Source organism: Podarcis filfolensis (genome assembly GCF_964270895.1).
Source record: "Podarcis filfolensis genome assembly, chromosome: 9".
NCBI lineage: Eukaryota > Metazoa > Chordata > Lepidosauria > Squamata > Lacertidae > Podarcis > Podarcis filfolensis.
Genome location: NC_139610.1, coordinates 33,583,234 through 33,727,412, shown reverse-complemented (window position 1 = coordinate 33,727,412; position 144,179 = coordinate 33,583,234). Strand labels below are relative to the sequence as shown.

At 41.1% G+C, this 144,179-nt stretch overlaps 2 protein-coding genes across 2 annotated transcripts; one reads left to right on the top strand and one right to left on the bottom strand.

Moving 5' to 3' along the window:
* The first annotated feature begins 62,311 nt into the window (after positions 1 to 62,311).
* ANXA10 (annexin A10) lies at positions 62,312 to 90,210 on the top strand. The gene is made up of 12 exons (XM_083631334.1): positions 62,312 to 62,465; positions 68,645 to 68,726; positions 70,534 to 70,628; positions 74,750 to 74,863; positions 78,604 to 78,694; positions 80,588 to 80,667; positions 81,576 to 81,629; positions 81,713 to 81,806; positions 82,820 to 82,915; positions 83,723 to 83,781; positions 87,976 to 88,098; positions 89,871 to 90,210. Exons 1-12 carry the CDS (start codon positions 62,448 to 62,450, stop codon positions 89,937 to 89,939), a joined length of 975 nt encoding a protein of 324 aa, XP_083487460.1. The 5' UTR covers positions 62,312 to 62,447; the 3' UTR covers positions 89,940 to 90,210.
* Positions 90,211 to 91,432: 1,222 nt separating this feature from the next.
* On the bottom strand, positions 91,433 to 142,616 carry LOC310770388 (putative ATP-dependent RNA helicase DDX60). Its single transcript, XM_083630977.1, has 37 exons — positions 142,454 to 142,616; positions 138,517 to 139,247; positions 137,827 to 138,016; positions 136,324 to 136,665; positions 132,931 to 133,053; positions 131,491 to 131,622; positions 130,385 to 130,570; positions 128,750 to 128,891; positions 126,563 to 126,718; positions 125,875 to 125,983; positions 125,488 to 125,603; positions 124,344 to 124,507; positions 123,806 to 124,058; positions 122,575 to 122,747; positions 122,106 to 122,270; positions 121,114 to 121,263; positions 119,715 to 119,834; positions 118,315 to 118,410; positions 117,583 to 117,698; positions 116,121 to 116,263; positions 115,827 to 115,936; positions 115,623 to 115,727; positions 115,358 to 115,480; positions 114,859 to 114,986; positions 112,429 to 112,581; positions 109,841 to 109,979; positions 109,380 to 109,532; positions 107,999 to 108,103; positions 107,070 to 107,270; positions 104,487 to 104,591; positions 103,431 to 103,572; positions 102,954 to 103,075; positions 102,300 to 102,447; positions 101,305 to 101,447; positions 96,745 to 96,896; positions 95,036 to 95,098; positions 91,433 to 93,474 (listed from the first exon to the last, which is right to left on the bottom strand). The coding sequence occupies exons 2-37, from the start codon at positions 138,621 to 138,623 to the stop codon at positions 93,375 to 93,377; spliced, it is 5,175 nt and encodes a 1,724-aa protein (XP_083487103.1). The 5' UTR covers positions 138,624 to 139,247; positions 142,454 to 142,616; the 3' UTR covers positions 91,433 to 93,374.
* Between the last annotated feature and the right edge of the window lie 1,563 nt (positions 142,617 to 144,179).

Below are 144,179 nucleotides of genomic sequence, written 5' to 3'. Positions count from 1 at the left end.
CCAGGGCGATGGCCCCAAGTGTATTTTTTTAAGGGGGTGCTGCACATTTGGCTCCTCATGCCACCATCCTGCCAGCTCTGTGCCACTGTGCTGCCCGGCAAATCATTCACTTCAGATCAGATCTCAACTACACCCTGATTATTAAGCCCCAGACAACCAGATGGCTGTCAGATATTTGTGAAGCAATATGCAGGGGACTTTCACAGGTGGACAGCACAACCCACATGTCAATCATCTGATGCCATAATGATATCAGGTAGAAATAAGGAAGCTGTCCGCCTACCTGTCAAAGTTGTCCCCTGGAGTGGGGACCGATAATAATCTGGCTCACTGGGTGAAAGAAACCTTTTGTACCGCTCACAAAGACTGGCTGAAGGAGGGACACAAAATCTGGTATGGGCCCTGCTACCATTCTGCAGGTAAAGCCATCCAAGACATAGAGAAGGTGATGCCCCTTAATTGCAAATTTGTGGCACTCTCAAAGAATTTTCATAAGTACACTCCCAGGCTACTTCCTTAACTTCAAGCCCTGACTTCAATCCCTCTTTGTTCTGAGTTATCACTCCAAGCACTGCACAGTGCTCTATATTTTTATATGATAGATTCTGCTGGCAGGTACTATAAGATTTTTTAAGATGAAAGAGATTGACATGAAACAGCGCCTCCCCCTTTCTCTCACACACTCACACTGTTTGGTCTCTTTGATGGCACTTGCAGACTCTTCAGGCTTTTGCCTTGGTTCTCAAGCTGTGACAATTCAGATAAATGAAATTTTAAATAGATCATTATGTACCCACTCCTGCAGCACTGAAACCAAAGTGAGATTTGGGCAGTGACTGACTGAGCCTGGTTGGGAAATGCATTTGAAACCACCTTCGCAGCCAGAATGAGTCAAAATGGGCTTAAATTGGACAAATCTTGTTAGACATCAGTGAGGATTTGGGAGGCCAGCTTTACAGAAAAGTCGATAACAAGATATAATGATGTGGTTTTATGCAAAACATTTGCCAGGCATATCGTTGTAGACGCTGTTGTGATTAAAATCTCTCCTCTGGTTTTTTTTAGCATTCTCAATCAAATAATGAGAAAAGAAATTGCTTTCAGGAATGATCAAAGGGGAAAGAAAATTTTATTGTAATTCTCATGGGTGGGGGCTGGGTTTTGTTGTACTTTCCTTACTGTCAAGGTAATAAATGTGTCTTTTCTTTCATTCTACAGACCATGTATTCAGTATAATTCAGCCTTCCCAGGTGCCTGCACTTTCTGAAGGCCCCATGATGTCCTTGGCTGGGCTTTTTTTTGTAAGTTTAGAACTGTGACGAGGCTGCATAACATGCACCTGATATCTGTGTTGCTGTTTTTGTTAACAAGGTTGGTTAAATAATGCAGATGGAGTTCAGGGTAGAAGGGTGCGGGATCCCATAATACTTTACTGAGTAAACTGAACCAGCACAGTATAAACTTGAGGTAAAAGAAATGGAGAATCATCAAATTGTAGAGTTGGAAGGGAGATTTTGTCTTTCTTTCTTCAGGCCTTATTCATAGCAGGGATAGATATAGAACAAAATAATAATTTTATAGATGTATATAGTTCTAATAATATCACTGCTTGATTGTTTTAAATGGCTGGGGTTTTTTTCTGTTTTAAGCAGTTCTTATTTTTATTTGTAAGACACATTGAATCCTGTGAGGGGGAAAGTCATGGTATAAATAGATATAATCAGTGCTTTTTTCCTGGGGGTATGCAGGGGTACGCATACCCCTAAACATTTTGTGAATCTTTTGTCCATTTACTGTATTTATTTTTCCTGATTTGAACTATAAAGTGGTGGTTTTCTTGAGTCAAAATGAGAGTACCCTTAAACATTTGTTTTAGAAAAAAACACTGGATGTAATAGTAGTAGTAGTAGTAGTAGTAGTAGTAGTAGTAGTAATACTGAGGGAAAACTCCCTCAGAATTCCACGGCCAATCAGAGCAGAAACTACCTCAGTGAGGATCATACTACTCTGACTTCTCCACGACCTCTCTTGGTTAGCTAGTAACATTGAGAACAGAATTATGTACCTATGTGGTGTCCAGTAATTTCTAATGAGAAGTGTTTGTTGATAAGTCAAGAGTCTCATATTGGGATAGACTAGTATCATGAAAAACTCTAAAAGGGGAAATGGAAGACTCTAACCCCTCCTCTCTCTCTCTCTCTCTCTCTCTCTCTCTCTCTCTCTCTCTCTTTTACCACAATAGTCTGTCAGGTTATGGTTGGAGTCCCAAAGCATTATGCTTAGGAGATATTAGAGTGCCCAGTGTGTGTGTGTGTGTGTGTGTGTGTGTGTGTGCATGCATTATAAAGATCCAATAGACTGAATGCATCATAAGGAGCCAATTGATTGTGAAAGCAGTACCAGACTACCTTTGGAGACCCTCGCTTCACCCACCCAATAAAAAAACCCCACTTATGGCTTACAATCGCCATGTCTCACAATGTTCTGATATGTGTTGAAAGCTGACTTGTACAAAGGGTAGTGGGTTGTTGAGAGCATCATTCAATTCTTCTTCAGTGTTGCCAGGCAATTTCTTTATCTGGGTTATTGAGGCTTTCTCTGTCTCCAAAGACAAAGGCACTTCCAAGATAATCTCAGTAGGACCTTGAACACCGATTAACATCTCGGTTATTTTTATGACCCCTCAGGGCAGCACATTGAGGAACATCAGCAACTAAATGAGATGCAGCTGCAATACCATCAGAGCCTTGCATATTTATTTTTCCCTAGGTAAACATCATATTGAATATTGTGCTAAGAGGTCTACTTTTGAAAATTCTGTATTGAGAGAGAATTGTTCATTCATTCAAAATACATTACTAGCACGGGTATAGAAAACCTGCTCAAACATACCGGTATGCATTACTATACGTTTCTTTAAAAAAATAAGGTCAGTTTTTTCAGAGTTTGATTTCAAAGGATTTGAGCATGAGCACTTACTGTTAATATAAGTTTATTTGAACTATTGGTTGATTGATTGAGGACCGGAATGAGAGTTATTAAAAAACAACAACAAAAAAAACCCAACAAGGATATTATTTTACCTCTAATCCTAATTTAAAGCCATTTAGGCTGGTAGCCATCACTGTGGGAGCAAGTTCCTTAGTTTAACTATGTACTTTGTTTCTGTACTCCATTGGAGAAGATTCTCCATGAGGAGAAGATGACACCAAACTGGGAGGGTATCAGAATCTGCAGAAGACAGAATCGGGGTTCAAAGTCACCTTAATAAACTGGAGAACTGGGCCCAATCTAACAATATGAATTTCAACAGGGACAAATGTAAGGTTCTGCACTTAGGACCAGAAGAAAGAACCAGATGCACAAATATAAGATGCAGGACACCTGGCTTACTGGCTTCACGGTACATGTGCAAAGCATCTAGGGGTCTTGGTGGACCACAAGCTTAGCATGAGTCAACATTGGGATGCAGCAGCAAAAGAATAGTTAATTCTATTCTAGACTGCATCACCAGAAATATAGTATCCAAATCAAAGGAAGTAATAGTACCACTCTATTCTGCCTTTGTCAGATCACATCTGGAATACTGTGTCCAGTTCTGGGTGCCACAATTTTAGAAGAATGTTGACAAGCTAGAACATGTGCAGAGGAGGGCAACCAAGATGATCAAGGGTCTGGAAACCAAGCCTTATGAGGAATGGTTGAATGAGCTGGATATTGTCAGAATTCAAGCCTTAGTCAGAGGAATTGGCCACTCTCCAGGTGCCCGGCTTGGATTCCTTGTTGATCTCCCCCGTCAGCTGCTCCCGGCAAGACAAGGCGAGATCTCGGTGATCCTCCTCAAACGTGAGAAGAACACACCATTTCTCCCCCCCCCCCCATTCCCAGGGAGGAGAGAGAGACAGACAGAAATGTATTTACATGCCTTTATTTCTGTCTTTCCAGCAGTACAGAGAAAACGTGTCTGCACTCTCTCAACACCAACAGCAGAGCGAGAATAACTCCTCCCATGTACTTCCAGTACAGGGTCATGTGACACTCTGAGCTAACATCCGGTGCTCAGTGCACAGAATAGACTGTCCCTTGTTCCCACGGTACAGTCCCAAAACATCAACATCCTGTTTGGCTTTCCAGCCATCTGGAGCACTCAGCTGCAGCATTGCTCCTTTTTCGTAACAGATATATGTAGCCTGGAAAAGAGGAGAATGGGAGGAGAATAGCCATCTTCAAATATCTCAAGGGCTGTCATATGGAAGAAGGAACAAGCTTGTTTTTTCCTGCTCTGAAGGTTAGGACTCAAACCAATGTATATAGATTACAAGAAAGGAGATTCCAACTAAACATCAGGAAAAACTTTCTGACAGTAAGAGCTGTTCAGAAGTGGAACGGTCTCCCTCAGGAGGTAGTAGACTGTCCTTCCTTGGAGATATTTAAGCAGAGGTTGGATGGCCATCTGTTGTGGATACTTTAGCTGAGATTCCTGCATTCCTGGATTAGATGACCCTTGGGGTCCTTTCCAGCTCTACAATTCTATGATTCTATGATTCTTTGCTGCTTGGTAGTGGTTCTTAATTATAAGCATAATTATGTTCAGGCAAAAACTAAGAGAAGCCTTGCCTCACACCCTATTTTTGTCATAAAATTATCATAGAATTATTATAGTGGGAACACGAGGTTATTTTCTCCTAGCCTTACCTTTGCTGATGTGTGAATTGTACCATCTGCTTTCTCTACAATACATGGTTAGCAGAAAACGAGAATATTTTCAGAAATTCTCCTGTTCATGAGAATTTAAATGGTTAAAGAGGATTTTGAACTTACATTTGTGGCTGGAGTGTGTGTGTCTAGTGCTTCCATTCTGCTCATGCAACAGACTTCTACTTGCACAATGGAACTTCTACCTCTTCTTCTCTCCCCGAAGGCCCCTCCCCCGGCTGCCATGCTCCCTCAAAACCAGAGGGTTGGAGGATTCTTCTGGAACAATTTTTTTTTTTGAGAGGACACATGGACAGAAGACAGGAAGAGGAAATCTAATGCACCAGTGGAACGCCACCCACACTGTATTGAATACAACCCGGAGACTGAGATGGTTGAAGATTGTGTGGAGAGTGGAACAGAGGAAGGAACAGTGATGATACTAAAGATAAAGAATTATAATTCTTGTAGATAAAGTCTAAATCAGGAAGAAGAGGAAGAGTGCACAGAGAAATGAATTTAAGACCTTTTGTTCTACTTGATGTCTAATCATGGGGGTTTTTAATATTAAAAATAAAACTAACTTCCACTCCTCCAGTTTTCAGCATAAGAGGGGGTCAAAGAACCTGTAGTCAGTATGGGAATATGCTCAGTAGCAGTGAGGTAGATTCTGAAAAGAATTAAGTGGGCTAGCATCAATTGTCATCTTCCCAAAATATATTACTGTAGTTTAAAAACTATGTCAGATAACAAAACGGATGGCATGTGTATTGCTGCCTTCTCCTGGTCCATATTGAACGACAATCATGCTGATCTTGGACAATGTGATATTAACAAGGCGTATAGAGAACCAAGCTGTATTTTCTGCCGGATAACATTGCCAGATAAATTGCCATTGTCACCCCATCGCCTTTCCTGAATGTCATACACACAAACATACTCTCATCACATGTTCCCTAGCGGTCCTTTTAATTATCACTTTTGCATTCATCAAGTCATTGCTTGTCACTCACCATTACTTTTTCTCAGTCTTATTGCAATACTTCTCATTTTTTAAAGAATAATTTCACTTTCCTTTTTCAAGTCTGTAGTGTTTATCAGCTTCAATCTTCGTCACAGTACCTAAACAAATGCAGGTTATGGATTACTGTCATCAACTTGTCCTTTTCCTTTCCTTTTCTTTTTTTTATCCTAAACACTTCCTGTCAATGCTGATTTTGTATTTGTTACAGTACTGTTGTTCTCCTGTCTCATCCTCTCTAAATGCTGGCCAATGATTTCTTCTCCCCCGCTTTCCATTCTCTTGCCATTACGCCTGTCCATACAATTGCAGCAGGCTGAATCACAGTGTTTAGCAAGGTCTCCTCAGCAGCTCGCTGCTTTTGTCTCCCTAAGTGCATTACTTCTGCTTTGCTTGGAAGGATAAAGCTGTGTTCTGCCCTTGATCTTTCCACTTTCAAAGTTAGATTTCATTAGATGGCACTCATCATAATTACATATTGAGATCACTGCACTAAGGTATTCTTACCCTCAGTGCATTGCTGTACCCCTTTGTAACACATATTTTCACTTCATCTCAAGATAAAGATTGAAGTATTTTATGTAAGGAAAGTCCTGTGGTTGAAACAGGGCTAACTGAAATAGACTGTTGATTTTTTAAAAAAAAAATAAAAACTTTTCTTTTTCTTTTTGCAAAAAAGGTAAGCTTGCTCATTTTGGAAGGAATGGTAGCTGCCTCTGATGAAATACAAATTTATAGAATCAGATCATCATCTAGTTCAATCCCCTGCAATGCAGGAATATGCCGTTAGCCCACCACAGAGATCAAACCCACAACCTTGACATTATCAGCACCACACTCTAACCAACTAAGCCACCTTCAAATTAAGACGTTTCATCTGTGATATTGCAGAGTCCCTCCAAAGAAGGGGAAGTCTTTGTAAAATCTAGTTTCAGGCAGCAGCATGACCCAAGTAGAACAGAAACTTCATCAGAAGTCAGCAGGGTTATGTTGTGTTGTGTCATGTTATGCCTTTTATCCACAAACCCAGAGTCAATTGGGTTAAGATGCCAGACAAGGGCTTGAAAGCCTGTTCCAGGCTTAGAGCTGGCAGGGCAAGGAGACTGTAGCAATAAAAAGAAAAGACATGGCACAGGAATGTCTGAAATGGAAAGACACATGGAAACTACCTGTGGGCTAAGACCAGGGAGAAATGGGCCCAGTGGCAAGGAATATGTAAGCAGCAGTAGTGGACAGTAAGGCAGAGTGATGCTACTCACCTGCAACACACATTGTTGCTGCTTACCGGGAAGTAGAGGGGGAGGTGGAATGCAAGAGAGAGTTTGGCACAGTGCAAACAAACCAGCAGGATTGGGTCTGCCAGTGAGTTCGCACCACCATGGCTTCACCACTGCCTTCCCCACCCCACCCCTCAACCTCCTCATAAGCAGCAACAACAGCATGACAAATTGAAGATCAGTTGAGTGGTGGAACCCCACTACTGGCAGGAGGCATAAGAGGCTCGCAGAAAGCATCAGTGCACTTGACAGCTGTTCTGGACATATTTAGAACGGATCAGTCAACCAAAGTTCCCTTCAGAGGCATTTGTAGACCAGACTGGATGCCTGACTGGAAAGGGCAGCAGGCCTGCAAGAAATAAACATCCCCTTTCACATGCTGGCATCCCAACCTCATGTAAATGGATATAAAGTGTGATGTTTCCCTAGAAGACTGTGACGGCTGATTGAGTGTCCACACAGTGTTGCATGCAGAGCATTGCACTCATGGGCTGCCCTTTGGGCAGCAAGTCACATCTTATCCATTCCCATTAAGGCTTCAAAAACCACTCATGGGAACCCTTCATTATGGTTGGTTTTTCTATAAAAAAAAAACATTTTAGTTCTTTTCATCTTTAAGTATATTTCTGTCAGGCAGGGATTTCAGCAAGAGTTCAAAGAGCAGTCAAGACCTTATGTCACTTCAACTGATGCCTAGCAAGAACTAATTTCTCCCGTTCTGCAATGGAAAATGTTTAACTATGAACAAGAGAAGTATGGTTAAGGTCTGTGAATAAAACTGGACAATTTTTTTTAACCTGTAGCACTTTTCTGAGGATAATTTTCCAAAGCCATTTGCAGACCGATGCTGTCCGAAGGCCAAGAGCTTCAGTGGATGGGACTGAATAAGAAGTTTAATTTAGGTTACTTTGAGCCTCCTGTTGTTTGATTGTAGCAGTTGCTTTCTTAACAGAAGTAGGAGTATCAACTTGGACAGTAGTGCATTTTTTGTCCCCTGCCTACAACTACTTTGTTAGTCACTATAAAATAAAATGCAAATGCAGCAGCTTCACAACTTGTGCTGATTTTACTTACACAACTGGAGCTTTACACACATCACCATAAATAAATAAATGAATAGAAAGGGGCTTGGAGACTCTTGCTTACTGAGCTCTAGATGCTCTCATGAGATCTTGTGGGAACCTCCAGAGCCCTCGCACAACCCTCCCAGAGCCCAGTGAGCAAGGCTGAGGGCTTTATAGCTCCATTTGCACATGAAAAAGAGCTTTTAAGCCCTCTGCCTTGTTTACCAGGCTCTGGGAGGGTCGTGCGAGGGCTCTGGAGGCTCTCATGAAAGCTTGGATAATGCAGTTCCGGGGTCATTCTGACTTGGTGCAGTTTTGCCTTTGCACACAACTCCTAAGAACATAACCCTCATGTAAGTTGTGATCACACTGAATCTCAACACATACTGGTAGGAGTACATGTCCTGATTAGCTTGGATTATTGCAATACTTTTTTGTTCGCAAAATGTTAATGTAAGCTGTTGGCTCTGTTACACACTCACATGTGGAAGCTGCTTCTGAGCTGTTTTGTCCTGGGACAGGGGAGAGCAGGACAGAGAGAGAGAGCGTGTGTCTCACTTCTACACCAAAGCACATTTAAAGCAAATTGCTTTCCCCAAAGAATCATGGGAACTATAGTTTGTTAAGGGTGCTGGGAATTGTAGCTGTCTGAGAGATAAACTACAGTTCCTAGGAATCTTTGTGCTTTAAATGTATGGTGTAGATTTGACCATTGCTAAGAGCGTATATATTCCACAGCAGGATGCAGATCCACAGGAAAAGATCAATTCAACTCGCCGCCTCAGTGCCGTTGTGGTATCCACCCTCCAAAGCCACGTGGAAAACAACCATAGAAAAAAGGCTCCCAGTCAATTCTGCATGTGTGCAGAGGGATGTTTTTACCACTTTCCACATAGCTTAACTCAGATGGTACATTTTGCATTTCACTGTGACATGGCCCCATTATTTATGTTCCCTCTCTCTACTCTAAACTCATACGCATGTAGAAAGATGCTACACATCTAAGAAAAAGACGGCAGCCAGAAGGCTGGGGTGGTACATTAGAAAGGGGATCAGAATTCAAAAAGTTTGAGCAACATTGGTTTAAAAAAACTGCTTCTCATCCCAAACTTTAAATAACCTATTGGCTCAAGCCTTGGCAAAGGTTGTTCAGAGTACTTATCTATGTTTATCATCATACGGTAAAACATTTTCAAGCAAAGGATCTAGTGGGACTTCTGGTCTCCTTTCTCGATGTGTTATGTTATGCAGATGTTGGCCTGCAAATTTTTCCTGATTGCTCTTAAATAGTACTCACCAAGAGGGAAGTTTTCCTCCTCTGAAATGATTTGTATTTGAACCATGAGAAAAAGCACAACAGATGCATGCGGTCTTCAATAAAACACACAGAGAGGCATTTAAATCACTTGCAGTACAGTTATTTCTTGGTGGAATTACCATTTATATCTAGATGTAAAACAGATGGTGGGAGTCTTGGGTTGATGGGTTTGGGCTATTAAAATAAGCTTGTGTATGCAGTTAAGGAGGACATGTACAAGAAGGGGGGGGTTCCACCCGCTCCACATTGTTTCATCGAAAAGGATGCCATAGGAAAGAGGATGTTACTGTGTCCAAGAGTTCTCATTGTAATGGCAGTGTGTGTGTGTGTGTGTGTGTGTGTGTGTGTGTGTGTGTGTGTGTGTTGCTAATGACTTAACCATGCAACACTCCTTGCTTCAGACAGAATAAAAGGTAAAGGGACCCCTGACCATTAGGTTCAGTCATGGGCAACTCTGGGGTTGCGGCGCTCATCTCGCTTTATTGGCCGAGGGAGCCCCGGCATACAGCTTCCAGGTCATGTGGCCAGCATGACTAAGCCACTTCTGGAGAACCAGAGCAGCGCATGGAAACGCCGTTTACCTTCCCACCAGAGCGGTACCTATTTATCTACTTGCACTTTGACGTGCTTTGGAACTGCTAGGTTGGCAGGAGCAGGGACCGAGCGACAGGAGCTAACCCCGTCGGGGGGATTTGAACCGCTGACCTTCTGATCGGCAAGTCCTAGGCTCTGTGGTTTAACCCACAGCGCCACCTGCGTCCCTCTTCAGACAGAATGCACAGCCTTAAAAATAAATCCCATTATGATGGATGAGTTGCATATGGAGGTAAGTCTGCATACTTTTAGCCACGGTGGGGTGGAGTGGTTTGGGAGTTTGACCAGAGTCCCCACTCAGCCAGGACAGCCTGCTGAGTGAACTTGGATCTCTTAGAATCTCTCAGTCCAGTCTTTTCAGGATTGCTGGGAGGATAAAAGGCAAATGTATACTGCCTTGGAGCTCCTCGAACAAAGGATGGCTAAACTATGAGAAAGTTAACAAAACAAAACATTGCTGTGTATGGAGTGCTCCACTTAGCACTTAGCCATGCCATTTTCCAGCCATGCCATTTTCCTGTTTTCTGTCCACACACACTAAGTATTGGGTGGTTTTTAGGGTCTTCAACTCTTAGGGGTGTCTTCTAAATATTTTTGGGTACTTCTGCAAAACTTGGATTCCCCTCCCCACAGCCTGCTTCTAAGGGATAGGGTAAATTTGTTTCAGCTTGCATTCAAAGGTGAACTTAAACAAAAGCACACTTTCCAAAACAGAATGTGAATTGAAACACAGCCGTCCTTTGAAATTCACAATTCCCTGAATTTTGCAATGCAGTTCTCCTGCCAAATAATGCATACAAAAATGCATATATTAAGGAAACTTTCCATATAAGCAAACATAATAGTGAAAACGACGTACAAAAATGCATTCTATGGGGGGAATTGCTTTTCAAAAATGTAGCAGAAATTCACCCTAAAATACTGGTGAATTTTATATATATAGTTGTAAACAGATGTGGAGATGTGAAGAAGAGAAGTGAACTTGAGACTTAAAAAATGACATATGAAGATAATGAAAAACTGATACCTCCTTTTGCATGGACGATGCTAAATGGCCCCAGCCCAGTATACCTGAGGTCCTCTTCCAAGGGGCTTCTGCTAGTTCCCTCACTCCAAGAAGCGAAGTTACAGGGAACCAGGCAGAAGGCCTTCTCGGTAGTGGTGCCCTCCCTGTGGAACGCCCTCCCTTCAGATGTCAAGGAGATAAAGAATTACACAACTTTTAGAAGACATCTGAAGGCAGGACTGTATCGGGAAGTTTTTTAAGTTTGACATTTTACTATGTTTTATATATGGTGTAAGCCACCCAGAGGGGCTGGGGAAACCCAACCAGATGGGTGGGGTATAAATGTTGTTGTTGTTGTTGTTGTTGTTGTTGTTGTTGTTGTTGTTGTTATCCATACTTGGAAAATGAGTTTGCTATATTGGATTGCAAGGACCCCTGGGTAGTGAGACACACACACACACACACACACACACACACACACACTTTGTGATCCCTGTCAAAGGGTCTGGGTCACTGAGAGGTAGAGGGTGAATTCTACTATTATTGCAGCATTTCTAGCAAGTGTGATGTAGATATGAATGGCAACCATTAGCTTATACAGGAGAAAGTAAAAGGCTTTACTTAGACATAGGTTTGATTCACCATAGAGTAAGTTTAGCTTCCCACAACAAATTATTAATCATAACTAATATGGCATCATGATCTGTAAACTTCTTACAACCCTCACTACCTAGACTTGCATGTCAAAATGAGAAGAACATATTAAACAGTTGCCAGTATTGCTAATTTTTAATTAGCAGTCCTAAAACTTGAGCCTTTTTTTTAATACTCTTCTAAATCCCAGGGGCAAAGTCTATTATCCCAAATGGATTTTTCATAGTAATGCTAAATTGAGCATCACAAATGTGTCGTACACTAATTTAGCTCAATTTGATAGGCATTTTTGATCAGCGCGTCTTAAGTGTTTAAATGAGAGGGATGTGGGAACATTATGAACATAATTAGTTCTTTAGCCTTCATACTTAGGCTGCATATTTTTAATTCTAAATTGCTTCTATAAAAAGGTTATTCTGGTTGCAATATATTGAATAATAGACATTTACAAAATGTAGCCACATTGACACATAACACCACCAGTTGGAGAGTGGGAGGGATTTTAACAGCACTGTTTTATTTGATACAACAATGACTACATTTTAGATACCGATATGTATACAGACATTTAGAATTGCCATTTTATACACAGCCCATCTAAAATGACTACACATCATCAACAGCAAGCCATCTAATAGAGTCATGCATCCAGGAATTTGACCCTGAAATAAACCTAGATGCAAGCTCTGATTCCATATCCAATAACTTTTCTAGGGCCTAATTACATACCACTGGGGCCTTCATCCACCCACTCATCCTCCAGCATAATATATGGGTTTATGTTCTCTTCTCTAACTAGGACAAATGGGTCACTCTCTATGCTAATGAAGAAATGGACATGAATCCATCTCCATTTTAAAAAAGGCCACATCCAGAAACCAGTGGGAGATTTCATTCTCTCAGCATTGGATGCTTACATGAAAGCCACCATTTTTCAACAATAAGATGACACTGATAAACTGGTTACATATGTATATGTATATATAACTTACAGTATGGAGAGAGCTTTGCTTCCTTGCCTCAGGCATTAACGTGTTTTAAGTTGCTCCTGGAAAAAATCATGAACGCGTGCACACACACAGTTCAGGATACTTGCCGGGTAGTTTAATGGCACGGTTATACATTTGCACCTCCACACATACCCCTCTGAACCTTCTTGAAACAAGACCCATTTCAGAAAGAAATCAGTATGTTGGAATTCCCCTGTCCATTTTGCTAAATATGAAGCCAGTGGTAAGACAGACAAGGAAATTAACCTGAGCCATTTATTCCCACTGTATAAGGACAGCAAAGGCAGTAGGCCTGGAAGGAAGGAGGAATCCTGCTGCTACACTTTATTAACATCGGCTCCCTGAATAAATGGCAATCCTAAAAATACACTGGACACTGGGCTGCTTTTGAGTGGCTTTGCCACAGCATGAGAGTTATCTTAAACAAGATTACAGCAAGGTGTTGTTGTTTTTTTTAGAGGGGGGGACAATAACATCTAGCTCAGCTGCTCAAGGATAAGCTACAAAAATGTACATTTTCCCATGTACGTAGGAACAATACGTATGAGGAAAAACCAGACATCTGGTATTTATTTATTTGCCACAGCTGAGCCTTCTTGGACCAATGCACTTTGCCCTTCTTGTCACAATATGTCAGAAGAGAAGAACCCTCCAATGCCAAAACTGTAAAGAATGCCTTTTGGCAAATACTGTAGCCTACCTAGAGCCTCATTCCTACATATGACAGCCAGCGGGGCTGTGATCTTCCATACATATTGCATGGCAATCGCCTCTACTTGTTGGCCTTAAGACTTGTGGTGATAAATGGCACCTGTGAGTGAGAGTGCCAACAATCCAGCTTGTGCATTATCTCTTCCTAGTATTACTCTCAAAGGGCATGTCCAGGAGAATAGCTTTACTATGCAATTATTTAGCAGTGCTATCGTTTCTTTCATATCCTACTTCCTCTCTTTTCCCTAGACGTATTTGACTTGTACAACAATCATCCATATTTATCTAAACAGTATATTGCACTGCCATTTTGCAGATTTAATGTTACCTTCCATCATTTTTAGAGTACAACAAAGGACATCTTAAGTAGTTTTTTTTTTAAAGTGTGTTCATAGCCTGCCTATGTATCACCATGTACGTATGATTCTTATCCTCGATTCATTCAAGGGCTTGCTTCCATATTACAAGGGAAATGGATAGAAAGGAAATGAAGAGTGATGCCTCCATCCCTGCCATGATAGCACTGCTAAGGTGACCTTTGATCAGATGCACTCCAGAGCTGGACCACATGAACCATTCTAGACAGCAAGTCTATTGTGAAGTCGACCAGGTCATAGCATGCTGGTAGGTATTTAATTTTTAAAAAAACTTTTATCCCACAATAATAGCAGTGCTGTGGCATTCATCATTAACTGATTTATAAATAATGCTTGGTTGATGATTGGGGCAAGCGGTGCTGTGGTCTAAACCACTGAACCTCTTGGGCTTGCCGATCAGGTGGTCGGCAGTTCAAATCCCATTGCTCGGTCCAGCTTCTGCCAGCCTAGAAGAAGAAGAAGAAGAAGAAGAAGAAGAAGAAGAAGAAGAAGAGTTTGGATTTGATATCCCGCCTTTCACTCCCTTTAAGGAGTCTCAAAGCGGCTAACATTCTCCTTTCCCTTCCTCCCCCACAACAAGCACTCTGTGAGGTGAGTGGGGCTGAGAGACTTCAAAGAAGTGTGACTGGCCCAAGGTCACCCAGCAGCTGCATGTGGAGGAGCGGAGACGCAAACCCGGTTCACCAGATTACGAGACTTAACCACTCTTAACCACTACACCACACTGGCTCTCAGTTCGAAAGCACCCCAAAAAGTGCAAGTAGATAAATAGGTACCGCTCCGGCGGGAAGGTAAACAGCATTTCCATGCGCTGCTCTTGTTTTGGTGTTCCGTTGCGCCAAAAGCGGCTTAGTCATGCTGGCCACATGACCAGGAAAAACTGTCTGCGGAGCAGACAAACACCAGCTCCGTTGGCCTGTAAAGCTAGATGAGCGCCGCAACCCCAGAGTTGTTTGCAACTGGACTTAACTGTCAGGGGTCCTTTACCTTTACCTTTTTACTCCCTCCACTCAAAAATAAAAGTTCTTCAGCTGGGAAAGGAAACAAACTTTCTCTCTCTCTCTCTCTCTCTCTCTGGTGTGCATGTGTATTATTATTATTATTATGAGTCAGGGATTGTACACTATGGGGAGAGGCAGAACTTACAGGGTTAAGAAGTTCTGAGTGACGTCTCACATTCCTTGAGGCGTGGCGTTAGAACACTGAGGGGAGTGTCTGTCTACGCTGACACACAGTGTGAGCTGAGTCTGCTCAAGGAGCGCACCGGGAAAATGAGTTCCGTGTCGCCGGGAGAATTATGATTTGTTGTTTTTGTACGAGAATAAAGCTATTTGTAAGATAAGGAAGAAACTGAGCGTCGACCTGATTTATTACTGCACACACGGCAATCATCGCATTGCTTCTACCGCTGTGTACTTCACTCTGCTAACTGCAGCTGGGGGCCCGGAGGGAGCAGAGACACGCAGGGAAGCGTGTGGGCTCCAGGGGCAAGCGAAGCTGCCAGTCAATTTCACCAAATTTCACTAGCTGACACGTCACTGGACAGCATACCCGACCTCCCTTCTCCCAAAACGTGGCATTCGTTAAGGGTGATAGAACAAAGAACACAAAGACAATTGTCCATGGACAGATGCTGTAGATCCTGTGAAGCAGGAGAGGGAAGTGGGAGGAGCTTAGTGCGAGCAACTCCATTATGGAGGAATGACCGGAATTCTGTGTCTGTTACAGTGATGACTGAATAAATCATACTTAAGAACTTTCTTGTTTCCTCCCTGCCTCTTGGTGCCATCGGGGGGGGGGGGAGAGGATTCCTCAAGCCTGACATTAACCTATGCTTCACTCTAAGATCCCAGGGTGGGTTGCAACATTCAAACACAACATTTAAAACAATTTCAAACAACTTAAAATCACAGAAATAAGGTTAGTCCTAAGAATGTACACCTCAACTGCCAAAAGTCAGGGTGAAGAGGTATGTCTTCAGCATTTGCGAGAAGCCATATAATGAAAGCTCCAGATGTACCTCTGTGGGGAGGGAGTTCCACAACCTAGGGACTGCCACAGTGAATGCTCTGGAGTCATATACACACACGTTTAGCAGACCAGTATGTATACAATTTAGCCTAATATATTCATTTTTGTAAAGCAACTTCTCCAACATTTTGTATACTACCTTCACTAATATATGTACTTTTATGCACATTTTACCCTGCTTATGCACTTCTTTGATACCTTACTTGGTTGGAGAACTACATTGCAAAATTCAGAGCAGTGCAAACTTTGTAAGATGACTATGTTCTGGCTCTGGTATTGTTTTGGAAAATGCAAATGAAGGAGGTTCACCTTTAAAGGTGGACTAAATCCAGTCCCTGCCCCATCTTCAGCTTCCACATAAAACTACTTTGTAGAATGGGAGATCAGAAGACAGTAACTTCCACCCCAGGAGGTTATTCCGTGCAAAGTGAGGATACACAATGAATTCCCCTTTCATGGTTCAAAGGATTCTGGTATGCTCTCTAACTTCATATGCAACAACCCTTCCGGCTACCAATCACCCTGCTGTCTTTATAACAGAGAGATGACAAGGTACAATAGAGTAGCTTTGAGGACATGAGGAAGGGATGTTTCTCCACCTTCTACTACCGACTGGAAATTACCTGCATGTGCTAATTTGGGCTCCATGGGTATCCTCTGCCCCCTCCCTGGCAAAGCTTGATATGCTGGGCTTGAGAAGCACCTTGTGCTTGAATCCATGAAGAAAATAAAAAGCAAAGGTAAAACCATAAGCCAAACACATACTAGTGTAATTTTTTTAAAAAAGCACCCACCCATCATTATTAGTGTATTTTTGAAATAGCTATCACATAATCCAGCCTACTTCCACTGAAAAGACAGGGACATTCATTTTCTTTGCTTATTCGAGTGAGGATAGGCAAACCCCTTAGCACTTCTTCCAGGAAACTCACATTCAGACACACAGATTTGGTATATCGACCTCAATTTCATAACTTGCTTTAGAAAATGCGCAAAATTGCATTTTGGAACCGTAGAAGGCATGGTCTATCAGAAGGTTTTCCTGAAATGTCCTCAATGGAACGTGCAATAGTCACATAAGGGAACAGCTGTGCTCTTCATGGAGTTGCATTTCACTTTAATACTGCTTACCTTAAAGAAGTGCCCACTGACGTTCGTATTTCGGGATGGTGACTGTATCCTTGAACTGAATAGAGAGCAAATGCAGAAACACCTTTACATGCATATGTGCATTTGTGTGCTGCATATCGTAAGCAAGTACAACACAGAATAATTCTGCTGAGGACTCCAGCCTGGAAACTGCACATATGCAATTCTTTCTCTGTAAAAGACTGAAAACAGAGCTATTCACATGACAATATCCCGAGAGAAGATTCTCTCCGTCGCAGAGATATGCTAGCATAAACACAATGTGATATGACAGCTGCCAGGACAAATTGCGGATATATATTAGTAAGCAATTCGAGTCTGTTTAAAAACAGTATCAAGTGCTATGGGTGCACCTTTCATTTCGCAAGGCATTTCATTAATTTCCATGTTCTTGTGCAATGGTTCACTTAAGACCCACCCCACCAACACACACTTCTTTTATGGTTCTCTGCCTTCTGTATAATAAAGAGAAACACAAAACATGGGCACATGATGCATTTCAAACATAAACAAAGCTAATGTGACATAGAATCATGCAGATCAGCAAAACATAAGGTGGATGGAAATGAATTACCTCCCCTGCACTTCCTTTATTATTCTTAAATGGTGAGTGAAGCTCCAGCAATTGATCGGCATTGGCCAGGGATGTAGCATCTGTATTTTATTCTCTGCTTTTTCAAAAGCAGAGAACAGAGTGGGTTGAGATAGACAGGTTGTAATTCTGAGATGAGAACAGGTTCACCTTTTCTTCTGCGGTCCTAGGAGCTTCATGGCAAGCTTACCATCTTCTTGTTAGAAAAAAATCATGGAGCATAGGGCATCAGTTGCAGCCAGTCATGATGGCTAGATGCAGCCTGCAGGAGCAGAGGCAGTGTGCTTCTGAATACTAGTAGCAGGGAACACATGCAGGAAAGAGCTACTGCACTCAAATCCTGTTTATATGCTTCCCATGGGCATTTGGTTAGCTCCTGTGAGGACAGGATGCTCCAGCAGATGAGCCTTTAGCCTGATCTAACTGTGTTCTTTAGATTCTTAGGTCAATCTCCAGTCAACAGGCAGCGCATGGCTAGAAGATCTTTGAAATCCCTGATAATGTTAACAAGAGAAAGAACAATGTGGCCTTGAAGATGAACAGACATAGTGACATAACGTTTCATGGACTATAGCTCATTTCATCAGGCACATGAAATGTGCCTTCTTATGGAAGAAACCAGAGCTCATTGATAGAGAACACACCTTGCATGCAGAACGTATGAGGTTCAAAGCACTGGCATCTTCCTTTTTAAAAAAGGATCAGGTAGTTGGTGAAAGGAAATACATTTGCCAGAAAGCATCTAGCTGGGTTAGATGGAGCAATGATCTGATTCAGCAAAAGGCATTTATTCCTGTGCTTGCAGACTGTATATATTATAAATATGGTTATTATACTAACAGTAATACTTGATAATAGTATCGATTGTTGTTGTTGTTGTTGTTGTTGGGGAGGGAGGACTTCTGGGTGCACATTTGCTTTGTTTTTGACTGTTTTGAATATAGTGCTCCAACTGCTCTTGGTTACTTTGCTGGTTGGTCCTTTGGCAATCTTCCGCCATTGGGAGAATTGGGTTTGTTTGCTCCTGCTGGCCTGTTACTGTTTGTTTTGAGATTATTACACATTTTGCATGCTATTGGCTGGTTTTTAAAGCCTCCTTTCAATTACTCTTTTTGTCAAAATTTCTTGTGAGACATTTCACAGCAATTTCCATTTTCAGTGCCACGTGTTTTACTTAGCTCGTAGTTTTAGGGTGCCAATGGAAATGGGACCAGCTGCATGCAAACCCAGTGCAGAAGTCTAATGAATGAGATACAGAAATACCTCTATACATTTTGTGAGAGAGTTTGAAGCAGGTGTAAGATAATGTAGGGTATCATCCCATAGAACTTAATTAACCATCTTACCCCACTTTCTATTCTTCTGTCCATATGAAACATACTTGTCCTTATGGACAAATGAAGACCAGTACACTCATTTTCTGCCTTCCCTTGGTTTCCCCAGCCTTCTTTCATCTTTCAGGGATCTAGACCTCAAGTTCCTCCTGCCATACACCCAAAGCAACTCTGCCTATCTCCTCTCCCTTTCCTCTAACTTTCCCCTCCCTGCAACCTCTCTTTTTATCTTGCCTGGTTTGAGATTGACTTCACCCCCAAAGGTGCACTCCTCCATTGTCTCCCAAGACAGACGAATGCCAACAACACACATTCATCTGTCCCAGTAACTCCTTACACTGCCATTTACATGAATGAGGCCATTGTTTCTAAGCCTAATTTGCAGGGAAGCAGGAGTGCTTGGGGAGAGGAAGGTTAGCCCTTCTCTCTATCTGCCCAATGCTTATGAAGAACCTTTTTATTCCAAAGCCTAATTGCTACACAGGGACAATATTCAGTGGGATGGCAATATGCTGCCATCTCCTTAAAAATTGCTGCCCTGTCCACATGTGAATGAGATGTTTCTGCTTTAATCATCAGACTGAGGGGGACTGAGCAGGGGAGGCAGTTGGTCAGGTCCAAAGATACCATGGGCCAATGGCTGCCCACTTCACTCACCTAGAAGTATGTCTCTGTGAAAACATATATAACATTGTGCTCTGAAGATTTTAAGAAAAGGTTTAAAAGGCTCACGTTTAATAGGAGGGAAGTGAATAAAAGGTGACAGGAAATCTGTGTGACCTGTGTGAAAATAATGACATATATTTCAACTCAGCCAAGCTTACCCACTGTCACTTAATAAGATTTGTCTGAACCCTGGAAAAATTGTTCCAAAGGGTTGCTTGTTTGAGGATGGGGTATTGTTTCTGTTTAGCACACCTGGTCTTTATCCTGGTCTTTTTGAGATGGAAAGAGAAAGGTTGATTGCTTCTCATTCTTATGTGGGGTAGAGAGAAAGAAATTCTCTTTTAAGCTGGCCTTGTAAGTATAGCTACAAGGGGGTGGCAGAAGATGAAATGAATGAACGAAAGCGTTTGTGTGACATTCTGTAGAACAAAGTGCCCCGTTCTGAAGAATTTGTCATCACTGTGCAGTAAAGGCTTTAGTCTATTTGTGAAGAACATGTAGCATGACAAGGTCATGCAGTTTCCACAGCAAGAACTTGAAACACTTTTCAAGATGATTCATCTTTCTACTGGTGATGGAAGGGACTCGAGTCATGAGTCCTTCATTCAAAAGGAGTGAAAGCAAATAGAAGGTGAGAAATCAGTATGGATTCAAGGAACAAAATCAAACCACTATGTTGAGGAAACTATAAAACCTCAAAACACAAGCTATAAAAGTCTGAACTATTTTTCGTGTAGACTGAACTGGCAAGGAAGCATTCAGTGATTCATCTTCATTGCTATACTGTTCAAGAACTTTCTGAAGGCTACATTTTTGCTCTCTCTGTTTATTTGACAAAGAGAGAAATAATGCTACACCAGAGCCTAGAGGATCCCTGGAAGTTATAACTTTATTTTTTCAGACTGCAGGCTTACTTCTAAGTCCCATTGAACATAGTGGGCAGAGTTACTTCTGAGTACATATGCATGGTATTGCATTGTTAATTTCCAAAATGCATTTGCAGCAGTAATTATAGTTGGGCTAAGGCAAAGAAGAAAATTCCTTTTCAACAATTCCATGCCTCAAAATATACTTCCTTCACTCATTTTTCTTCAGCATGGTGAGCAAGGCTGAAATTGGTACTTGTCCATTTTCAAGGACAATAATGATCGTGTAGGAATCGTTCCCACTTTAGCTAATGCAAATTGCTATCATTCAGTGGAAAGCTATGCTTTCCCCACTTTAAACTACCACCATGCTTTGTTATGCTACTCCAGGAATGACACACCCACACTTGTCTAGCCTGGATAATGACTGATAGTGTCCTGAAATGAAATTCAAATGAAATTCATCATGACATGGATGATGACAATCTGTCTTCCCCATCCCATCTCTTGACTGTAGTAAAATTGACAACTACAGGGAAACAATGTCACTTTTTATCAATGGTGTATCTATCTAACTTCACATCCACACGTGTGTGCTTTTGAAAAGAAGGGAGAACACCAGGGAAATTGATAAGGCTATGCCCAACTTTCTTAGTTTTACGAAGATGGAGTTGTGCTGTGCTGAATCAAATGCCATGCTATAGTTTCCCATGAACACTGAAAACAGGGAATGAATGATCTGCACATGTTTAGGGCTAAGAAGTCAAAATGTGAAGAATGCTATTCCTAAATATTTATGAGGAACTCTATGAGGAGTTTCGGGTAGCACCTCCCTTTACCTCTGTGGAGTATTCCTGACTAACCACCCCCAAAATCACCTTTGTGGTGACTTCAACATATTTCTTTAAACTGACTGTGTGGATCAGATCCCATTGATATCATGTGAAATAATGCTGTCATTCTCTTCTTAACTGGCAACATATGACTTTTTATTGTTCTTATCTGTAAAGGGAATTGGGGGTTGCTCGTGCGTAAGGTGGCTGCTGCTCAAGACAACATTGTCTGGCTAAACCTTTCCCTGGCTGGACAGCCCTTTCTCCGTGGCTGTGTCAGTCACTGGCAGAATCCGTCAGTGGGCATTTCCTGAACTTCTTCCAACATAAAAGCTCTTTGACGCCAAGTCTCCGCCTAGCCTCCCTGCGCGGAAGTCTTCTGCGCAGAGTGGGCGTGGCCAGCGGAGGTCCTGGGCTCTCCCCGCTGGTCTCTGTGGAAGAGTCTTGGAGCCATCTCTCCGAAGTCCTTCCCTGTTCCCCTTTCTTCCTGGTGTCACGCCGATTTCCTTCCCCAAAGGAAGTGTTCTCTCTCTCCCTGCTGGTCCCTTCTCCTGCATCGTTGGGGAGCCTTACCTCCACTCTTGGCTCCAATGGCAGTTCCCTGACATTATCATTGTTACATCTTGACAACTGGACAACGTAAATGCATTCTCTATGCCCTTACTATAGCCAAAAGACTGGTACTGCATTGAAAAGATGAATGTGAGGCTCCATTTATTCAGTGAAGAACTGACTACACTTGCCACCGTTGAACAGAATGCTTATAGATGTAGACTTTGCATGGACAAGTATAGTGAAATTTGGAAGTCATTTATACAAAATACAGTAGGTTAAAAATTGTGAGTGTTAACTGTTAACAATTGCTATAATGATATACTATACCCATTTTTCATTTATATTTTTAACCACATTTTATGTTTTGTATTTAAATTTTAAAAATAAATAAAAAAATATTGTTTCATCATGCATTATGTGACCTCTATAACCACAGAATTAGCAACTTAATTAACTGAATTTTATCTATTTTTAATACCACACTATAATTGTAACACTAGAACTGTTTACTTCTCAATAAGCTCATTCAAATTAACGGAACAGCTTGAAAGACTTCCAGCTAATTACATATACGTCAACTCAAAAAAGGACCTAGTTTCTGATTTAACACTAATTACCATAATAGTAATGCTAAGAACTGCAATAATAATATAAAACACTCTCACAGACTAAGAATTATAAACATTCCCAGGGAACATTTCCAATACAAGGCAGAGACACATTAGGTGTGATGATGGATTTGATTTGATATACACAGGGTCATTCAGTGGAGAATAAAGAATATTTATATAGGTGACTATTGTGAAATGAAATTTCTTTTACTCTTGATAAAAGCAAAAATTCTGATTTGAGGGAAATGAAACAATGAAAAAAAATGTAGCTTGTTGATTGTTAATTTTATATGTTTGTAACATTTTTTTAAAGTGACATATTTGTTTGTTATATTGCCACCCCATTTTCCCACAAAATGGTGCACCAGAAAGATAGCTAACAGTATAAATACAAATAAAATTTAATAGATACCTCTGAAACATGTAGGGCTGTCTCTCCTTATGAAATGTGCTATCTTTCAGATTGTGAGCCATGGTGGGCCTTGAACTCCTCAAAAGGGGAAATAGAGAAAGGAAATGCTATTTTCTGCATCAGGCCGAGAAGCCAAGGAGAACAACAGCCAGAGGCTGTATTAGCTGGATCAGATAACAAAGTGGCTGAGCCTGATGCCAAGTCACTCGCCATTCAAATAGCTTATCACTGTAACATTCCAAAATATATACATGCCTGTAGTAAACACCTCTCTTGTCTGATTAACCAGACCCTGTCTCTAAGATCTGTCCTGCCAGGTTGAGGAAAGTCATTACAGAAGAGCACAGTCGTTCTTCCATATTGACATAGCAATAGCTTTGTTTGATGTTGGCACCACAACTTCACAAGGTTGCAGGGACAATATTTAGGTTGTAATGCAGTATAGGGAACAATTTGTTGCAAGGTTCAGCAGCTGAGATTTAACCACAAGGATGGATTGTGTCTTAAGAGCAGCTACTGCTATCACTTTGTTTAAACAGCTCATAATAATGAGACAGACAGGAGCTCCTAAATAACTTCCATAGCTAAGCCTTCAAATGTAGGTTGACCTCAAATCACATGAGCTTCCTTTGCTTGCTTTGACCTCAGCCTCCCAGCAGCCCACTTAAAAGGAGGAAAGAGGAATCTACTGACAGACTGGTCAATATCTCATAGGAACATGGGTCCATTAGCTCAGCATTGCCTTCACTGACTGACAGTAGCTCTCTAAGCTTTCAGACAAGGGGCATTCTAAGCTCTACATGGGAATGCCAGAGACTGACCTTTGACCCTCTGGTCACAAGCAGGTGCCTGTCCCCAATGGCTCCTGTTTCAAACTCCTTGACTGTGATCAAAACCGGTTCTCTGGTTGTTTGGCTTGCTGTGCCTTGATGCTCTCTGAATTCAGCCTTGTTATTTGCTTCTACCCCATGCTTTGATTTTCCCCTGATTCTGCTCAGCAACAATGTCTGCTTGTCCCCCAAGAGTCTGAAAGAGGTTCCTGGAATAAGGTTCCTGCTTCACAGCACTGAGGGTTTTTACGCACTGCTAACAAAGCTCCGGTGCAGATATGGGAATCCTCTGATCCATGGGACAAATCAGCATAGGTCCCAATTTCATCCATGAAGCCATTTCCCCCCACATCAGGGCCACTTACCCATCACTTGACGTGAGGCAAGGTGCGGGGCAAATGGTAACATGGCTGCGAAGGAGCAAAAGGGAACCTTGAAGAGTTCTCTCAGATGTTCCTTGGCAAAGTGAGGCATGCTCTCAGTGCCAGTCAGCTGATCAGCAGTGAGAGCAAACCCTCTGGGCTCAGCCAGCAACGTTCCTCTGCAGTTACAGCTCAAGGCCACACCCACCTGTCAAAATGTCCCACAGGGGTCAGGGAGGTCAGGATGGAGCCCACAGCCCCACACAGACATCTGCTTTGGATTATGGCTTACAGTAGTTGGTCTGTGCACATAGATTCTAAAACTTGTTCTGTGGTAAAATAAATAGGCATGAAGTTTCCTAAAAATAGTCATAGTAAATACAATCTGTTCAGTTATGTCATTAAAAGAATGAATGGAGCTTCAGGAATCATGGGAATATCCTACACATTCAGCTACTACAAAACAAAAATCTAATACAGTACTACTATGGTGTGTTTTCTCTGAAAAACAATGAGTTCAATGATTTTATTTTCTCAGAAGAAATACATAGTAGTAGCAAATTCCATAGTGTGCTGTGTGTGAATGACTTTTTTGTTTCTGTTCTGAATCTTCTAACTTTCCTTCCTTTGCATGGCAACTGTAAGCTTCACCTCAACAAGGCCTTGCAGTAGAAGTTGTAGCTCATGTTGTCACTATCTTAATATCAGGATATTAATTATATCCTTCAGGACAGGAGCTCACTGTAGACAGTACAAGAATTCTCTTGTCCATATCAACATAAGAAAATATGATAAAGCTAAAAGCTTGAACCCAGCTTTCTTTGAATTTACACTGAAACTCATAATTAGTTTGATTTAACCTAGATAGTTACCTTAAATCATTTATTTTTTTCCCCTTGTGAGAATCTTCAACAGCTGAGGGGCACATAATTTGTTCAAAGCAATTAGGATGTCAAAATTCACTCTGTAGACCTGATTCATTAGCCTTCTTAATGCACCATTTTTTTTACAGTAAGTATAGAAATGTGAGGGATCCAGGGAGCAGATTTATAATGTCGGATGCTTGGGATATATAAGCTATGAACATTCAGTAGCCCCTCTTAGCTATCTGTAGCATATAGAAATAATCGAATCCCTCACTTCTTAAGAAGACCTCAGTATTGGCTGGTGAAGATGTAGTGACTGGATGCATTGCGCACACTGCTTAAGCACATCTGTGCATTTTACTCATGCCTCTTTGACATGCCATTCTCCATGGGGTGAGTGATCACAGCTACCCACAATCCACTTCTGACATAGCTACCCAACAATGAGCTGCACAAACATTATCTCGGATTTTCTGGACAGGAAAATGCTTTAAGTGTAGGTATCTATAAATGGAACATATATACATGAACAGCAATAAAACATAAAAAATACAAAGTAAAATTAGACAGGATGAGTATTCACAATGTGATATGTGAAATTCTGAATTATATGAAACTAATTCAGTCTGCAGGGGGAATCTTTCTAAGAGAAGGCACCACAGTCAGCCCTCTGTGCAATTTGTTTTGGTCTTCATGTGACAGTAGAAAAATTATTGCAGACTAATTAAGCCATTTACGTTTAGGTTGGCTTGCAACTAGACTTCTCCACCGAATTCTTGTGCATTTTCTTGTTGGTATTTTTCCTATATTGTGTTGCAGAACTTCCTTGAGCCAATTGGACCACCCTTTCCCTTCCTCCATCTCTGCTACTTCTGAGGGCTAGATTTTCTTTTTTATTGTTTTATTTTCTTTTTTATTGTTTGTAACACATTGCAAAGTGGATGATGATCTCTTCTGACTTATACCAAGGAATTGTTTAAACTACAGCACTGCAAGTAGTTAAAGAGAAATCAGTGTTAAGAAAGGATAGGTGGCAAGGAAGTGAAGGGAGGCTGGCTAGCATCACTGTACTCAGAAGGGTGGTTTAATTGTATAATGCACATTTCCCATTGTAGAGTTACTTTTTATGAAGAGAGCCAGTGTGATGTAATGCCTGGAGTGCTGGGGTGGTAAGACCTTTTTAAATTTATGAGCAAAGATGCATGGAGGAGGGGAGCTCCATTCCACCTTCTCACTGCAGTCTAAAAGGTCTCAGGTTCAGTCTTTGACATCTTCAGGGAGGGCTGGGAAAGATTTGTTTCTATCTAAAACCCTAGAAGTACTGCCAGGCACTGTAGACAATTCTGGATCAATGATCTGACTCTGTATAAGGCAGGTTCTTTATGTTCCTGTGCAGTTGTCTCCCAGCCAAATTTACTTTCAATATTGGTGTCGGGATGGAAGAAACCTGCTTGACAGCATAACCCTAAACATATCTACTCAGAAGTAAGCCCTGGGACATACTCCCAGACAAGTATTCATAGAATTGCAGCCTGGTAAGGGCAGTGGAGGCAGTAGATTCTTTGTTACGTGAACAGTTTGCCTTCCTGTTCTCCATTCTGCTTTATACATGACTGAAGCAGATGCATGGAAATCTACAATACCATGTCACTGGAATATGGGATGCCGCTTTATACTGAGTCAGACCATTGGTCCATCTAGCTCAGTATTGTCTACACTGATTGGCACAAGCTCTCCAGTGTTTCAGTCACAAGCTTTCCACAGCTCCACCCAGTTACTGAATTTCTTACATTCTGCAAAAGCTCTAACACAGAGCTCCAGCTCTTCCCTGAAATGTCAGCTTATTTTATTTTAGAGCTTTGCATCCATCCTGCTCTTCAACAACTTATTGTGACTGGGCTGGGGAGCGAGAGGCACACTCAGTCTTTACCTACTTTGTGGTCATGAGTTTCCCTCAAGGCACTCAACTGCATATAATCTTACCTTTTTGTAGTTAACTAATTTTACCATTATTATTATTTTTAGATAAAAGCCATGGCATGTGCTATGACAAACGTTAAGAAATATTATTGCAGCTTTAAAGATGTAGCTCGGTGTTTACTATACAGACCGTTAGTCCAAGAACAAAAAAAATGTCTACTTTCATGCAACATTGCACAGCTTTTGGGAGTTGAGAGTTCATCAGTGCTCGGGGGCTGCTTATGTTCATTAAGCAGAGTCTGTTAGTCAACTAAACACATTTATATGAAATTAATTAATTTGAATACTGAATCATAAAAAAAATCTCCCATAGCATTAGAAATAGTGGAGCACTACAGTGCCATTAAGGACCATATTCACTGTCCATATTCACTGTAGCCAATAAAGTTAACGGGCGAAACTGCCAAAGGGCAAAATCAGTATCTTACACAGATACAAGCAAACCTGAGTATTAATTTACATATGCTATATTCATTTCTGTAAGATTGTGACACACTTTGTTTTTCTAACAGTGGTGAGTGCTCTTTAATCAACTATGTAGTGGTAACAAGAATGAATTTAGGAAGCTATTTGTTGTTGATCTGGGAACAGAAAAGTTTTACTTTCCAAAGGAAGAGCACAAAAAAGATCATTAATCTGGCTCCAAGATGAACTGAAGATGCTTCTCAGTTCTTGACTGTCATTTGATTCACCCACGACGAGACCTGCTGACACATCATCATCAAAAGATGACTGATTTAAATAAGCAAACATGGCAAAGATCTGTGGGAGGAAAACTTGGAGATGTGAAATAACAACCAGATAAAAGGGAGTTGAGTATTACAAAAATGTAATTGCATCTGTGAACCAGCTGCCAGTCTCTTTGTTGCGTTTGTCTGCGCCTTGAAAAGATTCACTGATTGAAAAGATTCCCACCCACTTTTCAACGTCTCACAGAAGCACACATAGAGAGCAGCCTTAAAAAAAAAGTGTTGTCATTTAACATTTATTTAGTGGCAACAATACGCCAGCAGAGCAGGTCCACAGTCTTGCCACTTCAAGCAGCTGTGCCATAAGAGCCTAGAAATGCACAACAGCACCCTTGCAATGTTGAACTGAGTTGCAAGCAGTGTGTCACATTTCTAAGGAGGAGATGTGGTGGTAGGAAGGCCAGCAAAGAAACTGATGAAGTAAATACTCCTTTCCTCTCTTCCTCAGCATGCCTTAATGTAATAAGATTTTGCAGTGCATATGGACTCAGAAGTAAGCCCTGTTGAGTTCAGTGCAGCACACTCCCAGGTAAGTGTGCTTAGGACTGCAGTTAGTAGAAATGAATATTATATCATTATTGTCTCATTGTGTTATTCACAGATATCTTATGTAAGTAGCTTTGAAGAGGCGCTATGATAAAAAAGCTACTTACAAATGTTTTAAATAGCACAGTTCTTTACAGTAAAATCCTATACATCCCCTCTGAATTAAGCCCTGTTACATTTGATGGGGCTTCCCACCAGGAAAGTGTACACAGGATTGCAGCTTTAATAATGCACCTGAGAGCTACTTAGACTGTGCTTAATCTTGAAAAAGAATTCCATCTTTGTGAAACACTCACCGTGGCTGTTTAAGCGTCCACTTGATGCTCAGAGCATGTCATTCAGAGGATGTGCCCAATAAATTTCAAGAAAAAATTAAATAAGTGGATGGATGCTTGCTATCAGATAATCCATGCATTTGCCCTGCAGCCACAGGAGAGTGTATGTGTGTTTGATCTGGATAAGGACTGCAGTGAAAAAGGAGTCAATTCTTTCCCCATTTTCCTGCTTAAAAACATTCCCCACCTCACAACGCTATTCACCGTGTTAGGAAAAAACCAAATTGTGCACGGGATTTTACATGTAGTTTCCTCTAACAGGGCCAAGAGAAGCTCCAGGGGGGTCATTTTCCTGGAGAAAACAAGCTTTCCCATGTGCCAACTCCCCTTCCCCTGACCCCTGTGGCCAGCGTTTTGCTAAAGTGTAAAGAAATGAGACTTGATCACAGATCACTGTCTTCTCCTTTCGTTTGTCACCTAGACAATATGGTACATGCAGGCTGCCCCCTTCCCTTATTCACCAGTCCCTTGTGTGTGTTGAATCCAAGCTATTATCAAATGTGCACTCCCACTGAGAGATGGTGCTGCCATGTATTTGGAGAAGAATCTCTTTAGGGGGCGTTTCATACATTTCTGTAGACTAGGGAACCATTGTCCTCACAGCTGCAGTTCTGTCCTCATAGACTGTACTCAGAAACTTTTTTTGAAAGGATGCCTCACTGTTAGCTTGTTCCTTCTCCTTAAAAGAGCACATCTCCCATTTCTTGATGATTATCATTTGAACACTGCAGAAGTAGAAGCTTTAAATGACTGTTAGCACTCAGCACCCCCCTGGTACGTTACTTTCCTTCATACCCATGTTCTTGCTTCCCTCTCCAAAGCAATAGCCAATTGTCTGATGCATTTACCACGTCTTAAGAGATTTGATGGATTTCATGAAAACATAGCATATCACATCAGTACCAAGGTTCAGCTCCTGTCAGTTCTTCACCATGGTGATGGAGATAATGAATGGCATCTCCTGTAAGAAATCAGAAAATGGGTAAATAAGAAAAGCTAAACTGTCCTTGACTTGGAACAGGATGATCGCAAATACTTGTTTCCACTGAATACATCTTTCAAACTCCACAGTATTTCTGAAGTGTTCCTTAACGGCACTCCAATTCTTATCACATTTAGGATGAAAATGTGCATATCAAAATGGTGCCTCCATTATTTTTTATTACTGTGAGCAGTATGAAGATCAGGGGATTTGCCTACCACTAGGGATAGGGGAATTTTTTTGACTCAGTCCACATTTAATTCCCACTTTCCAAAACAATCTGTGAACCAAAATACAGCCATCTTTCAAAATATGCACTTCTTTGCTTTTTGCAATGCAGTTCTTGAGCAAAGTAATGTGTTTAAAAATGCATATATTAGGATAAAGTGTGCATAAAACTGTATGTATTGCTGAAAATAACATTAAAATGCATTGTGTTACACAAAATTGCTTTGCAAAAATGTATGTATTAGGCAAAAATGTGTATAAACATGTATATGTTATTGAGCCCCCTAGGAAGGGTGTTCAGTAATTGAGATACCAATACTGAGTAGGTCCTGCCACCTGTTGCATCTCAGAAAATAAATGAAGTAGTGCTATGTAACTAAAATACTAGCAGTTACAAAACTGCATAGCATTATACAAGTGTATGCTGAGGAGTGTAGAAATTACAAGCAGTGATTAATAGAGACATGGCAAAAGGAAGACAATTGGGTTTCCTTTCCTGACCCACAGTCATACTGCCAGGCTTGGGAAACCAATTTTGGAAAAGGATATTATGCTTACAGAACTTCTGGACTAAACTCAGGATGGCTTCAGCAAGTTTCCCCATACCCAGGAAGCTCAGAGGACAGCTGTTCTTTCAGTCTTCCCTGACTCTGGTGGAACAGAGGGTAGGGAAATCTGTGATTTTGACATTGTGGTGAGTGTTGTCTCTTTCATATCCATGTGTTCACGTCATCACTGATCCTAGCATGACTCCCCTGGTTTTTCAAAGTGCCTCCTGCAATATGAACATACCAGGATGCTTCAATCATTATCTGAGGCCTTTTTCTGGGTGCCACCTCCGAGGGACGTTCAGAGGTTTGTGACAAGAGAGAATGTTTTCCCTACATTATTCCCATGTCAGGTATCTCTTCTCCCAGGCTTTTGGTGAATTATGACAATTTTGCTGTCTACTGATGGTGGGTTTTTTGCTGCTGCTTTGGGAGGGGACTTTTTAAAATAGGTTACTGTATGCCTTTCATTGTCATTTGCTGGGTTTTTACCCTTTTAAATTTTGTAAGCCACTTAGAAACTCCTTATGTGCCCAACAACTAATCACCTGAATAAATAATTATAATGATGAAAATAATAATCAGACTCCACCAGAGAGGGAACTGCGGATTCCTTTTCTTGTTCAATAAATAGCATTTTCCAAATAGAAAATTCCTCACCCTCTGTTTAAAAAAACGTACAAGTAGGATTTACTCTCCCTATGCCAGCACAACATCACTCTTTGTGCGTTACTGTGTTATACTGGTTTTGTTGTACGACTAATGACTGACCTCCTGTAGAAGAAATATGAGTGCTATGGAAACTCTCCATAATCACTGCATTTATTTTATATGTTTTCAGCTCTGCTAGGGGGACTCCTACAGACATCTGAAGGCAGCCCTGTTCAGGGAAGTTTTTAATATGTGACATTTTAGTGCATTTTTCATCTTTGTTGGAAGCCGCCCAGAGTGGCTGGGGAAACCCAGCCAGATGGGCGGGGTACAAATAATAAATTATTATTCTTATTCTTATTCTTATTCTTATTCTTATTATTATCCTTTAAAAACACCAAAAAAACTCTTCCCTCCTATTATATTGTTAAATTGCAGAGTCAGATTAACAAATATTCTCTTCAATGAAGCATGATGTGATCATGCAGACAATTTGCATGTCTTGGCAAGCATAAGGAGGAAAAAGAATAAGGTTTGCTATGATTGTTAAATTATATTAATATTGGCATATGCAGTGCTACTGTGGTGTAGCTTTTACCAACTGTGCATATATTTCTTTCTAGCGCAAGCTGTCACTTCGTAGAAACAAACCAAGTTCTTTCCAGCGACTTCATCCCTGTGGCTCATTGCTGGGCAGTGTACAAACTGGATTCCCCAAACACATTTTGTTGAAGCATTTGAAAAGTAAAAGGAGGCTTTGGGAAACTGCATGCTGTAAGCCCAAGAGGAAGTTCTGCTTCATTTCATCCATCATGGTCCAAAATCTCTTTGACTACTTCCTGTCTACAAGCGTGCACAAAAACGAACACAAACATCCCATTCATTTAAACTAAAGCAGCTTCATATATGTTGAATGATTGTACACAGATGTTGCTACCATTTTCAGGAGAGGTGGAAGTGCAGGTCAAGTGGACAGAGTTATGAATGACTTGGAAGAAACCTTAAGTGCCCACTAAGCGCTTATCAACTGAAACTCAGTCATTTAACACAGAGACACAATTCCATCTTCCTGGCGGCTGTTAAAGGTGACAGGCAAAATGTCTTCTGGCAGCCTCACTTAGTTCCCCAGAGAACAAGAGTCAAATTCAAGATACATGTAGTAGAAGAATGTTGTATGAATGCAATACTGGAATTGACAGGTTGAAACGCGGCCTCAGTAGGCTCAAGAGGACAGACTGAAGCAAGTCAAGTCCTATTAAAGCACCTTGAAGTTTTTTTTACTCCTGTGGCAGAAGTGACAGAACATTAGCTCCTTTCCCCATCTTCTTATATCAATAAGTTCTGCTAATTTGATAGAAGCAATCATTGTGACCCTTTATTTGTTGCCTCAGTGATAATTACTGCTTGGGTCATGCTTAGAAAACCGTACTTCCAATTATAAGATGCAATGGTATAATGTAAAGGTGATTCCACATGTTTTAGGCAGTTAAGCAGGATGGCATGTCAAAGAAAGAGGGGGGAGGATAGTGGTTACTGGATTAATGATGAGCATGTATTCAGCTACCAAGATGTTTTGTTGGCATATAGATTTATTATTCAGGAAAAATGAAATATCTGAAGATATTATGACAGTGGAATTACACTATTTAGGCTGCAGTGCTATAAGCACCCACCTAGGAATAAACCCTATTGAACTCACTGGGACTTACTTCCGAGCAGTCAACATGCATGTCAGTGATGTGAAAAAAGCAGGTTGGAAATTTGTATTGAATCAGTTCCTGCTGAAGCAAGCTTATGAGGCAGAATACTTTATCAGCTCACTATCAATAATTTATAAAAAGCAAGGTTCCTTGCTGAGGTAGATATTTCTAGAAACTTCCTGTTTTCTGGTATCTTGCGCTGAAACAAACAGTTAGGGCTGAATGATGGGTAACAGGCCTACAAGTGCTTAAGACATAAGGGTCTCTCCTACTATGGCTTGTGACCAGCACTGAAGACAATTTGCCTCTTAAAATCCTCCACAACACATAAAGCATTTTAAACATCTAGAACATAATACGCTTTTAGACATTCAGCAGCATAAGCTATTGGACCACAATCTGATCCCAATCCTAAACAGTTCCTTGAATGTGACTCACATTAATGGCGTGTCATAATTACAAAGGCAAAATCTGAAATTCTGAGGGAATGTGAAGCGTTCAGAAATTTTATTTCATGGAACACTCAGGATGAAATGGTAAAATCTGCTATGATTAAATGGGCACAAGATGTTGGACATAACATTATGATGGCTGACTGGGAACTGTTATGGACCACAGGTATGAAATTTACGGCATGTAATGCTCTAAGAGAGAATTTAATGAAAATGATTTACAGGTGGTACATGACACCAGTCAAGCTTGCAAAAATTTATAATTTACCTGACAATAAATGTTGGAAATGTAATGAGACTGAAGGTACATTCCTTCACCTTTGGTGGACATGCCCAAGGATTAAGACATTCTGGGAGATGATTTATAATGAAATGAAAAAGGTACTTAAATATACCTTCCTGAAGAAACCAGAGGCCTTTCTCCTGGGCATGGTCGGCCAATTGGTGCCAAAGAAGGACAGAACTTTTTTTATGTATGCAACAACAGCAACAAGAATACTTATTGCGAAGTATTGGAAGACACAAGATTTACCCACCCGGGAAGAATGGCAGATGAAGTTGATGGACTATATGGAACTGGCGGAAATGACTGGCAGAATCCGAGACCAGGGAGAAGAGTTGGTGGAAGAAGACTGGAAAAAATTTAAAGATTATTTACAGAAATACTGTAAAATTAATGAATGCTAGAAAAATGTTGGAATGAAGTTATATGGCTTTAGCAGAAAGGTTATAAGGAATTAAGTATAAATAGATTTTTAATGTATTAAAGGGAAAAAAATAAGGTTAAAATAAGTTAAGATAAAATACAGGACAGAAAACTGAGGAAGATGGAAAGGATTTGCTGAAACAATTACTTGAAGTGGAATACAAAAAGGGAGGTGTGAGGAAGTCGTGGAAATAAGTGAATGAAAGATAAGATACTGAAATTATGGATGTGTTTTAAATTGTGTTTGTTGTATTTTGTTAATTTAATGTTTTTAGTGTCAGTGTTATGTAGTGTTTTTGTATTGTATTGTATTGTTGAATTATTTTTCTTTCTTTTATACTCCTTAAACTGTTAATAAATATTATTTAAAAAAGCAAAACAGAAATTTTATTTCAGCTCTAGTTGCGATCTCAGGTGGGACTGCCGAAAATAAAATGGTGTGAAAATTTCCTGTGTGCTGCTGGAGATAAAGTGACGCAGGGAGATGGAGTTTATAAGGGAAAATGGCAAATAGTTGTAGGACCTGGGTGTGACTGGGTAGGAACTGGCTCAGGAACACAGAAAGTTGCGCTACAAAGGAGTGGTATGACATGTCTAAGACTGGAAAACAACAGAGGAAGAGTGGAAATGGAGACACGAGACAAATACTTTGTATTTAGTTACAATAAGCCATAGGGACAAGGGGGGCATGAGAGGTGGTGTCATGCTGTGGCCAAGAGAACAAGCCTTATCAGTGGCAGCCCGACGTTGGTGGAATGCTTCCCACAGGAAGGGGGACTTTGCTTGGCATTGACTTTGGTCACATCCGCACAATCCCCTCATAGAATCCTGGGAAATCTAGCTTGCTAAAGGTGCTGAGAACTGGAGCTCTGTGAGGGGTTCTTTGGGGGAAGCTGTGTGCTTTAAATGTGCTTTAAGTCAACAGTGTGAATGTCATCATATACCGTACATCTTTTCGGTGCTTTGTGAAGATGTTCCAATCCTGCCAGGCATTTTTTGGACATTGTTATGGTCTTTGTGGCTATTTTCACTTCTATTTTGGTGATAAAATTACATTGTGCTGGGAGAAGAGGGAGAGAGTATCCCTATTATTTGAATGATATTTGCTTTTAGTTCACTGTTACTGATTTTGTTATATTTACATATACTGTGTGATTTCTTGGAGACTACTTTTGCTTTTAAAAATGCAAATAGATAAATAAAATATATTATTCAGGAAGACCCTGATTCCAATCTCATCTCAGCCAAGATGGCAAACATATGAGGGACAGATACATAATATTTTGTAAAATACTTAGGACTCAGCTAAATTGGGAAAGAAAAAGCAATCTTATATGCCTTGTATATGCAATATAACATTGTGCCACCAGATGGCACCATGACATCCTGTTTTTCTCTACCTGCTTTCCCTGTTTAAATTTACAACGCATTTAACTCAAATGCTTCTTTGATGTGTCTAGATCCAGCCTTAGTTCCATACATCATACAATGTGTAACAAACTCACCAAGTAGCCTTATGTAAGCCACTGCCACTCAACCATTGGCCATATGGAGAAAATACAAATATATCTTGCAGGGTTGTTGTACTGAGATAGCATGTGCAAAAAAATATAAAATATATATAAGTTATAATAAAGGAAACGGGGAACTGCAAAACAAAACATGGAATGAATTTCTCCTACTATTACCACCACAATACACAAAGTTTGAGTGGAGCAATTTATCCACCCTCTGGAATCCTACAGAACACATCTTTCCATATGAACACAAGCATTTCCCCAAGGGAAACATTCGGCAGAAAGATGTCTTTTCCCATCACGGTAAGATTTTCCCCAGGAGGATCCACATCTTTTGCCAAGGAGACAAAAGAGTCCAATAAAAACAACTGATGAGAAGAATTCACTCCTAGGAGGTAGCTACAAAGGCTTTTTCAAACAGTTGACTCCTTCCACGACCAGCCCTCCCATCTCTATTTAAAAATAGATTTAAGAAAGAATTATAACACTGTGGTGCATCTATTTTTCTATGGATGTTTGCTGATCTGACTCCCTCCCCCTGCCCCCTTTCAAAACATCTATAAAGCCTTGCCAGTGAATGGATGATTTGCTTTCAGTTCCAGCAGGTACACTCCATGCTCACTGCAAGGCTTTTCATTTGAAAACTGCCTGTGACACACCGCTGCAACGCTACCATCTGCCTGAGTGACAAATTCCCCTTAAACAGCTATATTGAACACACACAACTCACACCCTCCAAACCCTGAGTACGGTACTTTCGTTCCGGTTCTTGAAAGCAATTCTAACATGAGCCAAACTTGAATGCTGTAATGCAGTACGAGAGATGGACCAGTGAGAGGCTGTCCTAAAATATGCAGTAAGAGTACCTCATATGACAAAAGGCAAATAGCAGAGGCACCCTGTTTATTTTAAGAACAACAACCGTGCCAGGGATGTCTTGGTCTCATGATGTGAACCATAGAGGAGTTAGGGGAGAGTTAGAAAAGAGACGAGGAAATTGCTGCTCAGGTCTAGCTGGAAGATGACAACACGGTATTTTTTAAATCTATGCCGAAAGAGCAAAGGTCCTTTACTGCCCTCACCTGGAATAAATGAAACCAGCAAAGGAAAGTTAGTTGGTTAGATTAAAAAAATAGAGAGAGAGGTGACTTCAAGAAAACTCTATAGATATTCTCATCCATGCAACAGAACCATAGTTCACTGCTGGAGCATGAGCTTTTCCTGCAAAAGACCCCAGGTTCAGTTCCTGACATCTTCGGGTGTTTTGGATTATCCATTTACCACTAGTAAGGGTCCAGTCCAAATAGCATGATTTTTTGGGGGGAGTCAGTCACATTTCCAGTCTGATCCCAAAGATGTAACAGTGAATCTTGCATCATGGCAACTAAAGCGTGACCCAGTGCTTGGAAATTCCCCAATACAGTCTTGGTAAATGCAGCCTGATGACAGCCTCTGTGACTCCAGTGAGCCAAAATGAAAACTAAATTTTCAGCAGAAGAATGGGGAGAGGACTCTGCTCCCTCTCCACCTTCACCAGAGCCATGTAATAATCCACACTGTAGAACAGAAAGAAATAGGAGTAGGGGATTCTAAAGTCATTTCTCCTATTTAAATTAGCACCCCAGATTTCAAGTGTATAGTCTCTAGAGTTGAACATTTCCCCAGGGTTTTCACTTACAAATGCTGGACTCCGTGGGCATCAACAATTTGATATGCAAAATTTACTGGAATTTTGTGACAAAGTAAAGCCCCATCTCTGGGGGGGGGAGAGATTGGAAGAGTTTCTAGTGCCAATGTCATATTTAAGAACTGATTAAAAACTAGTTGCGGTTGTTTTTAAAGCTGCAATGTCATTGCTAGTGGGACAATATGTAATGAGTCATTCTTTTCAGATAATAGAAAACAATCAATTTATCTCTATACAGTGGTACCTCAGGTTACATACACTTCAGGTTACATACGCTTCAGGTTACAGACTCTGCTAACCCAGAAATAGTACCTCGGATTAAGAACTTTGCTTCAGGTTGAGAACAGAAATTGTGCGGTGGTGGCGCAGCAGCAGTGAGAGGCCCCATTAACTAAAGTGGTGCTTCAGGTTAAGAACAGTTTCAGGTTAAGAACGGACCTCCAGAACAAATTAAGTACGTAACCAGAGGTACCACTGTATTACTTATTTTTGTTACATTTGTATCCTCTTCACACTCCCCTCAGTGAAGAGGGAACAGGGCAACATAACTGTGTCTGGATCAATTTAATGTCGGTCAAACCCTATCTAAAACAACTGATAATTCAGCTATTATCTATATGCAGTAGTGTATAATATAAACCTGCCACAAGGGTTCTGGGTATTGGGGGTTCCTGTGACAACAGAAAAGCGAACATTAGCAATTTCTGCTCTTGTTTGAATACAAATTTTGCCTGTTGGTGGAAGTTTGCTGGAGATGGAACCACATCGACCTGCCGAATCATGAATCTCATCCACTCGCCCTCTTAAATTCTCCTCCTTTCTCTTTAGCTCTAATAGAAAACAAAATCTGTCCCTAACTGTTTTCTGCTCCCCACTCCTCCTTCACCCATCATTTTGTTATTGTTGTTTAGTCCTTTAGTCGTGTCCGACTCTTCGTGACCCCATGAACCAGAGAACGCCAGGCACTCCTGTCTTCCACTGCCTCCTGCAGCTTGGTCAAACTCATATTGGTAGCTTCAAGATCACTGTCCAACCATCTTGTCCTCTGTCGTTCCCTTCTCCTTGTGCCCTCAATCTTTCCCAACATCAGGGTCTTTTCCAGGGAGTCTTCTCTTCTCATGAGATGGCCAAAGTACTGAAGCCTCAGCTTCACGATCTGTCCTTCCAGTGAGCACTCAGGGCTGATTTCCTTAAGAATGGATATGTTTGATCTTCTTGCAGTCCATGGGACTCTCAAGAGTCTCCTCCAGCACCATAATTCAAAAGCATCAATTCTTTGGCGATCAGCCTTCTTTATGGTCCAGCTCTCACTTCCATACATCACTACTGGGAAAACCATGGCTTTAACTATACGGACCTTTGTTGGCAAGGCGATGTCTCTGCTTTTTAAGATGCTGCCTAGGTTTGCCATCACCTTTCTCCCAAGGAACAGGCGTCTTTTAATTTCGTGACTGCTGTCACCATCTGCAGTGATCATGGAGCCCAAGAAGGTAAAATCTCTCACTGTCTCCATTTCTTCCCCTTCTATTTGCCAGGAGGTGATGGGCCCAGTGGCCATGATCTTCGTTTTTTTGATGTTGAGCTTCAGACCATATTTTGCGCTCTCCTCTTTCACTCTCATTAAAAGGTTCTTTAATTCCTCCTCACTTTCTGCCATCAAGGTTGTGTCATCTGCATATCTGAGGATGTTGATATTTCTTCCGGCGATCTTAATTCCGGCTTGGGATTCATCCAGCCCAGCCTTTCGCATGATGAATTCTGCATATAAGTTAAATAAGCAGGGAGACAATATACAGCCTTGCCGTACTCCTTTCCCAAGTTTGAACCAATCAGTTGTTCCATATCCAATTCTAACTGTAGCTTCTTCTCCCACATAGAGATTTCTCAGGAGACAGATGAGGTGATCAGGCACTCCCATTTCTTTAAGAACTTGCCATAGTTTGCTGTGGTCAACACAGTCAAAGGCTTTTGCATAGTCAATGAAGCAGAAGTAGATGTCTTTCTGGAACTCTCTAGCTTTCTCCATAACCCAGCGCATGTTTGCAGTTTGGTCTCTGGTTCCTCTGCCCCTTTGAAATCCAGCTTGCACTTCTGAGAGTTCTCGGTCCACATACTGTTTAAGCCTGCCTTGTAGAATTTTAAGCATAACCTTGCTAGCGTGTGAAATGAGTGCATCATTTTACATTTCAAAATAGAAAAAGACTTCAGAATTCTTTATTCCTGTCCACATGACCAATGATACCATTGCCTCATGGAAAGATGAATAACACAATGTGGTAGCATGTATCTGAAGTGTGTCTCACATATGCTATTCAACCTTTTGTGGCTACCTTTCTTCCCAGATGTGGTGAATTTGGTTTGAAAATCTGATTTGTGGTTACTGTGGTAACGTCTTGTAAAACTTGTGATTCAGACCTGTGGTGCCGTATTTTAAAGGGCCTTTTTTATAGACACTCCACGGGGCCAGTCATTGAAACGCACATTTATAATGCTGTACCTTTGCCCTCATCTGCCCGCTTTCCAATCATAGAGCTTTTCACAATCATCTCCCGTTTTGTAGTTCAAACTCAAAATGAGATAGAACCTTTCAATTACTTCCTACCGTTTCATGCATGCAGTTTTCAGTTCAATGAATTAGCCTCAACTCCAAAGTATTCTTAAATGGAAAGTGAAACAGTTTTATCTTGTCTGCTACTGATGCTTATCACTAAGGTCTTTTGAAGGGTCCAAGTTCTCTGGCTAGATTATAAATCTTCTGAATAATAATAAAAAACCTATAGTATAGGGGAGGTTACTCCATTGTCTCCCAAAACAGATAGATGCCAACCAACCAGGAAAATTCTGAAGAATCAGTGTGCAAAGTATTTCTTTTCTTATTGCATCGAAAGAAAATATATTTACTAAAGATGCTGCTATAGCATTTCAAAGTCTTAAATCCTGGGATATATAAGTTTAACCCAAACAAATCAGATGTAGCCACATGCCTTCAGCAGCTTTTTAGTCACGTTCCTTCAGTCCTTCTGGGTAGGTTGAATTTGTAATTATTATTTTTTTGTATTTAAAAAATGCATAAGAATGCAAAGGATTTATCATCATCAAACTCATCAGCTCATTGGACTTTCATGTGCAGCAGTTACCTGCACAAACTGATTCAAGCTTCCGATGAAAGTACCATGAAAATGAAACTTCTTATTCTACAACTCTCATTCCAGGCAGAATCAAACTAATAAGAAAAGAAGGTAGAATATTGATTCCGTTAGCAAATTAAATCCACAAACCTTTTAATCCCAAATGCTTAGACTTTAGGCAATATACAGAGCAATCTTACCTGGTCAAAAGAGGGAGAATTTAAGATTCACAAATTGACAGGCCCCTGCTAGGCAGAAGCTGGGAGGGAGGTTACCTCCCCACCACCACCACTGCCTTCTGTTGGTTGTATTTGTTTATTTTTCTCCAAGATTATCCCTCTATTCTGCTCCTCCTCCCAAAAGAGCCCAGCCCAAGAGTTTGCATGCCAGCCCCAGGTCTGACCATTCAGGAGACATGTAAGGGGAAGAGATCCAATGTCTGCCCTCTCCAAAAAATCCTTCTCTCCACTGAAACACCAGCAGTGAAAGAGGAAACCCTGAGATTTCTGCAGCTATAATGAGGAAATCTCTATGGTCAGTTCTCTGGAGAATGAGAACTGCAAAATTTATGGCCCTAGAGGTAATTTCCCAAGGACCACAGTATTTCACCATTTGTCTAAATCCTAATAAATCCTAAGGCAATTATGCCACTTCACTTTTTATTGACTTGAATTGCCCACCAGTAATATTAGCTAAGCAAAAGACTCATCATAATTCAAAGATTCCACTCACTTGACTGGTGGGCTTCTTTTGGCTTTCCCAAAGGCTGGCCGGGAGATGTTCTCCTCTCCCTCCACCCTTGGGAGTTAAAATTTGGCTGCCCGTGATATTAGACAATCCCTGGTGGGTATTAGGAGGCTGCTGGGGAGGGTGGAGCCACCAGGAAAACTTCTCTCGGCTTCCATTTGGTTAAACTCTCCCTACATAAAAAGGGATCTGCCTCCCAGCCCAGCACCAAAATCACTTACATTTGTAATCAATAAAGTTGTGGCCTGTTTTGATCCAAGAACGTTGTCCTGTGTTCTTTTATCATATATGCAAGGCACCCGTTGGTGGGTTCACTGCGCCTAAGCCCACAACAAATGTACTTGGTAGGAAAGTACATCAATTTCAATCATACCTAGTTTCAATATGATTTAGGAAAAGTGGTGCAAAAGTGTGGTTAGCCTTGTTTAGGAGTTTTGCATTATCATCCAAATATTTAAAAAAACCAAATGAGTATTTCAGGAAAAATATATATTATTAGGCTAACAGTCCGGAAAAAATGCTTTGAGTTTGCTCATGAGGACATTGATGATAGTAGTTGTTCACTGTTGTAGAGCTAAAAAGTGTGGGGTGGGGAGATATATAAATTGCAATTATCTGTCATGATTGCTATGGATTGGCTAGACTGATATTACTGGCTAGTTTTTAAGAGGGCAAACAAAACTCCATGTTGGGAGTCGGAAAACTAGTTAATCCTGATGGCTTATGTGTCATCCAGCTCAGTCATTTTTCCATGCTGTCTATCCATTAGGATACCTAAATACTCTAGAGCAGGGGTGGCTAATAACTCTAGAACAGGGGTTGGACTATAACTACCATCATCCCTGGCTATGTGGAGAGCCAGTGTGGTGTAGTGGTTAAGAGCGGTAGTCTCGTAATCTGGTGAACCGGGTTCGCGTCTCCGCTCCTCCACATGCAGCTGCTGGATGACCTTGGGCCAGCCACACTTCTTTGAAGTCTCTCAGCCCCACTCACCTCACAGAGTGTTTGTTGTGGGGGAGGAAGGGAAAGGAGAATGTTAGCCGCTTTGAGACTCCTGAAGGGGAGTGAAAGGCGGGATATCAAATCCAAACTCTTCTTCTTCTTCTTCTTCTTCTTCTTCTTCTTCTTCTTCTTCTTCTTCTTCTTCTTCTTCTATATAAACTGGGGCTCATAGGAAATAGAGATTATCAACATTGGAAGGGCGCAACACTATCTACCCTTCTTAAGTATTTCTCAAAAAACTGCAGGCTAGATATGGATTGTGGCTAGCATGCAGTCAGTTTTAGACATCCATGGTAGGAGAATAATGAAACCAAAGTAAATGGTAATGTTTGCACAGGCTTAGTTTCAGCAAGGTGGTGGCCTCATCACATGTTATCACAGAATATACTGTCATCTCATTAAAATCTTTAAACTCAATGGAAGCGGGACTGTGGCTAGATTGTATTTCACATTTTGTGTACTTCACAGTGAGGACAATTCACAGTCCTGTTGAAAGAACTGGACTATACATGAGATCTGTGAATTATAAGTCTACTGCAGTCAGAAACTTGGCAAAATCACAAATGCCCAGTGACAGGAATTTCAACCCAAAAGATTTCCTGAGTAATTATCTCTGGCCTTAAGTCTTGCCTCAAGCCATCAACTGTCATTAATCTCCAGGAGTCACTCTCTAGTTTCTGAACACGCAGAACAAATGAAGGTCAGTGTGAGAAACAGGCTTGTGGCAAGATAAAAACACAACATTTTGACCCGAAAAGAATCTGATTCTGAGAGTCTCCTGCAGGACAGTTTCTTTTTTACTTGTTCACATATTTTATGGTGTTAAAAAAGATCCTGCTCTTTTTCTTCAGTTGACTTTGAATCAATACTGTGGTCAACTTGACTCCAGCTCCCTGGCCCATCCTGATCCTAACAGGTGGGGCAACAGCTCAGTGGTGGATCACATGCTTTGATGTAGAAGAGCCAACTCCTGGCATCATCAGTTAAAAGACAGCAGGTGATGTGAAAGACCTGAGAGCTGTTGCCAGTCAGTGCAGACAATACCAGACTTGATTTGACAAATATATGACCTTGTCCAAGACAGCATCCTAAGTTTCTAAAATTCCTTCAGGGCACAGCAGCTCTGATTCACATGCTGAGTCCTCCATCGACTCCCCTTACCCACCGTAAATGGACTCTGACTCTAATGATGTGAACAGAAATAGAACCGTTGTCTGGAAGACTGCCTCCCTCCACTAAAGTAGACAGAAAAACCCAATCGAAACACAGTCCAATTCATAGACAGATCAAGATCAGAGGGTATAATTATTTAAAGGTGATTGACACTACCGTAAGATATAATACAACTTAAAGTGGTTTAATAGGCATTTGCCCTTCCTTTAGAACCCTGGAAATCACAGCTCTTGCAGTAATAAGTGAACCTTCCCACATCATAATATAATCATAAATGAGTCACTGATTATGAGCGTCATCAGCAAATACTTGGTGCGGGGGACTGCAGCCTTGGCTTGCATTGGTTTTGCACTAATGGGACTACACATAGCCATGGGAATTTTAATGGATGGTCCAGAGAAAACAGTGAGTTGCCTGGGCAACTGGGCAACACTCCTATTTCCTTCTATATCCATTGCTAAAGTCAGCACTTGGCATTTTTGAATTGGCCAAGTTGCTGCATATATAGAACAATTCTGACTGGTTATGGCATTGTTTGGCATGCTCATTCGTTTTTAAATGGCTGGTGTTTTGCAGATTTTTAAATTTGTTGATTGCTTTGTTGTTCATGAAACAGATTCCCCTACCCCTCCAAATAGTCAGGGATTTTTGTTTTCTCAGCAGCTGGACTAGTGATTTACTTTTGTAAAGGTCACATTTACATGATGCATGCCCTGCCCTTGGGGCATACTTGAGGAGCCATGATATTGCTCTGTAAATTACATGCCCATTTTTAAAAGTTCAAGTTAATTTCAGCAGTGAAATGAGCCAGCCAACTGCCGGCGCAGCAGCTGCCGTTTTGAGCACCTAGTCTAAGGAATGCGGACCACAGAGGCACAAAACAGGCACATAAAAAACATTGTATTATTGACCTAAATTGCAAGCAGAAGACCATTACCTGGAGCAAGAGCACTTTGAAACACAATTGCATATTGTGAAACAGATATAACTAAATCTCAGCAGCACCAATAGTTCTTCGAAGTGGGGCTGGGGCTTTCTGAGAATGATTAGCACCTCCCAAAACTGACGAAGGCATTCATGGCAGTCAAAGTCAACCCCTAGCTAACATTCAAAGTGAAAAGATTTTTACACCCAACAGGACAATGCAGACACAGTTTGGGAACTACCAAAATTGTTCCAGATCAGTCTAAGGAGAATTCGGAAGTATGGTTTGCCCATCACTAGACTTAATGCATGCTGAACCCACTTCCTCTTCCAATGTTGAGGTGGACTCAACAAATAAGGCCCAGTCCTGCTACAGGTCTGCACTCCCTGCCCCCTGCCGTGAGTAACTCAGGGGTAGTAGGAGAACCAGTAGAACGGTGCACAGGGAAGGAGAGGAGGGATGTGGCAAGCAGCAACGGTTGTGCTGATGGTACAATTGCCATAATGCTACATTACATTCCTTCCACAGTGTGTGAAAGAGGCTAATGTATAAGACCTGAAGAGACTCTGATAGAAAAAGGTGTTCCATGATCCTCTTGATAGCTAATTAACACCCCAGATTTTTAGAATGTCTAGTTTTTAATGAATATAATCTGTGGTCTCCTCTAGGACTACAGATGATTGAAACAGAACTTCACTATATAAATAAATCAGACTTGTACAGAACTCCTTCTATTCCCTGTGTTGCATTCAAAGTACGTCATTTGATTTTTTTTTTAATAATAAAAAAGAATAGTAGGAATATGTTTCTGTAAATATGTTCTATGCTAAATTTATGTACCAGCATCATAACTGGGAAACCTAAAGTGGAAAAGAAGAGGGGTTAGGAATTTTAAGCATCGTCACAACTGTCTATTGAATATTTTAAAATTTAACCATGTTTTGATTGAAAAAGGAGATGCTGATAATCCTCAAAACATTCAGTCACTGAGGATATGAGCCTCTAGCATAAAATGGTGTACAAACTCAACGTTCTACACTATATATAATTCATACTATATTGATTTGTGGTTGTGTTGGTTTGGAAACAGAAGGGGAAAAAAGTTGGATGTGATCTTGGTTTATGATCTATAAATGAAACCCTTGAATTAGTATTCATAATCAGAAATGCAAGCTTATTTAATTATACAGAATGTATGTGCGGCTGATAGGAACATCCATGATAGCTATATTTACACCCACATAAAAGAAGATTGGTGTGTGTGTGTTTTCTAAATTCCTTACAACATCACTGTGAGTTAGTAAAAGGTTTTGCAATATTTGTCCCAAATATTGCTTTCAACTACCCATCTGCCTTAACTGTATTTATGGAAGACTTTCGGCAGTGTGTTTCATTGTATCACAATCAATGGGTACAATAGTTTTTGCTCGTTTCATAGACTACAACTGAGCTTCATACAAAGGAGTGTAGATAAACTTGCAAAAATGTAGTTACTCTAGGCAGATTGTTCTACTTACATGCCCTTGGCACATAAAACAGTTGAAGAAAATATAGCTTTTAAACTATTAAAAAAACCCAAAGAAATGAAGTTTCTACTCAACTTATTATGTTTAGCACTGGCTCTGTGGGTCTGTTGTGGAGTCCCTTTAGCATGACCCTAGTGAATAGGTTTTAGGTCGATATCTGGAAGTAGTTATTTTGCAAGCTTCTTATTAGGCCCCTGCTATTCCACAGATATGCAGATGACACAACCTTGATGGCAGAAAGTGAGGAGGAATTAAAGAACCTTTTATTGAGGGTAAAAGAGGAGAGCGCAAAATATGGTCTGAAGCTCAACATCAAAAAAACGAAGATCATGGCCACTGGTCCCATCACCTCCTGGCAAATAGAAGGGGAAGAAATGGAGGCAGTGAGAGATTTTACTTTCTTGGGCTCCATGATCACTGCAGATGGTGACAGCAGCCACGAAATTAAGAGACGCCTGCTTCTTGGGAGGAAAGCAATGACCAACCTAGACAGCATCTTAAAAAGTAGAGACATCACCTTGCCAACAAAGGTCCGTATAGTAAAAGCTATGGTTTTCCCAGTAGTGATGTATGGAAGTGAGAGCTGGACCATAAAGAAGGCTGATCGTCGAAGAATTGATGCTTTTGAATTATGGTGCTGGAGGAGACTCTTGAGAGTCCCATGGACTGCAAGAAGATCAAACCTATCCATTCTTAAGGAAATCAGCCCTGAGTGCTCACTGGAAGGACAGATCGTGAAGCTGAGGCTCCAATACTTTGGCCACCTCATGAGAAGAGAAGACTCCCTGGAAAAGACCCTGATGTTGGGAAAGATGGAGGGCACAAGGAGAAGGGGACGACAGAGGACGAGATGGTTGGATAGTGTCTTCGAAGCTACAAACATGAGTCTGACCAAACTGCGGGAGGCAGTGGAAGACAGAAGTGCCTGGCGTGCTCTGGTCCATGGGGTCACGAAGAGTCGGACACGACTAAACGACTAAACAACAACAACATTCCACAGAGCAATATTAACATAGAAGAAATTCACTATGCAATGGTAAGCAGTTACCATTAGGCATGGCAAAGGATTCCACAATAGGGGGTAGATTATGGGTTAAACAGCAGGAAACTGTTAGTTGTTTCATTATTATTCACTGAGTATTTATAATCTATTATTATTAGTATTTTATATATCTATCTATCAATTGGGAAACATTATGGATTTTCTGCCTTGGACACCTTAATTTTGGGGGCATCTTTGGTGATTAACTACCTTTACTATTGCGGTGTTTGCACTTCCAGAAAATCCAACATCAAAATTTCAGCTTAAAAAAATAGAAGAATCATCAGTACACGCATGCCAGAGGAGAAATGAATTTAAGTATCAGAAACATATAATTCTGTGTTAAATGAAATTTCAGATTTCTGTTAATGTCACCGTGCAAGGTGAAATGTTTTCTGCAGAAGGGCCTTCTCATTAAAGAATCAGGTGCTTTTTCAGTAAGTCTACTTCCTTGTACAAACTTCAGAAATTATGATGTCTGCCAAAGAGATTATCTGAAAACCCTGTGAGGTGTGAAGGGAAAGGGAAGCAAACGAACACCACACTCTGGTTCTCTCACTCTCTTTTAAAAAATTGGGTGGTAGCAACAATTCTTTCCCCTAGTAAATTAGAACTGAAAGATGCTGACAAGATGCACACATTTCAGGTGCCAGAGTCAAGAGAACAGATGTTACACAGAAATTGAACTCAGAAAACAACCATTAACAATCCTAAATCTGATTTAGAAGGGTGGACATTGAGCTATACACCGTCCCTCCTCTTGTGTGGCATTTCCTGTTATTACGCCAATCAATAAATCAATTATGATGTGATATAGAGCTGGAGTATTAAATCAAAATCTATATTATTTATACCAATAATTTAAGGTTGCATTGGACTCTTTTCTAGTATCTGAAGCCAGTGTCATTTTTGGCAATGATTTACTGAAATGCACAAAGGTGGTTTGTTTGTTTTTTACAAGCCGCTTGAAGCAACTCTGGGAAGAGATGGGAATGCCTGAATGACAGCAACTGCTGGAAACTGAGATATGTGCACTCTGGTGGACAAGGCTCCGGGCTATCCTCTTCTTCTCTTCCCTTGGCTAGTTGTACTGTCAATTTCAGTGCAAAGAAGTCTAAAGCCCAGTCCCTTGACTTCACTTCCCATAAGGAACACATGCAGACACCTAGGAAACTTCTAAAATTGCAAGAAGAATCCATCATTCACTAAGCATCTTCAGATAGACTGTTTTATTTGTCCTCCTCACCCCCAAAACCATACACAGTGCAAGAGAACCATGAGGATGACCCTCTTGATGTGTTTGAAAACAAAACCTAAAATTTAAACAAGATATGGTGGGAGGAGTGCTAAAAATGAACTAGAGTCAGGCATCCACCTCAGGCAGCTGATCTTGGGCATTATGAAAGGGCAGCAAATTTTCGATGTTGACGATAATGGTATCCAATGCACTCATTACTCTAGTGCAATGATTTGCTCTCCTGCAGTGGAACGTTCCTTCTTCTCCTCCCCAGTTCTGCTCCAGAAAGTTGGGGGAAAACCCAGAAAACCTTTGCAGGGGTTGGGGAAGAGATGGAAGAAAGTTCCATTCTGCAAGCACAAATCCTGACATCAATGATCATGAAAACCCATGTGCAATTTTGTGACTGGCTTCATCCCCACCTGCTGCCATTTTGTGACAGGTGGGCCTCAGTCATTCTCAGCAATCTCAAGTGGACACAGCAGGCAGAAAGTATGGGAACTTCTGGAAGTTAGAAATTTAAATAACAAAACAAAGGGACTTCCCAAAATACCAACAAAGCCTGGAGCAGTTGAGTTCACAGTAGAGGTAAGAGCAAATGCTATAGATGGGAGCCAGCCAACAGGGAAATCAGGAAGAAACCCAACCGTTGCTTCCTACCATAGCAATCCTGGAATGAAGAGCCAGGGTTGCATTCTCAACTGCTTCATTCTTCTTGCCAGGAAGTGACCTTGTGGATAATTAGCAGAAGAGCTTATTCCCTTTCACTTACTCCTGCAAACATTCATAACAATGACTTTTCGGTTCAGAAAGCTATGCAGAGAAAGCAAAAGTCCTACAAATAATGCCATGATTATGCACCGGCACAGCTCTTCATGTTAGCCATACATTATTCAAACTCTCTCCCACTGTCTATAAAAGGTTGCAGTCAGGCAAACATTAAGCAGAAATAATATCATATGACTGAGGCGGCACAATTACTGAGGGTGAACAGAAAATTGAAAACAAAACATGAAGCAACCTTGAGAGGGGGGGAAAGTAGGGGGAAGGAACAGGCAGAATTGAACAAATTGGAAACAACAAATGAAAGCCCCTCTCAATAAATTATTCATCACAAGTATTTCATACAGATTTATTGGACATCCTAGGAGTACAATCCTAGGCGTGCGGCGGCTGGCTACACAAGCCCATTGAACTGATTGCAGTTCCTGCAGGAGCAGTGCTTACACTCGAAGCTGGGCATTGAAGCCACAAGAATGGATTGCAGGCATTTGGGCCCTGAATCTGGGGGTGATTTGTATTCCTTGGATGTAGGGGTGGGAAAGAAATTCAGTTTGGTTTGCACTTTAATGCAAAACTCCCTAATTTGCACTTCCCAGGACAATATATGAACAGGAAAGCAGCCCTCCTTCAAAATTTACGCTTCTCCAAATTTTGCAGTAGTTATTTAGACAAGTGATGTGTACAAAAGTGTAGCTAGCAATGTATATATGTAAATGAAACACTCCAAAACACTCCAAAATGCATTATTTCGAGGAAAATTGCTTACTGTGTATAGTAGGTGAAATTTGCACTAAAAGCGTGATGAATTTTGTGAGTACTTTTTTAAAAATTGCAAACTTATGTAGCTAAGGATTGGAAAGATGACGAAATGAGAGAAACCACAATGGACAGATCTGTCCATCTTTACTTACAAAGTACAGTGTTTTGATGAAACAGATACAAAATATGTTCCCTTGCACAGCATCTCTGAGCATCTAAAGGTTACCCTGTGCTTCTTTGAGAGGAAGGGTAGGATATAAATTGAATGAATTAAATAATGACTTACAGCTTTTCGTCTTCACACATGAATGATTTTTCTGAGTAAACACCATTTCAATCCGGAGATGGAACACAGACGTACAGCTGGTACTGGACAAAACTTTCTGAAACAATACATCAACTGAAACGCAATCAAAATCCACACAACTCTGAAATTCGCAATGTAATTCTCTTTCCAAGTACCTGCTAAGGTAAAGTGTGCATATAAACACATATAATAGTGAAAATAACACAAAAAGCACATTATTGTAGGGGAAGCTACATTGCAATAATATGTATATTAGTAGATATTCACACTAAAATGCTGGGAATTTTCATGAGGACTTTTAGAAACTGATGTGGAAATGTTGAGGATTGAATTTAAGATTGGTAAAGTGAGAAACAAAGAAACCCCAAAATTGACATATTCACCCATCCCTAGCTATGCGGCCATGGAGTTCAGCCCTGTAGTCCAGCACTAGCTGTATCACTGACCTTGTATATTATCTTCTGAAATCCATTATTGTGGTGTTCACTGTACAGGATTTCTCTTGCTTCTTGCTATTCTCTTTCTTATTTCCTTAATGTTTTTGGACTGGTTCACAGCTTCACACTGGTCTGAAAGAAAAAGGTCATGGTCTTATCTTTCAATGACAGAAAAACCAAGCAGAATGTATGGCTACAGAGTAAATCAGAGTCAGCAACAAGCTATGGATCATATGGTATGCCATTTTGGTTCCAGTACTTCCAATGCATAACATGGTAGCCCATGTCAATTTGTAAGCTAATAAGCTAATATAGTTCAGCATATTTTAACTCCCCAAGAGCACAGCATGTAGTCTCTTATCTTCCTTGTTCCAAATTTGATTGCCAATTAGAAAAGAGAAGAGATAATAACATTCATGCAATGGGGTTAAAAAAGAGAGAGGGAGGAAGGGAGAGGAGCCTTGGGCATTGTTAACATTGACAACCACAGCTGCAAAATAAGTAGTTAGCACCCATTCCAGAAAGCTCCTTTGTCTTTAGCAACTCCTAATTCAGGCAAAAAGTTAATATTTTATATCATGCAAAAAAGAATGAACACTGCAAGATGAGTAAAGCAAAACGAGAATGGTATTTAAACATAATAAATGACTGTGAGGCTTAATTGTATATGTTACAACTAATTTCATAGTATGAAAATGTCCTAAATAGTGGCGTCTGTTATGATCTTTGTTTTGGAGTCTGTCCAACTCTAGCTGCCTTTTCTACTTTTACATTTAATTGTAAACCGTATCTACTCTTAAGTTATTATTAAAAAGCAGGTGCTAATTAGAGTCAGAGAGAAATGCCAACAAACAGTACAAAAAAGAGAGATTTCAGAGTTGAAAAAAAAGAAAATTATCACTTTTTCCTCAGTCATCCAAATCATTTCCATTCTGCTTTCTGTGGGTTTTAGTAAGCACTGCTGGTAATACTAGCATTCCTGGGAGGTCTTTTGTGTCTTTGAGTCTCATACTTCAAGTGAAGACCCCAAGTGTATATGTTTTAAAGGAAGGCACTTGACGAATAGCCAAAGGCCCATCTAGTCTAGCATCCTGTTCCTCCAGTGGCCAACTAGAGGCCTTTGGGAAACCCACAAGAAGGACCTCAGCACAACAGCACCCTCCCCACTTGTGATTTCCAGCAAAGACATCTGCCTCTGACAGCAGAACATAGCCATCTGGGCTAGAGGCCATTGATTGACAAGCTTTACATAACAGTTATGTATTTTATTTAAAAGAAAACCACACCCGGGTGTGCAATTTATTTATTTTTCAGATGATATGAATGTGTCAAGGATGCTGATGTTCCTGATCTCCATGCATTTGTAAAGGTACATAAAAGCTGCAGAGCCTTTCCACACAACTAGAGACCCACAGTTCCTGATCAAGTGGCTAGAGCCTACACATAAGCAACAAGTGGGATAACCAGCCTCTAAGACTTGAGTCTCAGAAATTGAATTGCCTCAAATTAAGTTCACCATTCACACTTGCCCCGGACATTATGCGCAGCCTGGAATGCCATGAATCTGAGGAGAATGGGGAAGGGTTAATGAAAGGGAAACACTGCAGTGAGAAAACTAATGAAAGAAGAAGGGAACCTATGAAAGAAGGTGCAGAGATAGCTGGGGCTGAAGAGTCAGAAGCTTCGCTCACACCCAGTACTGAAGCTAGTTACATCCACATCATGTGTTGAAAGCACATGGCTTCCCCCAAAGTTTCCCGGGAACTGTAACATATTTCTCACAAAGCTACATCTCCCAGCACTCTCGATGAGCTACAGTACTCAGGATTCTTTGGGGAAAACCATGTGTTTCAAATGGATGATGTGGATGTAGCCTGTATTTCACAATGGAGTCACAGACATCCTTAGGAGGGGCAGGAGAATCCATGCCAAATTCTGTTCAGAAGAGTCCCCACCCTACCTATGCATTTGTGTTGTTGGAGTGTGGAAATACGAAAGGGTCTCTGCTTATACTCTGCAAATGTTGCAGGAATTGTTCCAGTCAGTTCCTCAACTTCTGGAAAAATGAACATCATACAGCTAAATACATCAGAAACCTAATGTCTGAAGATTATTTTGTCCATAACTGGCTCCTTTGAGGATCTGACTATTCTCCTACCCCAACCATTTGTTTGGTTTTATTGCAGTTTTTAGAGGCAGGCATCTCAGAAATAAAATGCTGAAGTAAGATTGTAAAATGCATTGTCAACACTAAACTGAAATCTTTACAGATAAGAAGTTAGACAAAGTGGAATGTTTTTATCCAGTTCTCAATCTCTGAGAATGCTGAAGTGTTTTTATTTGTTTGACAATGTGTGCAGTACTTAAACTAATACAAATCATTAGTGTGATATTCCCAGCCCTCTGTGTTACATCTCTCTTATGTACTAGTGACAAATTAAACAAAAATTAATTGAATATGCTGTGAACAAAACATTTTCAGTACGGGGAAGAAGAGTTCCATTTACCAATGCGATCATTTTAATACCAATAATCAGTTGCCATAACAACAGCTAAACGTAAAGAGATTACGCATTGTTTGGTGGATATACACAACTAGTTATCAAATGGGGATATTTCAGGAAAACTTCCATCTTCAGTCAAAAATATCCTAAACCCAGTTTACATGGAACAGCTGGGAAACTGCAGAGCCAAGCAGAGTCCTTTAGCCATATACTGTGGCCCATGAAGCCCTTGAAAGCACATGTGCACACATGTGTGAACACACAAACACATTTTTGCATCCTAGGCAGAAAACCGGGAAGCTTAATGAGCTCCTGGTGGGTTGTCAGAACATAAGCTGGTAGATTATTTGTTCTTGGTGGGCTAGATTACATAGACCCAGACAAATCTGCACATCGTGTCCACAAGGAATAACCTCAAGGAGCACTGAGGATATTGAGTGCCTCACTAAAAATATTTCTTGTGAAAGCATAATCAATGGCAACTAGCGACAATAGCTATGTTCTGCCTCCACCACCAGGGGCAGCATGTCTTTGAATACCAGGTGGAAGGAATCACAAATGGGGAAAGTGCTCTTCTTGTGGACTTCCCAAAGGTATCTGGCCACTGTGAGAACCGTGAAAAAAGCAAGTCAATCATACTAGTACTATGAATCTATCAAAAAATAAATAAATCTGTATCCTAAAGTCCTAACTTTATTTTTTTTTGTCCATTGAAATCAATGGGATGTACTATGACTTTGTCATCTTAAACAGATTTCTAACCATAGCCTCTATAATCATCCTGTAGTTAATATTTATAGTAATGTTTTGTCCCCCAGCCACATAAGAATGGTTCAGTCAGACATTTGAAGAACTGGATTTTTTCCATGTTTAAACGCCATGTTTGTAGTTCGTGGTTAGAAACTCCTATAAAACGTGAGCAAGTAAAGTTTGTTCTTGGTGGGCCAGGTTACATAGACCAAGACAAATCTGCACATATGTCCACAGTCACGAAATTAAAAGACGCCTGCTCCTTGGGAGAAAGGCGATGGCAAACCTAGACAGCATATAAAACTCCTATAAAACGTGAGCAAGTAAAGTTCCTTTCACTTACACGTGTTTATAGTTGTGGTATCAATCATACTAACCATTCCCACTACTCTTTTTGATTTTCTACACCACTTTCAGCTTCACTCAGTCATCTTGGATGTGGCTTATCCCAATGTCTTCCAAGTGACCATAAATGTCATAATAAGCCTAATATTCTTGTTATATGATAAGTTTATGTGGAGCTCACAACCCACTGTGAATTGGCCAAACATCACACTAGACCAGGATAGTCTATTTTAATTTCACGATGTCCTCCAAATGTACTGAACTACAACTCCCACCAGTTCCAGGCAATGTTGTCAGTGGTCAGCAATGATAGGAGCTGCAGTCCATAGCATCTGCACAATACCTTATTGCTTCCTCCTGCAGTAGACTCTTCAAAATACTGCTCGAAAAGAGCAGAAACACCTCTCAGCTCTCAAACATCTATGTTAACAAACCTCTGGTTAAAGGAAGCCTTCCCATTTCTGACTTCTTCCAAGTTCTGCTATAGTATTTCTCCTTCCATTGCAGTTGAACCAGCCATATGCTGTTTGCTCAGACATACAAAAGGGAAAAGTTGACTATCTATGGAACATATGTTAATGTTTGTCATTAGTACTTGCAGACCTAACAAAGCTATCAAGTGTATTTACTTGACCACACATTTCAATTCTCGGAGGAATTTCTACAGCAACACCTGAAACCTATTATAGATCAACAAAGTGAACTTTGTTTTTAATTAATATGCAAGATTGATGTGCTAGAAACTCATTTCCAGGGAAATGAATATGATAATTTGATGCTAGCTCATTTTTATTCTTCATTTTAATTAAAGTATTCTTTTATAAGTATAGGGCCATCTAATTGGAAATTAATAACACTGGATTGTTTTTAGCCAGGATTTTCACCAACAAAGGCAAGGTCAACCAGAATCCTAATAAACATTGCCATCCTGGTCTTACATTTTCAACAAGCAAGAGGGGGATCACTGTGAAAGTGTCTTTAGCATAAATATTAAAACTTTGGTAGAGAGAACAAACAGAAGGGGGGGGAGCCAGTAAACGGGGCTGGGGGTGGGGAGAGAGGGGAAAAAACAAACAGGAAGGTAGATAAGAAAAAGAGGAAACTGAGAAAAATGATATCAGCCCTATGTGATACTTGGATGAATGGCAGTTTAGAAATAATAATAATGATAATGATGATGATGATGATGATGCCAAACTCTGTAAGCTATATAAGCAATAAAAGTGTGACCATTATAGCCTCTGTTATAACCCCTGTTCAGCCTACATGCAATTATTGTTCCCAAGTGTGTGAAATAGTCCTGCCTTATTTACACCATGATTGCAATTGCCTTTTAATAGCTATTCCATTAGCACAAGGACTTCTGGCTGCACCACAGAACTCCCTTCTCTCCTCTCCCCACACTGCCCATAAATCTGTTCTGGGTGTTTATCCAACCCTTTTGAGAAGTACAATTGTGCTAACAATGTCTGGGTGTGGGAGTGTTTAAGTGGATCTGAGAAGTTTACTCGAATGAATGCTAAAGTACGTATACCTGATAATATGACGAACTGTTAAACAAGTTTCAGGAATTGCACATCATGAAGGAAGCTGGCTGAGTTGGTCTTGGAGATGTCTAGAAGTCATACAGTATTTCTATTAATTTAAAATAAAAATTTGTAAGCTTCAGATGGGGATATTATAGAAAATGCTTATGTTGCAATGCTTCTTTTGGTTACTTAAAAAAAAAAGGGTCTTGAAATGAAGAAATTGCTTCAGTAGATTATGAAGTCACTGCCACAGCAGTCTGCAGACATCTCTCGATTTTGAAAGCAATGTCCTTTGGCAATATTTGTTTCAGTGTTAGCAACCACAAAAGGAATACCAAGGTTCTGCTACAGGGGATGAATGGATATGTCCTGAATTCTTCTTTGTATTTTAGGTTGGGATCCAAAATTAATTCTCCTGGCTCTTCCAAAGTTACTCCAAAGAATCCTGCTTTCCTCAGTGCTGTTCCATCACAGTACTGAAAAATTAAACTGAACAATTGTGCAAAAGTAGACATGACTACTACTTATAAGAACATTTAGTACATCAGGTCTCAATCACTCATATTAGCTCTATATAACCAGTTTACTGATAGGTAATTGACTACACTGTTTCCCATTTAATATACATGTGATTTTAGCATTAAATTCTTCACACAATATCTCATTATTATTTGACAAAGTTATTATTTGACAAAGTAATGTGGAAGTTTTGTAGTGCATGCAGTCTGTCCCTCTTCCCATTATAGGCAGATTTAATAAAATTGAGTTTATATACAAGTCACCCTATAATCCCTGATCACTAAAGGACTTGACACTTTTGTGTTTATTCTTGCATTTTTGTAAATATAATCTATTTTGTGTGACACTGGAGAAGGATGTCAGTGTATTGTAACTACTCTTCAGCAAAAAAAAAATAACTGAAAATCATTAACAGAGAGCACCATGGAGAAGCTAACTGCTTTTTATTTTTAAGTTAATGTTACTGAATCCCAAAGAAGAGAGGGAGAGAAAGTAGGCAAAAATAACAGTGCAAACTCAGTTTAAGCTATATGTTCATTGTTATCAAGTGCAGTACTTTACCTTTTCCCATGGGAGTGAATGGCAGCCAGTCAAGTCTGAGAGAACGTTAAGGGATGTGCTTGGGGACATCATTAGTTTGAAACAAAAACGTATGCCTTGCATTTGTGATTCCAGCACTTTGAATGAGGGTCAGGTTTTGTTCCCTATCAACTGTCCCACATTGCAGCCATTAGAATCCAGTAGAAACCAGGAAGAATCAAGCAATGGAATGATGGTGGTGCTCAGGCAAATGCCCTACCTGTTGTGTATTGAAGTTCTCACCCTGGCCACCAGGGGTATCGTGTATATAGTTTTCACTCAGGTCCACGTCAGTTAATTTAGGCGGGAAACCCTGGGTTGTTGTTGTTACAATGCTGACAGCCGGCTGCCTATAAAAGCAGGCCGGCTGAGCTGTTTGCTGTTCAGTTCAGTTCCAGCTTACCTTTAAAGAACTACTTGGAGAAATCTCTGTGTTGTCTGCTATGTCCATCCACTACTTAATATTACCAATCCAGCATAGCTAATCAGTGGCGTAGCGTGGGTTGTCAGCACCCGGGGCAAGGCAAGTAATTTGCGCCCCCCTAACCTGTGGATTTGCGTCCCCTAACCCGTGGATTTGCGCCCCCTAACCCATGGATTTGCCCTATCCCCAGATGTTGCGCCCGGTGTGGCCGGCCCCCCCTGCACCCCCCATGCTACGCCACTGTAGCTAATCAACAGCAAATGGAAAACAGCTAGCCACTTATATTTGATCTGACATCTTTTAGCTGGAATGTTTCCTGAACTTATTTGTATTTGCAAACTGCTTTTCCTGAGGATGAGGGAAAGGTAACATGACTAAGGTTTTTGATCAAGTTCTTGATTTAAGTGCCAACCATTCACACCTTTTGATGAAAGCATGTGGTCGTGAGGGAAACGGGATCACAATGGCTGTCTCCATCCCAAATTTATTCGTGTTCATTTTGAATGTATGGCTGGAGTCCCATCCATACAACTCTATGCATGCTCTCTACATGAAACCTGGAAAGCTGAAATGGCAGTTTCCAATCACACTGAACTCTCCATGCCTACAGTTGTACATACAGAGGTCCTGGTCACAGGGTGGAAATCTACTGGGTTTTACTCAGGACACACCCACTGAAATGAATGAACATGACTATGTTAGGTCCATTAATTTCCAATGGGCCTGCTTTGAGTGACCAGAGCCTCTACATGTATACCCGTATACATGTAGAGTTCAATGTGATTGGAAACTGTACATTTTTAGGCTGAATACCACCCCTACCTTCAAAATGAACATGCATAGGTTGGGACAGATACTGCTGCCATGTTCTCAGTCTTCACAATCATTATGTACTTTCATTAGATGTGTGGAGGGGGTTGTTCTTTGGCATTATCAAGAGAGAGGAAACAAAACTTCTCATTACTAAGAAGTACCTTTGTTCATGTGCTACTGAAGCTTTTAACTAACTACACCACCAGCATTTCACATGAGAAGCATAATAATAATAATAATAATAATAATAATAATAATATTCTTTATACCCTGCCAATCTGGTTCGGTTTCCCCAGCCACTCTGGGCAGCTTACAGCACATATAAAAACATAATAGTTGCTTCATACATGTTTTATATGTGCTGTAAGCTGCAGTCACAGAAAGGAGCTCCAAAGCAGGGATGAGGAAACTGTGGCTCTCCAGATGTGTCTGTTTACATAAAATATAAAATTTACATCAAACTTACTGATAAAATGCTGTTGAACTCTTGCTGCTATCAGCCCTGAACAACATGGCCAATATTCAAGGATGAGTTGTAGTCCACCAATATCTAAAGCAGTGGTGGGGAACTGCAGTCCTATGGACCAAATGCAGCCTTCCAAGACCTCTGTCTCTCTATCATCAAGTAAAAATAAATCTTTAACATATGTAAACTAATAACCTGTTACAGTGCTAATTTCATTTAGTGTAACCAACCAGATGGTCTTTCTTCTAGGGCAAGACCAAAATATATTGAGCATATCAGCATTCGTCCCTCCATATTTTCAGCTTTTATTATTTACTTTGGCATATATTTGATTCAGCTGTGCAGGTGTCAAACATCAGTAGAAAGGAAATGTATAAAAGCTTTCTTTGAGGTTAGCACTTAGGGTTTGCTGTGAAACAACCAGTCTCTAAAGGAATCTCATGCCTTAGGTCTTTTTCCTGTTCACTTCTGCATAGATGGCTAGAAGCAATGCTACTCATAAATAATTATACCATTCAATCCATTTGGTAACTGTTGGTTTCGACTTTTAAGATAACCAAGTTTTCAAGGTCAGTACTTTCCCTTAACAAACCATACTTTGATACTAAATAGTTACCTATGTGTCTCATTTGTAAATACTGAAAAAGATTGCAGATGTTGACCTCCCATATCAATTTCAGTACACAATTTCAAATGTTATCCTTGAAAGAGAGTCTATACTTTAATTAATCCCATTTTCCTGCCATTGTTGAAGATAACCTAAAAAGGGTTTTGGTTCTATTTCCTTATTATATGGTGCAACTGTAAGTGGTGAAAGTTTCAGACTCAATTTTCTTAGGTACCCTGTTTCATATGGTAATCAGATTTTTTGTAAATAGGTTTGATCTTAACATGTCCTTATCAATGTTTTCTGCAGTGCCAGAGCCTGATTATAAGTCTGGTTGAGCTCATTTGTTCTGGAAGTGTAGATTTGTCTGTCTGAAGCCATGCTGCTGCTTTGTAGTATGTTTTTACCAAGAAATAAATCATTAGCATTTCTAATAGTCCACTCCTAAGGCTTCCTGTGCTGACAGAGACCCACAAAGTACACCATTCCACAAGAACTGTATGAACAAAAAAACTGGGATTTAGATACAAGTTCTTAAGAGTGAAAACTTAAGCACATTTTAAGTGTGGTGGAACCAGTTTAACAAACATTCTCTGACCTTGGAATGCAACACTTACAACACATTTTAACTGTGTATCTTCACTCTCAACTTTCCCCAAAATTAGCAAGAAGATTTGACTGCAAGGTGGATTTTTATATTCAGTAAATTCATTACTCTAAGTGCACAATAAAGATGGTGAGATAATGGAGTATAGGACAAGAGTTAAGACCACACACTACATATGTTATAATAAAGCTCAGCTATAGAAGACAGCTTATAGTTTTAAATGTTTGCATACCAGTATATACATTTAGATGGGACGCGGGTGGCACTGTGGTCTAAACCACAGAGCCTAGGGCTTGCCGATCAGAAGGTCATTGGTTCGAATCCCCGCGACGGGGTGAGCTCCCATTGCTCAGTCCCTGCTCCTCCCAACCTAGCAGTTCGAAAGTACATCAAAGTGCAAGTAGATAAATAGGTACGCTCCAGCGGGAAGGTAAACGGTGTGTCCATGCGCTGCTCTGGTTCGCCAGAAGCGGCTTAGTCATGCTGGCCACATGACCCGGAAGCTGTATGCTGGCTCCCTCGGCCAATAAAGCAAGATGAGCGCCGCAACCCCAGAGTCAGCCACGACTGGATCTAATGGTCAGGGGTCCCTTTACCTTTACCTTTACCTTTACAGTGAGATAACATCACAAAGCGGTTATGGGTGGGGACTTGAACAGATACTAGTGTCTGATGGAGGAAAGAAGTCCCCAATCTTTGACTGTTTGGCCGTAGGGGGCAAATGGTCCTCAGTTTCTCTTACTCGTTTGTTCTGCCCTATGATAACCCTTCAGTGGCCCCCTCATAACGTTGGCCAATTTCCCTTACAGTGGCTTATGCTGTGTGGTGCTGTAATTCTTCCCCAGCAACACAGGCTTTCAGGATTGATGGTGTCGTCTATTGTTCCTTATCTGCAAGGCGCTGACTCATCCGGCACTTTCTCTGCTGTTGGAATGCAGTTAGTGGTGATGTTGACGGCGATAACGTCAGGCAGGCACAATGACAAGGCAGTAAAATAATAAAATAAAATAAAAAATCAAGGAGCCTGCAATTAAAACATTAAAACTTGGCTAATAAAGTCAGGGATCTGTTGGAAGCTGCTGCCTCAGGCACCATCTTAACCGGAAGGGAGAGCGCACATTACCGTGCAACTACAGACCAATAAGCCAAACACCTTCTGGGAAATGGACATCCCAATTTGCATTACCAGGCCCTGAACAGGCGGGCTTTAGCCAGGGCAAAACCACCTTGGATCACTGTGTCATACTTTCCCACTCTAGTGAATAAATACTCTAGTGCTCCTAATCAAAAAGCGTTTCTGGATCTAAAAGGAGCCTTTGATTCAATCCTGAGAAAGCTGCTCTGGAACAAACTGTCCATATTGAACATCAATGAAAGGTTACTCTTTCTCATCAGAAAACTACACAGCTCCATGTGCTGCCAGGTGAGATGCTCTCAATCAGGCAGGCTAAGCCCCAAAATTCTTGCCAACAAATGGGTAAACCAGGGTTACGTCTTAGCTCTGTATTTATTCAACCTTTTCTTAAACAACCTTGCACCCTGTTTACACAGGCTGTATGGCCATTGCCCAAAGCTTAGCTCCATCCATGTTCCCATCTTACTATATGCCAATGATGTACTCATCTTGTCTCACACAATGCATGGCATGAAGCAGCTCCTGCATCGCTGCCATAAATATTGCATAGCCAACAGACTGGAACGGAACTTCGCAAATTCTAAAGGGCTTGTTTTCTCAAGATCTTGGAAGCCTCATAGGTGGGAGATCAGTGGAAACCTGTTGGAACAGGTTAAAATCTTTAAATACCTAGGCATCCACTTCCAATATAACGCTTCCTGGAAATACCACTGTAAGCTTGCACTTAACAGAGTGGATACTCTAGCTCTGGCTATTACCCATTTCTTAACATAGGGAATCAGTTTGTCCCAGCTGCACTAAAGGTCTTTAACACCAAAGTAGCCCTAAAATTCCTGTATGGCATTCTATTATGGATTGGTGCAGTTAACCAATCGTTGGAATGCATCCAATCCAAAGTTCTGCTCAAAATCCTGGGGCTGCCTAATTGTGTGTCATATGCAGCCATGTGTGTGGAAACTGGACAAAGGCTGCTGGAAACCAAAGTGTGGCTCACCACTATAAAATTCTGCCTCCGCTTTCATTTCATGTCCGATCCGTCTTCTTTAACTTTCCATGTGCTGGCAGAATCCCACCACTCCAAATGGCTAGCTTGCATTGAGAGCAAAATCAGAACCTGTGGCCTCTCACTCGAGTCACTGCTTATGCTCCCACAATTGGAAGCATTCCAGACAATCAAGTGCAGAATCCTAGAAAGTGAATTCCAAACCCTTTGCAGTCAGCCAACAAAACCTTTTCCCAATTGGACTAGGACACTCCATATTTACACCATCTTTACGACCCCCACCTACCCCTCGCAAGATTTAATGTCTTACCATCTGCAGTTTTGAAAGGCAGATTCTCGAAAATCCCATACTCTGAAATATATTGCCCTTTTTGCACAAAACAGGTCGAATCCATTACACACGTCTTATTTTATTGCCCATTTTATGCAAAAATATATGATAAGTATTTGGCATCCTTACTGAAGGAGGGGATTTATCACACTGTCTCTTCCAGGGCGTCTTATCTGCTGAACAATTGTAGTAATGATGTTGTGGAGAATGTGAAAAGATTTTTGAGTGACGCTATGAAATTACGTCACCATAGGTTCTAAGAGCCATCTTCGTACCTCATGATGTCTGGACAGTTTTATCGTAAAGTATCTCCTACTGTGTTTCATGAACTGTGTTGTGTTCTGATCCATGTATATGATGCACTTTTTATGCTAATAAAGGAGATTGATTGATTGATTGATTGAAATGTTCTGTATTTCATTCATAATCAGGTATTGAGTCAGAAACAGGAAAGTATGAACAAGGCCCTGCTCAAGTAAATCATTAACACCAGTATTTCTGTAGGTTTAACGCTTAGTTCTGTGATTTGTTAAATTCTCTCTCTTGATTCAACACAGTAGGAGATAGGGTGTTATTTATTTTATGAAATAATGCTGTTTATTCATATCTGAGTAATGGCTAAGTACACTCAGTGACTCTGCAAAAGCAAGGTACATACATTATCAGGTTCTCCTCCCACCCGGTTACCTTGGAGCCTAAAGCGATTGGAGAAAATAATCAGCTTGATTGCCCTGGTCCTACCAGTTCATCAGCTGAACAACTTTACAGCATTTGAGCTTCTTTTCTTCTCTTTTTTCAGTCTCTTTTCTGAACCCACCATCCAAGTAGTTTTTTACTTGGAGATTTGTGCCAAGATGTATAGCGGGAACTACGTGAGTACAATTATCCACAGTTTTCAAATTAACCTTTGCCTCTTTTCCCCCAAGAAGCATCAGAAGTGTAGTTTGCTGGTGGGAAACTGGTCCGACAGACTGAAGTCCATCTGCCATCTAGGAGCAGAATAATTTGGTGACTTATTAAAGCCTGCTTTGTTTAGTGATGAATATTTATAGCACAATCCTATACATGTCTACTCAGAAGTAAATCTCACTGAGTTAAACAGGGATTTTTCTAGGGGTGGCAAAGTAAAACACTGAAAGGGGGGAGCAGGTGAATTTCTAATAAAAATGAGAAGAATGGGGTTTATACATTTTCTCTCCTATCTCAAGTTCTATAACTCCTAGAAACTTGCTTTTTTAAAAATAAAAATAAAACTGACAATCTGCATATTATGGTTCATAGGGTTCAGCAGGGATTATGCCTAGGTAAGTGAGTATAGGATTGTGGTCTTAATTACCTTTAATTATACTGAAAATACATCTATAAATAACAGTACTATGCGGAATAACATTAATAGCGTTCGACAATATATTGCTTAATCCATGTATGAGGACAATGATGTCTCTTATAGAGTTCATTATTAATATGGCCAGTAATATTATTATCCATTCAAAATGCTTTTAGTGTATGCCTCACAAATTGCTCTGAAAAATCAATAGAAGACTTTCATAGGCACAAATGATCTTTCTCTAGCTATACAACTGAAAATATTTGCAGTAATTTAACTGACAATCCATTTCCTTGAGGAAATGTACCCTGATCCCACTTATTTTTCTAGCACCGTATTAGTCATTTTCATTTCACATCCATTTCTTTCATATTTGATTACCCAAGTTCAATAATATTTGAATAATTCACATGTTTTGCTTATGGGTCTAGATTAACTAGATTTAGTGCTGCCTTTTAAACACAGCAAATGATTTCATAGTTATGTCCAGAAGGACAGCTAGGGGCTGACTCACTTGTTAAATTGGCTGTTTATTTCCTCTCAAGACCCCTTCTGCATATGATCTAATTATGTGAACTGTGTAACTTGTGAGCTGGGAAGTAAATAGAACAGAAGCAACTACGTAGAACTTCATGTGTGGTATTGCTTATGTGTAAAGTTGTATCAGCCGAAACAAAGGTTCCATTATAACAAGTGAATCAGATTTCAACCTACTTCCATAAGTAATTCATCTCACACCACAGCATAATAACAATCGCTTGGTTAGTCTTTGGAATGGGGATGGGGTGGAGTCCAAGATCAAATGTACAAAATACTAGGAATGGAAGGTCAAAAAAGACTATCAATTACTGTCACATTGCTGCTGGGTATAACCATCCATGTACTAGCCTTCTCCACAATGCAGACACTGATACTTCACAAACAGGGCACTGGCATTAATAAGTATATCACACCCAATTTCCTGCAGAATAAAAGAAAACAAGTGAGAACTGTAGCAAATCATTGCAGTGTGGAATGCTCCTGTTCAGGGTTCCAGGCAATCAGTTACGGAATATTCCATTCCACCCTCTCTTCCGTTTCTCCACATGCTTGGTCCCCAATCAACCTGTTCAAAAAGGAACTAATTCCAGTTCAAGTTTGTTCTTTTACAAAACAAATTATTCCTTTCAGGTTCATCCTCAGCAAAAAAAAAAAAAAAAAAAAAAAAAAACAGTGCTCAGAATGTTACAAACTGCTGTATAGGGTCTAAAGGTAAATCAGGTAACTCAATAATAAGACAGGCAGAATGTCAACAGGTGAAGCTTTTCTCATAATCGTGACCCTTCCCCTCTGCAGGGAGGTGGGACCGATTCAGACGGTCCACCCCCACCACTTAATGGATCAAAATGGTTTCCAGAGAGTGGTAGGGGATGTTTTATCCCACGTTGATGGTCTTTCATTGGATGCAACCATATATAATTTAAGAAGCAGGAACTATTTATTGTCTTCCGTATGTATTGCACAGAGGGTGGATATTTCCCTTGGCTCGTTGTTGTTCGTAATTTGCAATAAAGGTGGATCAGAAAGGACCTGTTTGCAAAAGTAGATCTAAATTATAAGTATGAAACAGAGTTTGTTTTAAAATGAATTCCTAGCCGTAAAACATTCCTTCTATGAAAGCGTAGCTTCCATTGTTCTTTATCAGAACAGTGACTTACTAAACAAATATTATCAGAAGGCTGTTCATGCTTCAGATTGCAGTTTTTAATCATCAGAATATTATGTACTGTAGAATCATCAGAAGGAAAAAGAACCCACCAGCACAGGTTGGCTGGTTCAACTTCAGAGTCCAGCAGTGCATATGGGAAGTAACCAGATAATCTAATATGTGCATAGGATGTTTCTTTACCAACATCATGTTTGTGACTGAACTAGACCAGAATGAAAATCTGATTGATTTTTTGCTTTCTGCTAGTATTACATGTATTCAATTTTTTATCCATGGTTAGGAGATTGGTACCAGTTCTTACCTCCCACCCTTTCTCTGGTTAGTAGTAGCTAAGATGTGGCATTTCATCTGCACTGGTGCTTACCAAGGTAAATTCTAGTACCGTTCAGCTTTAATTCGGTTTAACTAGTTTTGCAAACCAACTTTCTAACCCTTGGTGCCAGTGCAGACACAGTTCTCTACCATAGTTCACAGTAGCCAGGGAAGTGAGGAGGGATATTGCAGGGGCAAGAAGTGGAGGGATTGTGCAAGCCCACACCTGACTTGGGTAAGAGATGGGTAAGATACTGTTAGTGTTTTATTTAAGGTGGAAAGGTTGCCTACTTTACGTAAAACAAGCTTCTACAGTGGTACCTCGGGTTAAGTACTTAATTTGTTCCGGAGGTCAGTTTTTAACCTGAAACTGAAGCACCACTTTAGCTAATGGGGCCTCCTGCTGCCGCCGCGCCGCCAGAGCACAATTTCTGTTCTCATCCTGAAGGAAAGTTCTTAACCTGAAGCACTATTTCTGGGTTAGCGGAGTCTGTAACCTGAAGTGTATGTAACCTGAGGTACCACTGTATTGCCCATCAACTACATCTGTACAACAGACTGAGTGATCACAGTCTTTCCCACTATGGTGAAATATATTGCATTTCTATTTAAATTTTACTAAGTTTACAGCTATACATATTTTTAAAATGGCACACACAACTTTTATACAAATCTGTCTTCATTTGTCTAAAGTTTTGGTAATGCATTTCCTTGGTTTTGGTGGTGCATAGGTGGCGACCCATGTTTTATCTGCATCAGGACATTGTGGGACAGCCTTCATTTCTATCCCCAAAATAAGTGGAAATATAGAACTGGCCCTTTTCTGTTCTATCTGAAATCAACAGCTCACTGGCAACCTTTTTGTTCCCCCAATCCATTTTTATTCCTGTTTTGCAGAAGCTGGTGGCAACAGTGGAGGGAAAAAGCTCAATTGTACAATATTGATTTAAGCACAGGCTCTTACAGTAACTATTTTAGAGTTCAGCATGTATGTGTGAAGGAGGGTGATTATTGGTAATTTTTCTATTTCTTCTTCTTTTGTAGACCGCATTTAGGGTAGCTCGGTAGTCGATTATCCACAGTATTTTGTGATCTGTCTCACAGCAGTTGCAAACACATGTTTTCTATTTTGGGGGAGGAAGAACCTTAGCGACTCTGCAGGTTCTTCCTCACTTTGATTTATGATGTGCTCTCCCATCCTGAAAAATATTTTAGACTAATCTGCAGAAGGAGTTATTGTGATGAGATTGCTGTGTCAAAGCTGCTGGAATCCAGCGATGGCACAAGTATAATGCCCTTTCTAATAATTCACTCTGATCTATGGGGAGGTGTTAGCTGAATACATCGGAGCCTGGTGAGGTATCTTATTCACCAGAGGGTATTTAAGGTCTTATTTCTCTCAAACTTTTACACATTTTTTTCTTCTTGCCAAGGATTCTTTATTTCTGCTATCAATATTTTCAAAGCGGTGCTTTGGAAGAATAATTTCAATTCTAAGTTGATAATGAATTAGGAAAGTGCCAAAGAGGAAAGAATGTGCATTCTTTTCTAAATCTGATGCTGAAATGCAGGTGGGCTGAGTGGTTTTGTTTCTTTCTTTCAAATGGCTGCACAGGCAACTTATGTGCAGAGAAAAACTAAATTATCTTAAATTCAAAGCTTTAAAGCCAGCTGAACTCCAAGGTTTACACATTATTATTAGTTTTTATTCTTATTTATTATATTTCTACATCACCCTTCATCTGAATATCACAGGTTGGTTTACAAGAGAAATACAGCTGTACCTTGATTCTCAAATGCATTGTGGCTCAAATGTTTTGGCTCCCAAACGCTGCAAACCTGGAACTGAGTGTTCCAGTTTGCGAACGTTTTTTGGAAGCCAAATGTCTGATGTGGCTTCCGCAGCTTCCAACTGAGTGCAGGAAGGTCCTACGGTCAATCGGAAGCCACGCCTTGGCTTTTGAACGTTTTTGGAAGTCGAACAGAGTTCTGGAATGGATTACGTTTGAGAACCAAGGTACGACTATACATAAAAACACATAGCACAATAGCAAACAGAAACATTAACCCCCCACACACAATTTAAAAAGTAATAGATTGTTAATTAGTCAAAGGCCTGGGAGGAAAGGATTTTTTTTTTAATTGGCCTGGTGCCTAGAGATATATAACAAAGGCACCAATTGAGCCTCAATGTGGGAGAAAAAATTGTTTACCCAGTGGTTATCTCAAAGACAATCTAGGTGTGACAAAGCAGCTCTCCACTTCCGCTCTGTCCCAATAAGAAAAAGTGGTGGTGCCTATTTCAAAAGGAAAATCTATGCTAAAAATGTATGCTTATACGAAAAGGCTTGGGACATTCCTTCTCTCCCAGCAGCATCCTGAATCCCATCTCATGCTGTTCAGGAGGTTTGCTAGATCCTCCTGAGAGCTTTCTGGAGGAGGCAGGAGATTGGAGAGCAGGGAGAAGGGCATTGGCAACCCTTGTATCAACTTCCTTCCACTTGTATTGCAGAGGATCTAAGCCATCAGACTCTACAAGTGTCCGTATTTACCAGGGACGTCCCTGATTTAAAGAAGCCATTCCAATTTCTGATTTGATCCCAGAATGTCCTGTTTTTCCTTAGGCCGTCCCTATTTTCATCGGAAAAATGTTAGAGGGTGTGGTAGGATATCTCTAGTTTCATTGGAGAAATGTTGGGGGTTTTATGCAATTATTTGACTCCCAAGCTGTCTGAAGGCAATCCTGTATAGGGAAGGGTTTTTTTTTAAAAAAAAAGTTTAATGTATTATTGTGTTTTTATATATGTTGGAAGCTGCACAGAGTGGCTGGGGCAACCCAGTGTGTGGGGTATAAATAGTAAAATTATTATGATGGAATGGGACATCCCTATTTTCACAGGAGAAATGTTGGAGGGCATGAGCCATTATTATTAGCATTGGAGTTTTTATTCCATTCTTCAGTCTAAAAAGGCTCCTAGAGCAACTTACAATGACTGCTCCCCACATTAAATGTGGGGCACCCTTTGCGTGGTCGCATGCAGCCCCCTGGACTCTATGTGGCACCATTAGCACAGGCTTGGCTTCGACTTCCCCAGGTGGGATACTTGGAGATCTCCGCCTACCTCAGCCAGTTGCCCAACCCCACCTGGGGAGGCGTTGCCAAGGTGATCAGGCCAGGTAGGGGGAGGGACTACCTGTCCACACAATAGGGGGAGGATCTTACTGGGAATTGTCAGTTGGCTCCAGACCCTGATATATAGTGGGAGGGTGGAGTGGGGTTTTTCTCAGAAGGGTAGTAGGAGATGGGAGAGTAGGAGAGTAGCCATCTCCTACTACCCTGCTGAGAAAAACCCCACTCCACCCTCCCACTATATATGACTTTTGTTTCAATGTGTCTGAAGAAGTGTGCATGCACACGACAGCTTATACCCAGAACAAACTTAGTTGGTCTCTAAGGTGCTCCTAAAAATATTCATGTGATCAAAGTAGTAACTCTTTTCCTTTTCAAACTGCAGGTTCAAGAGGCCTGATCTGGACCCCTCCATAAATGCAAAGATATGTAGTTTAAAATGCAAAGATATGTAGTTCTAGTTTAGGCCTACATTGACCACCAGGGCATTGCTTTTTTAAAAAAATAGGTCAATTTAAATAAATAACTAAAATAAAATAAAATAAAAAGGCTCACATTTCTTTTCTCTCAACAGATTCAAGGGACAATCTTCCCAGCTCCTACTTTTGACCCTGTTATGGATGCCCAGGTTCTCGGGGGAGCTCTACAAGGAATGGGTATGCAAATATGTTAACTATCATTCAGAAGCAATCCTGAAATTTCTTTAGATTTAATGGATGTACAGATACTAGCACCAAAGGCCAGTGGGAGGGGAGGGCAGAGAACAAATGTTATATATCCAATTATCTAGATCCATTTGAGTCTGGTTTCAGGCCCAGGTCTGGCACCAAAACAGCCTTGGTTGCCCTGATTGATATCTCTGCTAGGAGAGAGAGATGGGGAGTATGACCCTACTGGTTCTCTTTGACCTCTCAGTAGCTTTTGACACCATTGGCCATGGTGTTCCTCTGGAGTTTTGCAGGGAGGTAGGATTTGGAGACACTGTGGGTCACTACCAGAAAGTACTAGGATATTGTCACTCAACTCAATGACTTTTGAGTTGTAGGGTTCCACAAGGGTTCATTCTGTCTCTTGTGCTATCTAATATCTATATGAAAACATTGGGAGCTGCCATCTAGATAGCTGGAGCATGGCGTCCTCAGTCTGCTGATAACATGCAGCTCTATCTTTCCATTCCATCGGAATCAGGAAATGATGTGACAATGTTGGACAGGTGACTGGAAGCAGTGATGGACTAGATAAGGGCCAATCAACTAAAACCAAATCCTGATAAGATGGGGGTCCTGGTGTGTGTGTGTGTGTGTGTGTGTGAAGGGTTTCCTGATCTGGAAATAGTATTTTTAACTCTTTGGGGATGTTATAACTCTGGTTTTTAGGTGTTTGGGTTTTAGGTTTTAGCTATTTTGTTGTCAATGTGGTTGTAGGTGGGAGATGATACAGATACAGATGATACAGATACAGTCCAGCATTATCACTGGGGAGAATTAAGAGTATATTCAGCAGACAAAAAATACTGTGAAAACTTTTCAAGAAAATAAAGGAGAATCCTTTTTTTCACTCCCTGCTTTATGGGAAAAAAAACCAAAAGAGTCTTAATTATATTCAGAAGTATTTTTAAAAAAAGAAAAAACACCAGCTTTAACAAGGAGAAAACAAAGGCTTTCCAAGCTCCTGTCTCGCTACACTCAACACTCCAGATCATTAGTGGTAGGCAAGCTGTCTTCTAGGAAAATGTGCCTGTCCATAATGATCTTGTCTTATCGATAAGCTACTGAAACTCCTGAAAAAGTTCTGACATCCTCCAGGATTGCCCAGAACAGTTTTTAAATCACTGCATTTAAGTTATCATTTTAGTACTAAACCCCAATCATAAGCCAGAAACCATACACATTCTTCTTCTCTTTTTAGAATTGGGTTCCCAAAGCACAGAGCATTACTCAGAGGCAACTGTGAAGGAAACAGAAAATAAAAGAGCTCCTGTATTTATTATACAATCCCTTTGCACACATATATATGTAGTTTCAATCAGTAATCCAATTGTAAGTAGCCATAAAATCTGGAGCTCAGTAACATTAAAATAAAGATTTAAACAGTATCTGAAGGATGTAAACACAAGGGTCAGATATAAATCTTTACGCAATGACGAGCTCTTGTTCCATGAAAGCCATTATCCATTCTCTTGATGTGCTCATGTCCATTGCCCTTGAGAGATATGGCAATGCATCTGATAATGCTAACTATTTGTCAGTGGCACACCAGCAAGTCACAGGCACATAAGTACTTTAAATACCACTGGGGATTGTAAATGCCAATGGGATATTCATTTGTTGATATTTTTCTGCAGGAAATGCAATTAACACAGTGGAATAAAGCACAGCAACCACTGCCCAGTGCCAATAACACTGGCATGATAAACAAGTAACTGCTCCCTAATCTAATAATTATATTTTCTTTCTCTTAAAGATTGTGATAAAGACGTTCTAATTAATATTCTAACGCAGCGCTGCAATGCTCAGAGACTCATGATTGCCGAGGCTTACAGGAACATGTATGGCAGGGTAGGTTTTGATCATTTTGTTCACAACTATAGTTTTCAGTCTCCTGTTCCTATCACTGTTACTGGTTTTATATATATTTTTCTGGTGTATCCAGAAGTACTGCCATCTCATTTGTTGGCTACATGTGAATGAAGAACTATTTGCTTCACGGTCATCATAGGAAGTTCAGGTCTGTGGGCTAATAAAGTTCTTATTCCATTTCTCCATCACTTTGACCATGTCCTGTTTTTTATCCAGCAGAAGACTTACCTTCATGGGTCATGTCTACTGGGATGAAGTCTATATGCCAGAATATAAAAAGCACCAGTATAGGTGAACCAGAGTTCTTGTAGTGGTTAGATCGTCAGACTAAGACCTGGGAGAGACAAGTGTTTAAGTTCCCTTTCAGCAATGAAGCTCAGTGGATGACTTTGGACCAGTCACTGCCTCTCAGCCTAACCTACCTCACACAGTTATTGTGGGTATTAAATGAGGAGGGGAACCATGCATTTCACCTTGAACTCTTTGAGCATCGTGGATTTTTAAAAATGGAGATATAAATGCAAGAATAAGAATAAGAATAATGGAATCTCTTCTCTCTCCCCCCTTTGAACAAAATGTGCATACAAACATACACCTTATGCTATTTCAACCTTTTTTTTTTTTACAACTTTCCAAAAATCTTCTCATGCAGTATGGGATGCTACTGCTCAAGAAACACTACTGCAAAGCACCTTTGAGTTGCAGATCTCTTTGACCCCAAGAATGAGCATGTGGAGATCATTAGGGCATGTGAAGAGCTCTGCTGGATCAGGCCAGTGGACCATCTAGTCCAGCATCCTGTTTTCACAATGGCCAACCAGATGCCGATGGGAAGCACACAAGCAGAACCTAAGCAGAACAATATCCTCCCCAGCTACAGTTCTCAGCAACTGGTATTCAGAATCTTACTGCCTCCAACAGTAGAAGCAGAGTACAGCAGTCTTGGATAGTAGATATTCATAGCCTTAACCTCCATAAATGTGTCCAATTCGCTTAAAAAACCATCCAAGTTGGTGGCCACCAGTATCTGTTGCGGAGGTGAATTCCATATTTCAACTATGTGCTGTGTGAAGAAGTACTAGTTTTTGTCTGTCCTGAAATCCAACATCCAAGACTTAGTAGATGGCAGCATGGTGGGAGGTCCTTGCAAACTCTTTCTGAAGGAGCTAATTGGTGTGTTGAGGCATAATGCTAAACTATGGCTTGGCATTATGTGAATGAGTTTTGGACATGTCCAAACACTTCTGGTTAGCGTTAACCTTGGTTTAAGGAAACGTGTCATAAAACCCTGGTTTGTTTCCCTAAACCAGTAAGAACAGTTCCATGTCTGAATTAGATCATGTGATTTATCTAGGGCTGGATTGGACTGTGGGCAGCCATGGTGTTTTAGCCCAGGAAATGTTCTTTTTAAATGAAATCCTCCAAAAAAGGGTTTACTCTCACCTAAAACAGATTGTCTGGGCCTCTTCATCCTTAATGTAACAATCACATTTGCTGGTAGATATCCTTAAATGGGAGGTGTGGAAACTTAAAGGAAAAGCCTTTTCTCCATAATGTTTCTGATGGTTCTATAGTACCTAATATTCTGTTCAGATATTACCTCAGAGGACAGCCAAAGACCACCAAAGTGGAGGACAGGAAATGCCACTTGAATTAGCCTGCCATCATAGGGCCATTTCTGTGGCTGATATGATTAGCATGAGAAATTTTGTAAGCCATTTCCAGCAGGGCTATAAAGTAGGCTATAAGTATCCTAAATAAATGTGTGTGTGCATAGCAAATGTGATTGTCAGATAAAATTTGGTGCAACCCAGAACCTTTATCCAAGTATCAGCTGTTGTATCAGGTATCAGGACTGGAAAAATCCTGATGCCACACTATACCCACCTTTGAGATGATCTCATAGTCCTTACGTGCAGAGAGAAAGGAGTGCACTGCATGACTGCATCAAGGGACCAGGATCACTGTCCTGTCTACTGACTGATATCCATGGGTCCATGTAAAACACCCTTGAGCCAACAAAGGCTGACACAGCTCAGAACAGTTGCAGAGAAGCTAAAAGAGCTATAAGGCTGTTGCTTTCAGTTCTAAGATCATTAATGAGGAAGTTGAAAACACTGGCATTAAAATGAATTGCAAATTGCAAAATGAATTTTAAAAAAGCAAAAACAGATGCAAGTTGAAGCATATAGTTCCACTGAGACACATATGTCCATTAAAATATCAAAACTGGTTCTCTCATTTAGACCTAAGCACAAACTTCTCTGAGATGCCTTCTTACAATTACCCTATGCTTATTTCTCATAACCGAGATAATTAGAAAATGTTAATAATGACAATTCAGAGTTAGCTGTCTTGTCTTATTTTTCACTGCTCTTCTCCATTTACCCTAGTTCTAATTGCAGGGGGTAATTTTTAATTAGTCTCCATTTGTATTATTAATCAATTCCTACAGGCATGCTGTCAGCAGCAAATGTCTTAATGAATTAATTTCTATTCCACATGTGATTTAGTGGCTGTCAAATGTATCTAATGTGCATTCAGCAAAGATTACATATTGTTTCTTCATCATAAATTCATTTTTAATTTGTATGTCTCTTTCCTCATTGCTGCTCTGCCTACTATGTTAATTATATTCACTGGGCCTGTGGTTACCTTTAATTATTTGCCTTCTGAGAGCAGCTTTTGCATTAGCCGTGCTATATTTCATTTATAGTTTATATTACCCCTTTATTGCTAGATCCCTTGGTAATGAAAGTAATCATACACAATTCACAAAGAAACACTTAAAGCCAAGTTGCACTGGAGGACACATCCCCTTGTGTTTTGATTCAGTCAATCAAAATCTAGACCTTGAATTGGTGATCAAAGCAAAATAAAGGCTGGTAAATTGAAGGAAAGACAATATGCTCCTACCCAGTAAATATGATTCATCTATGGATGGAGGCTGAGTGAGGATTCAGCTGCTGAAAGAAGTACTATACATGCAAAGAATGGTAAACAGGGTGAAATTTTGTTGTTGTTTAGTTGTTTAGTCGTGTCCGACTCCTCGTGACCCCATGGACCAAATTACAAAATTAGAAATCCCATATCTGGTATCAGAGGATTGTGTACATAGTGAGCCCTTCTAGAGTTGTACTACACCAGGCGTGTGGGTGTCTGCCTCCTTTAACAGATGGTCATCGCACCAGCTGTGGTAGCACCAAGCAGGGTGTGAGGAACAAACCTTCCAACAGGTGATAGGCACTGATATAGTTGATCATGCCAATTTTTTGTACAATATCCACAGCTACACATGAAGTAATTTTAATGGGGGCTTGGGCATTCTGGAAATAGTGCTAAAACACACACACACACACACACACACACACACACACACACAAACAAACAAATTCCATAGCCTCCAAGCACCCTGATTTTCCAAGGCCAGCCCTGTAATTACAGAAGCCATCCAGGTTTCTGATTTGATCCTGAAATATTCCATTTTTCATTTTTCCTCCACATCTCAGAGAACAATTAAAAGTGGTGCATGTAGGTACAAAAATGGAGTCCTGTTTACACTGAAAAGAAAAACCTTGCATTAGATGAAGGAAACGGTGAAGGCCTTCCTATAATTTTGAAGGAAAAGGTCACCAATCCACTTTAAATTCTGTAATTGCAATGCTTCAGCAGCCAACCATTTCTTAGGAAACATGGGGGGTGTTGAATCCTTTATTTACAAGTGGAGTTGATTTGCAAATGGAGCCTGACACTGTCTACTCAGAAGGAAGCCTTATTGTATTCAGTGGAGCTTACCCCCAGGTAACTGGGTCAAGACTGGGCAGCTTTCACTGCAATCCAAAGCATTTTTACTCGGAACTAAGTTCAAAGGGATTTACTCTCTAGTATGTTCCTGATCATTCTCACAGTTTCCGTTGTTGTTGAGGGCAAGTGGTTTTCTACTTGGTATGTTCAGTGTGACAAAGCTGCAGAACACCTCCTCACTATTACTAAGATTGTACAGTACACATGATTATATCATCACTCATATACAGTAAATGAATTTGCACTGAGAAATGCAGGATGTGCAGGATAACTAAAGATCACTTTCTTTTCCCAAGGATTTACTACTGGACCTGAAAGAAACTCTCTCGGGTCATTTCAAGGAAGTTATGGTTGGCCTGATGTATCCGCCTGCATCATATGATGCCCATGAACTCTGGCATGCTATGAAGGTACTTGTTGAACCCTTGTAGACATTTTTATATAGTTTATTTATTGAGATTTGGCTACAGACCATAAGGTCAGGGTTTTATTATTGAATCTGGAGTTAATATATCAATTTAAGTCCAGGTTACCCAGCAGCAGGGGTGGACCTTGGTCTTTCAAATTTTAGCAGCACCCTGTGTGAGGTTGAAATTCGGTGGCCTCTATCTATTGCCTTCTGTTCTGCTCCATTCACTATGTCACAGTTGTGACACCCTGAGACGCCCCCTAGGCTTGGCACCCAGTGCAGCGGAATCGGTTGAGCTGCCTCGGATAGCAAACCACCTCCCCCTTGGACAGACCAAGCTCTGATCACTAAGATCTTCCTTTTTTTTTTTAAATAATATTTATTGAAGTTTCCAAAATACAGAAAGAGAAGAAAAGAAATTATGAAGATACATTCAGAACCTTATTTTCAAACATCCACTTTCTGGGACTCCCCCCTTCCCCCACCCCTACCGTATTCCCCTTTCATATTGTTGTTTCCACAAGTTCTGTTTCTGATTTAAAGCACAATTTATATACCCCATTGTTCAAATTTAAATTTATACAAACCTTATGCAACACCCTTGATAAAAAAAAAGCAAAAGATCTCTCCCCATAGCCCGCCCCCTTTTCTTTCCACAATGTCCCCCTTTTTTCCCATTAAAGTAAAAGCACACAGAATAAAAGTATAAAAAAATAAGAAATATATTAGAAAAAAAAAAAACCAATTCAGAAAATAGTTGCAAGCCTTTGGATTCTAATTCTCCCTCCCCTTCCCCGGTTTAATTTCCCTTATCCTCCAATCTATGTTTCCAGCCTGGAAGTCTTAAGTCCATCAATCCCATTTTTCCCCCAACTCCTTGCAGAATTATTTCCCATTTTTAGGATTACTTTTTAAAAATTAATTCCTAAATCTTTAAAAATGTCAAATTATAAAATTCCCCCCATTGTTCTTTCAAGGTTATAGTCCAGCTTCCTCTTGTTCCGCTGCTAAAACTTTCTTATTCAGAAGTTTAGTAACTCTACATGGGTTGTTGTTATTCAGGAACAAAAACTTGCGTTCAGTCCCTTCCTTCTTCAGTAAAGTATTCTGTTGTCTCCTTTTAGTCTAAACACCCTGTAGACGAGATTCAGTTTCAGTTTTGCAGCTTTCCCAGGAGATAACCAGTTCTGTGAAATTCCGAAGTGTTGTATTTTTCCCGGCTTACGCCCATCTTTGTAATGTCCCGAAGCTCCTCTAGGGGGGTTGTTGTGACTTTGTTTCCAAAAATCCGATTGTTCTCCGTATTTTCGCCATTTTGTATTCAAGTCTTAACAAATTATATCAAGTTGTAACAAATTTGACCAGCCAGGTCCTTGTAATAAAATCCTCTTTAAAATTCCGACTTTGACAGCTACTTTGACAGCTGTCAAAATCACCGGCTCTTTTCACCAGGCTCACTCCTCAATCGCCCCGGTTCCCAGGGAGGGGGGTGCATTTTCCTTCTCCTTCAATTCTTCCTCCAGCACAATTCTTGTACTTTCCCATCATGGAATTCTTGATTTTAGCAAAGATACCGTTCTTTTTGGGCCTTGGCTTCCCAATCCTTGTTTTAAAATGTCTACAATAGGGAGGGGGACTGACTTCCTTTTTAGATCCCCCCCCGCTCGTCTCAAATCCAAAAAATTTTTCTTCTTTTAAACCCGATTTCCAATTTACTCACGGGTTGTTGTTAAAAGTCCAAATTCTCAATGGAAGAAGTCAGCGCTCTCCGCCGGATGGCATGCGGCTTCGCTCGGCAGGGATGGCAGAGGACTCAAAGCACCACGCTTCTCCCCGGCACCCGATCCGTAGCCTTTAAAAAGGCTCCTTCACGAGTCGGGAGGGCGCTAGCGGTGCTAGCCGAGTCTCCAAGTCCACGGCCCCCGTGGCCGTGGTTTCTAAGGGTCCCCGCATCGCCGGTGCGGTAAAACCCAGCCCCTGCCGAGCCGGCTCCCTCCGGAGCTCGGAGGGAGTCCGCCATTCGGCGATGGCGCCAACCCGGAAGTCCCTGATCACTAAGATCTTCCAAGGAGACCCTGCTTGTCATTCCACAACCCGCAGATTATCTCTTAATGGTGATGTGGAAGATCTTCTTGATGAAACCTCCCAATCTCTAGAATGCCCTCACTAGCGTAATTTGTGAGACACAGATAGTAATTACTAGGGCTGGGCAATATATCATTATATCACCCAAAACCACTTTGAAGTTCACATCGTGATAATTGTTTCATAATATTTGAGCTGGCAATGTATTGTGAATCACAATGTGTGTAAGGGCTAGGCAATATCTGGTTTTCAACCTCGCAAGAACTCAACAGCTAAATATTGCAATGTTATCAGCAGCTAAACCTCACAATATCACCAGCTAAACATTGCAGTCTACCACAATGTCTGAAATAAAGATGGAACTATACAGAGGTGAACAGGACAATATCCTGGCAACTGCTACAACTTAGAGGTCTATCCTGGCAACTGACACTACTTAGGGGTCTTTTTACCTAGCTCTTAGATACTTTTATTGAATAGTATTGTTTGTACTTTTTATGTAAACTGCTTAGAGATTATTAGTATATCAAGTAGTATAAGCATTTTATAAATAAATAAAACGGGAGAAAATATGTACATGATAATTGGTAATTCCACAGATTTTAGGTATATATTTAATCATTTAATTTGACTAAAAAGCATGGAACAAACTTGTGTATCACTATAAACAAGGACCATGAACCAGAACAAAAGCAGCTGATTGTTCATCACAAATTAATTTTTATGGCCAACATGTGGAACTAATAGCTACTATTGTCCTGCTATTATCTCCAATTCTGCACACAAACATACCCATTGCAACTGTCAATGGTGAAGCTATTTCTACATGGACTCAAACCTTGTTCCCATAATGGTTTGCCTAAGCATGAAATAGCCACATTGCCTGGTCCCCTGCATATTTATTCAGAATTTCAGTGAGATGACTCATTCTCAGATAAGTGCACCTGGGGTTCCAGTCTTAGCATAGCAGCATGCTACCAAGCTTCATGTGTGCAACTGGGACAATACACAGTAACAAAGCAGAGCGCACTATCACTGCTTCACAAGCCTGATCTTCTTCCATACTTGCTGCAGAGAGACTTCTTCAGCCCAAATTTAATCCATCTGAACTGGCGAAGCAGGGAGAAAGCACTCTACTTCATCAACCCAATCTAGATTGCTTTCTTCCTCAGTGGTCACCTCAAGGCAATTATGGAACAGAACAGGACAGATTAAGGAGATGGCAAGTCAGCGAGATGAAAAAGGATGTCCAAGGGAGAGTGCCATGGACCAGATTCAGAGACCTGGAAGTCTGGATTGGACCCATGGGCTGCAGGTTCCAGATACCTTTTTTTTTACTCTTTCATAAGGACACCGTTAATACTGGCACACTTCATGTGGAGCTAAAATATCGCTAATATTGGTGCAGCTTATCTCATTTTCCACCTTGTTTTATCGAAGGAATGGCAATGCTTAAATTCAAAATGTCACAGGCTTAGGCAGTCCAGTGCTCAGTGACCAATTCACTGCTAAAAAGCAATAAGATTTTTCAAATCACGGCTTCTCAGGAAAACAAGAACTTGAGGAAAAACATGGCATGCTGTATTTATTCTAAATAAATGTATTTGTAACCACTGTTTATACTAGCAATGTTTTTTTTTCTCTGCTTTGACATAGGGGGCTGGCACAGAGGAGAATTGCCTCATTGACATATTGGCCTCGAGATCAAATGGAGAGATCTTCCAGATGAAGGAGGCCTACCTAATGCGTAATAATCCCCATTGTTCCCTGCAAAAATGTACAGTTGCAGCTGCAATCGAGAAGAGGCTAAATGCTTATAATTACAATAAATAAATTGTAAAAATTGTAAATGCTTAATTACATTACAAGCCTACATGCTTCCTGCTACTTTTGTCATTGGTTTCCCCACAGAATCCTGGGAATTGTACTTTGACGAGGTGCTGACAGGATTCCACACATACACACACACCAGAAAAACTACAGTCATTATTATTCTTAAACTACTTTGAGGCTGCAATCCTATATATACTTACTTGGGAGTAAGCCTCAGTGAATACAGTTGGTCTTACATCCAAGCAAACACCATAGGATTAAGCAGTTATCCTGTAGCACATGTAAGCTTTAAATATGCCTCTATTATCCAAACCAACCAGTTCTTCCTTTAAAAAACTAGGTGTTTGGAGAGGCTTGCGTAGGCAACAAAGAGCAATAGCAATACCTTTCTTACTCCGTCCCTTAATTAAGTTGTGTTTTAGAAATAAAATGCACAGCTCTACTTTATTTCTCTGAAAATTTATATGCAGTAAAATGAGGGTTATGAGAACCATTGGGCATGATTGTTCAACTCCATGTTTAATACTAAGCATAGCTAAAACAACATGATTATTCTGTGGCCACAAGGAGCTTTTTGTTATCCTACTAATTTCCCTCACTGAAGATGTGGGAAAGGACCAGACCACGAATCATTTGTTAAGTAAAAAGGTGGCATTATTAGGTCATTAGAGCAGGATCTTAATACTATTCCACATTGGAACAAAAATAAATTTAAAAAAAATCATAAAATTTGATTATAATTAATTCATATACATTATATGAATATATTTTTGTATCTTTGAGTTCCTATGTTTACTTTGTAGAATGCCTCCTAATCAGTGTGTAGCACGTAGAGAACCAGTATTTCCCATTAATAAAATGAAGATATTATGCTTCAGACAGTGTCATTTTAGGGACTCTTTTTGCAGTTGCTGTTTGAGAACGTACTTTGCTTACTATGCTAAGTCTCTTCTGCAGCATAGTTATCATGATAATTATTATTTACCTGCTTGGTGTAGAATATTCACACATTTCCAGTCCATCTCCTGTTCCCAATATCCTTATATTAGAGACAAATTAATTTCCTCCAAGTTGTGCAGCTCAGTGGGTTTCCACATTGGCTTGCTTGCCAAGAAACCTTCTATCCCTCCAACAGAACCTCTGTGCACCAAAGGATTCAGTGCAATGGTCCATAGTGCACAGCCAGCTCACAAGAGCCTGGTCATCATTTCACACAAATTACCACATTTTTTGCTCTATAAGACTCACTTTTTCCCTCCTGAAAAGTAAGGGGAAATGTGTGTGCGTCTTATGGAGCGAATGCAGGCTGCGCAGCTATCACAGAAGCCAGAACAGCAAGAGGGATTGCTGCTTTCACTGTGCAGCAATCCCTCTTGCTGTTCTGGCTTCTGGGATTCAGAATATTTTTTTCTTGTTTTCCTCCTCCAAAAACTAGGTGCGTCTTGTGGTCTGGTGCGTCTTATAGAGCGAAAAATATGGTAATTGTCCATGCACACAAAAGCACACGCACGTGCGCACATACACCCTGCAGATGCACCTTGCATGGGGTAATTGTGCAAGTTGTTTCTCAGCAAAGTGAAGCTGCCATTACTGCTCTTCTCGCAGCAGGATTGCTTTTATTCTTGAATTCTTTGTCCTAGTGAAATTATTTACCTTTTCAGTGTTAAGCACCTTGCGTCCCAGCTACAGTCTAGCCAGTAGAGAATTCTTTAGCCTTTTGAAAGGCATTGATTGGACATCTTTTGACATGTGAAATATCAGCTTTTACTCATACGCAGTTGAAATGCATTTATTGTGTTCTTCCTAGAATATGACAGTGACCTTCTTCAAGATATTGATTCTGAGACCTCTGGACACTTTAGGGATACACTTATGAACCTTGCTCAGGTATAGTTTGCATAATTATTTGAAGAATTGCATGGTTAAAAAGGCAAAAACATTTGTGTTGTCCTGCATTGATGGGAATTTTTAAAATGAACTTTTGTAGAATGAATAGGGGAGAATTCCTTCTGAATTTTCATCTACAACTTATTTTTTATTTATTTAGAAGATTTCTATCCTGCCTGTCAGTCCTAATGATCCTCAAGGTGCCTTACACTGTCTCTGTAATACACACTTCTTTGGCCACGTGAAATCTCTTGTTTCTAATTGCAGAAGCAGAACTCACCACTCACCTTATTTCAAATGGTATATTCACAAGGTATCTGTGGTCCAGTTCACACTGATGCCATCCCACTCCCTCTGTAATTTCCTGATTCACAGTAAGCCAAAGTCTGCCATTGCATCTGAATCAGTAAACTATGGTTTGCACTTGACCTCCAGACACAAAATGGAAGTTATGCTTTCAATATATATTCCAGTTCTGGCTTGAAAGGCAAGCACTAGCCAGATATTGTGAATTTGGATGAGAAACCATGGCTTGTACTAAGTAGGGGGCAGAAATCAGAGTGCATGAGGGGTGCAGGGGGGGATGTAACACTAAAGCTTCATGTAACACTAAAACATGGTTTGCATGTCATAGGTGGGTGTTTAATCAGATGTACTGTTGTCTGTAAAATGAAAATGAAAGATAGGGTGGACAGTGTTTAAAATAACCAGGTTTAGGGGATGGTAAGAGTGCATGTATGAGTGCATGTATCCATGGTTCAATATTGAAAGCTGTGTGCAGTGCCCTCATCTGAGTAGCTACAACTAGCTCCATGTCAAATTAAAGCGATAAATGGGCTTCCAGGGCAAGGGGTGTAGCACACTACCAAAATCACCACAAATTCTCACTTCAAGTTATTTATTTCCAGGGAACGAGACAAGAAGGGTATGCAGATCCTGTTATGGCTGCTCAGGATGCTATGGTATGCAACAATATTCAAAATTAGTTTGAAAAGTTGTTTGATGTAATCGCCTCCCGCTCACCGTTGTTCTTCTAATGATCTAGGTCATATGGGAAGCCTGCCAGCAAAAAACTGGAGAACACAAGAACATGCTGCAGATGATTCTGTGCAACAAGAGCTACCAGCAGTTGTGGATGGGTAATTCCTTTTCATCACGGCTTCACTATGTCAATATGTAACAGAAAGAGTCATGCAGCACTTGACATGCCCAAACGCTAGTATTCCCAGAAATCAGCTAACTTGGTTTAATTCAAACGGATTGCATTTGAAGGCCAATTAATACATATGAATGCATATTTCACTGAGGACAAGGCTATTGAAGGCTGCCAGCCATGATGGCTATGTTCTAGCTCCATCGTTGAATTGGGCTTTGCCTCTGAACGCCAGTCATGCACAAGTCCTGTTTGCAGGCTTTGCAAGGAATCTGGTTGGCCCTTGTGAGAACAAGCCGGTGGTCTAGATGGGCCTTTGGCCTGATCCAGCAAAGCTTTTCTTACTTTCTTATGAAGCAGCTTCTCCCCCCCTCCCCATGCCCAAACACATCTTCCGATATGTGGGCTGACCTAGATGGACCACAATGCAAAATGGGTCCATTGCACAAGTTGCATACAATTTTTTGCTGTGCCGAACTGATATCCATGTACAGAAGGAACCTACATGAAACAGCACTATTGTGTAAAATAGCCAGAGAATAGCACTAGAATCTGTCATACTGATGTTCTCACCTTGGCCAAATAAGTCATAAGTGACAATGGCTACTATAGTTGTTACATACGGCATATATGTGTAGTTGTTGGCATCCGTCTGTCTCGGGAGACAGTGGAGGTGTGTGCCTTTCAGGGTAAAGTCAAATTGTTGGAAGGCTGCAGCACTGCTGTGGCTGTACAGACTGATACAGAAGAGACATGTTTTGTTGCAACGGGGGCAGATGAAGGCCATTATAATTCTTTTCTCAGTTTAAGCAGTGGTGATTGTCAAAGCACATTCCTTGGCAAAGAGGCCAATATTTTTTTCAAATTATTGAATACTGTATTAGATCTTTATTTTAAAATCTTCAAACTATCAGTGAACTGGAGCACTAATATTCCAATTCATTTATTAAAATTAACTGAGAAAAAACTAACTCCTCACCAGCCATATATTTTCTTAAGTTTTCCAGGAATTTCAGAATATCTCTGGACAAGATATAGTAGATGCCATTAATCAATGTTATGATGGATACTTTCAGGAACTACTGGTTGCAATAGGTAACAAAATATTTATAAATTTTACTACACTATGATATTACTTTTATGTTTTAATATCCTTTATATCATCCCTTTCTTAAAGTGACACATTTTGAATATATGCAATACATTACCAAATATACAAAAATGAAAAAAATTAAATGCAATCTGGGGAAAGCACTATGTTCATTTAAAATAACACTGCTATAAGCTCTCCAACCTACCAGCTACTATTCGCCTGGAGAAAATTGCTGCTCACTCTGAATGAGCAGCTAATTGTACTTCTGTTTTATTGCTGTTGCTACAGATTTCCTGCACCACGTTCAGGAAGTCTAGATCTTCACTCAGTAAAACTATTGACAATGGTTAGAGCTTTTTAGACTCCATTTTAAATACAGCTTTTCTATGGAATTGGTCTTCTTGACATCTGAAGAAACCATTTCAAACTGTAAAATATTTAATGAAATAGATGGCACAAAGACAATTAATTGCCTGCAGCCTTTGAAACTTCTAGTGAGTAATTATGTTGATAGCCCCACTAGAAGATTGGAAAACAAAACATTTTAAGGCCAACACTGCTCATGATGTTGGAGTGTCATAGAGCTAACTATAAACTATGGGATTTTAAGTCACTTCAGATATCAGTGTTCATTCTGTTTGTTCCTTCCATTCGAACCCATTCACCACCAACTGTCAGAAAAACATATTCCACAAAAGGTGGAAAGAAATGGACAGGCTCATACCACCCGAGACACAACTAATGATTATTAATGTCAAATTTGTTTCAATTTTTAAGTTTGTAACATTGTTGTCTGATTTCCCCCTCAGTTCTGTGTGTCAGAGACAAAGCTTCCTATTTTGCATATAGACTTTACAATGCAATTCACGTGAGTATTTGCCTAATTTGAGAAGCACAATTTTGCTATTATTTTGTTTGTACATGGCCCCATTCTCCTCTAAAGGAGTTGTAATCCTCAGTTTTAAAGTGCTGCTTCCTAGCTTTAGGGCTTTCTCATAATCATAATCATGTCATTCACAAATCCCAAACAATCCACTTGATGTAGTGACAAATGCAAATGCAACCCAACAACACTTTTCCAAAAATGGTTCGGGATACAAATCACTCCCAGGTTTACAACCTAATGCTAAATGTTTCTACTCAGAAATAAGTTTGGTGGGACATAGGTGGCATCCACACCATACATTTATGAACATTTATGGCACTTCAACAGTAATGACTTTCCCCAAAGAATACTTAGGATTGTAATCTTAAACCCTGTTTAGTTACGTCTGGGAGCAGGTGGCACTGTGGTCTAAACCACTGAGCCTCTTGGGCTTGCTGATCGGAAGGTCAGCAGTTCAAATCCGCAAGACGGGGTGAGCTCCTGTTACTCTGTCCCAGCTTCTGCCAACCTACTGTAGCAGTTCAAAAGCACACCAGTGCAAGTAGATAAATAGGTGCCACTGCGACGGGAAGGTTAACAGCATTTCCATGTGCTCTTCCAAGCACTCATCACGGTGTCCTGTTGTCCCAGAAGCGGTTTAGTCATGCTGGCCACATGACCCAGAAAGCTGTCTGTGGACAAACACCAGCTGCCTCAGCCTGAAAGTGAGATGAGTGCCACAACCCCATAGTCGCCTTTGACTGGGCGTAACCATCCAGAGGTCCTTTACCTTTTTACTTTTTACATCTGGGAATATGGGACCGTACATTTAACCAACCCTCATTGAAGCGTAGTTCTTTCCAGCATGCCATATGCTCAGGGTAAACATGTGACGTGGGGAACCTTCTCTAGTCATACATCTTAGAAGCCTGGAAGAATTTGCTGCAGATAATTTCTCTGAATAGGTGAGAATGTAGAAGGAGCCAGGTGACAACAGGGGCAGTGCTAAAGGCAGAGTTTTAGCCCTTCACATGAGTAATGACTAAAGGAGCCTTAAGGGCCATGCTATTTAAACAAGGCAACATGGGTAGGGATGGAAGAGCTGGTGTCAAAAGGTGACTGCATCAGAAATTCTCCATAGCCAATTGCTTGGAAGAATGAGATTCTACTCTAAACTGCCCTCCCAGTGGACAAATGCCAGTGTGAGAAATTGGTGGACTCTCCATCAGAGATTTTTAAGCAGAGGTTGAATAGCCACCTGTCAGAGATTCTTTAGTTGTGATTCCTGCATTGCAGGGATTGGACTCAATGACCCTTGGGGACCCTTCCAACGCTACAATTCTGTGATCCTGTATGCATCTTCAACTGAAAACAAATCTTTACCATCAGTTGAAACGGCACTATTCAGTGTGGACTGACACTCCCTCTGGTGTACAAACCTGAAATTACAATTGAGGAGGTTCCATCATGCAATAAATCGTCTGCTCTGTGGTTTGAAAAATAACCTGGACACTGTCAGATGCACTATTTTCTATATAAACTTCATTTGCATTCAGAACAGCTAAAGTGCCAGCATGTGGCAATAGGATAAGCCCCTATACACATCAAAGAACCCTAAATACTGCATATTTCATTGGCCAGTTAGCACTTCACTCCTGACTGGGCCTTGTTGCAGGAAAGTGAGCCCATCATTTCAAAAATCTCTTACTTCCAAACAGTATCCAATTTAATTTCTGAATAGACATCGCAAGGAACTTTCCCTTTCTTTTGAGAGTTGATCAGTGGGGCGGGGAAGAGTTGCTTCTTGAGATTTCAAGGAGCAGGGTGGCGCCTTTCCCACCAGCAGATCAACTCAATTTACGTGTTTTATTTTTAAACATCTCTTCAGTTTAATTTCCTGAGAATAAGCATTGCTTCCTCAAGTAATTATTGAGGAATTTGCACAATAGCCTTTTGGGAGCAGGACTGACCATGAAGTATAGTTTGTCCCTCTTTCTCCCAGAGGACAGCTGGATAGTAAAGAGACACACGTGGGGACAAAGTCGGTCCATGGGGCAGCTGCATGTACTTTGTGCTCACTTATAAAGCAAGGTTTGTTTGGGTGTTTTTAACACGAAAAGGAGTGTGTGGGTGAAGGAAGGTAAACCTTGTTCCTTCCCTTACTTGAACTCACTGTCATCTAATGTATGAGCAATTTTCTCCCTGACTCACTTCCAGTATGGGATGGAAGAAAATTGCTTGAAAAAATAGAACATACAGGTGGAGAAAATGAACTGTTTCATCCCCTCACACAGTATCATGGCAGGAGGACATTTACACCACTTTATATGTTAACAGTGAGGCCTCTATATTTTTTCAATTATTATTATTTTTATTTATTTATTCATACATACATACATACATACATACATACATACCCCACACACTCTGGGTGGCTCCCAACTGAATATTTAAAACATGATACAGCATTAAACATTAAAAACTTCCCTAAACAAATTCCCTAAATAAATGCTCAAGGTGGATTACAATATACCACACACACGTGTATCCTCACAAATACCCTTTGTAATAGGTTATAATAAGAGACAGGGACTTGATCAGAAAAAAACTAGGTACGCTTCATGGCCAGATTCCTTGCGCCTTCCTGAGATCTATGGGCCACAGATGCCGAAAGGCATTTTAAAATGCCGACAAGGCAGCAATTTGCATATATTTCTGAATTCAAAGTTGCTGTTCTCCTCTTCTCCAGTTTACTGCTCAAGTTAGATCTTCAAGTGAGCTGTTAAAATTAACATTTGCACACCCCCTGCAAAGGATGGGCAGGAAAAATACAATGGTGAGAAGTTACAGCTGTATCCCAATTAAAGTAAATTGCAGAGTAAGTCTGACTCATACACTCCCATGCTTGAGAGACTTCTCAGATCTCTACTATAGCATCGTTTAAAGTGCTTAGCCCATGCATTAGAATGTGGAGTAATGAGGAGACAACTGGAGCCTATAAAGTATTTTTCAGGCACAGTCCTTGAAGGGCAGGAGAGGACCAGTGACACAGATTTTGAAGGATTTTCTCAGTTCATAAATGTACCTGCATTCATGTACCGGTATCCAATAGTACAGATATTCTGTGTTCATATGCTCAATGGTGCAGCAAACAAATGTCATTTTGGACCATATTAAAAAGAACTTGGAAATGCATATACACTAGCCAATTGCAATTTCAGAGGTATCTGACACAATATAAATGTGCATACGTTAGTATATTACAAAGGTTTTCCTGTAAAAAAAGTAACAGTGTGCAAGATTTTTCTAAGCTCTTCATCATAAAAATCAAACCTGCAAATAGTTATTTTATTCCCTTATCACTGCTTCCTCTTGGGAAAAAAAAGCCCCTTCATAGATAATGGGCAAATTTATCTTGCCATATGGGAAAGACATACTGGCCAGCTAAATGCAGTTCAGAATACTGTGTCCTCTAGATGTCACCATTGTTCCATAAACCTCATGTTTTTCAGGTCAAGTATCTGGGTACTCCTTATATGGACCGATTTAAGTTGTTGGTTGTACTAACTAAACAAATAGGCAATTACTGAAGTATCAACAAAAATCATTCAGCAGTTACTCAGATTTACTACTATTATAAACCCACATTTTCTTGAAAGTCTCATTGTCCCAAAGCAAAATAAATAAATAAATGCAACTTAGCCTGTAATTCTATACACACTTACTTGGAAATAAAATCCATTGAACTCTGTGGGATTTACTGAGTAGACATACATAAGTTTGTACTGTTAAGAGAGAGAGAGAGAGAGAGAGAGAGATTCTTAATTCTCCTTTTCTTTAACCCCTTAGTATGTTTCTGTGTGCTGCTCTGGTTCACCAGAAGTGGCTTAGTCATGCTGGCCACATGACCAGGAAGCTGTACGCTGGCTCCCTCAGCCAATAAAGCGAGATGAGCGCCGCAACCCCAGAGTCGGCCACGACTGGACCTAGTGGTCAGGGGTCCCTTTACCTTTACCTTTTATGCAGAGTGCAGCACAGTCTGTACAGTAAAAATTTATTACTCTCAATATTTCTCACAACTGTATTCCATGACCATTCATCCTAATTTATCATCTGAGACAAAAAGTTAACCTGTTTCAATGGTATATATAAAAAACAGACGTCTAAAACAGTCAAATGTCTCCTGTCCCCTTTCAGGAGTTAGGATTCCATAACAAAACAGTTATACGGATACTGGTTGCCAGAAGTGAAATAGACCTGCTGAACATAAGACAACGTTATAAAGAGAGATATGGAAAATCACTGTTCCATGATATCAAAGTAAGTATGTTTGGGTTGACTCTAATAATTTAGACATTAAAATAAAAGACAGCAATCGTTTTAGACATCCATGCGTATCCTCAGATATCAAGAACGCAGAAAGTAATTGCTTCTGAATGAACCAACCAACTTCTTGTTTCTTAACAGATTAAATCCTGTTCCTCTTAACTATTTGCACCATGCTTACAATTTCTACTAGTAAGATGCACTGCATCTCTGAAAGATGCCCAGTGGTACTGCCCTTGTTCTTACTGTATGTCATACTTGCCCTGATTTTCTTGGAAGCCAAAACAGGCTCACTGTCTGCTTAACTTAATGCAGTTGGTGTCATTTCCATGAATAAAACAAAACACCAAAAACATTGAAAGCAATGCTGTTACTCCAAAACACAACACAGTGTACTCCTTATTTGTGGTATTAAACTATATTTCATCAAAATATATAGTTTCTTCAAAATATAGTATAATATATTTTATTTTACTCAGTGCAACCAATTTTACACCAGGAGAAATCCAAGAACACACTGCTGGGCTCCCCAAGTGATATTAGAGATTCCACCTTTAGAATGCAACAACTAGTAACTCTTTGACCTTATCCAGTATGTTCAATTAGTTGTCTTATTCAAGATCTTAAGTTAGTTGAGGAGCATACAGAAGATTCCCTCAAAGTATATCAGAGACTATGGCCCCAAACTTTGCAATCAGTCCCCAAAAAACCCACTGAATTGCAAATATGAACCATATGCATAGCAAAGCTTTTTGGCACAGAAACTATGACAGAGACAAGAAGTAGTTAAATGATAATGATCCCTGGCAAAAACGATGATGTTCTAATTATGCATAGTGTTTATTCATGTACCCATGCCACTTTTCAGACAAACAGAGCAAATACAACGTACCAGGATGGGCTAAGAATCTGTCCTAGAATGTTGTGACACACCATAGATTGTGGGGGTTTTTTGTGGGTCTGCCTTCAGATGGTGGTGTTTGTTGTATTAGGTGGAGGAGGCGAATTCACAACCTGGCCTTCATTCTAAGGCCCAAATATAAACCAACCGCAAATAACAACAATGGTTGGTCTATCCTTCTGGATGGCCAAGCCAAAACAATGGAGGCAGGAGGCAGGGATGAAATACCGTAAGACTGGTTGCAAGATGGAATCATGCCAACTCAAGGCACTTCCAGGTGACCTGTTTATTACATTTGTTTGCAGAAATTAGACGTTGGCTATTTGATGAGCTCTTATTCTGACTTGTTTGTTGGGAGGTTATGTCTAAGAAAGTGTTGTCCCCCAATTTCTGGAGTATTTTCCCATCAATTTCCATATCACAAAAGTCCAGTCTTTTGAGGAAGCAGATTTGTTGCATAAGACCTGCCAATGAACTACAATTGCACAGCATGAATTTGCTGGTATGAGATTGAATCCAAACCCAAAATAACCAGTCTGGAAACACCCTCCCATGTTGCTACTGCACTTCCTCAACCTGCATGAGACACTGCTAGGCCAAACAGGAGTTTCACTGAGAAAGAACAGGCACAGCAGCAACTGAAGATCACCTCTGTCTTTTGCTTCTCTGTCCTGCAAGTGTATGAAGACTATCCTCAAACTCCTCTTGGTTATATCTGCCTTACATATGCCAAGTTCAGAAACTCCTATCAGCAGCTCTGCCATTTAAAAAGTGATTAAGTTCTTGCAGAAAGCAACAGAGTTGCTGTTGCTGATTTTTTTTAAAAAAATGTGTAATATTTAATGAATATTTATTTATCTTGCAGCATTTTTCCTCCGGACATTATGAGAGTGCTTTACTTGCCATCTGTGCAGGTGATGCTGAAGATTATTAGAGGGAAGAAAACTATGCTAAAAACGAAATAGTTTAGGGATGGATATGCTTTCAATAATAAGAGATTCAAGCTGCCCTCATTATTTCTCTGTGTACTAATACACTTCCCAGTGTGATCAGTTCAATGTCTATTCTTTTCTAAATTTGTTTTGAACCAATATAGATTTTCACTTACCAGATTTTTTTAAAGAATGAATACTTCGCTATTAATATATTGCATTTTACAAACTTACTTCAAAGTAGACTCTAATAAAATCCATGTGATTCCTTTCTATCCAAATGTGTTTCATACTATTAAGTACGTCCCGGTCTTGAAGCCATGAGAAATCTCAGGGATTGCAGCATATAACTTGGGTTTGGTTTCTTTGGAATGAAAGTTACTCAAGGCTCAAGCATTAATACTCCCACAAATCCTGCTCTCTCACATTCATTTTTTAGGGATCAAGTATAGGGAGCAAGTCAGGCATTTATTTATTTTTGCCCCAATCCCAAGACGGACTGTCCTTTGTTCTCTTTCAGACACAAACTTCCTCTCCTGCTTTCCTTCCAGGAGGGTCTACACTCTACAGCCATTTGTTTCTGTGCACCCCACTGCCCTAATTTACATTACAAAGCAGATACTTATGGAGGAATGGGAGAGATTATGGACAACAGACATTAAATTCACAGCATCCTATAATCTCAGGGAAAACACCATGAAAATGGTATATAGATGGCATCTTACTCCCAAAGCTTGCTAAAATGTATAAAGGGAAAACATCAACCTCTTGGAGATGCAAAAAAGAGGAGGGGTCATACTATCATATGTGGGGGACATGTGTAAAGGCAAAAGTAAAGGGACCCCTGACCATTAGCTCCAGTCGTGACCGACTCTGGGGTTGCGGCGTTCATCTTGCTTTATTGGCCAAGGGAGCCGGCGTACAGCTTCCGGGTCATGTGGCCAGCATGACGAAGCCACTTCTGGCAAACCAGAGCAGTGCACGGAAACGCCGTTTACCTTCCCACTGGAGTGGTACCTATTTATCTACTTGCACTTTGACGTGCTTTTGAACTGCTAGGTTGGCAGGAGCAGGGACCGAGCAACAGTAGCTCACCCCGTCGCGGGGATTCGAACCGCCGACCTTATGATTGGCAAGTCCTAGGCTCTGTGGTTTAAGCCATAGCGCCACCCGCGTCCCCTTGGGGACACGTGTAGCCATTGGCAAATACTGGAATGATATTTATAACGAGTTTAAGAAACAGTTTAAAATCACCTTTAAAAAAAAACCCCCAGAGATTTTGCTACTTTGTATACTACCACCAGAAATTAAAAAAGATATAAGAACATTGTTTATGTATGGTATAACAGCAGCTAGAACCCTTATAGCAAGGAACTGGAAGAATGAAACACTCCCAGAGATTACAGATTGGCAGATACTCATGTTAGAATACTACAATTAGCAAAACTGACGGGATCAGGTAGAGGAATATCGAAACAAAAAACTAGAGAATGGATAATATTTAAGAATTATGTAAAACTTTATTGTACAAATAACTCCATATTAGCAGAAATTGAGTGATATTTGTAAAGAAAAAGATCAAATGAATGTATACAAAGCAGAAAGAAATAATATTATACAATGTAAACCTGTGTAAAAAAGAATATTATATCAAACAGTATAATGAGAAGGACGGGAAGGATTGTGCTGATGAGTACTTTTACTATGTAAATAACTTTCTCTCTCTTTTTTTTAATTTGATTTCTTTGTTTCTCATCTTTGTTACTTCTTTAACATTTTTTTCTTTATAAATTTTCTATTTTATATAATTTTCTTTTCTTTTTTACCTGTTAAGGGATAGTACATAATTTTTAAGGGATAGTACATAATGTTTGTATAGACATGCAAATTTTTTAATCAATAAAGAATTGATAGTACAAAGCAGATACTTAACAGAGCAGGCGAGGCTATTGACTTAGCAAGCAAGTTGGTCTGACCATTATGACAGTCCCCTTTTCTGCAATAATCAATCTCACAGCGTTCAGAATCACATGATTGGAAAAGAGAGCCCCCAACACCCATTTAGACTAACTCCAAACTCATTACATTATCAACAACAGCATGGCAGGACAAACCTATACCTGTTTATTCAATGAGGTGTTCAGTGAGGATATGTGCAAAGGATATGTGCAAAAGATTACAGCCTAAGAATCACAATGTGTCATTGCTAGACAATTCTTGTTTTGCTTCTCACGCACACAAAGATAAACCAGAGTTGTTAATATTAGGGCAGCAAAATCTTTTTCATCAGTTCACTATATATTGGCAGTATTTATTCTTAATAAGCTCCATAAATTCATGCTTCAACAAAGCCATGGTCCTGCTTATATCTCCCATATATCTTATATCTTTCCATATCCTTCCTGAATTCCAGACCAGGAGGGTTGGGGAAACTCAACAAAGGGAGTTTACTTTGTTGTTTGTTTACTTATTTGTTAGGATTTAAAATCCCTAATTCTATACAAACAGGCAAAAACAAAACCCCAATAACTAAAACAAGCTTTCTTTCTTTCTTTATTTATTTATTTATTTATTTAGCTAGCTAGCTAGCTAGCTAGCTATCTTCCTTCCTTTCACTATAAGGTGCCAGAGTAGGTTACAATAATTACAACACAAAGTTAAAAACATATAATGTGTCCATATATCAGCTGTTAAAAGCCATGGTAAAGAGGTGTGCCTTCGATTACCCCTCCCTGTGTTGTCATTTAAAAAAATAGTTGGGCATGCTGACTTATTTGACATTTTTTTCCAGCTATTTGAACATATATAGTAGAAAAGCATTTGTAGAACAGATGGAGAAGCTCCCCACTCCCACAAAAGGCATTTTACAGTAACCTCTGAGGAAGCATAGAACAAGGAGAGAAACTCTACTGGGGAGTTAGAACTTTTGAGAGGGGTCAGAAGATAGTCCTGTCCGCAGTATAAGCTGTCTGGTGCCTTCTGTTAAATAAAAATGCTGTCCCCTTCACTTTATACTAGCTGAGTACTCTAACAAAAAGTCTAAAATTTTCCTATATATTATGGGCAAACTGAAAGGCAACCCGGAAGGGGTGGGACTGAACTTGGTAAGTGGCTGTAGGCCACTGAAGATAATTGAAGAGGGGTTTGAGGGAGAGACAGAAGGCAAGGGAGAAAGGTGTGTAGTGCCCATAAAGAAGGCATGGCTGGCTGGGACCCTGAACAGGAGTACTCTCCGCAGCCACATTTTGTTGCTGCTCCCTCTTGCATACCAGATCCTTCTAAAATCTTTAAAATTAAATATTCGCATTAAGGCAGCACCCCTAATCAAACAGATACTACATATCCATTCAACCAATCACTGGTGTCTACTTGATACAACTGTGAACTGTTATCCCTTCTTACAAAGCACCATGTTTTTGGTGCAGGCATTATTCCAGTTACACCACACCCAGTTTCGACCAGTAGTTCTGATTTAATTGTTCAAAGGCGCACACGACGTTATCATCCTCTTTGTCGCAAAGTTCACGCAAAGAGACACTGGAAAAGAGAAGCAAAAGTAAATTAAATGTTTTTGTGAGGAGGAGGGGGTGTTATGCACCTTCAACCCTGAAGGCTGCTTTGTTGTATTTTGTAACATTTTTGTGCCTGAAGTAGAGCCCACATGAAACCATCCACTCCCCTGCTAGGTGCAATATTTTGAAACGTATTCAGCTATCAGTTCTGGCCTTCCTTGATTCCCCCCCATGGGGCTTCTTGGCCCTGCTACATGATTGGGCCAATCTTGTGTTCCTTTATGGTTTACCTGAATTAAGCATCTATCTAAAACAAAAAATACTTTTGTTTTTGTTGCCTCTGAGATCTGACTCTTGATGTTCAAACCATGTTCAAAGCATTCAAACCATGTTAAGGATGATACAGAAGAGGAGTGGCTGGAAAGCCACCCAGGTCAAATATTGAAAGTTTTTGTCATTTGGATTCATCACTGGTAGCAAATGCCCATGAACAACATTCACACCTTGGATGTAAAGATGGAAATGGAGGTGACGACACCCACTGGTGTTCATTTACCATGTGAAAACTGGTTGGACTATGATATGTTTAAGTCACCCAGACTAATCTCTACACCCATGGTAACAGTGGAGGCATCATGCGGGTAAATTTGGGTAAGGGGGCACAGAAAGAGCAAAGTATATTTTTGTCAGGCAAGTTGTACCTCATGTGTTAAGATCTCAGAAAGATATATAACAGTATAGTGGTACATCAGGTTAAGTACTTAATTCGTTCCGGAGGTCCGTTCTTAACCTGAAACTGTTCTTAACCTGAAGCACCACTTTAGTTAATGGGGCCTCCTGCTGCTGCCGTGCCGCCAGAGCACGATTTCTGTTCTCATCCTGAAGCAAAGTTCTTAACCCGAGGTACTATTTCTGGGTTAGCAGAGTCTGTAACCTGAAGCGTATGTAACCTGAGGTACCACTGTACATGTTAATGTCAGCAGTCCAGCAAGGGGGGGGGGGGCAAATGCCTTGTTTTGGCCCCTGCCCCCTCTTCTGGTGCCAACCCAGGTATGATAGGCACCAGTCTACTGACCTCTATTAAATTGTTCTAAAGAACAAGAGTAAACAAGCAAGACTTCATTGCATACCTCAAGAGGTTTTCAACCTTTTTGGGTCCACGGCTCCCTTGACCAACTACATTATTTCTGTGGCACCCTTGTGGGGCTCAGGAGCCCAGTTATATCACCCCTTACCTGCAGAGCTGGAAACCCCTCACCCCTTTTCAAACACTCTCGCTTGTGGAGTGTTCCCTCAGCCTCTTCCCCTCTCCTTGGGAGTCCTCTGGGAAGCAGCAGTTGCCTCCCCTGCCCCCAAAGAGAGGTGCCCCCACTGCCCATAGGGGCCTGGGAAGCACCCCCTGGCCAGCCCTAGAGGCACCATTCACCTGGGCACTTGTAGCCAGGGCTGCTGCAACAAGCAGCTCTGCAAGCCTTTCGGAGGCAGAGACGCGAGAAGAGAGGCCCGGTGTTGCCTGTGGCACCTCTGACTATCATTCAAGGCACCCCAGGGTGTCTTGGCACACTGGTTGAAAACCATTGGCATACCTGATAACTCGAAGAACAAGGCCAAAGTCTCTCAACAAAGCATAGGCTTCTCCTTCATGTATACTAAAATTGGAAGGAAAAGTAGGTTAGCAGAGTTACCGTATTTTTCGCCCTATTGGACGCACCGGCCCATAGGACGCACCTAGTTTTCAGGGGGGGAAATCAAGGAAAAAAATATGATTTTCCCCCCCCCCCGCAGCTCTGGGAGCAGCGGACAGGCTGCACGCAGCCTGTGTGCTACTCCAAGACCTTCTCCCTGCTTTTGCGGGAGGTAGCGGAATTCCCCCACCTCCCACAAAAGCCCACAGGAGCCGTGCGCAAATCCTACGGGCTTTTCGACCAGGAGAGAGAAGGGACTGAAACGGCCAGTCAGTCCCTTCTCCCTCCTCGGGGAAAAGCCCCCAAGAGCGGCACGCTCTTCAAAGGGTGCGCGCCTCCCGCGGGCTTTTCTACGAGGTGGGGGAATTCCCCCACCTCCTAGAAAAGCCAGCAGAAGCCGCGGAGCCCCTTTAAAGAGCGCACGGCTTTTGCCTGCTTTTGCGGGAGGTGGGGGAATTCCCCCATCTCCCACAAAAGCCCACAGGAGGGTTGGAGAGTAGCGGGAAGGCGTTGCATGCCTTCCCGCTGCCCCCCAATCTCTGGGGCTGGCGATGGGGGATGCGCTGCTTTCCCCACCACCAGCCTCCAACCCGGGTTGGAGAGTAGCCGGAAGGCGTCGCTCGCCTTCCCGCTGCCCCCCAATCTCTGGGGCTGGCGATGGGGGAAGCGCTACTTCCCCCACCGCCAGCCTCAAACCCGGGTTGGAGAGTAGCCGGAAGGCGTCGCTCGCCTTCCCGCTGCCCCCCATCCTCTGGGGCTGGCGATGGAGGAGGCGCTGCTTTCCCCCACCGCCAGCCTCAAAGAGCAGACTCTCCTGGCTTCAGCGGAAGTAACGCAAAGCCTCCGGAGCGCAGGCTTCGGAGGCTTCGCGTTGCTATCGCTGAAGCCAAGGAGCCTGCATTCGCCCCATAAGACGCACACACATTTTCCCTTCATTTTTGGAGGGGAAAAGGTGCATCTTATAGGGCGAAAAATACGGTATATATTTCATGTACTTTTCTTGTTCTTGATAGCTTTGCTATCCAAGAATTAGTCTGATTCTCTTTTAAAGCCATCCAAGTTGGTGGCGATCACTTCCTCCTGTTGCGTGTGAGTTCTACAATTTAGCTATGCAGTGTGTGAAGAAGTATTTTATCTGTCCTGAACCTTCCCACATTCAGCTTCGTTGGATGTCCACGAATTCTAATGTTATGAGAAAGGGAGATAAACTTTTCTGTATTCACTTTTTCCATGCCATGCTTTATTTTATAAATATCTACTGTACCATGACACCTCTTACTTGCCGTTTCTCAAAACATTTCACCCTGAGAGGTTTGTAGGACAGCAACACGAGAAGGGGTCTTTTCTGTGGTGGCTCCCCACTTGTGGAATGCTCTCCCCAGGAAGGTTCGCTTTAGTTACATATCTTTAAGCACCAGGAAAAACATTCCCTCTTCTCACAGGCTTTTGGCTAATTGAACCATCTATGGCCTTTTAAACTTGGGGGCGTGGGTACTGTTCTTGTTTTTACTATGTTATGCATTTTTGTGTTTTTATATGTTAAACCACCCTCAGATGAAGTGTGGTATAGAAATATAATTAATAAATTATGAAAGAAAGAAAGCACGTACCTGTTATCCTGTGCCATTGCTGTCAGAGATCCATGTTTATAGAAGTCGAGCACATATGCATTAAGTGGCATCATTCTTCCCTGATTATCACATATCTTTGAATAGAGGACTGGAATGTTTGCACCATTAATGCCTATTGTGCGCAGTATAACCTGCAGAAACAGTAGAGCAGCATTCATTTTTCATACTACTCAGTTACTGACCAACCCCTTTGCCATATAGTAATAAAGCTGATAGAATGATCTCGATACGAGTCCAAGGCAGACCTTTTAACATCACAGTAATCCAAGTTTATGCACCAACTACTGGTGCTGAAGAAACTGAAATTGACCAGTTCTATGAAGACTTACAACACCTTATAGAAGTGACACCAAAGAAGGATGTTCGTCTCAGCATAGGGGATTGGAATGCTAAAGTATGGAATCAAGAGATAAAAGGAACAACAGGCAAGTTTGGCCTGGGAGATCAAAACGAAGCAGGGCAAAGGCTAATAGAGTTCTGCCAAGAGAACAAGCTGGTCATCACAAACACGCTTTTCCAACAATACAAGAGACGACTCTACACATGGACATCACCAGATGGGCAGCATCGAAATCAGATTGATTATATTCTCTGCAGCCAAAGATGGAGAAGCTCTATACAGTTAGCAAAAACAAGACCTGGAGCTGACTGTGGCTCAGATCATCAGCTTCTTATAGCAAAATTCAAGCTTAAACTGAAGAAAGTAGGAAAAACCACTGGGCCGGTAAGATACAATCTAAATCAAATCCCTTATGAATACACAGTGGAAGTGAGGAACAGGTTTAAGGATTTAGATTTGGTGGACAGAGAACCTGAAGAACTATGGATGGAGGCTCGCAACATTATACAAGAGGCAGCAACGAAAACCATCCCAGTGAAAAGGAAATGCAAGAAAGCAAAGTGGCTGTCCAACGAGGCCTTACAAATAGCGGGGAAGGCAATCAAAATGCGAGGGAGATAGTGAAAGATACAGGAAATTGAATGCAGATTTCCAAAAAATAGCAAGGAGAGACAAGAAGGCCGTCTTAAACGAGGAATGCAAAGAAACAAAGGAAAACAACAGAATGGGAAGAACCAGAGATCTGTTCAAGAAAATTCGAAATATGAAAGGAACATTTCGTACAAAGATTACCATAATACAGGACAAAAGTGGTAAGGACCTAACAGAAGCAGAAGACATCAAGAAGAGGTGGCAAGAATACACAGACGAATTATACCAGAAAGATATGGAAGGCTCGTACACCCCAGGTAGTGTGGTTGCTGACCTTGAGCCAGACATCCTGGAGAGTGAAGTCAAATGGGCCTTAGAAAGCACTGCAAATAACAAGGCCAGTGGAAGTGATGGTATTCTAGCTGAACTATTTAAAATTTTAAAAGATGATGCTGTTAAGGTGCTACACTCAATATGCCAGCAAGTTTGGAAAACTCAGCAGTGGCCAGAGGATTGGAGAAGATAAGTTTACATCCCAATCCCCAAGAAGGGCAGTGCCAAAGAATGCTCCAACTACCGCACAATTGCACTCATTTCACACGCTAGCAAGGTTATTCTTAAAATTCTACAAGGAAGGCTCAAGCAGTATGTGGACCGAGAACTCCCAGAAGTGCAAACTGGATTTAGAAGAGGCAGAGGAACCAGAGACCAAATTGCAAACATGCGCTGGATTATGGAGAAAGCTAGAGAGTTCCAGAAAGACATCTACTTCTGCTTCATTGACTATGCAAAAGCCTTTGACTGTGTTGACCACAGCAAACTATGGCAAGCTCTTAAAGAAATGGGAGTGCCTGATCACCTCATCTGTCTCCTGAGAAATCTCTATGTGGTACAAGAAGCTACAGTTAGAACTGGATATGGAACAACTGATTGGTTCAAAATTGGGAAAGGAGTACGGCAAGGCTGTATATTGTCTCCCTGCTTATTTAACTTATATGCAGAATTCATCATGCGAAAGGCTGGGCTGGATGAATCCCTAGCCGGAATTAAGATTGCCGGAAGAAATATCAACAAACTCAGATATGCAGATGACACAACCTTGATGGCAGAAAGTGAGGAGGAATTAAAGAACCTTTTAATGAGGGTGAAAGAGGAGAGCGCAAAATATGGTCTGAAGCTCAACATCAAAAAAACGAAGATCATGGCCACTGGTCCCATCACCTGCTGGCAAATAGAAGGGGAAGAAATGGAGGCAGTGAGAGATTTTACTTTCTTGGGCTCCATGATCACTGCAGATGGTGACAGCAGCCACGAAATTAAAAGACGCCTGCTTCTTGGGAGAAAAGCAATGACAAACCTAGACAGCATCTTAAAAAGTAGAGACATCACCTTGCCAACAAAGGTCCATATAGTAAAAGCTATGGTTTTCCCAGTAGTGATGTATGGAAGTGAGAGCTGGACCATAAAGAAGGCTGATCGCCGAAGAATTGATGCTTTTGAATTATGGTGCTGGAGGAGGCTCTTGAGAGTCCCATGGTCTGCAAGAAGATCAAACGCATCCATTCTTAAGGAAATTAGCCCTGAGTGCTCACTGGAAGGACAGGTCGTGAAGCTGAGGCTCCAATACTTTGGCCACCTCATGAGAAGAGAAGACTCCCTGGAAAAGATCCTGATGTTGGGAAAGATGGAGGGCACAAGAAGGGGACGACAGAGGACAAGATGGTTGGATAGTGTTCTCGAAACTACCAGCATGAGTCTGACCAAACTGTGGGAGGCAGTGGAAGACAGGAGTGCCTGGCGTGCTCTGGTCCATGGGGTCACGAAGAGTCGGACACGACTAAACGACTAAACAACAACAACAATAAAGCTGCCCTGAACCTGGATGAGATCCCAAGAACAGGTTTCATGTGCTTAAGGGGGAAATGGTTGCATTTAAGGCTACATCCGCAGTATGCACTTAAAGCACTATGAGACCACATTAACTGCCATTGTGGTTCAAAAGAATCCTGAGAATTGTAGCTTCTTAAGAGAGCTGAAAGTTGCTAGGAGACCCCTATTCCTCTCACAGACCTACAATTCCTGTGGTGGTTTAACAATCAATTTCCTGTTCTTGGGAAGCTCTGGGAATTGTATATGAAGTCATTTTGTGCCTTTAGAAACAGGGGACAAGCAAGCACAAAATAATTTACCGTCCATGAACTTATTTTCGTACAGTATTTCCATTTTGGTGCTGCTGTGTAATGCCAGGTCAATGATTCACAAGACCACTGCCATTCATGACTTGATCATGGACAGTGGAATTGACCTGGCATGTGTAACAGAGACTTGGTTGAACATGGCCAATGGGCCTGTTCTTGCTGCTGCTTGCCGCCACATTTCTCACAGCAACCCATGTCATGTGGGCGGGGCATGTTGCAGTGATCTTTAGGAAGTCATTAGCTTGTGCCAGGTGTCCTAATTGGGAAGACCCAGTTTTCTGAGTGTATGTTCTGGAAGCTAGGTAATAGGGGAAGTACAGGATTCCTTTTAGTGTACTGACCTCCCCGCTGCACCAAGGATTCCTTGCTTGAGCTGCTTCAGGTCATGGTAGATGTTAACATCCATGCCAACACAACCTTACCAGGGGCTGCTCAAGACTTCATGGAAAGCATGGGACTGGCCCTGAATAAGTTTGGCCCAACCCATAGCCGCAGACATGGCTTAGATCAGGTGTTGACCTCAATGGACATCGATGATCTGACATTTAGTAAAAGTAAAACAAAAGATCACTTCCTGGTACAACTAGACTTCTCTGTGACCCTTCACCTCCACAGGGAGGTGGGACTGATTCAGATGGTCTCTCCCTGCCACTTAATGGTTCCCAGAGAGTGGTAGGGGATGTTTTGTCCCATGTTGATGGCCTCTCAGCTGATTCCCTGGTGGCCTGCTGGAAGGCGGAGTTAACCAGGACTATTGACTATCTGGCTCCAAAGTGCCCTCTCCTGTCTACCAACTCCATCTGGTATGCCAGCTGAGACCCTACCTGCCACAGACTGTCTCGCCAGAGTGTTGCATGATCTGGTTATCTCCCGCTTGGACTACTGCAATGCACTCTACATGGGGCTACTTTTGAAGGTGACTCGTAAACTACAACTAATCTAGAATGCGGCAGCTAGACTGATGGCGGGGAATGGCCACAGAGACCATATAACACCGGTCCTGAAAGACCTACATTGGCTCCCAGTAAGTTTCTGAGCACAATTCAAAGTTTTGGTGCTGACCTTTAAAGCCCTATATGGCCTCGGCCCAGTATACCTGAAGGAACGTCTCCACCCCCATCACTCAGCCCGGACATTGAGATCCAGCACCGAGGGCCTTCTGGCAGTTCCCTCGTTGCGAGAAGTGAGGTTACAGGGAACCAGGCTTAGGGCCTTCTTGGTAGTGGTGCCCACCCTCTGGAACGCCCTCCCATCATTTTTTTATATGCGCTGTAAGCCGCTCAGAGTGGCTGGGGAAACCCAGCCAGATGGGTGGTGTGTAAATAATGAATTTAGTAGTAGTAGTAGTATATGCTTTTGACATCTTTCATCAAACCTCCAGTTTTATACTTTATAGTCTTTCCCACTTACATTGTTGACAGAGCCTTTGTGCAGCAAATCAAATTCTGTATTTCCTGACAGGCACACAAACGGTGAAACTGCTGTCCTTCCTTCATCGCAGCTCATTAAGTGAGATGCAAGCGGTGAGTCAGATGGTTTTTTACTTGAAAAATCTAACAAAATGATTAAAAATGTGAATTTATCAATGGGCGCAGGTAAAGGTACCCCTGCCTGTACGGGCCAGTCGTGTCCGACTCTAGGGTTGCGTGCTCATCTCGCTCTAGAGGCCGTGAGCCGGCGCTGTCCGAAGACACTTCCGGGTCACGTGGCCAGCCTGATGAAGCTGCAGCTGGCGAGCCAGCACCAGCACCGCACACGGAAATGCCGTTTACCTTCCCGCTATAAAGCGGTACCTATTTATCTACTTGCACTTAAGAGTGCTTTCGAACTGCTAGGTGGGCAGGAGCTGGGACCGAACGACGGGAGCTCACCCTGTCGTGGGGATTCGAACCGCCGACCATGCGATCAGCAAGTCCTAGGCACTGAGGTTTTACCCACAGCGCCAGCCGCGTCCCTTATCAGTGGGTGCACAACTCTATTATAATTGGATAATAGAGGAATGGACATAAATATCGAAAACAGAAAAAAAGATATTTATACTTTATATATACTTAATGACTGAAGTCCTCAGATGTCTCATTAGATGTGACCATATATCCTTGTGCTCTTTTTTGTCCCTACTGAATCTAAGTCAAAATATATGCAATTGAAGCAATCACATATTCACCCACTGCCTACCCATGCCTCCATTCCTACCTTTCTTCTGTCCAATCTACCTCCAGCATGCTATCTTTCAAACTGTACTTCCTGCAACCCGCCACAGGTTGCATATCTAAGCCCATGTAGCTTCCCAGGGACTCCTCTGGGATCACAAGGCTGCTCAACCAGTGGACCTTTGATTCCTAACTGATAGGCTTCAAAACTGCAGTTTCTATTTCAATGTAATACAAACAATGCCTGCTTACCAAGTTCTGAAAGTGGAAGTTTATATTCTTGCTGCATATCAGCCATGGTGGAAACTATCTGCAGAAACTGTCCAAAATTCTCTTTTATTTTGGAGTTGTACTCATGCAAAGCAGCAGCAAAATCTTCAGGGAGATCCTCAAGAAACACCTAAAGACAACAGAATAGTTGCTTGAGAGATAAGTAATAATTGTCAAGCCTAATTTAAAGCTTTTAATCAGAAAATACATTTTTTTAAAGGACCACAAAATACAATATCTAGATCACCAAGAGGGCTCTAGTGATTTTGACTGTATTGCTGCAGAATTTATCTCCTAATCCAATCTATGTCACAGAATTAGAGTACTGTGCAATACAAAAAGGTGCTTACATGTATCTTTATGCCTTACATACATAGTATAAACTTAATTTATCATTCAACAAGTTGTCCACATAGAATCAATAAAAATGCAAGGGAGGAGAGAAGCTTCCAAAGAGAATTAAACAGCATGTGGATTCTTCTGTTCACCTTTGATCAGTAGTTACTGGGGTTTCTTTAAATCACATCATTATCTCAATCTTTGGCATCATCTGCTCATCTTTGTACCTTCTGAACAAAAGTGTCCAATGTCCTTTCCCACATTTTCAGTGGCAAATAAGCAAGCTTTTGATCTTACCTTTGACTGGTAAAATGTTCTTCTAGAATTAAGAACAGCAGCTGGTATCCGCCTTCTTCCAAAAAGATGTGCCAATACTAGCACTAGCTTTTCCATCACATCCTGAGAGAAAGCATGTGGTCCTGTTTGGTACAGAAATCCACATTATTGCAAATTAATCCTTCGGGAGTGCACTCTTAACGCTTATTTGCAGCTGTGGCTTTACCTGCTCACAGGTGTGGGGGAGATGGGGGGGAAACAGCCTCCTGGTCAAATTAGGATCTCTGGTGGTTTGGTCCATGAGCTGAAGGTTCTTCACCCTTCATCTATTAGTTACACTTATGAACACTGACATGACAAGGCCTTCCTCACTCCCCCAACCTGGAGTAGAAGTGGTCTCCAAAACAGGATCGAATGGAGTATATCACTCTGCCCATTCAAAAGCAAAGCAGGGAAGGAAGGAATTGGTGCTCTTTCTCTGTGCCCATGTAAACATACCTTCCTTGCTTCGTTGACACAGCTTATGGAATAAGCCTTTCACAAGAAAATCAACTAGTACAATATTGGAAGGTTCATGATAATGCAAATGAGTCACAAGTCCAGCAAATCCTGTAGTATTGCCTTTCTGATCCACATATCCCTAAAGTAAGAAAACACTGTATGTATTCAGATGGTTTTCCACCCTAACTCATGAGACAAACTGCAAAATACATTCTTATTTTAATCATGGTGTAAGCTTGGGAGCTGAAAACAGAAACTCTCTCATGTTTGTGCAGGATAACCATAAAGCGACCAAATGTTGTACAATAAAACAGACTAGCTAAATGCCTTAAATATTACCGTGGCCATAGAAGATTAATTAAAGAGGTGAGCCTCAATTTGTTTCAGAGCACATTCACACACTGTTTTGAATACTGAGTTCTGAGTACTAAGTCCCAATCTTAGTACTAAGTACTAAGCACCAATCTTTTAAACTTACTGTTTATAAATCTGGGCCAGAATGAAAACTTCTAACTTTTTTCAGGAATTTTTTTTTTTGGGTGGGGGGGGTTTGACCCATTAAACTTGGTGGGCATATATTTCAAGGAGCAGGGTTGAATCATTTTGATGTGGAACATTTTTTCCTATTTTTGAACAAAGGAAAATATAGTTGTTGGTGGAGGCACAGCAATGCTTGAGCTCTTGGAAGCCACAATTTTTCCATTCCCAAAAAAGCTTGGAATGATACTGCATTGTGTTAGTTCAGGTGAATTATTGGGGAGAAAATGGCTGTCAGATCCTGGTGGTATCTGAGAGGTGTATAAATACTCTGCTACCACAGTCATGGGCAGAAACAAAACTACATTTTTCCCTGAAAGGGAACATACAACACGTCTGAACATTGATAAAACATTACACACCCACATGGTTTTATCACCTTCAGGATGGTGAAGCAATCATTTTTCAGCTCTACTAAAACAAGGCCATTATCCACAAAGGACTCTGCACACCAGTGTGGGGTACTACATAAAAGCCAAGACCTACTTGATTAAATAAGAAGACTTGGAAACTTACCTCCTTCACAAGAAACTGTAATGAAAACAAAAAATACAACTTTAACATCTTGAGGGCCCTTGGTTGTTTGAAGGCTAGAAGTGAATGCTTCAGTATCGACAGGACCTTTGGGAAGGGAAAATATATTAATACATTTCCATTGCAGCTGGCTGGTTGAAAGGTTTGAGAGCAAGATGTTAGAAAACTGGCACTGGGCTTAACATTGATTCTTGGCATACCAGAGTATGGTCAAATGAATTGCCTGAGAAATTAACGTGTCAGGCCAGAGCAGTAAAGGGCAACCACAATCCCTATTCCTTTTCTAACATACAGCAAATATTTATTGAATGCATACAGTAAATTGTTCAGACTGTGGCAGGCATCTACCCAACACTCATGGGAAAATGTGGTCCGACCTTTTAGAGTAATCAACTAAAACTTTATTGCATAGCATGACATGACATTGGGACAAGGTATTTGTTGTTTACTACTGTAAAAATAGTTTTCTAAAAATGTATCTTCATACCATGAAAAAGAAACAAAAACCTTGAGCAAACTAAGTTTGTTCTTGGTATACACTTTTGTGTGCATGCACACTTCTTCAGGTATCTAAAGAAGCGTGCATGCACATGAAAGCTTATGTCAGATGTGCGTGCAGGAGCCAGGCCCTGGGACCAATAGGACTTTGCAGGACTGGGGCCTTCCTAAGTTTGTTCTGAAGAGGCAAGGTGCGGCCGATTGGTAACTCACAGCACCTGGTGGCAAGAGCCGGTAAGGGATATAAGGTCAGCATTTCCCTTCGGCCCTTTGCCACAGCAACACGTTCCCCGCCCTGATGCGTTTGGCTCCTTGACTCCTTGCTTCTTGATCCTTGGACCCTCAGCTTCTTGACTCCCGGCTCTCTGACCCTCTGACTCTTGGCTTCCTGACTCCTGGCTTCTGGACTCCTGTTCCTGCTCCCACCCCGCCATCTTTTTTTTTTTTTAAATAATTTTTATTAACTGGCCAATCACATCAAATTAAATCACATCACATAAATTCCAAATTACAAAGCCAATTTTTTAAATTTTGTTGGGGGAACCCATACTTCAAGATCCAAAGGGGGATTCAGATCATCTTCTTATTACTGCGTTAATGTCCAAATCAGTCCCAATCAGTCCAAACAAAATTCATAATTCTATCCAGTCTTATCTTGGTGTTTCCACATCATATCTTGTTCATATAATTTCTATTTTTCCTTTACGATCTCTTCTGTTAGTCTCCTTAAGCTGATAAGCAAAATAATAATCCTGTGTGGATTTCCCGTTCCTCCACTAAGTCCAGATGGTTTCCATATATCTCCTTCGTAGATAGCATCGCTCTTTCCATCATAAATTTGGCATTTGTCGCTCTTAAGTCCCACCGAGAAGTTGATCCACGATATGTAAACAACTCTATTTCTCTCTTTCTCCTCCCAGACCCAAGAGCTCCAACAATGCCTCCCAAAATTGCGACGGCATTTTTAACTGTGTCATTCCAAAACTCTTAGCTTTCCAGCTTCGTCTTGAAACATTGCTTTGGTTCGAAAGTTTATCTCCACACAGCCTTAAATCCACAGCTTAAGTCCTTAGTTCCTGACTCATTTGGGGAGGGGATTCTTGTTAAATCACATAATGAAAGGCAGGTTTTTTCCCCCTCCCCCCTCAAGTCATACCGTATCTTGACGTATCTTCTCATATTTTATTCTTGTCTTGTTATCAAAGATCTCTTCTGTCAGCAGTCTTTACTCCCCTTTTTCCTTGAAGCATGTGCAATTTATCTCGTCCAAATTGTTTCTTTTGAAGATGCTTGCAACTAGCAGCGCGAATCAGGGACGGCGTCCAGGAGTGCCGAAATCCCACAGGAGGGCTTTGTGCCTAGTGCCCCCACCCCCCACAAATTCGGGGGTGGTATAGGGCACAGCAGGCAAGGGCCGTCCCCCCCACCATCCTGGGGGGGTTAAGGAGGCTAATTACCCCCATCATAGCCTCCAAATTACCTCGTGTGGGTCGGAGAGATGTTATTGTCAGCCATCTTCCGATGCGCCACCTAGTCGCCCCCCCACCCCGCCATCTTGCCCCCGGTCCCGACGTCCCCAGCCGGGACTTCGATCACCTGTGAACCAGACTGTGGCAGCTTATACCAAGAACAAACTCAGTTGGTCTCCAAGGTGCCACTGGACAATTTTTTTATATCTATATTTCGACTGTGTCAGACCAACATGGCTACCTACCTGAATCTAAAACCTTGAGCATTAGCATTTAGTGTTTTTCTTTAACTTGCAGAATGAGTTTTGAAAATGTATAACAAAATGCACTGGTTAGAACATTGTCAGGAAATTAGTTGATAAATTTAGGCTGCAATTCGTAACACTTTCCTAGGTATTTACTCTTACTGAAGTCACTGGGAGTTATTTCCAAGTAGACACATTTAGGAACACCTTGTTAAATTAAGCTAGGTAGGAGTCATACATTGTTTTTCAGCGCAATCCTCTGTCTATCAGAAGCAAAACCCAATGTGTTCAGTGCCATTGGGTGGCTATAGGATTGCATCCTTCATTAGAGAAGGATTGCTTCCAAGGATTACCTTGACTTTTGCATCCACTTTATCATCAGCTTTTGAAGCCAACAGCAGGAGTCTCAGGATCAGAGAAATACTCAAAGGAAACTGTCCTCGAAGTTCAGGTACATTGGATTTAATGAGCTTCTGTATTTTAGGCAATGGAATGTCATAGAAAAAGACATCACCCAAAAAGTCTTGACCTCGTCGCCCAGCACGTCCAGACATCTATGAAAAAGCATTCAAAGTCAGAAATCACCCAAGTAAATAACCAAGCAAAATTTGAAATCAAAGCATTTAAGACCGTAGCAGAGAAGCTATCTATACTGAAGGACAAACATGCCCTTTTTTTCTTTATCAAATAGATAGAGGGATGGGGAGAGAAGAGGCAAAGTCATTCCTAGCAAATCCCAGGCCTTTATACTTGTGGCTATCAATTTCCCTTCAGTGCTGTGTCTGTGGGGGCAGGAGTGAAACAAACTTAATTCACTTTACCTGCAAGACCTAAAGTCTAAATTTCCTAAGTGTCCTCCATACCCAATACACCTGAGACTAAATTACAGATGACCTTAGTCATGCAAGTCTGCTCTTAGATGTAGTGTTGTTTTTAACAAAAAGCCAGCACAGGAGGCCTGATTTGGATCAGAACTGCAACATGGGGACACGGGCAGTGGTGGCGAGTACCCACTGAGAGGGGTAGGGGCAGGGAATAAGGAAACCAGAAGTAAGTGCAGCCAGAGCCAATGATAAGCCGAGCCAATTCAGTTCTACTTATTGCTGAGTTCCGTAAACATAGCACTGAGACTAAACATCCTTCCATATCGGTCTGTGTGTTTGTGGGTCGTTGATACAATAATAATGCATTAGTTGTGGATTCATGCTGGACTGTCCAACCCATCCCACTCTCCAAAAACAGCCATGGACTTTTGACTAGTCCTAAAGATTAATCTCATTACCTGCCTATAGTGCAGAGCATCCAAATATACAGAATTCTGTACAAAAACAACAGATTTACATGGCATGTTGATTCCCAAAGCCAAGGTTCCTGTGGCTGTCACCACCTAAAAGAAGAAACAACATTCAGTGGAAGTGCAAGTAAGTAAGTCCCATTCAGCTTAATGAGATTTGTTCCCAGGTATTTGGGTGTAAGAGTGCTGCCTTAATTGTTTTAAAAGATGGTAGTTAACATTGACTATCAATGTTAATACCCTAATAATGCTTATCCATGCAACACAATGCAGAGCTACATAAAAGGGTTTTTTGTGGGTGTGGGAGAGATGAATAAAAAAGCATACTGAAAAATACTGGCAGAATCTGAACTCCAGTTACTAGGACTTGCTAATATTTAGTTAGATTCAGTTTCTAGTCCCTTGTATATATTTTCCTAATCAAGTGCAATCAAGAAAGCATCACTGTGATCTAGGGTATCGAGCATGTTATTTTGGAAAAACCTCAACTTGTTTTTCATTTATCATGGCCCCCCAAGACCCATGGCAATATTAAGGGGAACTGACCAAGGACACGTCTGCACTCTATGCCATGATCATACAATTTGGCCATAAGACCACAGAGGCTGGAGGAAGAGCAGAATCTCTTCAAAGCACCCAAAATATTAAGTGCTTTCCTTCCACAAGACCACCTCCATCCATCAGCCTAAAATTTAACATCAGATAATGTCAGTATTACCATGAAACAATGAAGACCAAGTATATAACTTGTACAGAGCAACATCAAAATTAGCAGGCCAGTTATTAAATATAAAGCTGGTCATCCCTTTAAAGAAATCAACAATTTTAAATGACGCCTAAGTGGTGGGAAGGAGAAAAGGTAAGTTATGCCAGTCAATCCCCTGCCTCCCCATTCAGGTGTCACTCATTCCTTTTTCTGCCAGTCCCCTACACTTCAGTAGGGTAGCTATTATAGCTAGTTTAACAAGGGAAGAATATTAGGATCAACACGTGATCCATGGATTTACAAACAGTGCTGGATTAAGCCCTGTGGAGGCTCCTGGGCAATCGAAATCTCGGGGGGCCCTCGCAAATTATCCACCTAATACTTTTTTTAAAATTTTACCAACCATTTTAATAAACCCATTTTTTACACAATACTATTTTGCTCCATTGTCGCGGGGTCCCTAAATAGCATGGGGCCCATAGGTTAGTGTCTACTCTGCCTGTTAAGTAATCTGACACTGCTTACAATCAAGTTTATTTGACGTTAATGGTCAGGAAAAGGTTTAAATAAACCTAAGATAAATAACTTTGAAGCATACAGAGATAGTAGGTGATTGGCAGTATTAACAAGGCATGTATACACATAGATTACATATATACAAACCTGCAGATACCCCTTTCTGAAAAGCATCTCCACCATTTGCTTCCCTTTGGCGTCCACAGCAGAATGATGATACCCAATGCCTCTTAGTGCCAAGCCTTGCAGTTCTATTTTCTTTCTCGAGTATCTTAATCGATCAAATATCTTGATCAAAGTCTAGTGGAAGGAAAGTCTTAATATGTAAGAACAGTAGATGTTTCAAAGCAGCTCGTCATTTCTACATGATTGCATAAGTGTAAATTGACTTTAACTGAACACATGTTATAAAACCTTTGCCTATGTAATTTTACATTTTCTAATCATTAATTTGGAGAGAATTTCATAATCTCAAATATACTTTGGACATACACAAATAGGAACATAGCGGTCTATGTTACAGCACTTGATTTTACATGTCTAATTTTTTCTTGAAGATTGAAGTCATTTTTATTTTAATACTGGAAATTAAAGGTCTTTAAGCTCACCTCATCATCAACAGCATGTTCATTTGCATAGGTGCAGTCGGAAGGAGTTTCAGAAATCTTCTCCAGTTGCTTCCTTAGGCTATCAAGCTCAGCTTCCCAAACTAATTGTTTGCCATAGTTACGGACTTGTTTAGTGTCACTACACAGAAGTACAGATAATTTACCAAACAAATTTTCAACATTTCCCTGACATTGTCATATGTACTCTTTTTCCAGCATACATCCTCTTTTTCATGGGTAGAGTCATCATTGCGATCCATACTTAAAAGTAGAAGTCGGCAAATGTGTCCTCTTTTTTTCTCTTCAAAATCTGGCAACCCTAATACGTGTATGTGCGTGTACAAGAGTGAAAGAGACATACAGACGAATGTAGAACTCATTTATATGTGACACTAGTCTTCACATTTCATGGTAAGTCACGGTTCCTTTGAACAAGAAGTTGGAACATTTGCTTCTCATTGTGGGTTTGGTTTTTGGGGTTTTTTCAGAAGGAAACCATGATCTCAGGTTTGGACATGATAAGCAAAGCTTCTTGCTGTTCCTACTCACACTAGAGAAGACATGAAGGGACAGTAACTGGACAGCAAGCACTAGAATGCTGCTGGTTCATGTCTTGTTAATTCATGCCAAGCCACTAACTATGGCTTATAGTAAGGGTAATCTATGTGCTGACCTCCAGATATTGTTCGACGCCACCAGCCCTAGCCAGCGTGGCTGATAGTCAGGGGTGATGGAAGCTGCAGTCCATCATCCACAACTAAAGGACTTCCTCTGGCTTACCCTGCTGTGCAAAAAAAGGTCACTTGAAATCCAATAGACTAGTTCACATTTACATTTCAAGCCATAACAGGAAGTGGAGAGGTGAGGCAGCATTGATATTGGGATTGACTCTACTGGTGCCAGATTCTATTGGTGCTTCAGCAAAGCCCTGATTTCACTCCCGCCTGACCCCTCACCATCCTGGTAAGTGGCGATGACTCAACAACCATCTCAGTGTGATATTCTTCTTAGAGGAATGGCATTTACTCTCTGCTCATAGAAGCACATGGGATTCAAGGTCATCATGTGACTGCAGTAGGGCTGGCTGAGGATCCAATGGATCCCAGGCTGCCCAGCCCCTCCCTGTCCTTGGAACATCCTGTTTTGAAGCTTTCTGCTGGCTGCCAGCAGCAGGGATCCTACCAGCTGCACAGGCACCTGCACACTGGGTGGATGGGAGGGGAGATCTGTGATACCAGAGTGGTGCTACTATCACTCTGCAGGTGGCAGCTGGTGGGCGGGATCCCTCTTGCTAATCTAACTCACTTCTTCTCCAGCCTGGGGCAAAGGGGATTGAAATTGCTCTGCCAGACCCTAACACAATGTGTGCAGTACATACAAATGGTTTCAAACACTTGGTCTGCTCCTTTTTCATATATATTTTTCGGTCTTTTTAGATTTTAAAAAATATTTGCTCTTGTTAACTTTTCATGTAGTTAACTTCTAAGGAGCTGCATACTCTTTCAGTCCGATGTTGTGGTTTTTAATGAGTGCTCACACCTTCCTTTGTGGGCGCCCTTTGTGGGACTGAGCGCAGCACCTTGGGCCACGTGGGACCCACCAGCTGGTTGGGCTGGCCCGCCTCCCTGTCTTAGTCCTTGAAGGTTCCCGCCAAACCTCAGTTAACCAATCAGCCCTGCAGGGAGGCGGGGCCAATTGCTTAAATAGGAGGCAGAGCCAGCAGCAACCATGTGGTTGGCTTCAGAGCTTCAGGGAGGGGAAGATTAAATAGGAGGCAGAGCCAGCAGCAACCATGTGGTTGGCTTCAGAGCTTCAGGGAGGGGAAGATTTCCATCCTCGTCATGGGACAGAACAATGAGTATGTTGGGCCCCATCCTCGTCTCTTCCCTCATCCTTTTAGTTTAATTTCCCCTCATCTGCTTAATTTAGCCAGGAGCCGCGCCGCCTTGGGTGGCCTTCTCTCCCCCCCGCCATCCTTCACTGCTTGATCCACATAGGGACTCAGCAGCATCACCCAGTTCCTTTACTGGGGAGGGCACAATGGGCAGGGGGGTGCAGGGCCGCCTTGCGGGGCCTCCACTTTGCTCCCAGTGGGGTTTTTTTTGGCTTTTCGGCCATGGGGGGGGATTGAATGCAGGTAAGGGCAGTTGGTGAAATCATGACATTATTATTTCAACATGAAACATTGAAATCTTATGAAAATATGAAAATATGGGAACAGAAACTCAATTATTAAATGCTTTCTGTATCTTATCTGCCTTTTAAAAAAGAGATATTTGCCCAATGATATGGAAAGGACAAGCTTACCTGTGATCGATCACAGCTGAAAAGCAGAGAGATGCCACCTGCAAATTGGTGGATGTTGCTTGCCACAATTACGAAATTATTATCAAACTTAGTTCAAGGACGCAAGATAATAAAAGGGGTTAATAATCCTTTTGAAAATGGGGGTCTGTCTTAATTTGTTTTATAAAGATAACAATTGTATCTAAAATGAGTATACTTATTTGATGTGATGTATTCAAATACAGCTTTTTATGCGATAAAAGTAAATTTTGGAAAAAGAAAAAAAGGTTTATAGCACTTACTCATTTTGCGCCATTAAATATTTTTCTCTCTTTTTACATTTTTTTGTTAGCCATTCTTCTTTTCCAGAAGCTCGGATGGGCTTTTTACTTTGCTTCTCTTTTAAGAATTCGCAGACATTGTGAGCCAAACGTTCCACTTCTTTAATATTGAATCTTTAAAAAGAGGTGTTCCAACTAGTTATTTGCTGCTAATTAGATCCCTTACCATAAGATTATATACACGACTATTCCAAAATAAGTCCCACCGAGTTGAATGGGGCATTTACCCACATAAGTGGGAATAGGATTGGAGTCTTATATTGTATTTTCTCCCAAAAAGCCTCAATAGGCTAGAATATGTTTAGGTAAGCTTTAGTACCTTGTAGCTTCCATAGGTCTACTGTGAATAAGTAATGCCTATGAACTTGCATGCAAATGAATACCTATTAATAATTAGGGCTGTTACTAGATTCAAAAATAAAATCTCACCTTTATCATTTAGTGAATTAACTACAGGTTCTAAATTTTCATGTGCATAAAATCCAGAGGGAGAATGCTGCTTGGGAACTTGCTACTGAATTACTCTTTTCTTTTTTAATTAAAGATTTTCTTGTTTTACAGAAGTATGTGTAATGTCTCTCGTATTTTTTTTTTACAAATCAGTTCCATTTGTTGAGACAGTAGGGGGAAATAAGGGGTGGAGGGGGGAAGATGGGTGGGGGTGGGGGTGAGGGTGAGTGTGGGGTAGGGTGGCGTTGTTTCTATTTTGCTTAATGTATGCAGGGTTTGGTGTCAGCGCTGCTCGTGCAGGTTCTCTGATGTTCATTGGTGTTTCTTTGGTGGTGAGAGAGGCTGGAGTTAGCCTAGAGTATGGTTGTTTGTGATTGGCTATGGTAAACTTTGTTTTCGTGTGTGAGTGGGGTGGGTGGGTGTTTTGGATCAGGTTAGCCATATTGATTCGTATGCTGTTGGTGGATTATTGTCGTCTTGTTGGGCTGTGTATGTGATAAAGGGGAGCCATACCAGGGTAAAAGCGTCTTCTTCTGTTTGTCCCCGTGTCAGTTTCAGTTTATTGGTTAATTTTTCTAGTAGGGCTGTTTCCCATACTATTTGGTACCATTGGTCCATGCTTACTCCTGACAGGTCTCTCCAGTGTCTGGTTATGGTGTTTCTGGCTGCTGAAAGTAAGTGGGTTATGAGTTCTTTGTGGTGTAAATGGGCATTGTTGTCTTGGAGCTTCTGAATTACTCTAATGGGCTGCCGTGGGCTCTTTGACTTGCACACCCTTTTCAACACTGGAGTTGCTGTTGCTTCCCGGGATGAGGCAGGGAGGCCGTGAGGTCAGAGCTGTGTTGGTGCACAAGCTGGCACAGCACTCCTGCAGGTTCCCCCACCTATCCCTGACCTCACTGCCACCCTTATCATTCCAGTAAGTGGCAGCACTACAGCTCTGACGATACTGCCAACAAGATACCACCTACAGTGCTGGCTGCCCCGGGGGAAAGGGTAGAAACTGTGAAGGTAACCAAGCCATTAGCTTACCAGGTTTTGGGGGGAAGAGGCACACTTCTTTGGTTTCTGTCTTTATCCCACCCAACAGGGGCCTACAAGCATTCTGTTTGATCCTCTACTGTTTGTATGGACATGCTGCTCGTCCCCAACTCTGACACTGCTTATGGTGTACAGTGGTACTTCAGGTTAAGTACTTAATTCGTTCTGGAGGTCTGCACTTAACCTGAAACTGTTCTTAACCTGAAGCACCACTTTAGCTAATGGGGCCTCCTGCTGCCGCCGCGCTGCCACAGCACGATTTCTGTTCTCATCCTGAAGCAAAGTTCTTAACCTGAAGCACTATTTCTGGGTTAGCGGAGTCTGTAACCTGAAGCGTATGTAACCTGAAGCGTATGTAACCCGAGGTACCACTGTATACATCTTATTCGTGTGTAGCCTCTGTGTGGAAGGCCCAATCGGTGAATGTGTGACATGTGTTATCCCACTCCACACTCAGTGTAAGACTATTTACATATTTGCATCACCTAGGCAAGGCCAATGTTGAGCTGATTAGTGGACCCAGAGAACCAAAAGTGATAAATGCATTCAGGAGGATTTCCATTCACTGTAGATACGCTCTTTCCTATGCTAACGAATTCAAAATGCAGTGATTGGCAAAGGCAGACAAGGAAAGTGATTATAAATAATCCTCTCAAAAAAAAAAAAACAGTTACAGAACTGCTTCATCTGAAACAGCATTTTAAAGAGACTTTATAATAGTCTGTATCTTAGAGGGAAGAACTTTCATTATGAAGATTAAAATAATTGCTGCCTGACCAATAGTCGTTTTTGTTTATTGTTGTTCCCTGCCCCAATTCCAAATTCGAATTATCCACTTCATTGGTTATGTGTCAATTACCTGTACAAGACAGACATATATACCTCCATTGTCTTACTTACAGGAAAAATAGTGCAGGCAATTTATCCATCCGTTTTAGCTTGTCAACAAAATGAGGAAAGTGTTTTCTCATCGCAGCTTCAGAAGAAAAAGTAGATTGAGGTTTGAGCAGCTGCAGCCCTCTGTTTGCCTAGGGGTTAAAAAGGGTAACAGCAATGAAAAAATTTCCTTTCCATTTCTGGATGATTTTTTTTGGGTAAGCAGCAATGAATAATGGCACAAGAAAGTACAGAACAAGGTTAATAGTGTTTCAATTTGAGTTCTATTATTCTCTGCACCATTTTTTTTTTTGAATAATGATCTTTGCTTAGCTGCAGTTTCCCAATGCTTTCTAAAGTGCAAAACTAAAACTGGGGTGGCGGTCTCCACCATTCCTCCTCTGCCTAGTCCGACTTCCTGACACAGCCAAGTAATAGACTGAAAATATTAGAGAATATCTAAGGCCTTTAGAAAATAAAAAGAAGGATGATGACCAGGTAGAGAGATGGAAATAATAAATACCTCCTTACTGAAACCATGTTTAATCCACATTTCTAGTTCTTCTTTCAGCTGTTTCTCATAAGTTCTTGCATCAGCCTTTGTGATGACCATTTTGTCCTTAAAAAACTGCTCAGGATCCAGTTCCTTGACATCAAAGATCAAGGGGGAAATAGTGACCACAACTGTGTTCTCAAATAAGTAAAATAGTATCTTCTTTTTTTATATAGGTAACAATTGCTCTGTATATTTGAAGATAAACATATATCTGTAAATAGGATGTACTTACATTCGCCCTTGGCCAGTCTGTCCTTGCCTTTACCATAATGTCATACAATATGACAGCTTCTCGGGGAGAAAGAGAAAGGTCCAAGGGAAAGCCGTACCTCTCAATCTGCAATGCCAAATAAATAAGCAAGCGCTGAGTAGCATGTTACAAATTTCAGTGGTTAAGCTGTTTCTCCATAATATCCCCATGTGATCTTAAACTTACATGATCCACAGTTAATGCAGCACAGGGATGATAGTGATGGATAGTGAAGTCATCATTGTTCAGGGAACATACATACTTTTCTAAATCATTGTATCTCTCTTCATATACCACTGGAAGCAGAATAATCTGAAATAAGTGATCTGGTAATATTTAGGTTATAAAGCCCAACACAAGGCGCTTTAAACTTCAGGGTCAACCTGATGTGGATTTTTGAAACTCATTCAAGATTTAAGAAGACAAACAGAAAAAAGTAATCTCTCTACTATTGTAAAAGTTTTGATTTTGGGTACATACCTAACTTAACTTTGTATGATGTTTTCTGTGTTCTGACACTCTGCTTCACTTTAACTCCTTTCTTAACAGAAGTGGAACAGCTAGAATTCCGCGCTATTACAGCTTCAGTATGTTGCCAGTATCTTTTTACTGATTGTAGCCATCTGTTAGGAAGGAGGAGAAGAATTACATTCCCAGTATAAACACAAGTCTTTGGGCTCTATCTATCTCAGTGGCAGCCCACACAGAGCCACAGAGCTGCCTTCCTGACAACAGATGAAGATGATGATTAGGTTGACATGCCAAAATGGCTTCTAAGCAGTTTACAAGTATAAAATCAATCAAATCCATGCACAATTAAAATACACAATAAAATAATTCCACCACGCATCAAAAACATCCATAGTTAAAATATGCAATTAAACAAACCAATTTAAAAGCATAGCAATTAAAAGTTTTTTTTTAAAAAAAGAGTTTCAGTAATTAGATCAGAAAGTTCTAAGTTCAAGGAAATGATTTCCTAAACAGATGTGTTATCAAGAGCAAGCAGAATGCCTCTACTCATGGAGCATCTCATATTTCAGCAGGGAGAGCATTACACAACACCATTGCTGCTAATGAAAAAGTCAGCCATGTCGGTGGATTAGGTGTCCTTTGATGTTCCTCTCCATGATTCTTACATGTGTGTAACTAGCCCATGAGAGTTGATGTAGCATTGCACTTAAGATAGAGAGATGTGTTCATGAAAGAGCTTGATTCAGATCTCACCTTGGCTGCAAGCTTGCAAGCTGTTCCTTGAAAAACACATTTTTTCAGGTTTGGTTTACTATCTGAATAGCACTGTACTACCTCACAGAATGATGGGACGCGTGTGGCACTGTGGGTTAACCCACAGAGCCTGGGATCAGAAGGTTGGTGGTTCAAATCCTTGCGACAGGGTGAGCTCCCGTTGCTCAGTCCCTGCTCCTATCAACCTAGCAGTTTGAAAGCACGTCAAAGTGCAAGTAGATAAATAGGTACCGCTCCAACAGGAAGGTAAACGGCATTTCTGTGCACTACTCTGGTTCACAAGAAGCGGCTTAGTCATGCTGGCCACATGACCCGGAAGCTGTACGCCGACTCCCTCGGCCAATAAAGCGAGATGAGCGCTGCAACCCCAGAGTCAGTCACGACTGGACCTAATGGTCAGGGGTCCCTTTACCTTTACTTACCTCATAGAACTGCTATAAGGTTTACTAAGAAGTGGTTAGAACACTTGAAAACATTCTCTATAAATGCTAAACATTATTACCGTACTTGTGCTTATTTATTGATTTGTCAAAAAAGCAGCAATCCAGAGGTTCCACATTATCCTTGACGTATGGAGACCTGCAAGCTTTCACACGATGATCTGCACAGTAAGCTGCAGTTTTGGACGCAGCCCTAATCTAGTTGATACAACACTTTTAAAGTATGTTTCATTCAGAATTTTCACCCATCTTACTCAGCAAGATGTTTGGGGTTGCTTATGGTTGCAGAGAGAGCCAAAAATGGACATCGAATCATAACCAGAAGATGCTCCCAAACTTCTGCTCCAATTTCACCTCCAAGACAATGGACCTGAAGAAGAAAAAAACAGGCCTAATATATTAATGTTATGTAATGTGGACATGTTTTTATTCTTTTTAGTACAGAATAGTTGTATGGCATGCTTCCAAAATATCACTGCATTCCTCTAAAGCACCACATTCGGGTTTAGGGTGACTGTACATCAAGTTTATCCATCACCACACCTATGTACCCAACACCTGTAACAGTGAATGGCAACTGCCAATTTATACAAAATAATATAAAGGAATACGCTCATCAGTTCATACAATACAGGATAACTCTGTTCCTGATGGCAATTTAGTCCTTTCTGAGACACATCAGAGTGCAGCCCATTTCCTTTCACCCACAGAGCCATAGTCCTATCTGCACAGTAGTACCTCCTCAATTGTAAATCTTCAAAGCTGAATCTTATGCTATTGGTAGAGGTCGGTGATCCTGCTGGTGTAACTGCATTGGCCTGATCTTCTCAGCACCCCCACTGGTCAGCAGCAGTGTTACTGGTGTCTAACTCCTCTCTGCTACACAAGCCATGGGTTCTTGGTCATGCTAGAGCATAGCATGACAGGCCTTTCTGTCAAAGGCTATAGATACTTCATTAATTCTGCCAAAAAGAATGCATACCTACCTCATCAAATATTACGTATCGTATCTTCTTGGCCCATTCTTGACGATGAGGTGACAGAAGAAGGATTTCTAAACACTGAGGGACTGTTACCAGTATCTGAAACAAAACATTGATGGACTTGTAGAAACATCCCAGCTAATAACAGGTTTAAAGCAACATGAACACTTTTGGAAAAGCAACTAAATACCAGTGATATCGATATGACTAGATTTTTTGATGAAAAGAACAGTGTAGAAGCGTAGGTATTTCTAGAAAAAGAACACTCAGTCAATGTTCTTCCAACCTAAATCCTCCGACAGAAGCACATTGCCACGTACATCAGTGTAACAGGGCTTCCAACATTACCTAAGGTCAACAGCCCTATTATCTGGTCAACAATATTGTGCCAATCCTTTATGTAATCCTCAATGAATATAGTGGGACTGGGTGATGAGTAAATGTGGACAGGATTGCACTGCAACCCTATGGCAGTGATGGGCAAGCTGGTACCCTCCAAATGTTGTTGGACTACAATGTCCATCATCCCTGTCCATTGGCCATGCTGTCTGATGGAAACAATGACTTACCATGTATAATTATTTGTCTGTGTAATGAAAATTAATTTTCCTAATTCAGCATTGGATGGCTGAGAGATACTGGTCATGGCAACTGCCTGAGTGCTGAAAGGAAGACCTGCTCCCTGCTGCAGGGCCCATTTCCACCTGGCCTAGGGGGAGGGACCTACACTCACCCTGGACAGTTGAAAGAGGCTCCTGGGACATTGGTGGAACAACTCTTGGGTTGGGGCAATTGGCTAAAATGCTTTAAAATGTTTTAAACAGTTCTAATTTTGCTTCCTCCATTTTTGTTGGATTGGTGTTGATTAAATGTTTAGTTGGGGTTGTTGCTGTTGGTGGTGGTGGTGGTTTTTATTGATTTATTGGTTGGTTTGTTGCTTGTATAGGATATCTTGTTTTTTAATGTTCAGGGTTTTGTTGTGTTTCATATGTTGTAAGCCACCCAGAGTGGCTGGGAAAAGCCAGCCAGATGGGAGGGATATAAATTAATAATAATAATAATATATGACATTCATAATTGTGAGGGTGTTATATAATAACTGCTTTTAAATGTTTATTTTAAATGGCAGTATTTTAACTTTTAACCCAATGCTCCTTTAGAAGGGTAGGATATAAATTTAATAAATAAATACATTTGTAATAAGGAAAACCTTGCCTTTGCAAATACTGATAGAGCATTGCCTTTTTATCCAGTTATAGTTTCCTTCCCATCTACTTTCCTTTTTATTTCTTTCCCCATTCAACTGTTTTACATACACTTCCCAGGAGCTTTAACCTAACTAAAAGCATTAGCTGAATAAGTGCCTTGGCTAGCAAAATCAGTAATAGCCACATATGACTTACCTGGCTATTCAAGGCATCATGACGATATTCTCGAGTGAAAACACCACATAAGGCAACACCAGATGGAAGTGCTTTATCAAATCGATTAAAAATGGTTGCAGACACTTGATTAACGAGAGCCTAAAAGCAGCACATTGGGAAGGCAAGGTAAGATGCGGTTTATCAAAGGAAGGCTTCATAACACACTTCTTTCTGTGAGAACATTCAAAGCATCAGGAGTAGTCTGCTCATTTCTTTGGAAAAGACTAGACCAATCCCATTTTGAGTACAGGCGTACCTTGGATCCTGAACACCCTGGAACTCGGCCGTTTTGGCTCCCAAACGCCGCAAACCTGGAAGTGATTGTTCTAGTTTGCAAACGTTCTTTTGGAACCCGAACGTCCGACTGGGCTTCAGTGGCTTCTGATTGGCTGCAGGAGCTTCCTGCAGCCAACCAGAAGCCACGACTGGGTTTTCGAATGTTTTGGAAGTCGAACGAACTTCTGGAACAGATTTCGTTCGACTGCCAAAGTACGACTGTATCCTCATAAACAGAAGCAGGTTATAAATTATTAGATACAAATAAACAATGCACATTGTTGCTGTTAATTAAAATAGTATCCTGCCCTTCCTCCCAAAGGAGCCTAGGGCAGCAAACAACTGTTATATACAGAAAAAAAATACAGCCAAATCTTTAAACTATTAACTGCAATTTAACTTAAAGATGAGCGCAATCCTTTACTTGCTACACTTTCACCAGCTGAGTAGCATTAGGAAGAAGTGGAGGGAGGCTCCTGTCAAAAATACACAGGGATAAATTCCTGTACGCATTGCGAAAGGGCTCCAGAGCCTAAGTTGTTCCACTGGTAGAATTGTACCCACATAAAGGCATAGAGTTTTGGGTAAAAGATGGGCATCATGGGGAAGAGAACAGCCTCCCTGATTCTTAATCACCCTCATTGTTTAGACACAGCTACAAACATGTTGGAAACCTATACAGGATCGTGACCTGGCATGGGTAATCTGCGTCCCATTTATTCAAAAATTAAGATGACTTCTCCCAATTCCTGCCACATTTTTATGCACCCCTTGGGATGGATTGGATACAACCATGGTGCATTTCTCTTCTCTTTGAAATGTGACCATAGGTTAAGCCTGTAACTCTTAGTTGCATGGATCAGCTTACAGCATGTATGCTAGGGCTTTTAAAGCTACAGCTTCCTGTTCATTGTAGGGGTGCCGGGGTTCTATATAAGGAAAATGAAGGAAAGCGAGGAAGCAGAGTTTTCAACCTGCATTTGGTGTTTTTGATCCTTATATTTGATCCCTCTATGACCAGAACCCAAACAATGACATGTTTTATTGCAGATTGTGTGTATGACACATACTTTTTGTGAAGAAGTTCAAAGCTATTACCTACCTTTGTAGGAGCAACATACACAACCACACTTTCATCACTGTCTCTCAAGATTTTCTCCATGCAATAGTAAGAGGCATATGTTTTTCCTGATGATGTCGGAGCAACAATTACTGCAGATTCATTATTATCGACAATGTCAAGAAGTTCTCTCTATAAATAAACAGTGGTGTGAATGCTTGTCAATGATTATCTTGTTCATATAATTGACTTCCATGAATATTTAGCAGCTTCACTTTAATATATAAACGTGTCTGGATAAAGACATAAACATATGCCAAAGCTGCACAGATAAATGTCCATAACGCAAAATATCTGTTGCTGTGCCTGCACAATATCACGCCAGAAACAAAGGCATAGGTGAGGGATGGGAAATTTGTGGACCTCGATTTCTTCTTGAACTACACTACACTGGAATTGATGGTAGTTGTAGTCCAACAACCTCCGGAAGACGACATGTACAGATGTCTCAGCCCCATATACCTGAAGGAGAATCTCCACTCCCAAAGTTCATCCCTGAGATCCAGCTCTGAGGGCCTTCTGGCGGTTCCTTCAATGTGAGGTTATAGGGAACGAGGCAGAGGGCCTTCTCAGTAGTGGCACCCGTCCTGTGGAACACCCTCCCATCAATGTCCAGTAAATAAACAATGGTTTGACTTTTAGAAAATATATGAAATAGCTAAGTTTTTTAAAAATCTTTGATGTTTTATTGTGTTTTTAATATTTTGTTGGGAGCTGCCCAGAATGGCTGGAGAAACCCAGTCAGATAGGTGGCATTTAAATAACAAAATGGCGATGTTGTTGTTGATGTTTTCTTACACCAGCAAACTTTATGGTATGTTTTCCCCAGTAGGTCAAATAACAACTTGGGGGAGGGGTGGATGGATGGATGAACATATTCCTCTGCCACACCAGCTGCCAAAAAGGCAACACCTTACGTATACTTTCTCTACAAAAATAGGAAAATTAACTTCACAGCATATTGTTAATAATACCTGCCATGAATCTGGAATGAAGTGTTGCACTCTGGGATCAGGATCTTTTCTTTCGTCTCGCATAAGATAGTGGCCCATGTACTGTAGCTGAAACCGAGAGGACCCCATGCCAACAGCATATTTTGCATGCTTTTGCTTAAGTTCCTTTCTCTCTTGTTCAGATACCTACAAGCATTTAGATATTTCAGTTTGGCAGCATGTTTTAAAATGACTGGGCTTTTCCCCCAAGAGCAAATAGTATGAATCAAGTAGAAATAGTGTATCTAATTAAATATATCTTAGCATAAAGTGAGCTAACGCACAGTTCACTTCTGATAAGGTCACTATAACAGCAGTGGCTCAAACAAGTATTTATACAGTTCCAGAAAAAGCTGCAGCCTATACTTTACAAATAGGGCAACTTGCTCAAGAAAATCTAAGTCAAGTACCTTTGCGTTTGCATGCAAGTGTTCCATAATTACACAGTTACCTTGATATATTTTAAAGAAGTTGCCAAGTTGTCAAATCCAAAGTACCAGAGGCATTTTGCAATCTGGTGGAAATCTGTCTCCTTCAATAAATCCTTATGGTCATAATTTTCAATCAGTGAGTGGATTCTTCTCATCACTTCAGCTGCTATATTAAATTTTTTCTCAGTTTCACCTTGAGAAGTAAAAAAGCAAACTCACTAAAATTCACCAGACATGGTGATCAAATCCATTCATTAGTTATAATTTGTAAGGCAATTCATCTGAGTAATCAGGTGATAAATGGCACGTTTCCCCCAAGTTTTTCTCAAAAGTAATCATTTTGGAAGAACCCCATGTTCATGGAACCCATGTCATGTGGGAAACCTATCAGATGTAGAAGGAACCTGGAAACCGGGGGTTTGATCTTGTCTATAGTTCTCCAGTAGTGAGAGGAGCCATGTGTTACTGTTTTTCTTCACACGCTAGCCTGAAACCTTGCACAAAAGCAAGGTCCCTTGTAAACTCTATTCTAAATTAAGTGCTGCAGTCAGGCCTCCTTTCAAATCTGCCCCACCTCATCCATATTATTATGATGATTATTAAAATTTGTATACCGCCCTTTATCCATAGATCTCTATGTTTAATACCTATTTGGGCTTCTGCGACATCACAGCAGCCAGTTTAGGGTAGACCTTGTAGAAATCACTGGCCTGTATCTGCATTTGCCTGATCTCATGAGCACCAAGCTGCGTACAGGACAGAGGTACAGATGCAACCCTACCTCAGTCTCTCAGAATGTGCTTTCTCTTCCCTGACTAAATATTTTATGGGGAAAGTCTGCACAGGGATTTCTGCACCTGCTCATCTGACCTGGAGTAGAATTGTGCGGTAGAATTGAGTTCTACTTGCAGTCCTATGAAAATCTTCTCTGAGCAATATGGGGAAGGTAAAATAATAATTAAAAAAAATTAACGTTTAATGGGAAATTGATTCCTTGGGTTTGGAAGTAGTGGTTATACACAGAGCAACCAAAATGAACTTTCCATGCACAAAGGGAAGGGAAATCCACCTAATATGGGAAATCTGAGCTTTCAGATATCTCATGATCTAAATATATCAGGCCTTGAGAAAGGCCTCAGAATTATATTGACACAAGGAGAAAAGAGGTTATCATTCTCTCTCACACACATATCTTTCTATATGTCTGACCAGTGTTGCCAAAAGCAATAGCCACTTCATGCACCCTCATACCTGCTGCTTTGCAATGTTCTGTCCACAAACCAAAGCAAACATTCAGTGCTGCCATTTCAGCACTACATTTCACAGATGCACTTTGACATTTTCCCAGAAAGACTTCTAGATTCTTAATTCCAGAGGCCATATTTTCTTTAATGTTGTTTTCAATAGTCACTGAAAGGGCACTCCAGCGACGCTCTTCTTTTCTCTCTTCTTCTGCTCTTTTCCTTTTCTGGTTCTCCTCAATAATAATTTCTGCTTTTGTCTTCTGTGGACAAAAGGAGTTAACGGCAAATCAATAACTCTCATTACATTTCAGCTCTTGGTAGGATCCCAGTTCCATAATGTGTTTATGCATGCATGTAATTCTCCTCCCACCACCCACCCCCAAGAAATGCAACAGAGTGGAGGGAAGTAGGCTGTATGCAGAGACCCTCCAAACCCTTGGATCCAGCAGATGTTAAAATATAAGCCAGGCTAGCTTCCTGTTGAGGTGATTATGTGGGTGATGAGGCATAAAGAAAAACAAAGAAAAGAGAGCTCTGGCTCTTACTTGGACTTTCTTGCTTTTTGTAGCATAAGAAGAAGCCTTCTTTGGAGAATCTGGCTGAGGAGCAATTTTCTTCGAAATTGTGCCTTCTAGGGATTCCCCATAAAATCGTTGAAAGGTTTGCAGTTTTTGATTCTGTCGTAAGGCCCATGGGTCTTTCTTTTCTCCTTCAAGACACACAAATGCATCACAGTGCCCTTTAACATCACCATCTTCCCTAAATGGCACTTCAGTGATCAGAAACCAGACTTCAAGGAGATGCCCACCTCCTTTGTGACTCTAAGCCACTGTCTCCTTACTCCAATTACTCTTTAATTCATTGTCTATGTTTTCCTGTCTAGCTGCTTTTCCTAATAGATGGGTCAGGGCAGCTACACACATTTTCCCAATTCTACTCCCTGAAGGCAAGAAAGGAGTAGCACCCACTACTGCAATGCCATTTTCAGTTTGGCACAGAAAAGCAGGAATGTCTCTGCTCACAACTAGAACTAGATTCTGCATGGCTAGAGTCAATTCTACTGGGCACTGGAATACATGGGATGTAGCATCATCTGGAACACATCACCAGTGAGGAACCCATCTTTAGTTACCAGAAATTTGTTGGCTGGTAAAAAAAAGTGATAAATAGGCCAGACTGCAGAATCCACAGCAACAACATAACCACAGTGATTACATAGGATCGTGATGGTTGGGCACACGGAAGGTTCTCTCCTTCAGAAACATGGAATTTTAACTTTGGAACTATATACTTAACTCTATAAGGCAAAACTTTAACATTAAAGAGTAGACACCCAGATGATTTTTCCTATGCACATTCATGTCTATTTTCTTAAGAGTAGCCATTTCTTGGACAACTTAAGTGTGAGTACAGTGGAACCTCGGATGTTGAACTTAATGCATTCCGGAAGCCCGTCCAGCTTCCGAAACATTCAAAAACCGAGGCAGTCAGGAAGCCCCATTGAGAAAAAAGAGAAACGTGCCTCAGAAGTGTTCAGCTTCCGAGGCACGTTAAAAAATGGAGGCATTTACTTCTGGTTTGTCAGAGTTCAGGAGCTGAAATGTTCAGCTTCCGAGACGTTTGGCTTCCGAGGTTCCACTGTACTGTAGTTGTCCGGGGACTTGGTTGCAGCAGTTTTCTTGTATTTACCCCAAAATCCTTCACTTGTCCTGTCATAATCATCACTGAGTGGCTTTCCGGAATGCCAGTGCAGGAGTTCATCGAATTCTTTTTGTTTTTTAAGTGAGGTAACAACAGGATCATCACTAAGAAATAAAAATATTGCATATGTGGCATTATTTAGTAATGATTAAATAATAAAAAACATTCATTGTGTAGATATTCTATCAAAGCCAGATCCCTATGTATTTCAGGGTTAGGGAGCCTTCGGCATGGAAAACCAAATGTGGCCCTCCAGAACTTCCTATTTGGCCCTTTGGCCCTCCCTTTTACCAGGCCAAATTCCTTGGTATATGAGCATTGTTAAATAAATATATGTCCATTCTTGAATATCCAAGAAACTAAAGAGATACATACGTTTTTAAAAATGGCAGTTCAGTTAAAATACTCCCAGCAAATCCATCCACTATGGTATTCATCACTGGTATAAGTCCAGGTTTAGGAAACATCCTCTTCGATTCCTTGTCTTTACCAAAAATAAAATCATTGTTGTTGAGAAGATTACTACAGCAAGAAGTGAAAAGTATGAATTCAAGTAATACTGTGTGTATATGTGTATGTGTGTGTATGTACGTAATAGTGTGTGTGTGTGTGTGTGTGTGTGTGTGTGTGTGGAAAAGTGCTGGAAACATTTTAGTGTAATATAAACATGCACTGCTGTAGGAAGGTAAAAAAAATATATAAAATTGCAAGAAATACAATCATAAATGCAAACTGTGACTGGTCCCTAGTATGTGGGTAAAAAAGAAAAAGAATACACTACTCACTGCATTATTATGGGAAATCATATTTATCAATGTTTACAATAATTATTGCATGCCAAAATTATAATGACTGCATTGTTATATGACGCTTTACTTATCATATTATTATCAACATCCCACAGTATGTAATATATAGAATTAGAATTATATTATGTGGTAATCCTAAGAGTTGGAAGAGCCCAAACCCTGCTGATTTAGGAAACCTGAGGTTACAGCATCCTTTGATAGGTGGCCATTCGGAGTCTGCTTTAAAAACTAAACGAATCCCAGAAGGTTGTTACCTTTTCCAGATAAACATTTTTCCTCAATAAATGTTGTAGAAGTTCTTCGTAGAGGAAAAGGTGCTCCAAAATCACATGTTCCAGAGAGTTCTGTGATATGTTTCCACAAAAGTTCATAGTCCCTATTCATTTTTGCTCCTGTATCCAAATCAAACCCTAATTTAAAAATGGTAAGAAAATTAGCAGTTCAAAGAAATGTGTATTTGGAAATAGAACTTTTATTTCAAAATTACTACTGAAATCTCTAAAGACGTGATCCTCTTTTCTTCCACACACTACCCTTAAGATATTTTTTTTAAAGACTCAAAAGCTTTCTTTGTCCCAATCCCCACCCACTATTTGTGTCTTGCCCAACACGGAGAAGAATTTTGAAAATTTGTGTCTCATCTTCTGATTGCTTTCTCAGACAGGCTCTATGGCTTAGGCTACTGAAAGCCAATGGAAGAAATCCCTGTCTACTATATACTCTACAGTCCCTAAGATGCCACCCACCCACCAAAACAGGAGGACAGAGCAACAACACTTCAGCAACTTATTATTTAACATTTTTATTGCATTTATATCCTGATTTCTTCCTAAGATCTTAAGGCAGTTTGCATGACATCTCCATTTTTATACGTTGAAAAATTGTGAATGACCCAAGGTCATCCACTAAGAAACAATAGGAAGTCATTTGCTGGTCCAACTCAGGAGAAAAATGCACTTGATTGGCCCCGGTTGGGGCATAGGCGTGCACAGCATATTTCATTAGGGTGTGCACCCAAGAATTTGATTTTATTTCAAGGAAAGAAAAAGGAAGAGGAATGACAATACCAACAAATAAGGACAAGGAAGAGGAAACGAGGCAAAAACAACCACAAGAGTGAAGACACCAAAAAAGGAGATTTTTTTCTTGCAGAGGAAAACACTCATGTCAAGTTGACTAAAGGCAAGGCAGATCAATGGAACCAAGGGCAGGATGGCTCCTCTTCTCCATACTAGCGTGCCACAAAGCATCCCCTCTCCCCAATAGGTCTCTCTCCAAAAAAAGTGACAACCAGAGTTCAGAGGGAGGCAGGGCCATGAGACAGAAACAGACACAGGCAGAAGAAAAAGGATGGAATAGAGGTACAACTTCTGCTGCTGCTGGAGTCAATCACCCACCACTGCCTCTAGAGACAAATGCAGGCCAAAGATGCAGATTCATTCCAGCCTTTCTAATCTCCCTGCATCTCTTTCTGTCTACTTCCCTTGATCCCTGATTTTTAAAAACATTCTGGTGTGCCTGGGCATACCCCCTGCACATGCCTACAGTTAAGGGTTTAGACGTAACACTAAACTGTGGTTAATAAAACATGGAAATGAAAGCTTCTGATCTCCTCCTTGTGGTTGCACCAGAGCATGACCCCAAGGCTTGCTGCCCTGTATTCCCATCACTTTTCATGCTATCTAAACTGGTCCAATATGAAAATTCTGTGATTTAGTGTTCCCCAAAGAAGAGATCTTATCAAAGTACCGTATTCTTCGCCCTATAGGACGCACTTTTTCCCCTCCAAAAATGAAGGGGAAATGTGGGTGCATCCTATGGGGCGAATACAGGCTTTCGCTGAAGCCTGGGGAGCGAGAGGCTCTCGCTCTCCAGGCTTCAGGAAGCTCTGCGCGACTCTCCGGAGCCCAGCGCCAAGCCGCGCCGGCCTCCGGAGGGTCGCACAGACCTGCCTGCCCTTCCGGGCTCCGCGCAGCTCTACATTCCGAAGCCTCGGGCGCACTGAAGAGCACGACCAGGCTTCGCACAGCTGTCCGCAAGCCTGGGGAGACCGGCGAGGCTCCCTAGGCTTGTGGATAGCAGGCTGTTCTGGGGACTGGGGTCGGGGGAAGCTCGGGCTTCCCCCGCGTCAGCCCCGTGCCTGGGGGGGAAATAATTTTTTTTCTTTATTTCCCCCCCAAAAAAAAACTAGGTGCGTCCTATGGGGTGAAAAATACGGTAAATATTTGTTCTCTTCAATTGCCTACACAACTGTCAATCTCCCATGACACTGTACTCATTGGGAAACATAAAAAATGAAAACCCTGCCTCCTGGACAAAAGAAGAGATGTGTGAGATAAGGCTTCACCTATCTCAATGACAGTCTGCAACTCCATGAAGGCCTTGCTTTCATCATGAAAACTCTGGGCCTAAAAATATAATAACTGGTGTGAATGGAGTACCTGGGCCTTTTTCCAGTCCATAATAAAATGCAATGTTCTTCAACAGGAGATCATCACTTAAATCAGGCAGTGTAGAAAAATCCACGTTCTTCAAGGCCTGAGTTGCAAGGCATTGAAGAACATGAAATTCACAAAGTTTATACTGAAAGGAGAAAAGAAAAAATCTCAGTAAACCGCACAACATAGGGTTCGTTCCATTTATTCAAATGGCGTCAATGCACAATATGGAAAGAAAACATTTTCAATTAATCAGTATTTAACTCTCCAGCCTAACTGTACACTATGAGGGGTAAAACTATTGTTTTAGAGGAGTTCTTTTTCTGAAACACCTAAATTTATTTTTCATGGCTACAGGTGTCTAAATATTATAAAACTGGTCAAAGGCCCCATTCTCCCTTTCCAAGAAAGCTTGTCCATGGACAGGAGGACCGATGGTAATTCAAGTCTTGGTAGCTGGGAACAAGGAGAGTCATGATAGGCAAAGCACCATGCTAAGAGAAACTGTGCATCTACATTTATGCATCTCTCCACAATTACTTGCTCTACAAACTAAATCAAGTGGGAGCTTTCCTCACACCTACTGCAAATAGCAGAGGGCCCAATGTGAATCAAGACCACAGCAGTGACAGCAGTTTCTCATATATTTGCTAACTGCATGGTTGGCATCCATTCCAGCACCCCAGCTGTTATGGCACATGAATACCCAGGATTATTCCCAAACTTAAATGTCTCAGTTCATAAACATAAAGCACTTGCAAATAGCATTCAAATGCCCATAAAAATGAGCAGTGAGTTCATAATTTGGTCCTAAGCTGCATCATTTGAAAATGTCTTTTAAAAACATACCTGATCATCAACAGCCATAAAGGATTGGGGCATTGCATAGCCAGCCAGATCTTGGCTAGATGACAATGATCTGGCAGTAAAAGAGGCCTTCTACATGAAGGTGGGACACGGGTGGCTGTGGGTTAAACCACAGAGCCTAGGACTTGCCGATCAGAAGGTCGGCGGTTCGAATCCCCGTGACGGGGTGAGCTCCCGTTGCTCGGTCCCTGCTCCTGCCAACCTAGCAGTTCGAAAGCACGCCAAACTGCAAGTAGATAAATAGGTACCGCTCCGGCGGGAAGGTAAACGGCGTTTCCGTGTGCTGCTCTGGTTCACCAGAAGTGGCTTTGTCATGCTGGCCACATGACCCAGAAGCTGTCTGCGGACAAACGCCGGCTCCCTCGGCCAATAAAGCGAGATGAGCGTCGCAACCCCAGAGTCGGTCACGACTGGACCTAATGGTCAGGGGTCCCTTTACCTTTACCTTTTACATGAAGGTGGGGAGAGAGAGGCATGAGCAAAGTTGCCAGGTTTCCTCTCCCACGCCATTCAGCCTAAGGGCAGTCTGAGGCCTTCATTTGCCCTCATAGATGATGCCATATACCCAAATTTGATTGGCTACATTTTCTCTCTTTGCCCTTCCAACCATTTGACATACACACTGAAAAACTGACGACAGAAAAGCACTTTCTTAAGAATGTTCCACAAATCCAGCACCTGGCTTTAGTTCTTACCTGGTTAATAAAATAATAAAAGGTGGCCAACGCTTTACTGTAATAATATATTGGAAGTAGTCATTGCAGCGCCTACCTGTTCCATAAATCTCAAAGTTTCCTCATTCCAGCAGGCATTGATGAATCTCACCCGCGATCGTTGAGAAAGGGGCAAATGATGTAGGAATACCACACTGAGGCAATACATCCGTAGAAGGTCTCCAACATCTTCCAGGGTTAACACTGTTTTCTCATCCAAACTCCTCTTCTTCTTCTTCTCATTGTTTTTGAGAAGCAAAAACAAACAGGTTTTTTTAAAAAAAGAAATACACCCTACAAATCAAATTCCTCTGGTTTCCCATTTTTCAGCAATCAGTTTGTAAATATAAACCTGTCAAATTACATCAAGAATCTCCCAATTTTAATTTACCGTAAGTCTGTTTGGGGTGCTTGTACCTGGCAGCAACAAACATCAAGCCAGAGCCTTAAAACCCTGTCAAATGGGCAACTTTATTTATAGTATTGTTAATCCAAACTTTACCATGTTTTAATTGTTATGGTGCTGATATTCTGCATAAGAATTATTGTCACAATAATTCTATCATGTATCTTAAATCAAATTATATGATGATACCCATAAACAATCAGGGTAACGATGTAATATTTCAAATGTCGTGGGGGTCATCAAAAGCCACTGAAAAAACTCTTGGGTGGTGACAGCAGCTCCACGCAGGTTCAGCAACCGCTGAATGTGGATAAACCCAATTGCACAGAGTATTCTCATGCTAGCACCATGTACTCCTTGTAACGGTTGGTAATGGCACTGGAGCTCAAAGGCTGAATGTGGAAAAGTCATAATTGAGGTACTGCCAAAAGTAGGAAAGAGGACCAAAACAACAACAACAACTCAAGTGCATACAGGAATATTAATTGCAAAAATGTACTACTGTTCAAATGAAAGTATTTTTTTTAAATAATTTCTTTAAGCATAGCCAATGTTAGCCTGTTGCAGCAAAAACAATAGAAACATCACCAATTTAATGATGGCATAAAGCTTTTGTGAACATAGTCCATTAAATACATGCCAGTTTGGGATTATTTTTCATAGATCTAATGAAGTAGACTGTGATCTATGAAAGTTTATGCCATATTGAATGTGCTAGTCTTTGTTGTAATGTATTTGAGTACATAGCAGGTTCTCACCCATTTTGCAGAGCTAGTTGGTCTTTCTAGTACTTGCATGTGTGTTTCCAGGACTAGTGAGCAGGTGATGATGCAGACAACATACCGAAGATCTTTTATTTCCTTCTGGAATTGGGCAAATTTTCTATAAGCCTGACATTTCAGAACATATAATGAAAGATGGAAATGTTAGTAAGTATTTTTGTCTTTAAAATCTAATTCAGAAAAGGATTCTATTTTTTTAAGAGAAATACACTTAGAAGCTTGAATGACTTCATGTGTGAATAAACTGTTATGATTCAATATTATCTCTCCTGCTTAAATGAAATCCTTCAAAAGTATATTGAACTACAAACAGTTTTGCTTATTGATGATCCATATATACAGATGAGCTTTTGGGTTCATTCATTTCCATGTCCCTTTTTACAGCCTCGGTCCTGTATACCTGAAGGAGCGTCTCCACCCCCATCATCCAGCCCGGACACTGAGGTCCAGCTCCGAGGGCCTTCTGGCGGTTCCCTCACTGCGAGAAGTGAGGTTACAGGGAACCAGGCAGAAGGCCTTCTCGGTAGTGGCACCTGCCCTGTGGAACGCCCTCCCAGCAGATGTTTATTGCCTTGACAACTATTTTACTTTTAAAAGACTACTGAAGGTGGCCCTGTTTAGGGAAGTTTTTGATGTCTGACACTGTATTGTTTTTAATATTCAGTTGGAAGCCACCCAGAGTGGCTGGGGAAACCCAGCCAGATGGGCGGGGTATAATTGTTGTTGTTGTTGTTGTTGTTGTTGTTGTTGTTGTTGTTGTTGTTATTATTATATTGATGAACATAGTACAGTATATTTATGATAAAGAAAGCTTACAGGATACAGGTTTTGGTTTTACCCTTGACTATGTCTGTTTCTCCACATCCTTTCTGGAGTTTCAAGTCTAGTCCTGCATGTGTTACAAAGATGTACATCTGTAGCACTATTTGAGTAATTCCAGCTGCGTGCAGGGGTACAGCCTCCTCCTAAACTTACCCCGACACACGTTTTACATGTCTAGGCTCCACACAAAGGGGTCTAATTTGCATGGGGAGCTGCTTTTGCATGGGGAGTAGAAGAGGGTTCCTGCTCCAGACCTTCTGCACACTTAATACATGGAAGTTGGCAGGGACACAGCTGAAAGCATGGTCTCGCTCTCCATCTGCTCCCATGCACTTGGAATCACATGTGGGAGAATGTTTAAACATGGTTTGCATTTGAAACATTTTCAGCTACTTATTTTGAACGCTTCCCTATAAGCAGGGAGAAGAACACAGAAAAGGGTCATTCTCCTTTCCTTCTTTTCTTACAATTTTCTTGGTGGACTTGACTGTTTTAAATATCGTATTTTCAAAAAATTTCAGCAAATTAGAAATACAATGATGACGATGATAACAATGGGAGAACCAATTCGTAAGCAATGAAAAAACCTATTACCTTTCCTGCCAAAGCATCCAGACTTCGACATCCACATCCACAAAGAAAACCACATACTTTTGTACCAGATTCCTTCCAGTACTTAACCAGTGATTGACAGTAACGTTCAAGGTTCTTTTCATGCTTAAAAGAAGAAAAAATCATGAGCATAAATTGTGCTGCATAATCCAGCCCACATTAGCACTCCTAAATCACACTGATTTCCCACTAGGATAAAATCTTTTGTTAATTATTGCCCTTAATCATTCAATACTTGTGTGTAGAGCATTCCCAGGATTAATTTAGAGAAGGGAGTCACACATTTGGACCCTGCAGCTACCAGAAGAGAAAGCCCAAGGCACAAGATGTGTAGCAATGCTGTGTGATCAGGGCATCAACGTAATTGAGTGGATCAACCGCTTGGAACCCCTACGCTTAAGTAGGACCCCACACTTTGCACTTTCAATTCAGACAAGTAGAGGCAATGTGTAGTTGTTCTAGAAAGAAGATGCAAGGTTGGGAGTGGGGTTAAAAACATGACCCTGCCCCAAAGTGATCATAGCAATGCCTTACATGTGAGGAACACGTGAATAGGGTTGCTATAATCAACACATCATGATCACATGAGTAAAGGGCTGCCTGTAACTTTGCACCCGCCCATTCAGCTCCACCCATGACCTGTGTGCCGGGCAAAGGTCTGAAGAGAAAGACAGCTGTATTCTCGTAGGCTCCTTCAATATGACTGAGGGCACAGCAAAGGTCTCCTGAATGCCTGAAGGTGCCTACATGGGTATACATTGATTTTATAAGGTTCAATTGACTGCCCTATATAAATCAGGAAATAGACTTTGAAAGCTGCTACTCTTTGTATAATTTGTTGTTGTTGTTTAGTCGTTTAGTCGTGTCCGACTCTTCGTGACCCCATGGACCAGAGCACGCCAGGCACTCCTGTCTTCCACTGCCTCCCACAGTTTGGTCAGACTCATGTTTGTAGCTTCGAGAACAGTGTCCAACCATCTCGTCCTCTGTCGTCCCCTTCTCCTTGTGCCCTCAATCTTTCCCAACATCAGGGTCTTTTCCAGGGAGTCTTCTCTTCTCATGAGGTGGCCAAAGTATTGGAGCCTCAGCTTCACGATCTGCCCTTCCAGTGAGCACTCAGGGCTGATTTCCTTAAGAATGGATACGTTTGATCTTCTTGCAGTCCATGGGACTCTCAAGAGTCTCCTCCAGCACCATAATTCAAAAGCATCAATTCTTTGGCGATCAGCCTTCTTTATGGTCCAGCTCTCACTTCCATACATTACTACTGGGAAAACCATGGCTTTGTATAATAGTTCTAAGCAAAAAGGTCCCAACCATTTTTCTTAAGATGATGCACGTACAGGCGGTGACCATTTCGCACTGGGCTTCTGTTCCTGGCACCCGCACACCTCACCCTGTTCTGCCCTCCAAAAGAACCCACGTGTCGGCAAACACACGTCAATTGGACATGCCCAAAATGGTTGCCGCTGTTATTCCATTGTGGGCATGAGAGAATGCCTGTTTAAGAGCAGGGCTTGCCATATTCAGTTTTTATATATAATTGCACATTTTAAGAAAAAAAGGGTTGGGGTCCTTTTGCTTAGTACTATTGTTTTACTCATATGCTAATTTAATCAATTACTCAATAAATTAAATAAGATTATTATATCAGATGACAACCCTAATTAATAATCATGACAAACAAGATAAAATTGTGGAAATCTGTTTTATGCTAATTATACTATCTTAGTAATTTATCCTCGTTGTATGTATTCTTGACTATTTTACTGGATAATTATTTTCTGATTCTGCCCATTCAAATTGCATGGCACACATTCATTCATTAAGACAAGACTTTTAGAAAATGCAATCTGTACTTCATCATAAGTGGGGAACAGCTGGTTCCCTTGGCAAATCCAATGTTCCCTTTGGAGAAGAGTCATGGCTCAATGGCAGAGAATCTGGCTTACATGCAAAAGGTCCCAGGTGTAATCCCGGGCATCTCTAGGTAGTGCTGGAAGAGACCATGATCTGAAAACCTGAGGAGTCACAGTCTCTCAGCAGAGACAACACTGAACTAGATGGGCCATTGGTCTGACTTAGTATAGTACAGTTTCCTATGTTCCACATTCACCATGGTGTTCTGAAGATGGGAACGGAGAGAGCATTTGGTCCCTGCCATTGTCTGATGGTGCATCCAACTTGCTGAAGCTAAGCTGGTTTGGAGAGCACCTGGGAACCTCATGTTTACTGCCTTGAGCTCCATGACTAAAGAAAGAGGATATACAGTGGTACCTCTAGTTATGAACTTAATTTGTTCTGGAGGTCCATTCTTAATCTGAAACTGTTCTTAACTAGAGGCGTGCTTTCACTACTGGGGCCTCTTGCCGCCGCTGCACCGCCGGCACATGATTTCTGTTCTCATCCTGGGGCAAAGTTCTCAACTTGAGGTAACTCTTCCAGGTTAGCAGAGTTTGTAACCTGAAGCATTTGTAACCTGAGGCATTTGTAACTCAAGGTACCACTGTATACTAAAGCAAATAAATAAGCAGATTGGAGGAGCGCATTAGGCAGAATTTTCCAGTGTTAGCCATCATAGACAAATTCTAAGTGCCTGATATTATTTTATTTTCCTACATAAAACATTAAAAGCCTAGTAAAGTTCACAACATAGTAGCAACCACAAGGATAACAATGCGCTCTTCACATGACATGTTCATGTACTCATTTGTTTCCAATGATGACACTTACTGAATTGGGAAATGCATACTACTAGGAGGGACGTTTGGTTTAATCACTTTTAGTTATGGTTGCGTATTTTTATATAGTATTTGTTTTATATGTAAGTTACCTCTGGGAATATGACAATGCATAAAGTAGCAGTTCAAATTATGTTTTTGTTCAAGGATTCCCCCCCCCCTTGATTTTCCCTTAAATTATGAATAAGAGCAAAGTCAAGGAAAACATTACCTAATGTTAAAGTTGCAAATACTACCCTGTTTTGATCCTTACCCCTAAAAATGATAGTTGTGTGTGATCACACAGGAAATGCCTCAGGGTTGTAGCTGATGAAGCCAAGGATTGCTGTGCCATGCAAGAGGCAGCACTAGACCCATCATTAGATAGAGTGAAGCTGCCACCTCAGGCCACTTCTTTAGGGGGTCAACAAAGAGCAGCCAATTGTTAGTTGTTCAGCTGATTATTATTGTCTTTTTACTGCCAGAAAGGGGGAGCTGTGATTGCAGGATAGCCTGTCTCAGGTGCCAGCCTGGGATACCATGCATTTTGACTTGGGCAGGGGGGAAGGACACCATTTTCTGCCTCATCTCAGGAAGTAAGATGTCTTGGACCAAACCCTTTCCTTCACTGAAGGTAACTCACTCTATTATTTACCTGTTTAAAATGTGCCTGATATTTGAACAGACTATTGATGTGGTATCCATAAACTCTGATTGCATCTGATTCTTGGCCTGAAGTAAGCACAATGTTGACTCTCTTTGACAAAGTATGCAAAATAAATACATGGAGGAAATTGGTGTGCAGTTGATCCAACCCTTCATCAGCGACTATTAAGAAATACGGATAGTTGTCTTGCAGAAATTGCTGCCAACTACTCTCTAAGCAGTTCGAAAATTCAGTATGTATAGGAATTTCAGTGTTCTTTCTCAGATGAATGATCAATGCATTACGCAAAGAAAGGAAATCAGGATTTCTGAAATACATATGTTCTACATCCTGTAAGGGGAAAAAAAAACAATATATATGAAATACCTCTCAATGTATTACAGTAATCGAGACACAGAACATTCAAAAGAGTATGGCATTACATTAAGGCTGCAATCCTGTTTTAACATACACATGGAACTCACTAAAATCTATCCTGTTAACATGCCACATATATATGGGCTTGTGGTTATCACTGAATGGAAGAATGAAATATTATTGACTAAGGAACTGGGCTTCTACACATGAAGAGACTCCCAGTGCCTTCTACCTGGCACAGACAACACACCAGACCCAAACAGACAGGTAAGTAATGGGATGTTCAGCTGTAGCTCCAGTGGCTGCCATGTTAAGAGTCTTCACTCCTCAGTGATAGTGGCGCATGGGAGAGCGAGTCAGGGACTAACTTAAATCACCTTCATTAATTTCAGTGAGCAGAATGTGAGTAAAACCTAGCTGAATACTAAGCATTACGTTACGTTTCTTGCACAGAAAAACAGAGCAACTGGTGGAAAACGGGGGTCCCCACCCACTTTTGGCTCTGGTCTGACCTGCCACTGCCTCCACTTCCACCACCACTTCCACACACCACACCTTAAGAGATTCAGAGGAATGCAGCTCTTGACATAGAGATGGCTCCCCTGTCCTAGTGGCCTGTCCATGGTCCTGAAATCTTTGCAGTTTAGGCTCTGAAATTACTGTATTCTGCATTGTTTTTATCCTTCACTAACCATCACTGATCAAGGTATTGTTTGTGGATTGGCTGTCAATGGATTTTGCCTCCCTCAGACTGGACAACTAAAGCCAAAACAATTACATTTTCACAGTATTGCTTTTTGATTTTGTTTTTGCTCTACTATTAATTGAGATACTTTTTGTGCTTGATCAGAATAGAAGAAAAAGCTGGTCAGGTTGGTCACTTCAACCTAGTGAGCCAGATTTGTCCCACAAGTTGGCTAAGCCTGTTTGAAGGTTTTTTATCATGTTCAAAGCCAGGTAAGCAAGTTGAATGGAATAAAACAGCTTCTTTCTCACAATTGCTACATCTTTGTATTCTCTTCTTGTGACTGAAACACCTGTGGTCAAGTTAAACAAATACCAGAAGAGTGAACACATTTTTTCCTCCAGTGAAGAAAACCACTGTACATAGTAAAATCACATTTTACTTGTTACCTTGAAGAAAACAATGAAATATTTTGCTCCTTTGCTTGTTAAATCCAGGAGAAAGCGCTCAACTAGGTAGAAAAAGTGCAAGTTTTGTCCACGCTGCAATGTTAGTTCTCTTGCACAAGTGATGAATAATGAATCACCATCAATCAGAAAAAACTCTGACTCTACATAGTCATTCAACAAGCTGACATATCTGGATTAAAGACATAAACAAACAATGCAATTTAACAGTAGTCTTTTTAAAAATGCCATAGTGATACACATACACATACTAGGTCCTTTTGGTGAAGGGCAGGTAGTATCATCATCATAAAAAACCCAGGTACCTTCTTTCTAAACCACTGATTCATAAGCTAACTGAATAGTGGCTTGTAGTCATAGTGATTCCAATATTCCATTAGCTTAAGAATCAGATCTTCAGAAATCCTGTTCCTGATTACACAGCCCGTTTGGGCTGACAGACACCAGCATCCAATAGAAAGCTTGGGGTGACCTAGTCTAAAATGACCTCAGGGTGTTCTGGGCTAAAGCTTAAGATCAAGAAATGTATTTTCAATTACTACATACTATTTCCCTTCCCAAGACTGCCCAGGTCCTCTTTCATACCTAACAGCAGCTAAGCTAATGAAAGCGGGGAGGGGGGGCACCTCCATTGTGACACTACAGGACAGGAGACTAGTTTATCATACATACTCAGCTTTTGGTATTTCATCCATAAGTAAACAAGTAATTTGTTCCATGCATCTCTGTAGCACTGGAAAAAGAAAAATGCAGACAGAGCTTAGATTTATCACATACATTAGCCAATTTCCCACCAAGATCCTAAATAGCCGAAGAGGAAAACTGTGTAAGAAGCTATGTTGTAAAGCAACTTCTTTTCCAAGTTTCAGAACAATTTTATAAGATCCTGGTCTTGTCCTGGATGTCAGTAAGCAAAACCCCCATCCATCCTGAAGACCTCTTCATTATGAGGCAGTGTGGTGTAGCAGTTACGAGTGTTGGGCTAGGACTGGGCATTTGAATAACGTGTGAAGAGGCACTACACATGTACCAAGTTATATGTAGTGCTGCTCCACCATGTGAGAGGGAACCCTGTCCCAATGATATGCACTCCACCTACCCAGTGTTACCCTACAATGAAATAGGATCCTGGAAAAGGCATCAAACAAGACTACTCCAAAGAATATGAACACAAATTTAAAAACCGTATAGTTACTTGCCTGGATTTTGGAAATCGTACAAACATGGTTCACTGGGAACTTTCGCCAAGGATGCTTGTTTGGGTTGGCTGAACGTGGAAAGAGAGGTTTCATCTCCTACTGAACTTGCTTCAGAAGCCATGGTGGGTATGGGTTTTGACATATGAATCGGTCCAGCTTTGGAAACTTGGTGTTTTACATCTGGCCCATTATTCTTCCATACACCTTGGAATTACCAAGCACACAGAGATATCATTCTACTATTTAAAAAATATTTTCATAGCTGAAAATACATCTGAAAATACATTGACACTAATTAATGGCTGCTCAGCCCATATGACCCTATGACCCTATGATTCCCCCACTCAAGCCCCCCAAAAATCAGCATTCAGCAAAACTATTGCAAAATCACCAAAATCAAGACCTTCTTAAACCAACTGCTCAATATTTTCAGTGGAGGGGTTACATTAAGTAATATGTTTGAATGTTGAATGTGTAAGTGTATGTCTAGAGACAATGGATAAAACCAACACCATTAGATGTACTGCTGGATAAGTGTTTAATGGTTATTGTATTTGTTTAAAAACCGATAAAAAATTTTTTAACCTATTGTAAAATTGGTAAGATGCTTCACAAATGTAAACACCAGCGTTATCATTGCAACAGTCCCTGCTCATTCTCAGCAGTTCTCTGTTTTACAAAACGAAGCAATAATACATTTCGCTCCAGAGGTCAGGAAATAGATGACTTTTGCATAATTATGAAGCTATCATGGGAAGTACTCAGTAGATATGCTTTTCCTGCTACATACTTGTAACACTATGTTAGATCATTTTCCTTCTGAACAAATATGAATGGGGGGCAGTACCATCTACTAATGGATGATAGCCAGATGGCTATGATCAGAGGCAGAATGCCACTGGTTCCTAGTTTCTGACAAACACAAATAGGGAGAGCACTTTTGTACTCAGGTCTGATAAGGAGCAAAGTGTACCAAAGAACTTTGTACCTAGTTAGATAAAAATGTTGCAGCAACAATCAATCACTTTTATGAAAAACGTAAGTTGGATCACATAAAATGCCTTCAGTTTGAAGTCCCCAAAATTAGCTTAGCTATGTTTATGACTATTTTAAAACTCAACTTAAAACATTCTCTCCAGAAAAGGCCTTATGTTAAGAAATGTCAGGAGCTACATGGAAGCTCATTAATTTTTAGTATGCCCCATTAAATACTGCAAACTGTCTTCTTGAGTCTGATAAAACCCACATTCACCAAAAATCTTACTGTTAACTTCACACTCTGCCCCCCACCCCACCCCCTTTCCAGAAAAAGTATCCACTGGTGTCAGGAATTGTGAGGGGAGAGCGGACAAGGGGTGAAAAGAAGAGTTAAATATATTCCCTGCCATGATAGCCTTTTCTCCTGCAAGCTGCTTTTTATAATGCAAAGGAAAAGATTTAGGGACCCATATATTTCCCCCCATAGAAGGCATGTGATTTTGAACAACGGCCATGGAAAGGTTTAAGCATGACCACACTCTTTTCTATGAGTTCCCACTCATAGAATTCAGTCTTACAAGTCTCCTACAAGTGTGAGAGATTCCAGGCTGCACAGCCAGGCACTATGTGCAACTCGGCCCTTATAATGTGTTCATTTCTTTCTATAAAGCCCTTCTTCATCAAATCAGATTCTAGGGACTGGAACCCATAGGAGCTGCCAGGAGCAGTGCCGGATTTATGTATAAGCTAAACAAGCTATAGCTTAGGGCCCCACTCTCTTGGGGGGGGCAGGAATTTAAAGGGGGGAACTGGATGTACATTTCCAAAATATAAGATAAAAAATAAAACCTACATACAGCAACAGTGTTTGGTGTTGTGTAGACTCTTATGATGTAAGTAATGGGCCCCGCCTGCTAGCCTGCTCCCTAAAATATCACTGGCTTGCTCATTTCTATATATAGGGTGCCTACATTCTGCATGGACTGGTTGCATGGCAACATGAAGCTGCAGACTATAAATTTCATGTTATAGCAGGTTTCTAGAGGCTAGATTATGAGTCTTTGTAAATCGTGTTTCTAAAGGAACTTTTGTTATTGCCAAATGCCAATGTGTTTGCATTATTAAGTTTGTTATGAATTAAAAAATCATTTTAAGTTAGAGCTTAATAATTATTTCACTATTAATATACTTCTTCTTAATTGTATTTCAGTTCAACAGTTCTTGGATAAAATACATATTTTGCTATGTGCAAATGGCTTTAGATACCTATTAGGTCCATAAATTACCATACAGCATATATTCAACACAAAAAAACAGCGACAATTTGTTGTTGACAAAGGACAGCTGGACATATAAAGGGCCCCATTACCTTCAGTAGCTTAGGGCCTCATCAAACCTAAATCCAGCCCTGGCCAGGAGGTGGGGACGGGCAGGTGGCAAGTGCCCTCCCACACCCAGCTCACTTGCCTCACTATTTCTGAACTCCTGATTACAGTATGCTCTTATTTTTCGTTCTTGCCCACTGATCCATATGTGCCCCACCCCGTGTTCCCCCCCCCCCCCGGTGATAGTCTGACTCTGCAAATTTGGGGGAGGCTATCAGTGAGTAAGGGTTAAACCACAGAGCCTAGGGCTTGCCGATCAGAAGGTCGGCGGTTCGAATCCCCACGACGGGGTGAGCTCCCGTTGCTCAGTCCCTGCTCCTGCCAACCTAGCAGTTTGAAAGCACGTCAAAGTGCAAGTAGATAAATAGGTACTGCTCCAGCAGGAAGGTAAACAGCGTTTCCGTGCGCTGCTCTGGTTCGCCAGAAGTGGCTTAGTCATGCTGGCCACATGACCCGGAAACTGTACGCCGGCTCTCTCGGCCAATAAAGCGAGATGAGCGCAGCAACCCCAGAGTCTGACACGACTGGACCTAATGGTCAGGGGTCCCTTTACCTTTATCAGTGAGTAACCAGCAATCTTATTTTCAGTTCCTTTGGTGTCTGAAACAGATCTATTGTGTGGATCTGATCCTAAATATATATCCTAAGCAGATGAGCGTAGATCACAAAGATCTGGTGTCCAACCACTTCCAATCCATTTCGAAGTTCACCCTGACACTAGCTTTCAGCCTTGCAGGGCTCAAGCCAGCCTGAAAAATTAGAGCCTCCCTGACTGGAAGAGCCCTGTTCCCCATCACCATGAAGGGAAGCAGGTAGCTCCCTCTGTTACTCTGTGAACTAGGCCAGGCGCTCTGCACATGCTCAAAGACACAATCACCCTCCTAAGCTGCCTAAGCAAGAGCAATGTCGTTCTGCGCAAAGCTCCAGGGCGCAAACTCTTGTCTAGCTTCCACATTAAGCATGGGGACCTTCTCCACTGATGCTCAAGGCTCCTTTCGTGCCTCCCCTTTCCAAATACTCCGACAAGCCCGCACACACAACACACACCCTTCCACCGAAAACCTCCCGCCCTCTCTTACTTCTTTTCTGCGCCGGAGAAAAGGAGATGAGCGCGCGCCTCTTCTCTCCTCCGCGACGCGCGCCTGGTCTGGAAGATGCGCGCTCGGGGACGCGGCGCGTTCCGTTTAAGCATCGCGAAGTCAGCGGCGCTGTCCAACCAGGAACGTGCCAGCTGTTCCTTTGAGTTTCGTTTCCGCTGCCCGCGATTAAGTTTCGTTTCTGGCGGAGCCTATATTTAGAACCTCTCCCCATGTGGATCAGATTGTTAAACGGCATAGGCCACACCCCAGATAAGACGCTGTGGTGGAGCACGTCGACGCAACAAGGTTAAAACGATCGCTGTTTCCTTGTGGTCCTACAAGTACAATGAACGGTGAGGGGCGGGGTAAGGATTGAGTCAGCTGTGCACAGGCTAAAACCACCTTGACGGTGACATTTGTGCAAGTTATTTCCACGTCACTAGAGATTGAGGACCTTGCGTTTTACAGCGCCTTTGCAGATTAGGCATTATAAAGCCTAACCACATTCGACTCTGTGTATATAGGCAGGATCAGTCTCTCCGAAAAGAGGCTTGAATGTGGCAGGGGGCTTAATTCCTCCCCATGCGTTCACAGGGCATAGCTGGAAGAGGGTCCCAGAGCCGCTTTTTATTGCACATTCGTGAAGTTTTGTGGTGCAGTCAGAGTCGCATGCTCTCGGGCCTTCAATATTGCTTGTGCCTGCAAAAATGTTGGGGGGGGGGGCGGTCACACTGCTTCACTGATCAGCGCGTTCCCCTGATGAAATCCTGTGCCTTTTTTTATACCGCAAAATGTGGTTTGTTTTTGTCAGGATTTTGTTGCGTCATCCAGCCAGTAATAATGTGGTTACCATTGGGGATGCATCGCAGAACAACTAATAAAGCAGAACAAATCCATCACTAATGCACTTTTGTTGTGATAGGAACATATTGCAGAACCCACCTGCAGTAAAAAAAAAAAAAAAAAACTGGTCTGGAGCAGCCCTATGTGGAAAGGGTTACAATTATTGTGGAAAGGTGTTTTTGGTTTTTTTCAATAATTGACCTAAACTGTTTTTTGTGTATCTTGACCATTTTGTGATCTGCAGTCTTGCAGGGTGTGTGTCTTCCAACTCTCTTGATTCTGTGGTCTATGACATCAAACACTCCCAAAACAGACTTCCAAAATGCTTCTCAGTTCTCCAGGTTTCAGAGCCAAAGGATAACAGCATAGGCTGGATTTGAGCAGGAAACAGGAATTAGATCAATCATTCATGATAAAAATTTCATTATTTCTAACGTTCTGGTTGCTCCAGAGTCCTGTGATGACTGATTCAGTTGCGCGAGGAGGTAACTTTACCAAGGGGGGCGGGGTGTTGTGTTGGATCCGCATTTAAGTTCCCATTCTCAGCAAACAGTCCTAAGCCGTAGTTCATATGCACTCGCCAGCTGAGTGGTTATGGTTTTCGTATTTGTATTGGTTTTAAAAAAAATGTAAAAAAAGAGGCAGGCTCCAGGGGGCGCTAGTGCGCTGCTGCTTCTTCAACGGCGGGGATTAGAAACGGGGGGAGTTTTCGCCGGAAGCTGCCTGAGTAATTAATCCGACATGTTTTGAGTGCACGCGGGAGTCACGTGGAAGAAAGTGGGGGCTTCCTTCTGAGTAGCACTTAATTCTAAGCTATCCAAATTGCGGGAAAACTGGAAACCTGAAGCGGC

Bases quoted from the DNA above. Each gene is read 5' to 3' on its own strand.
- ANXA10 (XM_083631334.1), top strand. The intron at 68,727-70,533 runs GTATGCAAATAT...TTTCTCTTAAAG, and splicing joins GGGAGCTCTACAAGGAATGG to ATTGTGATAAAGACGTTCTA. The intron at 81,807-82,819 runs GTAATTCCTTTT...TATTTTCTTAAG, and splicing joins CTACCAGCAGTTGTGGATGG to TTTTCCAGGAATTTCAGAAT.
- LOC310770388 (XM_083630977.1), bottom strand. From the start codon at position 138,623: ATGTATGTGATAAATCTAAGCTCTGTCTGCATTTTTCTTTTTCCAGTG. The intron at 130,571-131,490 runs GTGAGAACCTGC...CTTCTCAAAAAC, and splicing joins CAACTAGCTCTGCAAAATGG to AATGAGAAGAAGAAGAAGAG. The intron at 115,481-115,622 runs GTAAGTACATCC...TTTGATGTCAAG, and splicing joins CAGACTGGCCAAGGGCGAAT to GAACTGGATCCTGAGCAGTT.